This window comes from Myotis yumanensis, unplaced genomic scaffold (genome assembly GCF_028538775.1).
Source record: "Myotis yumanensis isolate MYYU_CA2020_CCGP unplaced genomic scaffold, mMyoYum1.0.hap1 SCAF_5, whole genome shotgun sequence".
NCBI classification, from domain to species: domain Eukaryota; kingdom Metazoa; phylum Chordata; class Mammalia; order Chiroptera; family Vespertilionidae; genus Myotis; species Myotis yumanensis.
Window position 1 is genome coordinate 84,956,458 of NW_027223756.1, and position 126,743 is coordinate 85,083,200.

Consider the following 126,743-nt stretch of genomic DNA (forward strand, 5'->3'; position numbering starts at 1 on the left):
ACAATGAAATTGGAGGTCACCACAACATGAGGAAGGTTGAGAACCAATGCTCTAGACCAGCCGTGGGCAAACTACGGCCGGCGGGCCAGCCCGTTTGAAACGAATAAAACTAAAAAAAAAAAAAGACCGTACCCTTTTATGTAATGATGTTTACTTTGAGTTTATATTAGTTCACACAAACACTCCATCCATCCATGCTTTTGTTCTGGCCCTCCGGTCCAGTTTAAGAACCCATTGTGGCCCTCGAGTCAAAAAGTTTGCCCACCCCTGGCCTAGACGATTTAAATTGCCACACAACAGGCACACTTGGCAGTGTCCTCCTAGACCCCTTCACTATATAGGCTTTGTTGATCACCTCTCATACTATCTCCTTAGACTTACCCATCATGGCCTTAAGTTGTAATTTTTGTCTCTCTTTCCTTAGTTATGTTGACTGGGTGCCTATCAATTTTATCAATCATCTCGAAACACCACTTTTTGTTTTTGTTTTTCCTCCACTGATTTTTTTTTTACAATTACATTCTTTTCTAATTTTTTATTCCTTTATTCTGCTTACTTTGGGTTTAATTTGCTCAATGTTTTATTGTTTTCAATCTTTTTTTTTTTTTTGCATTCTCTGGCTTTAATTGAGCATTTGATCTGATTTTTCATCTCTTCTATCAAATACACATCTTTTCTTAAACTTTGTAGTGGTTGCCCTTGAGTTTTCAGTATACATTTACAACTAAGCAACCGCCTCTGTTGAGTCACACTGCACCACTTCACTGTGTGCAAGTACCTATCCCTCATTATTCCCAACTCCCCCCTCTCTGTCCCTTGTCACATTGCAGTCATTTATTTCAATTATCCATAGTTTGAAAGTACCAAATACATAATTTCTAATATCGTAAACAAAATGACATATGTTAAATATAACAAATATGAAAGATAGTTTACCTTCATTAATTTTTTTCCTAAGCCTTCACATTTACCATTAACAGTCTTTCTGATGAATTTTTGAACAGTTTATTCAAAGTAGGTGTACTGGTAAGAAATTTCCTCAAATTTTGCCTAAGAAAGCCCTTATTCTTTATTTTTGAAAGGTAAGTTTATCCTGACACACCATTTTAGGTGATGGTTTTTTCTTTCTTTCTTTCACAACTTTAAATATTTTACTCCATTTCTCTTCTTGCATGGTTTCTGAAAAGAAATTTGATTTCATTCTAATTTTTTGTTTCTATATAATGAAGATGTTTTCCGCCTCTGACTTCTTTCACTGTATTCTCTCTGTCTTTGATTTTTGTCTAGTTGAATAGCAGACACTTGGGTGTGCACTTTTGTTGTTTATCATGTGTAGTGTTTTCTCACCATCCTGGATCTACAGCAGGCCTTCTCATTAATTTGACTAAGATCTCAGTGGTTGCTACTTTACTGGTTTGTTGTGTTTCTTTCTGTCTTTTATGTTCTTCAGGTATTTCCACGAGGCATATTTAACCTTCTGTTGGAAGAAGGTACCTAAGGTGTTTTGTTTTTTTGTCGTTGTTTTTGCATTAGAGTCTGCTGTAATTTTAACACAGGCCATGTTAAGAACAGAATATTTGGGACATTTTTCTAAATGCCAAGTTTACTTTCTCTTTTCCAATTTTGACACCACTGAGTTGCCCTGTGATGTAAATGCTGAAATACATCTAAGAAGAGAAGTTCATTTCACGTTTCTTTAGCTTTTTTCCCCTGTGAGTTTGGGAATGATAACCTCTAAGTTACTTAAATGCCAGACCAGAAACCGGCAGGCTCCTGCTCCGATTCTATTTTTAAAAAAAAAAATATTTTATTGATTTTACAGAGAGGAAGGGAGAGGGATAGAGAGGTAGAAACATCAATGAAAGAGAAACATTGATCAGCTGCCTCCTGCATGCCCCCACTGGGGATCAAGCAGGATGGAGCCCGCACCAAGGTATATGCCCCCAACCAGAATCAACCGGGACCCTTCAGTCCCTGAGTCAAACCGGTCAGGGCCTGCTCGAATTCTTGATTGATTGCTGACAGCTTTAGAGCCTCATTCCTCCTCTCTTCCCTGGTGCCCCACATCTGTACACCGTGGTGCCCTCTTGTGGTAGCAAATGATTGAATCCTTGCAAGCTCCTGCCCTTGTGTGTGAACTCACATACTAGCTCACCCTGTAACCTCCTAAAACAACATGCCCATGTACCATGTTTTCTCCCACAGGCTACTTAATGCCCTCCTGAGAGGCTGCCCTGCTCTATGCAGACACCTCCATTGTGACAGGGACAAAGCCTTTCATGCCCAACAGGTGGTGTGTGCTGTCATCAGCTGAGGGTTGAGCTATTGTTCCTTTACTCCTCTGGGAGCTTGGAAATGACAGAAGAAGGGAGGGCAGCCCCTAGAGTGGCTGGTCAGGAAACTCTTCCTCCTGATTGGAGAATGGATGTCATATGTTCCTTTGGAGGAAATCACTACTGCAACTTTTACATACGTTATAATCATGAGCAAGTTCATGATCACACCATTGTGGACGTCTGGACATCAATACACTCCCTTATAATCTGAGCTCTGAGCCTTTCCTCCGTGTCAGCAGGTCCCAGGATAGACTGCTATGGTTGTGCTGGAAAGAGCTCTTCTGGCCTATTATTACCTCGGTGTGTGTGCCAAGAAGCAACCTGAGGCACATGAGTGTGGGGATTGGTGGAGTAAGTTGCTGTGCCTTCTTCCTTTTCTCTGAGCTTGAAGTTCCAAATAAACTTCTAACCCATCAAATCAGACAAAGAGAAAAGAAAGACTGAATCTGTGGTAAATACTACATCAGATAAGAGCAGTGCTTCTGTGCCAGAATATTTCCATTCAGCCAGCTGCATACAGTTCCTTCTCATTTTCTGGAAGAATTTAGAACATGGCCAGCTGGACTTTGTTAAAAGTTGTACTTCCACAGGCCTCCTGGACTTTCATGTTTGGTGATGGAACTAGAGGAAAAAGCTTGTAGTTCTTGACTATGTTTTTTATTCATTGAAATCTCATTGCAGATGTTAACATCTGCCTCATGGAGTGCTGTAAACGGTGGGCAGCAAAGAAAGAGGTGAATGTTTCTCACAAAAAATTGATGGTCTTAAAATGATAATATTTGTTTCATTTGAACAGCAATTCTGTCCTTTTCAGAATTCTCTGAACCCTACCATAAGTGGGGAAAAAGGATGTAATGTGATCCACAGTAACAATGTGTAAACAATTTCCATGTGTTCATGATGCTGGTAAGTTTGTAAGGAAGGAAATGTGGACAGAAATGAGTTTCTTATTATCAAATCATAGAATAAATGTCTGAGACAACAGAATCAGATGTAACCTTCCTATAAATGGAGTCTGGGTGTCCAGTGCTATTGGTCTGACTGATCCTACTTTACACATATTGGGGTGTTTTAGGACTCAGTGGCCTTTGAGGATGTGGCTGTGAACTTCACTCTGGAGGAGTGGGCTTTATTGGATTCTTCACAAAAGAAACTCTACAGAGATGTGATGAGGGAAACCTTCAGGAACCTGGCCTCCATAGGTAAGGATGACAACTTATCTTCAACTTGTAAATTAGAGGACAAGTGTTTCTTGGCCATCAGCCTTGTTCTCAGATGTGGAATGTGGGAAGGGAGGACATTGGTGAATAAACTGGGCATGGTCACAGCACATCATAGAAATAGAATCTAATAGTTTCTCCACAGTTTCTAATAGTTTGGAATCAATTTTCTGGCTCTGCATTTTAGGAAAGAAATGGGAAACTTATGACATTGAAGATCAGTACAAAAACCAAAGGGGAAAACGAAGGTGAGTCACACTCAAAATAGAAATCACTATCTTTGTGAGAAACCTGTAATGCTACCAAATTTCAAAAGAAGCAACCAACCATAGCTGGTTTGGCTCAGTGGATAGAGCATCAGCCTGCAGACGGAAGTGTCCTGGATTTGATTCCTGTCAAGGGCACATGCCTGGGTTGTGGGCTTGAATCCCAGTGTGGGACGTGCAGAGGGCAGCTGATCAATGATTCTCTCTCATCATTGATGTTTCTATCTCTCTCTCCCTCTCTCCTCCTCTCTGAAATCAATAAAAATATATTTTAAAAAAAGAAGCAACCAAAATAACTTCTGCTTCACATTTATGACTTCTTAGAAAATTTCCACCAAATTACTTTCTTATGTATGACAAAGAAGGTCAATACTTGCAAAGTAATTTAAATGGAAAGAGTATTGATAAATCCTTTACATGAATATCACTGTTTTGATAGTAGCAAAGGAAAACTCATCTTGCAAAGCATTCAGGACATTGTTTCTAATCATCCATTCAGAGTGGGGGAAAATCTAAAATTTTGCTGTAAATCATGAAAATATAGTTCAAAGATTCTAGTAATAATTTTAAAGTTATTGATGAAAAAATAATTAGTAATGTGCTTCTAAATTTTTCCAGAAATCCAATATTAGAGAGAGTCTGTGAAGGGGAGAAGAATAGTCAATGTGGGGAAAACTTCAGCCTTACTCCAAATCTCAGTCCAAAGAAAAAATCTCTTCCTATACTAAAACCATGGGAATACCGTGTGTGTGGGAAAGTCTTCATGCTGCAGTCATCCCATAATATGCACATCAGAAGTCACACTGGAAACAAGCCATCTGAGTGTCAAAATTATGGAGACAAGCTGTATAAGTATGGTATATATGGGAGGACCTTTAGTTATCTTCAGTGTTTTGACAAACATGAAAGGAATCACAATGGAGAAAAAGCCTATAAATGTAAGGAATGTGGGAAGACCTTTAGTTCTTCAACTTCACTTCAAATACATGAAAGGTCCCACACTGGAGAAAAACCTTATAAATGTAAACAGTGTGGTAAAGCATTCAGTTGTCTCAGTTCTCTTCGACGTCATGAAAGAGTTCACACTGGAGAGAAACCCTATGAATGTAAGGAGTGTGGAAAAACCTTCAGGTATTATCAAAATTATCGAAGACATGAAAATAAATTTACTGGAGAGAAGCCCTATGAATGTAAGGAATGCGAGAAAACTTTCAGATGTTATCAAAGTTTTCGAAGACATGAAAGAAATCACAGAGAAGTGAAACCATATGTATGTAAGCAATGTGGTAAAACATTTAGTTGTCTCCGTTATCTTCGTAAACATGAAAGAAATCACACCAGAAAGAAACCCCATGAATGTAAAATATGTCGTAAAGCATTTAGGTATCCCAGTGATCTTAAAAAACATGAAAGAAATCACACTGGAGAGAAACCTTTTGAATGTATGGAGTGTGGTAAAGCCTTCAGAGATCCCAGTTCCTTGCAGACACACCAAAGAACTCATATTGGAGAGAAACCCTATGAATGCAAGGAATGTGGCAAAGCTTTCACTTCTCATCAATGTGTTCAAATACATGAAAAAAATCACACTGGAGAGAAACCCTATGAGTGTAAAATATGTAGTAAAACATTTGGTTATCCCAGTTCTCTTCGATATCACAAAAGAACACATACTGGAGAGAAATCCTATGAATGTAAGGAATGTGGGAAAGCCTATAGATATCTCAGTTCCTTACGAATACATGAAAGAATTCATACTGGAGAGAAACCTTATGAATGTAAGGAATGTGGGAAATCCTACAGATGTTATCAAAGTTTCCAAACACATGAAAGTAACCACACTGGAGAGAAACCATATGTATGTAAAAAATGTAGTAAAGCATTTAGTTGTCTTCATTATCTTCGAAAACATGAAATAAATCACACTGGAAAGAAACCCTATAAATGTAAAAAATGTAGTAAAGCATTTAGGTATCCCAGTGATCTTCAGAAACATGAAAGAAATCACACTGGAGAGAAACCCTTTGAATGTCAGGAATGTGGGAAAGCCTACAGAGATCACCGTTCCTTACAAACACATGAAAAAACTCACACTGGAGAGAAACCTTATGAATGTAAGGAATGTGGGAAAGCCTTCAAATGTTATCAAAGTTTTCAAACACATGAAAGAAATCACACTGGAGAGAAACCATATGTATGTAAAAAATGTAGTAAAGCATTTACTTGTCTCCGTTATCTTCGAAAACATGAAAGAATTCACACTGGAGGGAGCCCTATATATGGAAGCAATTTGGAAAATTCTTCATTTCTCATACAACCTTTCAAAATCTGAAGAACCTGAGAAACATCATATTAATGTGCACAATTTGCAAAAGGCTTCAGTTAGCTCAGTTTCTTTCAAAAGTTTGAAAGGACTCACTGGGTAAAAACTCTTGAATATAAATAGTTTGGGAAAGATTTGAATTGGTCTACACAATGGAATACTACACTATAGTAAAAAAAGAGGGAGTTCTTACCATTTGTAACAGCATGGATGGAACTGGAGAGCATTATGCTAAGTGAAATAAGCCAGTCAGAGAAGGATAAATATCACATGATCTCACTCATTTGTGGAATATAATGAATAACATAAACTGATGAACAAGGACAGATCCAGAGATGGAGAGGCATTGATCGGACCATCAAACCTCAGAGGGAAGGTAAGGGAGGGTGGATGTAAGAGGGAGAGATCAACCAAAGGACTTGTATGCAAGCATATAGGCCTAACCAATGGACACAGACAATGGGGGGGGGGGGGGCAGTGAGGGCATGAGTGGGGGGGATAGGGGGTAACTGGATAAGGACACATATGTAATAACTTAATAAAAAAATTAAAAAAATAAAAGAACATGCAGTGACATCTGTGTGTATTTATGACAAAAAAAAAATAATAAAGACTCTTACCTTGGTCCCTTTAAAGCTGGTCTCTAACCAGCTACATTACAACCCTTTAATTTCCAAAAAGCAGTATCTCTATGCTGGGATAGACCTGGTTGTGTCATAATTCTTTCATGGAAACACTTCCTATTTTGTATTAAAGTGTATTCATTTCATTAATAACCATGGTGACTATCATTTGTGTTTAACCTGACACATATTCCTTCTTTGTATAAAGACTTTCTGTTCAGTATGGCAATAAAATCATAGTGAAAATCGAAAAAAAAAAAAGAAAAGAAATGAATACTCACATCAGATAGTAATGAGAGCCTTTAAAAAATAGTATATAAGACTGATAGGTAGTGCTCTTTTCTTAAAACAGTTAATATTTTCTCTCTATCTTGTGGCCTGTTAGATACATGGGTGAATTGAAGTCTATTTTTCATATGCAGTTATGTTAAATATTTTTTTTATAATATTTTATTTGTTTGGTTTTACAGGGCCATTAAAAATGACAGTTTGGTATTTGGGTTTTCCTAGTGTCCTGTGGCAGTCTTTTATATCCCTAGTCCATCATATATATATTCTACGTTTCCCTTTGACAAAGGTCCCTTTTGGAAATGGTGGGTATAGGAGCCTTTTTCTATTTTCCATGGAATAAATTTTATGTGTGGCAAGTTTAGGAAAGAATATAGTTACATGTGAATTATTTTCATATTTAGACCTTGGGACTGCTGTTTGGTGAATAGACTTTGAATTGAGAAGAGGCACTTGTGATGGGGTAACAGAATCAAGAGTGGAAGATTTCCCCTCCCATTGGGTAATGTTAGGACCTTGATTTTCCAGAACCCATCTCCTTTATGGTCCATGTTAGAGTTCCTTAGTAGCCTCACTTGCATGAGATTTGGAAGGCAAAAACGAAGAAGGCATTAGTCAGATTTTATTTATTTATTTCAAATATATTTTATTGATTTTTTACAGAGAGGAAGGGAGAGGGATAGAGAGTTAGAAACATCGAGAGAGAAACATCGATCAGCTGCCTCCTGCACACCCTCTACTGGGGATGTGCCCACAACCAAGGTACATGCCCTTGACTGGAATCGAACCTGGGACCCTTGAGTCCAAAGGCCGATGCTCTATCCACTGGGCCAAACCAGTTAGGGCAAGCATTAATCAGATTTTAGAGCCAACATTCACAACATAGACAAACAGACATAGGTGTGTCAAGAACAAAATCTTCCAGCCTGTTATCTGGATTCTTTGACCTTCCAATCAAGACTATCCTTAAAACCACCACCAGCTGTCTGATATCCATTTTCTTTTTTAAATATATTTTTATTGATTTCAGAGAAAAAGGGAGAGGGAGAGAGAGATAGAAGCATTGATGATGAGAGAGAATTATTGATTGGCTGCCTCATGCATGCCCCATACTGAGGATCGAGCTTGCAACCCGTGCATGTGCCTTGACTGAGAATCGAACTGTGACCTCCTGCTTCATAGGTTGAAACTCAACCTCTGAGCCACACCCGCCAGGCTCATATCCATTTTCTGAGAAGTGTAGGTTTCTACTGATGGGTTCACAAGATCCACATCAAAGATTCGTCCTAGTTTGGATTTTCTGTAAGCCCTCTTGTGTCCACCAGGAAACTGATCAGACTTTCATGCTTATGTCTGATTTCCCTCTATCTAGATCATATCTCTATAAGGTCTAATTTGTGTAGGAAACACCTTCCTATAGTTAACAGTGCCATTCAGTATGTTTTTCTTATTCACCGTGACATCTACAATGGTGCTGTCAAAAAAAATTACACCTGTCAGAAAGACTGGGTGTTGCCTGTTACTTGTAGCTGCATGTAATCCTTCAATATATTTCAGTCACGTTTCGTTGTATGTGAGTAAAAGTACATGTATTTTGTGGTCAAATGAACACTTCTATAGTTGCTTCATAAAAGCATTTTATTAACTCTTTTCTAAGCTCTGGTATGCTAACAAATATTGTGTGTTTTTTCCTGAGAAGACAAGTTAAAATGTCTCATAACAATTATGGATTTTCAAATAAACTTTGTAATTCTCCTCATTAATAATTGTACCACATGGGTTAATTTTTTTATATTCATTCACGTTCAAGTAATTTTTCTTAAGGGATATTTTGTTATTTTTTTTATAGTTACAGTTTTTGTCATGACACTAATTGCCAGTCAGTCTGAATACCAAAACTGTACATCGTGGTTTTTTTCATTGCCCTCTTGCCAATGGTCTGTATGATCGAGAATGTAGTCAAAGTGAAGGGTGTAATGAATTCTAATAGTAAGAATAACCACACAGTACACACGACTGTGCTGTGTGACATGGAAGGTTGATCAGGAGACTTGTATAGGGTTTGGCCTGTGATAGATGCTATTATGACTGTTCAAGGCTCTGAGGAGGTCAACATAGTATGTTATTGGTCATCACAAACCTTATTACTTAGGAGGCAATGTAGTGTAGCTACACTTATTTTGTAAGAAGCCCCAGTAAGTCACATTAGTAAGAAGAGGGCAATATTGGCCACTTTTAAAATTTGGAATTGCCACTTTTGTCATATTGTGAGACATGGTTGTAAAATATATTTTTGTCTTGATTCATCATAGTCACCAAGTACCTTCATGAAGGAGGTGTGTGACATCTTTCTCTTCAACGCGATAAGACTTGGCCTTGTTGCCCTAACTGGTTTGATAGAGCATCAGCCTGTGGACTCAAGGGTCCCAGGTTCGATTTTGGTCAAGGGCATGTACTTGGTTGTGAGCACATCCCCAGTAGGGAGTGTGTAGGAGGCAGCTGATTGATGTTTCTCATCGATGTTTCTAACTCTCTATCCCTCTCCCTTCCTCTCTGTAAAAAATCAATAAAATATATTTAAAAAGAAAAAAAACTTGGCCTTGTTGCCCTACCTGGTTTGGCTCAGTAGATAGAGCGTTGGCCTGTGGACTGAAGGGTCCTGGGTTCGATGTGGTCAAGGGCACATGCCAGGGTTGCGGAATCAATCCCCAGAGGGGGCGTGCAGGAGGCAGCCAGTCAATGATTCTCTCTGATCGTTGATGTTTCTATCTCCCTCTCTTTTCCTTTCTGAAATCAATAACAAATGGAAAAAAAAATAAGAATAAGAATTTCTTTTTTCAAAAAAGAATCTAAGGTTATTTTAGTAGCAAGGCTGTAACAGGTGGCATAAGTGCTAATTAAGTTATATTATAATATCTTATGTCTGAATTAGAATTTGGCCAAAAAATAAAAATAAAAATATCCCTAGCCAGTTTGACTCATAAAGCTATCAGTCTGTGGATTGAAGAACCCCAGGTTGGGGTTCATGGGAGAGGCAACCAATCAATGTGTCTCCCTCTCTCTGTCTCTCCTTCCATTTTCTCTAAAAAAATTAATGGGGTCTAACCAGTTTTGCTCAGTGGTAGAGCATTGGTCAGCAGACTGAAGGGTCCTGGGTTCAATTGTGGTAAAGGGCATGTACCTTGGTTGTGGGCTCAATCCCCAGTAGGGGGCGTGCAGCAGGCAGCTGATCTATGATTCTCTCTCACAGATGTTTCTAACTCTATCTATCCCTCTCCCCTCCTCTCTGTAAAAATCAGATGAGGTTTGCCCTGGCTGGTTTGGCTCAGTGGATAGAGCGTAGGCCTGGGGACTGAAGGGTCCCGGGTTCGATTCCGGTCCAGGGCATATGCCTGGGTTGCTCAGTCCCCAGTGCGGGGTGTGCAGGAGGCGGCTGATCAATGATTCTCATCATTGATGTTTCAATCTCTCTCTTTCTTCCTTTCTGAAAATAACAAACAAATATTTTTAAAAAATCAGATGAGGTTTAACAAAAAAAACTAAAATGAAAACAACAATGCAATTTATGTTAGAATGAGATATATCAGCAAGCTTAATAAAATCAGATTTTATGGAAACTAATCTACCATTTAAAAATCTCTGTAAAAAAAAAATCTCTGTAAAGTAGGTATCTTTTCGTTGAGTGTAAGTATTATAAGAAAATATTATAACTTGTCAATCTCAAAGTTATCTCTATGGAATTTAATATAAGTGAATAAAAATCATGGGAAACAGAAAGTGAGGTGAACAAGATTTCATTTCTTGTCACATGAAACCCAATCTCTCACCCACAAAACCATCTACTCTTCATATTTTTGTCCTTAAAAAGTTTAATAACATACAATTTTAATACAACAAAGCATAAGAGTCTAGAGCAGTGGTTCTCAACCTGTGGGTTGTGACCCCTTTGGGGGTTGAACAACCCTTTCACAGGGGTCGCCTAAGACCATCGGAAAACACATATATAATTATATATTATTTTTGTGATTAATCACTATGCTTTAATTATGTTCAATTTGTAACAATGAAAATACATCCTGCATATCAGATATTTACATTATGATTCATAACAGTAGCAAAATTATAGTTATGAAATAGCAATGAAAATAATTTTATGGTAGGCGGTCACCACAACATGAGGAACTGTATTAAAGGGTCACGGCATTAGGAAGGTTGAGAACCACTGGCCTAGAGCAAGAAACATAATTGACATGAAAGGTACAAGTATGCTGAGGGCGTTCTCACAGTGAACCATTTCCCAAAGGTCACAACACTGGGCTTTTTCAGCATAACCTTCTCATAGTTGTCCTTCAGTTTTTACAACCTTCTTCTTGGCTCTTGGCTCTCTGCCTCCTGGCCAGCCTGTCTTCTCTCAAAGCCATTGGTGCTAATATCCTGTGTAAGCCAGTGCCTTTTTGGACACCCTGTCACTCCACTAGATTAATGCATGTCTGATACGGTGTTAGGTATAAGTAAGTGATGTGAGAAATAGTAAGGCCAAGACACAGACAGAAAAAGGAGGGATGGAGGATGAGAGGCTAGGAGGGATAAAGAAAGAAAATAGCTACAAGTATTGATGACAAAGGGATTAGGGAAGAACTAGCAGATTACATGATATTTGAGTACCATCATACCACTCTTTGGAATCCATGTAAACATTCTCAACTTTTGAATAATTTTTGAGCATCTTTCATATTTCCTATAAAATGTCATTTATACAGAGTGGCCTTCTCTGACCCAGCAATAAAAATTAATCTGAGCCCTAACCGGTTTGGCTCAGTGGATAGAGTGTCTTTGGGGTGTGTGTAGGAGGAAACTGAAGGGTCCCAGGTTTGATTCTGGTCAAGGGCATGTACCTTGGTTGTGAGCACATCCCCAATAGGGGGTGTGCAGGAGGCAGCTGATCTGTGTTTCTCTCTCATTGATGTTTCTAACTCTCTATCCCTATCCCCTCCTCTCTGTAAAAAATCAATAAAAAATATATTTAAAAAATTTAATCTGCCCTAACTGGTTTAGCTCAGTGGATAGAGCATCGGTCTGCGGTCTAAAGGGTCCCAAGTTCAATTCCAGTCAAGGGCATGTACCTTGGTTGTGGGCACATCCCCAGTAGGGGGTATGCAGGAGGCAGCTGATCAATGTTTCTCTCTCATTGATGTTTCTAACTCTATCTTCCTCTCCCTTCCTCTCTGTAAAAAATCAATAAGATATATTTTTCAAAAAAATTTAATCTGAGATTTTCTGTGTTGATTTTTTTCACTTTTCCTTTGTATGTGTATAATTATCTATTTCTTTCATATTATTTTTCTCACTAAGCTGGATAGTCCATAAAGAGGAGTCTAATGTGGACTGCAATGTGTTAAATTGCCATATTCACTTATGGCTTGGCCCTTGGGTGGTATTTATGGAAAGAAATTATTAAAACTAAAAACATTCTCAATATTGCAAGCAAATTGACTCAACCAGAATTATACAATGAGTGCTATTCTGTGATATCACTGCCCAAGACAGTGATGGCGAACCTTTTGAGCTCGGCGTGTCAGCATTTTGAAAAACCCTAACTTAACTCTGGTGCCATGTCACATATAGAAATTTTTTGATATTTGCAACCATAGTAAAAGAAAGACTTATATTTTTGATATTTATTTTATGCATTTAAATGCCATTTAACAAAGAAAAATCAACCAAAAAAATGAGTTCGCATGTCACCTCTGACACGTGTGTCATAGGTTCGCCATCACTGGCCTAAGATTTCAAATCCTTTCTCTCTGTAACCCATTTATAAAACTCGGTCACGATCATCTATTTAAAATGTAAATCCAATAAGTACATCTTTCCTTTTAAATCTCTCATTTCTGTCTTTGGAGGTATTTTTCTGAAGGAGAAACCATAAATCTCATTGCTCTCCTATTATCCTGCGTAATTAATACTACCCCATCCATAACCCAAGAGGTCCCAGTGTGGAGGGACATCTATTTGGAGGGGTATCTATTTATGCCAAGTTGTGTACTGAAACATGGGATTTAGAATTTAACCCAACGAAGTCACTGCCCCAGTTGGTTTTCATCTGGGAAGAGTTGGTAGACTAATGCACGACTCATGTGGTGGTAGGGATAAGTGATGTGAGAAACAGTTAGGCCAAGACAGAGACAGTGAGAAAAAGAGGAGTGGTGGAGGATGAGCGATTAAGAGGCATAAAAAAAGAAAATAAATACAATTATTGATGCCAAAGAGATTAGGGAAGAAATAACTAATGACATGATATCTGATTACAGAACTAAATTTATTTATTTTGTTAATCCTCACCCAAGGATATAATTCCATTGATTTTTAGAGAGAGTGGAAGAGGGAAAGACAGAGAGAAATAATGTGAGAGAACCACAGGGGTTAGTTTCCTCCTGCACACACCCCAATCAGGGCCGGGGCCTAGTAGGAGCCTGCAACTGAGGCACTTGCCCTGGACCGGAGTCAGACTGCCCTTGACAATCAAACCTGGGATCCTTCGGTTTGCTGACCGACCCTCTATCCACTGAGTCAAACCAGCTAAGGCCTAAATTTTTGAATGACCAAGCACATTATATGTAAAAAATTTTCCAGTTAAGGGCATGTGCCTGGGTTGCGGGTTCCCTGCCCCTTTGGGGTGCATGCAGGAAACAAGCAGTTAATGTGTCTCTCTCACATCAATGTTTCTCTCTCTCTTCCCCACCACTTCTTCTACTCTCTAAAATAGAAGTGGAAAAAGTATATTCTCAGGTGAGGTTTAACAAAAGAAAGAAAGAAAGAAAGAGAGAGAGAGAGAGAGAGAGGAAGAGAAAGAAAGGAAAGAAAGAAAGAAAGGGAGAGAAGAGAAGAGAGAGAGAGAGAGAGAGAGAGAGAGAGAGAGAGAGAGAGAGAAAGAGAAAGAAAGAAAGAAAGAAAGAAAGAAAGAAAGAAAGAAAGAAAGAAAGAAAGAAAGAAAGAAAGAAAGAAAACTGTTACAGAAACCTTTTAGGAACAAAAGATTATTCCCAGTGCTTGTCCTTTGAACACCTAAATTTGATCTGATCTTAAACCAGGAAAGAATGAATGACACCTCACAGTGAATTACCACCACCTTGAATCTATGGTCCCACCAAATAAACTCCTATTCCCAGCCCTCAGCTTTATGGGAATTACTGACTCTGTTCACTCAGCAACCGGCACATACTTTGCTACCATAGATTTAGGTACGTCTGCTTTGTTAATGCCTATGTCCTGCACCTCCAAAGGGACAGGACACACCTTTACCTGGTTCCTTTCAAGGAAGCTCAACATTACTGCCACTGCACAGAGCTTCTGTAGGTGGGGTCTGAGGTGTGTCTGCCTTGCCTCAGGAGCTGTGACATTACATTAATGACATTCTCCTTTGTGGACATTTGTTTGACCTTTAGGACATAGATTGGAAAGAGAGGCTCACACAAACTGCATGTGCCATTGCCTCACCCATAAGCCCTGACCTCTTGGTTACATTTAAAAAATCTTTTTAGTAAATAGGTCACTCCCTTTCTCAAAACATGAAGAACTAGCTCTAGTCCCTCTCAGCACCCACAACACTGTCTAGATTTTTTTGGCGTTTGGAAGGTAAGGTATTCCTAGCTTGGAGGGCCCATTTACGCTGTTACTTTTGTGGCACCCCTACATCGAAGTCTCTAGACGGATAGATTGCCATACAACAGGCACCTGGAGTGTCCTCAGAGACTCCTGAACTGTAGAGGCTTTACTATAGAGTTACCCATTAAGCCTATGATGTAATTTCTTTCTTTTTTTAAAAAGTTATACTGCTTACTAAATGCTTATGAATTTTATTAATCTTGTCCAAAAACAGCTTTTTAAATTTTTCTCCCTTGATTTCCCACAATTATATTGATTTCCAATTTTTATTATTTAATTCTGCTTGCTTTTTAAAAATGATGTTTTTATTGACTGTTTAGAGAAAGAAAGGGAAAGAGAAAGATAGAAACATCCATGAGAAAGAAACATTGATTGGCTATCTCCTGCTTGCCCTCTCCTGGGGAATCGAACCAGCAACCTGGGCATGTACCCTGACCAGGAATCAAAATGACCTTTTGGTGCATGGGACAAAGCTCTACTAACTGAGCCACAACAACTGGGCTGCTTGTTTTGAGTTTAATTAGCTTTTTTTTTTTTTTTTGGTTTACTAAAATGAAAACCTACATTATTTGATTATATATCTTTTTCTTCTAGTGTATTTGTTCAAAGGCACAAATTTTCCTCTAGGCATTGCATTTGCTGCATCTCACAATCTTTGAGAAGTTGTAATTTTATTTTATTTAGTTCAAATCATTTTTTATTTCTCTTGAGACTTTTTCTTTGATCCCATGTATTATTTTGAAGTGTGTCATTAAATATTAACATACATGAATGTTTACGAACTCTCTTGCTATTATTGATATTTAGATTAATGCCTGTGGTGTGAGAGCTTCTTTTATGACTTCTGGTCTTCCAAATTTGTTAAGGTGTGTTTAATGTCCTGGAATATGTTGTTTTGGTGAAGGTTCCCATGTGAACTTGAAAAAAAAAGTGTATTCTGCTGTGACTGTATGAAGTATTCCAATGTTTCAAAATTTTAAGACACAGATTTTAAACCATAGGTTTTAAAATCACCAATCACAATTTTATAATTGAATTTTGTTACATGGCAGTGTTCAGATCAACTCTGCTGTAATTTGTTATAAGGGGTGTTGATGGAAAGATTAAGATGCCCCAGATGCTGTGAGCAGGTGAACAAATTTCTTGACCCAGGACCTAGTGTCAGGGCAAAGACAATGAGCCAGCTGCTGTGGTTCTCTCATGTAAAATGTTCCCAAACAACATTTTCTTCTTAAAAATCTAAGATCCACTCTAAGCAAGTCATCCAGGTAGTTTTTAGTAACAGATAAGGATGCAAGTAGTATAAGTACTAATTAAATTATAACTAGAGGCCCAGTGCATGAATTTGTCCACTCAGGGGGGTTCCTCAGCCCAGCCTAGGCCCTCTCACATTCCAGGAACTCTCTGGGCTATCCCACTGCTGCTGATGTGGGGGAGACTCCCGCCACCTCCACGGCACTCACCAGCCCTGAGCCTGACTTCTGGTTGAGTGGGGCTCTCTCTGTGGGAGTGCACTGACCACCAGGGGGCAACTCCTGCGTTGAGCACCTGCCCTCTAGTGGTCAGTGTGCATCATAGTGACCAGTCATTACACCATGCAGTCGATTTGCATATTAGCCTTTTATTATATGGTATGTCTTATGTGTGAATTAGAATTTTGGCAAAATAAAAAATATCCTCACATGAGGTTTAAGCAACAACAAATAATAATAAATTAATTAAATTAAAACAAAGATACAATTTATGTTAGAATGAGATATAATAGCAAGTTCACGCAAGTCAGATTTGCACGAAATCAAAACATTCTTCTTCACTCCTGGCTCTCTGCCTCCCTGGCCAGCCTGTCTTCCCTCAAAGCTGCAGCCAGTCTCTCTCTTGCTTTCCTCACTCTGAGATTCTGTCTCTGGATGTCTCCACGGGTGACCAGTTTCCTGCACAGAAGCTGTGGGCCCCAGAGACCTGCTCCTGAGATCATCTCTACCCCATGTAACAATTCTGCTGCGCTAGGCTGGGGACTGGTGTGTAGAGACCCAGGACCAGCACGGCCCAGGGATTCACCCGCACTTCCTGGGGCAGTTATTCTCATCAAATTTGTCACATCCAAAGTATTGAGAAGTTCCCCTTCACTGCTGCAGGCCTGGAGTCCCTGCAGTCTCCTGTAGGCACTCATCTGCTGGGGCTTCTCCAAGGTCTCCTCCTGCTGCCTGTGCCTGACCACATTGTCAGGATGGGCAGTAACCTTGGTGACTGCACTTTTAAAAATGCAGCTGGTCAGCCTCATTGGATGTTCAGTCCGTTCCCGACGTCTCCGCTTGCTCATGGCTGAAACCAGTTGTCTCTTCTTCACTAAAGTCTGGGGCATCATGTTTCTCTGGAGCTTTCCCTTTGAAAACAAAATAAAATGTAAAGTTTGAGTCAAGTGGGAGATGAAGACTCCCATTGCATCTGGGCCCTCCACCCTCCTCTCCTTTTGGAGAAGTGTGTCTGTTCATCACAGTCATCGGGAACGTTGTTGAAACTCAGTTTTGTGGACCTCAACCCAGGTAGGACTGGGGCGGGGCCAGGGATTTATATCCCCAAGTGTTCCCAGAGGATGCTGATGCTGCTAGCACAGGCACCGCACATTAACAGCCAGATCCCGGGACATCAAGCTGATATGAGCCAAGAACAGAAGAATCAAGGTCACTATCCTGTTTCAATTCCAGACCGTTTCATCCACCAACTTCCTCTGAAGATGGTTCCCTCTTTCCATGTTTGTCAATGTCCACTCCACAGATGCTGATATCCTCTAATGGTGGATAGAGTCTAACCCAGTGAAGTCATGTGCCTTTCAACCCCCCAATACCCACGTTCACTTGCACACCCTAGTCCAGTGATGGCGAACCTTTTGAGCTCGGCATGTCATCATTTTGAAAAACCCTAACTTAACTCTGGTGCCATGTCACATATAGAAATTTTTTGCTATTTGCAACGATAGTAAAACAAAGACCTATATTTTTGATATTTATTTTATATATTGAAATGCCATTTAACAAAGAAAAATCAACCAAAAAAATGAGTTCGCGTGTCACCTCTGACATGGGTGTCATAGGTTCGCCATCACTGCCCTAGTCCCTTCTTCACTCAGATATTCTTTGGTTCATAATACAGTAAATCCTCAATTTTGTGGACCATGATGTAACAGACTTAGTACTTAACTGACAAAATTCCCAGTCCATATGTCCTGCATGAACATTTAACACTGTTAATTTTAAAATGCCTTTCACCAAGATTTGCTTATAATGGTATCAACAGGTTATATTTTGTAATTAATTCAGTTATTTTAAAATAATTCTCACTATTGATTTGAGTGGAAGGTGGAGGGAGTGTGAGGTAGAAACATCAATAATGAGAGAGAATCATTGACTGGCTGCCTCCTACATGCCCCACACTAGGGATCAAACCTGCAAATCAGGCATATGCCTCAACTGGGAATTGAACCATCACCTCCTGGTTCATAGGTTGAAGCTCAAGTACTGAACCAAGCAGACTGAGCCACTTTTATTTTTAACAAATTTCGGTGAATAGGCCAAAGAGTGGAAAAAACACTGTAGCAGTTTTACTAACATAAATAAGTATTACATGTCTACAACTATAGTCTTCAAATTTAAATCCAAAAGTCACTGATGGTCAACAGTGTTCAGAGAATGATTAGCATGTGATCACACTGAATCATGGGAGGTAATTGGGCTATTGTCCCCTGGACTGACTTTCTGCAGCAGTTTTAATGCCTGCAGGCCAAATGCTCAAGGTGACATTCATTTACTAGATCTATTCAGCATATATTTAAAACTGCCATAATACATATGAAATTAAACTTTTGTATATACTTAATTTTAATTATACAAATGGGTCTACATAGGTGAAAATGGGAGGGCTAATTTGTCAAAAGTTTCTTTAAAAAAAATTATATATATTTTATTCATTCCAGAGTGGAAGAGAGAAAGAGAGATAGACACATCAATGATGAGAGAGAATCATTGGTTGGCTGCCTTCTGCTTGCCCCTAATGGGGGTCGAGTCTGCAACCTGGGCATGTGCCCTTGATGGGAATCTAAGCTGGGATCCTTCAGTCCATAGGCAAACACCCTATCCACTGAGACAAAATGGCTAGGGCCAAATGTTTCTTTTTTATAAAAAACACATGTTTTTGTTCATATCAGAGAGAGGAAGAAAGAGGGAAAGAGATAGAAACACCAGTGATGAGATAGTCTTTGATCAGCTGCCTCCTGCAAGCCTGCTATGGTGGGCCCCTGAGCCCCCAACGTGGGCATGTGCCCTGACTGGGATTTGAACTGTGACCTGCTGGTTCATGGGTCAGCCACTGAGCCACATCATCCAAGGCTTATTTGTCAATTTTTAAAAATATATATATTTTTGATTTTTTAGAGAGGAAGGGAGAGGGATAGAGAGTTAGAAACATCAATAAGAGAGAAACATTGATCAGCTGCCTCCTGCACACCCCCTACTGGGGATGTGCCCACAACCAAGGTACATGCCCTTGACTGGACTTGAACCTGGGACCCTTCAGTCTGCAGGCCAACGCTCTATCCACTGAGCCAAACCAGTTAGGGCAATTTGTCAAATTTTTAACATACGCATTGAGAAAGCCTACTTTTTTATAGAACAGATTTCAGCTTTATCGGACACTCCCCCGCCCCCTTGCCCAAATTAATCTGTTATGTCAAGGTTTTATTGTAACTCAGAAATACCATATTTTCTTTACAGTTTCCATTTTTGCACAAAGACCTCCAATGTAAATAACCCGCCTAACCCTCCTTCTCTCCGCCCTTTAATCTGACTTAATGCAATCTATGCTTCTTAGAAGTCAGTCCTGTTCTCACATTTGTACTCCATCCACACCCTTTCTGGGCCATCCCATTCAATTCTCTGGCTACAAAAATCATTAATGAAGTAGATGTGTCCATGGAATCAATGTAATCTGCCTTCAATCCTGAGGCTCAGATAGCCATCTGCCCACTCATCCCATCACTGCTAGTATCGCTGACTCAACTCACAGAGACCAGGTGCCATGCCCAACTGACCCGTTCCCCAAATATTTCACTACTAACTCAGAGTCCCCTAGAGTCACTTGTTCCTGCTAATATCCTGTGTAAGCTAGTGCCTTTCTAGACACCAGCCACCCCACTAGACTAAAGAATGTCTGATATGGTGTTAGGTATAAGTAGGTGATGTGAGAAACAGTCAGGCCAGGACAGAGATCTTTAGAAGGAGAGGAGGGATGGAGGATTAGAGGTTAGGAGGGAATAAAGAAAAAAAAAGAACTACAACTATTGATGCCAAAGAGATAAGGAAAAACTAACCGATGAGATGCTACCTGATTACAGAACTGAATTTATTTATTTTTTTAATCCTCACCTGAGGATATTTTTTTTTTATTGATTTTTAGAGAGGGTGGAAGAGAGAGGGAAAGACAGAGCGAAATATATATATGAAGGAAACACATCAGTGGTGGCCTCCTGCAGGAGCCCCGACCAGGGTCTGGGCCAGGTAGGAGCCTGCAACCTAGGTACGTGCCCTGGTTTGGAATCGAATTACCTTTGAAGAGAATCGAACCCGGGAGCCTTGGGTACACAGGCCGACGCTCTATCTCTTGAGCAAAACCAGCATGGAACTGAATTTTTGTTGAAATGACCAAGCACATTGTATCAAACATTTTCCAGAGAGGGGCACAATTTAAACTGTGCAGAGTCAAACACGACTTCCAATTTCTAGTGACATGGATGTCAGTTAAAAACAAAGCGGGGAGAATCGAAGATGGCGGCATAGGTAAACACCGGAGACTGCCGCCGTAAACAACCACTTCAAAAATACAACTAAAAGACGGAACGGACATCAACCAGAAGCACAGGAAGGCTGGCTGAGGAGAGACTCTTCAACTAGAAGGAAAAACAACAGCATTGCGAGGCTCAGAGGAGGCACAGTGTGGAAAATTTAAAGGTACGGTGGTGCGGTGGTGCGCGCGCAAAGCGGGCTGGTGGCTGAGGGCACGGTTGTCGTTTTCAATCAGGAGGGAGTCTCAGACTCTGGGCTCCAGATCCGGGTGAGTCTCTAGGGACCCAGACTCAAACGGGAGAGGCGGGACTGTCTGGCTACGGTCCCTCTGAGGTTTACAGCGGTTGCTGGGACAGAGAGGCAGAGCCCCTGGGGTCGGACTGAGAGCAGCCATAGCTGCTCCCTCCCCCCGCCCTGTTGATCCCGCCCCGCCCAAGCCCTGCGCAGAGCCATTTGCCGGATCCCCTCAGGCAAAGGCTGGATTAGCGCCTCCCCAGAGGACAGACGTTTTCCACACAGCTGATTCCCACAGCCAGTCGGCCTGGTGGTCAAATCCCTCTAGTGTTAACTACAACAATTAAGGCTTGGCTAGAACAAGACTGCGCAGAGACCACAAGGGGGTGCACCAAGAAAGCATAAAAGATGCGGAGACAAAAAAACATGACAGAAATGGAGGATATGGAGCTAAAAATCGCAATTTTGAGGGCTTGCTATAAACTTGAGCAGAGCCTCACAAAAACTAATGAGACCCTCGATGCTACGATAAAGAAATTAGAAAGTAAGCATACACGGACTGAAATAAAGAATATTATACCCAATAGCAGACCAGAGGAGCACAAGAATCAAACCAAAGATTCGACAAAAAACACCCAACTGGAAAAGCAAAATGAAAAAAGAATCCGAAAGTGTGAAGATAGTGTAAGGAGCCTCTGGGACAGCTTCAAGCGGACTAATATCAGAATTATTGGGGTGCCAGAAGATGAGAGACAGCAAGATATTGAAAACCTATTTCAAGAAATAATGGCAGAAAACTTCCCCCACCTGGTGAAAGAAATGGACTTACAGGTCCAAGAAGCGCAGAGAACCCCAAACAAAAGGAATCCAAAGAGGACCACACCAAGACACATCATAATTAAAATGCCAAGAGCAAAAGACAAAGAGAGAATCTTAAAAACAGCAAGAGAAAGAGACTCAATTATCTACAAGGGAATACCCATACGACTGTCAGCTGATTTCTCAACAGAAACTTTGCAGGCCACAAGGGAATGGCAAGAAATATTCAAAGTGCTGAATACCAAGAACCTACAACCAAGATTACTTTATCCAGCAAAGCTATCATTCAGAATTGAAGGTCAGATAAAGAGCGTCACAGATAAGGAAAAGCTAAAGGAGTTCATAACCACTAAACCAGTATTATATGAAATGCTGAAAGGTTTCCTTTAAGAAGAGGAAGAAGAAAAAGGTAAAGATACAAATTGTGAACAACAAACATGCATCTATCAACAAGTGAATCTAAGAATCAAGTGAATAAATAATCTGATGTACAGAATGAACTGGTGATTACAATGAATCAGGGACATAGAAAGGGAATGGACTGACTATTCTTGGGGGGGAAAGGGGAATGGGAGATTCGGGAAGAGACTGGACAAAAATCGTGCACCTATGGATGAGGACAGTGGGTGGGGAGTGAGGACCGAGGGTGGGGCGGGAACTGGAAGGAGGGGAGTTATGGGGGGGAAAAAAAGAGGAACAAATGTAATCTGAACAATAAAAATTTAATTAAAAAAAATACAGCAAAAACAAAACAAAACAAAAAAACAAAGCGAAGCCGGCCAGTGTGGCTCAGTGGTTGAGCGTAGACCTCTGAACCAGGAGGTCATGGTTTGATTCCTGGTCAGGGCATATGCCTGGGTTGTGGGCCCATTCCCAGTGTGTGGTGTGCAGGAGGCAGCTGATCATGACCCTCTCTCTCCTCATTGAGGTTTTTCTCTCTCCCTTTCCCTTCCTCTCTGAAATCATTACAAGTATAAATATATACATATATTTAAAAATAACAACAAAATACACAAAGCAGTACCACCCTGTCTGATGTGGCCCAGTTCTGGAGCATGGTCCTATACACCAAAGTTTGTGGGTTCCATTCCCGGTCAGGACAATATCTCGGTTATGGGTTCAATCCCTGCGACGGGAGGCAACCAACTGATCTCACTCTCCGCTCTGTTTCAAGAAAAAAACATACCAACCAATAAAACACAAAGCCAAGACTAAACAGAAACATCAGGCCTATTAACCCAAGGAAGCTTTATGTACAAAAAAGTACAAGACTTTGAACATTACTTAACAAACATTAATACCTAAGAAATGGCATTGAGGAAGACACTTTCTTGATTTTAGAGCAACAGTCTACTAATGTCCTGAGGTTTCACAAAAGGAAAAATATACAATGGGCAGTCTGGCTGCTGATAGGAAATCTGAACTCACCAGAGAAGGCTGGTTTGTCTTCATGATTGATCCAGGCTCCCCCATGGCTGCTGAGCTGTGTTGCTGGCCCACTCCTGACATGTGCACAGCCTGTGGCTTTCTCAAAACTGCAGTGGCTTTCTCCTCTGCTTCCCTTTTTATGGAGGAAGGGAGTGGGTAATCCCATCAGTAGGTAATCCTGTCTCATATCCACCTTGTTCCTAATCTTTGTACAGAAACAAAAAGATGGGATTATTGACACAGTTCAATACTGTTACTGTTTTCAAAAAGTAATGCACTTGTGGATGGGGAGGTATTTGCAGTTTCTATCAACATTTGAATGATCAATGATTCTCTCTCATCACTCATGTTTCTATCTCTCACTCCCTCTCCTTTCTTCTCTGAAATCAATAAAAATACATAAAAAAACACTAATAAAATAATTCTTATGTGTTTCAAAAGAAAAAGAGCAGGAATGGAAGTTTCTATGCACAAAAATTTCCATGCAGTTTATCTCAATAGAAAACCATAGAGACTGTTTAAATATTTATTAAGAGAATATCCAAAATACTTACTTATAATTCTATATAATACACAATACAGCCAATAGCTCTAATCCAGTTTTACTCAAGGGTTTGAGCATCTGCCTTGGGCTGAAGGGTGGAGGGTTCTAATCCACTTAAGGGCACATACCTGGATAGTAGCGTTGATGCCTTGCCACTGTTGGTGTTGTGCTGGAGGCAACCAATCAACGTGTCTTTCTTATTTGCTGTTTCTCTCTCTCTCCCCCCCTTCTACTCTCTCTGAACAAAAAAATAAATGGAAAAATTATAGCCTCGGGTGAGGATTAACAACAGCAATAAAAAAGCAAACTACACTTCCGCCTTCCTCCTCACGCAGAGACCTAGGGTCGGCTGTGGGCGATCCGCACGGCAGCATGTCGGGAGGAAAGGCCGCGGGTGAGCCCAGCGCTCCGGGAGCGCCCCGCGCCCTCCCCTCTGGCGCCCAGGGGCTTATTGGACAGCGGCTGGCGCCACACCTCATCCCGGGCCGCCTTCCCTCCATGCGCTCCAGGGATCTCACCCTCGGGGGAGTCAAGAAGAAAACCTTAACTCCAAATATCAGTCGGAAGATCAAGGAAGAACCCAAGGAAGAAGTGACCATTAAGGAGAAGCCTGAGCCGAAACCGGTTTGGCTCAGTGGATAGAGCGTCGGCCTGCGGACTGAAGGGTCCCTGGTTCGATTCCGGTCAAGGGCACGTACGTTGGTTGCGGGCACATCCCCAGTGGGAGATGTGCAGGGGACAGCTGGTCGATGTTTCTCTCTCATCGATGTTTCTGACTCTCTATCCCTCTCCCTTCTTCTCTGTAAAAAATCAATAAAATATATTTTTTTTTAAAAAAGGAGAAGCGTGAAAGGGATAGAGACCGACAGCGAGAGGGTCATGGACTGGGCCGGGGTCGACCAGAAGAGATCCAGTCCCATTCCATCTTCGAGCAGGGCCCAGCTGAAATGATGAAGAAAAAGGGGAACTGGGATAAGACAGTGGATGTGTCGGACATGGGACCCTCTCATATCATCAACATCAAAAAAGAGAAGAGAGAGACAGACGAAGAAACAAAACAGATCCCGCGCATGCTGGAGAAGGATGATTTCATCGATGACACTCGAAACATGCCTGTACAGCTGCCTCTGGCTCGCTCCGGGTGGTTGTTTAAGGAAGAGAACGAAGAACCAGATGTTACACCTTGGCTGGCTGGCCCAAGGAAGAGGACATGGAGGTGGATGTGCCCGTTGTGAAAGTAAAAGAGGAGGCCAAGATGAAGGCTCCTCCCAGAGCAGCCAGAAAGACCCCGGGCCTCCCAAAAGACCTATCTGTGGCAGAGCTGCTCAGGGAGCTGAGCCTTACGCAGGAGGAAGAGCTGCTGTTCCTCCAGCTGCCAGACACGCTCTCTGGCCAGCCGCCAACTCAGGACATCAAGCCTATCAAGACAGAGGTGCAGAGTGAGGATGGACAGATGGTGGTCGTGAAGCAGGAGAAAGACCGGGAAGCCAGGCTGGCAGAGAATGCTTGTACCCTGGCTGACCTGACAGAGGGTCAGGTTGGCAAGCTGCTCATCCGCAAGTCAGGAAAGGTACAGCTCCACCTGGGCAAGGTGGCTCTGGATGTAACAATGGGAACCGCCTGCTCTTTCCTGCAGGAGCTGGTGTCGGTGGGCCTTGGAGACAGTAGGAAGGGAGACATGACAGTCCTAGGACACGTAAAGCACAAATTTGTATGTTCCCCCGATTTTGAATCCCTTTTGGATCACAAACACCGGTAAAATGAGCAGATGGAGGATGATGGTGACTGCCCATGGCTGCTGCCTGCTCCAGAAGTTTTGTTCAAAATCTGTGCGACCCAGAACAGGCCTGTTCACCCACTCCAGCCTCTGGCAGCCATTGTCCCCGTTTTCCCCACCGGGCCCATGTGGTTCGCTCCCACAGCAGCTGTGAATGGCACAGTGACCCTCCCACAGCATGGATGCTGCATGTCCTTGCTGCTGGGGGACTTGTCCCTTCTATTTATTATTATATTTATGCGTTATCTCTTCAGCTGACTACATCTTTCCCAGGTGCAGAGGGGAGGGTCTGTGGAAGAGTACAGGCTCCTCCTCATGGTGACTGTCTGGGTTCTCGCTGTGGGAAGTGTAAGAACTGCTGCTGCTGCTGCTGCTCTCGCTCCCTCCTTCCTCCTGAGGGGCAGTCGGAGAGCAGGGAATGTTTTAGTTGGAGTCTCAGTACTCAGGCCCAGCTCCATCAGTAACTAGTAGTGTGACCTTGGACAAACCACCTAACCTTTCTGAGCCTCATATTCCTCGTTTGATAAAAATGAGGACAATACCTACCTCACAAGGTTGGTGTGAGGATTAAATAGAATGTTGTAGATGAAAACACCTTGCACAAGGCTCCCACATGTACAGTAGTCGCTCAATAAATGTTAGTTTCCCTTCAAAAAAAAAAAAAACTAATATTGTGTACATTTGCTTTTTACCTAATTACTGATAAATTTGAGATTACTCAACCATCTTACTCTTTCCTTCCCTTTTACCTCATTAGATAAAGTTCCTTTACTTTCTACTTCACTGACATCGATTTAACTATTTTATTCCATTGTTCCTTCTAGTAACTTGTTAGTTGCAATCATGTACAAATCTTTGCGTAATTACATTAATGATTAAATCATGCATCCTTTATTTAACACACTATAGTACTATAGTACAATTACTTTTCCCACCACCCCAAATCTAAAACCTTAGAACCCTTTCAAGTCTATTTTGAAGCTTCCTTACTTTTGCATTACTGTTGTCATGCATTTTTTTAAAAATATACTTTTATTTATTTCAGAGAGGAAGGAAGAGGGAGAGATAGAAACATCAATGATGAGAGAGAATCATTGTTTGGCTGCCTCCTGCACACCCCGCACTGGGGATGGAGTCTGGAACCCAGGCATGTGCCCTTGACCGGAATCAAACCTGGGACCCTTCAGTCCGCAGGCCGACGCTCTATCCACTGAGCCAAACCAGCTAGTGCTGTCATGCATTTTAATTCTACATACAGTATATTTTCTTCTTTATGAGAGATTTCAAGAATTGCTTCATAGAACTAAATTGATTTTTATTTACTTATAAAAACTATCTTTTTCTTCCCTCTTCATTTTATCTGCATTTCTGGTTTTCAATCTGGGATATTTTCCTTTGGACTTAATAACTCACTTGTGTATTTTTTTCTGTTAAAGGTGGCTAACAAGTGTTGCATTTTAAGTGTTCCTTAAGACATCTTTATTTTGGGCAATATTGTTTCTGGGTATAAAATTCTGATTTGATGGGAGAGTTCTTTTAACATTTACAAAATGGTGCTCTGTTGATGTCTATCTTATTTATGTTTAGACCATATTCTTGCTTATTTGGGCTCTGTCTTCTCCAATATTATATATATATATATATATATATATATATATATATATATATATATATATATTTATATTTTTTCCTTTATTGATTTCAGAGAGGAAGGGAGAGGGAGAAAGAGAAACATCAACGATGAGAGAGAATCATTAATCAGCTGCCTCCTGCATGCTCCCTACTGGGGAAGGAGCCTGCAATCCTGGCATGTGCCCTTGGCCAGAATCAAACCTGGGACCCTTTAGTGTACAGGTCGATACTCTATTCACTGAGCCAAACCAGCTAGGGCTCCAATATCTTTTACATTCACTTTAGGTTTTTTTCAGCCATTTAACATAATTATATATATTTTTTACATTCAATATTAGTTTATAATAGTTTCAGGTATATTACATAGTGGTTAGACATTTATGTAATTTAAAAAGTGATCATCTCAGTAAGTGTACTACCCACCTGGCACCATACATAGCTATTACAATATTATTGACTCTATTTCCTATGCTGTACTTTACAGCTATGACCACTTAATAGCTACTAATTTGCATTTCTTAATTTATTCTCTTTTTTAACCAAGCCCCCTCCTAACTAGCAGCCATCAGTTTATATTCTGTATCTATGAGTGTTTCCACTGTTGTTTTTTTTTTAAATATATTTTATTGATTTTTTTTACAGAGAGGAAGAGAGAGAGACAGAGAGTTAGAAACATCGATGAGAGAGAATCATCGACCAGCCGCCTCCTGCACATCTCCCACTGGAGATGTGCCCGCAACCCAGGTACATGCCCTTGACCGGAATCGAACCTGGGACCCTTCAGTCCGCAGGCCGACGCTCTATCCACTGAGCCAAACCGGTTTCGGCCACTGTTGTTTTTTAAATATATTTTTATTGATTTCAGAGAGGACAGGAGATGGAGAATATCAATGATGAGAGAATATCATTGATCAGCTGGTTGCCTCCTGCGCGCCCCACACTGGGGATCAAGCCTACAACCTGGGTATGTGCGTGCCCTGACCAGGAATAGAACCATGACCTTTTGGTTCATAGGTCAATGCTCAACCACTGAGCCATACCATCTGGGCAAGTTGTTGTTCACTTATGTTGTTCTCTATATTCACATATCAGTGAAAACATGTGGTATTTGTCTTTCTCTATCTGACTTATTTCACTTAGCATAATCCCTGGGAATTGTCACTAATGCACAGGCTGGGGCGTGGCTTAGCTGCCCTGGGAAGAGCAGCCAGCAGGCATTTAAACTGCTACAGGGAAGGCAGGGCTGGGTGGGTGGGTGTGAGGAGATTAACCAAAGGACTTGTATGTAGACGTGTATAACCCAGGGACACAGACCATAGTGTGGTGAGGGCCTGGGGCAGGGGCAGGGTTGGGGCTAGAAGTGCTCAATGGTGGGAAAAAGGGGCATCTGTAATACTTCCAACAATAAAGATTGAAAACCCCCCAAAATGCTGCAGAAAGTCACGTCACAGGATAACAGAACAAATCACCCGCAATGCAGTGTGATCACGTGTCAATCATTCCTGGAATATTGCTTACCAGCAGGGTCTCGAGTAGGTGTGTAATACTTAATCATGTCTGCAAAATTACTGCAGTGGTTTTTCCCAGCATATGGCCTATTCGCTAAAATTTGTTTAAAATAACAGTGAATTAATAACAAAACATAACCTGTTGATTTAATTGTAAGCAAATCTTGGTTGAAAGCCTTTTAAAATTAACAGGGTTTTAATTTTCATATATGACATACGGACCAGAAATTTTGTCCCTTAAATCCGAAGTTCATTAAATCGAGGTCAAATAAATCTAGGACTTACTGTGCACACACCCGGACCAGAGCCTGGGCAGGAGGGAGCCTGCAACTGAGTTATGTACCCTTGACCAGAATTGAACCCGGGACCCTTTGGTCTGCAGGCCGATGCTCTATTCACTGAGCCAAACTGGCTAGGGCTCCTGCTCCAATTCTTGATGATTGATTGCTGACAGCTTTAGAACCTCATTCTTGCTCTTCCCCTGGCGCCCCACATCTGTACACGGTGGTGAGAAAGCCTTAGTGTGCCCTCTTGTGGTAGCAAATGATTGAATCCTCACAAGCTCCTGCCCTTGTGTGTGAACTCTCACACTAGCTCACCCAGTAAGCTCCTAAAACAGTGGTTCCCAACCTTCCTAATGCTGCGACCCTTTAATACAGTTCCTCATGTTGTGGTGACCCCCAATTCCATTGTTACAAATGGAACATAATTAAAGCATAGTGATTAACCACAAAACAATATGTAATTATATATGTGTTTTCCGATGGTCTTAGGCAACCCCTGTGAAAGAGTCGTTTGACCCCCAAAGGGGTCGTGACCCACAGGTTGAGAACCGCTGGTCTAGATCTTCCTGAGTAGCATTCTTACGATGTAACAATATGCAAGCTTGCACATAAGAGATCTTATCCCATTTACCAGAACTCTGGCAAAACAACTCCAATTGCAAAACAGTAGAGTAGTTCCAAAAACTATTTAGGGGTCATTGCTCTTCAGACCCCAAAACATACATCGGCCAAGCTGTGTTACAATAGAACAATCATCTCTTTCTTAGTCATTGCCTCATAGCTGCAGGTGGACCAATTAGTCAAAATACGACCCAGGCTCTCCAAGTTTCGACTGCCTGCCACCATGGAAACCAAACTTGTGAGACAGATGCTGGTGAACGAGGAAAGAGGTTTAGTCACATGCTTGCATCTCCAGAAGATGGGGGACTCTTATTCAAAGACTATTTTATCATCTCAGTGCAGGCAGGGGTTTTTATAGGAAGGGAGAGGGAAAGTGGAGCAAAGACATCCATAGGAGGGGTGGTGGATGTGCAGGCAGTGTCCTTGCTGGTCCTGATATGGACTGGTAATGTCAGCATGCTGGAACTGGGCAGTGCTAGCCAAATTCCTGCAGTTGGGCACTCTGTGTCAATCAAAGTCATGGTGAAGGTCATTTCTTGTACAAGCAGGAACTGGAATTGCTGATGTCTGCAAAGGAAACAGTATGTGAGCTCCTTTGATCAGTTTGTTGGTACATTTTATTCTAATTCCATTTCATGGTTAGTCAGAGTAGTATAAAGTTTTTATTCCCTGTTACAATTAGGGATATTATGGTCATTTGTATTTCAAATATAAATTTAAGACAAATTTAATTAAACTATAATGCAAAAGCTGATCTGAATGAAATTTCTTTCCAGTGTAAAAATGTACACTCAAGAATATAATGAACACACCCGACACCCTGTAGTTAGACTGAGAAGAGTCTTTATTCCCAGGGTGGGGAAGGGTGAAGAAGGGGTTTGAACTTCTTATCAGAGGCAAATGCTGTGGGATTCTTTCTCTTAAGGACCAATGGAGTGGGGTTGGGGAAGGGATCAGTGGAAGCTCAATGATTGAAAGGATCAAAGGTTAAAATGTGCACCTGAGACCTGTATAATTTTGTTAACCAGTGTCACTCCAATAACTTCAATAAAAGGGGGGTTGGAATTTAAATAAAAAACACAAATAAGTAAATAAAAATTATGAAAAAGAAATAAAATTAATCCAGACTCTTTTAAAGATAGTGCCTGACTTTTCAGTGTCTGTGTTTCTAAACAAAGGTCACAAGAGTTCCATGAGTGGCCTCACAGCCTCACTCCAAGCCCTTAACCCCTACAGGACTTAAGACACTTTGTTCCAATAAGACCTGGCCCGACCCTCTTGTCTCTTCTGCTTGGCCTGCAACAGGGGCCCTCGAGTTCACAAAGAGCTGGGTGACCACAACTTAGGAAGTCCCAGGCCAGGAAAAAGTTGAATTTATTTAAAAGCACTGTGCGCCCAACAGGGGAACGTGTTTCCCAGAAGCCTGTATTTGCCCCCAGCTGTCACTCAGGAACGTGGGGGCGCAGCCTTGAGAACTGTCCAATCAGGGGCGTCGCTGGGGCAGGTGGGTGGGGCAACGCACCCGGAAGTCGAGGACCTCCCTAGTATCCTCAGGTGTGCTGAGGGCCTCGGTAGCTCACCTGCGAAAGTGTTTGGTGGGTGTGCGGCAGCCTCTGTCCCCGTGATCTGCACCGGAGGTGGCAGGCGTAGGCCGGACTCGGGGAGACCCAGGGCACCTAGAGATGGTGAGTGTGCGCGCGGGTGCGGAGACGCGGCGGCGGGGCGGGGGAGCTTGTTGGCAGCGGCGATTTCGGGACCGGCCTTTCCCGCTTCACCTGGGGAGTCTGCGGATTACAGTCCCTTAGGGGCGCCGCTCGGACCTCGGTCCCCCGTGGTTCGTAACGTGGGGCCTGGGGCGGCTGCCGGTCCCCCGGGCGTCCTGTTCGGTCACTGCCAGCGGTGACATCGGTCCAGGAATCTGTCTGGGCGGCTCTGCGCCCGCAGCACCCTTTCCCCCTGGTGCAGGGACCATGGGGAGTGATCAGGGGACAGTCGTGACTCGGTCTGCAGGGTTTGTGCGAGGAAGCACCTGTGGTGGTGGTGGTGGGCGGGGGGTCCCCAGTCTTTCCTCCTCCCCCAAGGGAACAAGTTTTCTCCCGAGTTTTCCAAATGTGTGGGAAGCAGGGTCTCAGATCCAGGACTGTGCTCCCCTAGCCTGTCTCTTTCTGGGACTGGCAACAGTTCCCAAATTTCCAGTTCCCTCCTCGAATTCCGGAGCCAACTTTCTCTCCTCTAGTCCCCGCATCGTTATCAACTATTTGTCCTCTGTGATGCATTTCAAACAGACCCAGTATTTTTATTGTTTATTCTTTTTCCACAGAATCATTGCTGGCTTTTTTTTTTTTTTTTTTTTTTTTTTTTTAGTGTGGCTATTTTATAAGAGAGGAAAGGCAAGAATAGCCACCTCGAACTTCTTTCTGTGAAATCCTGGGCCTCTCCCCCTGGATCTTTCCTTTGGGAATTCCCTTGGGTGGAGTTTGCTGTTTGGAAATTTTCCTGGGTGAGCCCTCCTGTCAGCAATTCAGGAACCCTCCCTGGATTTCTCACCTTGAAAATGACTTAAAAGACCATAAAATACTTCCAAAAGTGCAAAAAGAAATGGGTGAATTTCAGAAAAAAAAATTCTGTGATTACATTTTATTTGTGTATCTTTCCCTCTTTCTTCTGCTGAGCATGTGCAGTAAGTGTGTGAGGTCTGGTTTTTACTTTTGTGGGTTTTCCAATCAAATTGCACGGTTTAGACTTGCAGAGCAGATGTGTTCCAGTATGATTAGTTACTTACAAACCAGTTTCTTTTTCTAGAAATATAAGTAACTGACATCTTTTTCTGAAAGGAATAGACATTTGGGTTTTTTTTAGTTGAACTAGGAAAAGACTGTTACAATTTTCTTCTGTTCTTTCCATATAAATGCTGTATTTAAGTGATTTTGCTGGATCATTCAAACTCTGGGTTTGTGTCATTTAGGAACCTTTACACAGAGAAGTTACAGCCCTGGAAAGCGGGGGATGGGTGCGTATAATGGAGTTGGGAGTGTGGCTACCCTTTCTGAGGTGTGCTTGTGGTCTCTAAGGCCAGGCCATTTTTAGATTTTACGTATGAGCTTTCCATTCACAGTGCAGTCGACCTCAAGTCTAATTTACGCATGTTGAGAAAGTCTATGTAGAAGTTGGGGTTCCAACTTCTAGACCAGTGATGGCGAACCTTTTGAGCTCGGCGTGTCAGCATTTTGAAAACCCTAACTTAACTCTGGTGCAGTGTCACATATAGAAATTTTTTGATCTTTGCAACCATAGTAAAACAAAGACTTATATTTTTGATATTTATTTTATATATTTAAATGCCATTTAACAAAGAAAAATCAACCAAAAAAATGAGTTTGCATGTCACCTCTGACACGCGTGTCATAGGTTTGCCATCACTGTTCTAGACAGAGGGTTTATGAATAATCGGGGGTGCATTTGGTCAGAACTTAAACTGAATCTGGCTGAGAGTTTCCTCAGTGTGAGAATGGAAGCCTGGGGAGGAAGGGCCTCCATGCTTACAGGAGAGGGAAGAGGATGTGTGGAGCTCCCAGAGTTCAATTCTGGGTCTGCTCAGGTGTCCCTCCCATCCATGCTTAGGGCCTGACCCACTCCAGGGGTCCTGTCTCAGTCAGAGGTGTCTAGACCCCATGTTTGTTTGCAGTTATGTTCGCCTTACTGAATGTGGGTTTCCTTTTGAATTGTCTTGATTCCGTAATTTGTTTTTTCTCTTGTTGGATTTTTCTCTCAAATGAATATTGCAGCCCTTTGCCTCTAGTTTCCATTAACACTTGAGCTTTTCATATTTAAGTTGATTGAGAGATACCATGTAATGCAAGGTAATTGTGGAACCAAGTTGAATTTTGTCTCCACTCAGGCCAGAGAACCTAAAGATGTCAGATGAATGATTTTAAATTCTCAGGTGCTTTTTCCAAATTTAGGTGAGTTTCGTGTGTGCCTTTCCCTAAAGTACTTTGACATGTAAAAGGCTATACTATTCCTAAGGCAAGTTAACTGCTGTTTTAATAGATGTGAAGGAAAAAGAAAATAATTTCAATTTTCATAGATTTGAGAAACACATCAAAGTATGTGTAAGCCTATGTAAATACTTGAAACTTATAGTACATTTCAGAGCTTAATTGCAAACCCCCAATGTATTATATTGACTCATTTCTTTCATATATCCTTATTATGAAACTAGAGGCCCCGTGCATGAAGTGGGGTTGGGGGGTGGGGGCGTCCCTCAGCCCGACCTGTGCCCTCTCGCAGTCCAGTACCCCTCAGGGGATGTCCGCCTGCTGGCTTAGGCCTGGCAGGGAGCAGGCCTAAGCCGGCAGGCAGACATCTCTCTCGCAGTCCGGGAACCCTCACTACTATTGCCCACCTGCTTGCTGCTCCTTCCACTGGGCTCACTGCTCCTTAGCGCTGCTGCAGAGGTGGGAGAAGCTCTTGCCACCACCAATGCACTTGCCAGCCGTGAGCCCGGCTTCTGGCTGAGCGGTGCTCCCCCTGTGAGAGTGCACTGACCATCAGGGAGCAGCTCCTGCATTGAGTGTCTGCCCCCTGGTGGTCAGTGTGCATCATAGCGACCGGTCATTCTGGTTGTTCTGCCATAACGGTCACTTAGACTTTTATTATGTAGATATAGATATAGATATAGATATAGATATAGATATAGAGAAAACTGGGAACCAAGATGGCGGCGTAGGGAGCGGACCTGTGTGTGCTGCTCTCTCACAGCATCATTGAAACTATCAACTATGAAGTAAACAACTGCCACTCAGAACCGTGGGGAAGTTGGCCCAGTGGGAGATCTACAACTGGAGGAAAAGAAAGAAGCGCAGTGAGACTGAGTGGGAGCTACGGAGGCACCAAAACCAGAGGTACGCAGTCACACGCCACGCGGGCTGCAAATGGATTCTCGGTGTTTTACGAACCCTCGAATCCTCTGGGCTTGCTCGGGGCGGGTCTCTGAGGCCCCAGATCCCACAGGGAGAGGCGGCCACGGCCTTGCAGTGGTCGGAGAGCGAGGGAAGCTCTGACACGCGGCTGCTCGCCGGCACTGAGGGACAAGAAGTCCTGGTGTCCCGGGGAGGCGAGGGGCGCGGAGACGCCGCCATCGCTATTTCCTCCATGCTGGCGACTCCCTGTGACCCCGCCCTACCCTCAGGGCTGTGCCAGAGGCACAAGAGGGAATGACTGTGCTTTTACAAACTCTCAAATCCACTGAGCTGGTTCGGGCGGGTCTCTGAGGCCCCAGGCCCCAAGGCGAGAGACGGCACGGCCTTCCAGCGGTCAGAAAGCGAGGGAGGCTCTGGCGCTTGGCTGCTCGCCGGCACTGGGGGACGCAAAGTCCTGGAGTCCTGGATAGGCAAGGGGCCGCTGAGTCTCCGCCCCGGCGACTCCCTGTGACCCCGCCCTACGCAATTTACATTCCCATCTGGGCTGTGCCAGACTCACAAGTAGAAACGCCTTTGCTTCTGCAAACTTTCAAATCCACTGAGCTGGTTCAGGCGGGATCATGAGGCACCAGACCCTACGGGGAGAGGCAGCACGGCCTTGCAGCCATCAGAAAGCGAGGGAGACTCTGTTGCACAACTGCTCGCCGGCACTGGGGGACACAAAGCCCTGGCAGAGATTCAAGGGGCCGCGGAGACTCAGCCAGTGCAATTTGCTCTGCCATGGCGACTCCCTGAGTCTCAGCCCTAATCAATTTACATCCCCATCCAAGCTGTGCCAGGTGCACAAAAAGACTCACCTGCGCTTTTGCAGCCTATCCCAACAAATTGCAGACTTCAACTGCTCGCAGCCATGGGAGACACACTCAAGAAGCAGACCCTGGAGAACCAGGATGGCGGCATAAGGAAGAGACCTGTGCGTGCTACCTCACACAACATCGAAACTACCAAATATCAGACAAACACCTATCATACAGAACCATGGGAAAGTTGGCCCAGTGGAAGCTCTACAACTGGAAGGAGAGAAAGAACATTGAGACTGAGTAGGATGTGACACCAAGTACAGAGCCCAACCCAACAAACTGCAGATTTCAACTCCTCGCATAGAAAGAAGCGCATTGAGACTGAGTAGGATGTGCAGAGGCACCAAGTACAGAGCCCATCACAGCAGGCTGCAGATTTCAGCTCCTTGCATCTGGGAGGGACGCAATCGGGGGGCAGAGTCGGGTCCGGGGCCGGCCAGGGCTGGGCCTGACTGGGCCGGCACTGTGGAACTGCTGTACCAGCAAGCGCACAAACATGCCCACTGGTCCCAGTCTCTTGTGGGGCGCTGGGGGACAGCAGACAGGCAGTCTGTGCACTTGGTGGAGGGCAGGAGTGCTGGATGTTCAACCACCAAGAACGCCTGGAGATTTTGTCTGGTGGGGAGCCGCCGGCAGGGGACAGAGGGCCAAACTTCCTGTTTCCCTGGTAAGGCTGGGATGGCCCCGATGAGGTCAGGATGGCCCTGGTGAGGTTGAAACGGTCCCGGTGAGGTTGAAACAGCCCCCGTGAGGTAGGGACGACCCCGGTCAGGTCGAAACGGCCCCGGTGTGGTAGGGACGACCCCGGTGAGGTTGAAACAGCCCCCGTGAGGTAGGGACGACCCCGGTCAGGTCGAAACGGCCCCGGTGTGGTAGGGACGACCCCGGTGAGGTTGAAACAGCCCCCGTGAGGTAGGGACGACCCCAATCAGGTCGAAACGGCCCCGGTGTGGTAGGGACGACCCCGGTGAGGTTGAAACGGCCCCCGTGAGGTAGGGACGACACTGGTCAGGTCGAAACGGCCCCGGTGTGGTAGGGACAACCCCGGTCAGGTTGAAACGGCCCCCGTGAGGTAGGGACGACCCCGGTGAGGTTGAAACGGCCCCCGAGAGGTAGGGACGACCCCAGTCAGGTCGAAACAGCCCCGGTGTGGTAGGGACAACCCCGGTCAGGTTAAAACGGCCCCCGTGAGGTAGGGACAACCCCGGTGAGGTAGGGACGACCCTGGTCAGGTCGAAACGGCCCCGGTGTGGTAGGGACAACCCCAGTCAGGTTGAAACGGCCCCGGTGTGGTAGGGACGACCCCGGTGAGGTTGAAATGGCCCCCGTGAGGTAGGGACGACCCTGGTCAGGTCGAAACGGCCCCGGTGTGGTAGGGACAACCCCGGTGAGGTTGAAACGGCCCCCGTGAGGTAGGGACAACCCCGGTCAGGTCGAAACGGCCCCGGTGTGGTAGGGACGACCCCGGTGAGGTTGAAACGGCCCCCGTGAGGTAGGGACGACACTGGTCAGGTCGAAACGGCCCCGGTGTGGTAGGGACAACCCCGGTCAGGTTGAAACGGCCCCCGTGAGGTAGGGACGGCCCCGGTGAGGTTGAAATGGCCCCCGTGAGGTAGGGACGACCCTGGTCAGGTCGAAACGGCCCCGGTGTGGTAGGGACAACCCCGGTGAGGTTGAAACGGCCCCCGTGAGGTAGGGACGACCCCGGTCAGGTCGAAACGGCCCCGGTGTGGTAGGGACAACCCCGGTCAGGTCGAAACGGCCCCGGTGTGGTAGGGACGACCCCGGTGAGGTTGAAACGGCCCCCGTGAGGTAGGGACGACACTGGTCAGGTCGAAACGGCCCCGGTGTGGTAGGGACAACCCCGGTCAGGTTGAAACGGCCCCCGAGAGGTAGGGACGACCCCAGTCAGGTCGAAACAGCCCCGGTGTGGTAGGGACAACCCCGGTCAGGTTAAAACGGCCCCCGTGAGGTAGGGACGACCCCGGTGAGGTTGAAACGGCCCCGGTGTGGTAGGGACGACCCCGGTGAGGTTGAAACGGCCCCCGTGAGGTAGGGACGACCCCGGTCAGGTCGAAACGGCCCCGGTGTGGTAGGGACGACCCCGGTGAGGTTGAAACGGCCCCCGTGAGGTAGGGACGACTCTGGTCAGGTCGAAATGGCCCCGGTGTGGTAGGGAGGACCCCGGTGAGGTTGAAACGGCCCCCGTGAGGTAGGGACGACCCTGGTCAGGTTGAAACGGCCCCGGTGTGGTAGGGACAACCCCGGTCAGGTTGGAACGGCCCCGGTGTGGTAGGGACAACCCCGGTGAGGTTGAATCGGCCCTGGTGAAGTCGGGACGACCCCGGTGAGGTTGAAACGGCCCCCGTGAGGTAGGAATGACCCCGGTGAGGTTGAAACAGCCCCCGTGAGGTAGGGACGACCCCGGTGTGGTAGGGACAACTCCGGTCCGGTCGAAATGGCCCCAGTGTGGTAGGGACAACCCCGGTCAGGTTGAAACGGCCCCGGTGTGGTAGGGACGACCCCGGTGAGGTTGAAACGGCCCCCGTGAGGTATGGACGACCCCGGTGAGGTTGAAATGGCCCCCGTGAGGTAGGGACGGCCCCGGTGAGGTTGAAACGGCCCTGGTGAGGCTCAGACGGCCCTGGTGAGGTTGAGACTACTCCAGTGAGGTTGGGACAAATAAAGGGGACCAGTATGGACTGATGTACAGGGGTAGATACAGAAGCAGAGCAACATTGAACAGAATGTTAAACTACAGTGGGAAGCCTGGGGAGGGTTGGGGGGGGGATTAAGAGACCAACTGAAGGACTTATATGCATGCATATAAGATTAACCAATGGACACAAGACACGGGGCGGGGGGGGGGGGCAAGTGGTAGGGGCGGGGGGAATGTCAAGGGGGGGGAAAAAAGGAGACATATGTAATACTCTTTGTAATACTTTAAGAAATAAAAATTATTAAAATAAAAAAAAATAAAAAAAATAAAAAAAATAAAAACTTCATAGATATATTAAAAAAAAAAAAAAGATATAGAGAAAACTGTCATGCATTTTGTCCTTTTAGTTGGAAAGGGATTTATAAATTTTTATGCTCTGCATTCTTATATAATTTAGTGTTTAAATCTTGGAGTGGTTTGTTATATTGAAAATATTAAGTTAAATTTAAAAAGCAGTATTTTGTTAATAATAATAATTGATCATAGGTTAATGTGGTATGTATACATTTTTCTATTTAAAATAAATGATGCATGGGAAGGTAGAAAAACTTTAAGTTAGTGTTAACAGGTAGTTACCAGGGATGAATTGTAATGAGTCTGTCTTCATCTTTTCTTAGTTTTTGATATACTAGTACATCAGTTTTTTATTTTTTATTTTTATTTTATTTTATTTTTAAAAATATATTTTATTGATTTTTTGCAGAGAGGAAGGGAGAGGGATAGAGAGTTAGAAACATCGATGAGGGAGAAACATCGATCAGCTGCCTCCTGCACCCCGCCCCCCCCCCGCCCCGGGTATGTGCCCGCAACCAAGGTACATGCCCTTGACCGGAATCGAACCTGGGACCCTTGAGTCTGCAGGCCGACGCTCTATCCATTCAGCCAAACTGGTTAGGGCAGTTTTTTAAAGCTTTAGGTTTACTGAAAAATTGATCAGAGTACTGAGAGTTCCCACATCAGCCCTGTGCAACCATAGAGTTTGCACTATTTTTCCCATGTTGAATTACTGTGGTACAGTTGTTATAATTGCTTAACCAATATTCATGCATTAAAATGCATAGTTTACATTACCATTGGCTCTTGTTATGGGATCTATGGTTTTGAGCAAATGTAAAATAATGTGTATTCATAATTTTTATATCATATACTGTAGTTTTAGTTACCAGAAATCTTCTGTGTTCCACCTATTCGATCATTTCTCCCTCCAACCCCTAAGTCCTTTAAACCCAGAGGCCTTTTGATTGGCTCATGTTTTTGTATGTGTCCCTGAGTGTCATATACTTAGAATTATACAGTGTGTAGCCTTGTGAGATTGGCTTTTTTCACTTAGCAAAGTACCTTTGAGTTTTTCCGTGTGTTTTCATGGCTTAATACCCCATTTTATTGCATGGACTTACCAGTTGTCTGTCTGTCTCTTGAAGGACATCTTGCTGCACTCTAACTTCTGCCAATCATGAACAAAATGTCTACAAATATGTACAGGTTTTTGTGTGAACGTTAGGTTTCAATTGGTTAGGTCTCTAACAAGGAGTGTGATTGCTGGATCTTACTAATCGTAGTACAAGTATATTTTGCATTAAAAGAAAGTTCCTGTCTCCACTGTAGACATGTCCAATTCCATTCCCACCAGCAATGAATTAGGTTTATTTCCAGCTTTACATCTCCACCAGTATATGGTGTTCGAGTATTTAGAATTTGAGCCACTTAATAAGAGTGTAGTGAGTGACACCATGTTGTTGATTTATTTGTACCTAGATTTTCTTGTGTTATCTTGTAGAAGTTTATTACCTTTGCATTTTACATATAGATCTGTGATGTGTTTTGAATGAATTTTTGTTAAAGGTGTAAGGCCTGTGTCTACATTCATTTTCTGTATGTGCATTTATATGTAGATACTCATGATTTCCAGAATTATTTGTTAAAATACTTTTTTTCCCCATTGAATTGTCTTGTCTGTTTTGTCAAAGATCAGTTGAGTATATTTGTGTGGGTTACTCTTTTATTAATTCCAGGAGTTCTCTCTGTTGTTGTTGGCTCTTTCTGGTGTTTCACATAGACAATCATGTCATAAGGAAGAAATGTGATTAATTTAGCTACAGGTTTTGAATATGTTCTATCTCAAAAAGTGGAAGTTTCCTTTTGTTGCTAGTTGGTTATCATAAGCAAATATTCAATTTTATCAAATCTTTTAAAAAATATATATTTTTATTGACTTCGGAAAGGGTGAGGAAGAGAGAGATAGAAACATCAACGATGAGAATCATTAATCAACTGTTTCCTGCATGCCCCCCAATGGGGGTCAAGCATGTGCCCATAACTGGAATCAAACCCAGGACCCTCAGTCACAGGCCGACGCTCTATCCACTGAGCCAAACCAGCTAGGGCTCAAATCCTTTTTTAAAAAAAATTTTAGTTTCCCCTTCTTTACTTTCTGACGTTAATCATTTCTGTCTTCCCACTTTTCTTAGTTATCTAGTCTACATGTTTATCAATTTTACTAATCTCATCAAAGAAGCAGCTTTAAATTTTTTTTTTCTCCATTGATTTTTCACATATTCTTTTATTCTGCTTACCTTGGGTCTAATTAGCTCATTTTTTTATTGTTTCCTGAAGTAGATGCTTACAGTATTGGTTACAGATCTTTCAGTTTTTAATATATTTGTTTAATTGCATAAATTTCACTGTAAGCACCACTTTTGCTGTATCTCACAAAATTGTATAGGTTGTGTTTTTATTTTACTTAGTTAAAAATAATTTTTAATTGCCTGGCCAGTGTGGCTCCGTTGGAGCATCATCCATACACCAAAAGGCAGCAGGTTCGATTCCCGGTCAGTACACACACCCAGGTTATGGGTTTGATCTCCAGTTGGGGTGTGTGCTGGAGGAGCCAATTAATGTTTTTTTTTCCCCCCAAAATCTTTATTGTTGAGAGTATTACGGATGTCCCCCTTTTTTTCTCCCGCATTGCCCCCTCCACCAGGTTCCCACCTGCCCCTTCACCACTCTACTGTCTGTGTCCATAGACACAGTAAGATCTTTGGTTAATCTCTTCCTGGCCCCCTCCCCCTTCCCTCTGAGATTCGTCAGTCTGTTCCATGCTTCCATGCCTCCGATTCTATTTTATTCAACAGTTTATTTTGTTCATTAGATTTCTTGTTCATTTATTTTGATTTTTAGATTTGTTAATAGATACGTATTTGTTGCCATTTTATTGTTCATATTTTTATCTCTTCTTCCACTTCCTCCTCTTCTTCCTCTTCTTAAAGAATACCCTTCAACATTTCATGTAATACTGGTTTGATGGTGATGAACTCCTTTAGCTTTTTCTTGTTTGTAAAGCTATTTATCTGGCCCTGAATTCTAAATGAGAGCTTTGCTGGATGGAGTAATCTTGGTTATAGGTCCTTACTATTCACCTCTTTGAATATTTCTTGCCACTCCCTTCTGGCCTGCAAGTTTCTGTTGAGAAATCAGCTGACAGTCTTGTGGGCACTCTCTTGTAGGTAACTAACTGCTTTTCTCTTGCTGCTTTTAAGATTCTTTCTTTGTCTTAACCCTTGATATTTTAATTATGGTGTGTCTTGGTATCGGCCTCTTTGGGTTCCTCTTGTTTGGAACTCTCTGCACTTTCTGGACTTGTAAGTCTATTTCTTTCACAGGTAGGGGAAGTGTTCTGTCATTATTTCTTCAGATAGGTTTTTAATATCTTGCGCTCTCTCTTCTTCTGGCGCCCCATAATGCAAATGTTGGTATGCTTGAAGTTATCCCAGAGGCTCCTTACACTATCATCATATTTTTGGATTCTTTTTTTTTTTTTCTCTTCTGATTGGGTGTTTTTTGCTTCCTCATACTCCAAATTGTTGATTTGATTCTTGGAATCCTCTACTGTTGAATCTATGTAAATTATTATTTATTTCAGTTAGTGTATGCTTAATTTCTGACTGGTCATTTTTTATGTCTTTGGCATTTTCACTAAGATCCTTGAAAGTCTCATGAAGATCCGTGAGTAACCTTATAACCATGGTTTTGAACTCTGTATCCAGTAGTTTGCTTGCTTCCATTTCTTTCATTTGTGACATATTTCTTTGTCTCCAAATTTTGGCTGCATCTCTTTCTTTCTGTGTATTAGGTAGAACTGCTATGTCTCCTAGGAATTGGTAGAGTGGCCTTGTATATTAGGTGTCCTGTAGGGCCCAGTGGCTCAGCCACCCCACTCACCTGAGCTGAACACTCTAGGTGTGCCCCTGTGTGGGCTGTGTGCATAGTCTTGTAGTTGAGCCTTCATTGCTGTTGGCGTCACTGGGAGGAGTTGACTTCCAGGCTGTGAGGACCAGCTGCAACTACAGTGGGAGGAAACACCTCTATGGAGCAGAACTTGCTTCATTGGGGTTTTGGTGCTTATTGAGTTTGCCTCTTGAGTAGGTTGCTTGTGCATGTGTAGAGTTGTAATCTGCTATGGTTTGAAGCTGTCCACCAGGTGCACTGGCTCTAGGGCCTCCAGGGAAGTGCAAAGTCAGCCACCATCTGGGGCCACCTGGCAGGAGATACAGTGGGATCTGTAGACGGCTGCTACTTGCTATTTGTACTGGGCTTGGAGGTGTCTAGACGAGGCCCAGCTGTGAAGCAAGGCAGGCTGGTGCTAGTGCTTGGTCTTGGGCCTTTTATTAATAGGTTTGGGGCATGCTGTTACCAGCTGTATCTTGTTTGAGAGATTTTAGTAACGTCTGAAGCCTGAGGCAGGAAAGGCCATTCATATGGAACAGGTGCTGCAAACAGCTTGGGTGGAGCTGCAAGTTGGATTGGGTGGGGTCTCAAGGAATCCCCAGGGTGGAGCAAACAGTGTTCTCCATGCTGATGGAGACGCAGATATGGCTGCCAGTCAGCCCTGCGACAGGGAAAGTTCCAGCACAGGAACAATGATCCTTGCAATCACCCCTGTCTGGGATAAAGCTGCCCCCAGGCCAGACAATCTAGTTTCTCCACGTATGTATCTGGGTCCCCCAAAGCCACCTGGTGCTGGGAGTCTGAGTAATAAGTTCATGCGCCAGCCCTTTAAAGGGAACACCTGGGTCTCCAGCAGCCTCTGTGTCACTCAGCCACAATGCCGGCTGGTTTTTACAGTTCACAGTTACAAGGACTTCTCTTCAGTTCTGGAACTCTGGGCTGGGGGTCTGGTGTGGGGCTGGGACCCCTTGCTCCTCACGGGTGGCCTCTGCAGAGACTATCTACCTCCTGATTATAAAAAACAGCACACCAGCTGGTTCTGTGCCTCCCCCCCCCGCCCCCCCTCACCAGTCTCAATGTGTTTTCTTCTTTACTTCTCTAGTTGTAGGATTTCCATTCAGCCAGCTTTTAGGTGGTTCTGAATGATGATTATTCTGTATTTATTTATAATTTTGCTGTGGTTGTTGGAGGCTGTGAGTATAGATGTTTACCTATGCCCCAATTGATGTTTTTTTTTTTGTCTTTTTAACCATTTTATTTTTAATTTATTTTGTTTATTGATTAAGGTATTACATATGTGTCCTTACCCCCTCAATGCCCCCCATTCCCCACCCAATTGATGTTTCTCTCTCTCTCTTTACCTCCTTCTGTCCCTCCCTTCCTTTCTCTAAAATAAAATTTTAAAAATTTAATTAAAATTAAAAATAATTATAAATTTTCTTGACTTCTCTTTTGATCTTGTTTATTATTTAGAAGTGTGTTGTTGAATCTCCATATATTGGGGATTTTCTAACTATCTTTCTATTATAGATTTCTACACTAATTACTGTGTGGTCTAAGCATATTTTGTATGATTTTAGTTCTTTGAAATGTTTAAGGTATGCTCTGTGTCTCAGGATGTGTTCTGTCTTGGTGAATGTGTATTCTGCTGTTGTTGCATGAAGTATTCCATAGGTTAAAACTAAATCCAGTTATTTCATAGTGCTGCTCTGTTCCACTCTGTCCTTCCTGATTTCCTCCCTACTGGAATTTATAATTAACTAGAAGTATGGTGCACGAAATTCGTGCATGGGGAGGGGGTCCCTCAGCCCGGCCTGCACCCTCTCCAATCCGGGACCCCTCGGGGGATGTTCGACTGCCTCTCGCAATCCGGGACCGCTGGCTCCTAACTGCTTGCCTGCATGCCTGCCTGATCTCCCCTAACCCCTCTGCCTGCCTGCTTGATCACCACTAACCACCTCTGCCTGCCTGATCGCCCCTAACTGCTCCCCTACTGGACTGATCGCCCCTAACTGCTCCCCTGCTGGCCTGATTGCCCCTAACCACCTCTGCCTTGCCCCATACCCAGGACCCAGGATTCCCTCCTGCGGCAGGTCACAGGCACCTGGGACCCGGGCTTCCCTCCCTCTGGCTGGCTGCAGGCACCCAGGACCTGGGCTGACTTCGCCCAGACCAGCTGCAGCCGCAGCCGCAGCCGCAGCCGCAGGGGACTGCAGGACGGGCAGCATGTCCCTCTCCCAGGCCACAGGTGCAGACACAGCCACTGGCGCTTGGGACCACAGGGAGGGCGGCTTGTTCCTCTCTTGGGCTGCAGCCACAGGCACTGGCGCCTGGGACCACAGGGCGGGTGGCTTGTCCCTTTCCTGGGCCGCAGGTGCAGACCCAGCCGCTGGTGCTCGGGACCACGGGGCGGGCGGCTTGTCCCTTTCCTGGGCTGCAGCCACAGGCGCTGGCTCCCGAGACCACAGGGCGGGCGGCTTGTCCCTCTCCCGGGCTGCAGGCGAAGGTGCAGCTGCTGGCGCCCAGGCGGGGCTGGTGGCTTGTCCCTCTCTGGGGTCGCAGCCTGGCTGGTCCCCATTCCTCTCTCTTGAGCTCATTTGTGCCTGGCTGGTCCCCATATCTCTCTCCCCAGTGTTGAGTGTCTGAGCCATTAAGGCGTGATGGCGTGAGGGCATGATGACAATTTGCATATTAGCTCTTTATTATATAGGATGATAAGGGGTTGTTGAATGCTCCAGCCACAGTTGTGGACTCATGTATTTCTCCACATTCTATCAGCTCTTACCTTATGTATGTAGTTTGACTTGTGTTGATATGCATACAAACCTAAAAGATTGCTATGCCCTCCTGGAGACATTATGTAATGTTCCTCTTTATCTTTGAGTTTTCCTTGGTTTGAAATCTTTATTATCTATAATTCATATATCTGTCCATTGATTTCTGTTGGCATTTTCTCTCTTCCTTTAACTTTCATCCATCTGTGTCTTCATATTTAAAGTGTGTTTCTTATGGACAACATGACAGTGTGTTTTAAAATCTGATATTTCTGTATTGTTCCATTGTATTGAGACTATTGATGATTAAAAGTGGCTACTGGTGCATTTGGATTAATATTTACCAGATCTTTTACTGTTTTCTACTTGTTGCTTTTGTTCTTTGTTACCTTTTGTTTTCAACCTTTTTCTACCTTCTTTGGCTTTAACTGAGGATTTTACTTAATTGTGTTTTTTTTTTTCCCCTCTCTCAGCATATCAGTCACACGTTTAACAAAAAGGAACTCTTTTAGTGGTTTCCCTTGAGTTTTGAGTACATATTTGCAACTAACCTATATCTGTCGAATCACACTGTACCACTTCACTGCTTGTGCAAGTATCTCTTACCACAGTATTCCCAGTTCTCCCGTCAGTGTCCCTTGTCACATTGTCATTTATTTTCATTACCCATAAAGCTTATAACACCAAACACATTATTGCTAATATTTTTTAAACAAAGCATCATGTGTTATATGACAAGAAAAAAATTACCTTAATTTCTTCCTTTTCTAACCCTACATCTTCATTACTTATATTCTTTCTGATGAACTTTTGAACATTTAATTTAAAGTAGCTGTACTAATGACAAATTCCCTCAATTTTTGTGTTTTTTAATCCTCACCCGAGGATGTTTTCCATTGATTTTTTAGAGAGAGTGGAAGAAAGAGGGAAAGACAGAGAGAAATATCGACGTGAGAGAAACACATCAATTGGTTGCCTACTGCACGAACCCCGACCAGGGCCCGGGCTGGGGAGGAGCTGGCAACTTAGGTACATGCGCTTTACCGGAATCAAACCCAGGACCCTTGGGTCTTCAGGCTGACACTCTATCCACTGAGCCAGACTGGCTAGGGCAAATTCCCTCAATTTTTGTCTTAGAAAGTCCTTATTTATTTTTTTATGAAAGATTACTTACCTTGATACAAAATTCTACAGATGTTATTTTTTTTATTTAAAAATGTTTGATATTTTACTACAATCTAGTCTTTCTTGCATAGTTTCTGAAAACAAGTTGAATTTAATTTATATTTGTTTTTCTTTACCTAAGGTGTGTTTTACCCTCTGGCCTCTTTCAATATGTTCTCTTTTTCTTTGATTTTTGTCTAATTTGAAAACAATACACTTTTGCATGCATTTTTGGTATTTTTTAAAAATTTTGTTTTATTGCTTAAAATATTACAAAGAGTAGTACATATATCTCCTTTTTTTATCCCTTGACCTTCCCCTGGCCTCCCCTAACCCCAATGTCTTGTGTCCATTGGTTATGCTTATATGCATGCATACAAGTTCTTTGGTTGATCTCTTACCCCTCTCCCCCCACTAACCCTCCAACCCTCCCTGGTCTTCCCTCTGTAGTTTGACAGTCTGTTCAATGCTGCTCTGCCTCTGTATCTATTTTTGTTCATCAGTTTATAATGGTCTTTATTATCCATAAATGAGTGAGATCATGTGGTATTTTTCTTTCATTGACTGGCTTATTGCACTTAGCATAATGCTCTCCAGTTCCATCCATGCTGTTGCAAATGGTAAGAATTCCTTCTTTTTTAAAGCAGCATAGTATTCCATTGTGTAGATGTACCACTGTTTTCTAATCCATTCATCTGTTGATGGGCACTTAGGCTGTTTCCAGATCTTAGCTATGGTAAATTGTGCTGCTATGAACATATGGGTGCATATATCCTTTCTGATTGGTGTTTCTGGTTTCTTGGGGTATATTCCTAGAAGTGGGATCACTGGGTCAAATGGGAATTACATTTTTAACTTTTTGAGGAAACTTCATACAGTCTTCCATAGTGGCTGCACCAGTCTGCATTCCCACCAGCAGTGCACGAGTGTTCCCTTTTCTCCGAATCCTCTCCAGCACTTGTCGTTTGTTGATTTGTTGATGATAGCCAGTCTGACAGGTGTGAGATGGTACCTCATTGTTGTTTTGATTTGCATCTCTTTGATGATTAGTGACTTTGAGCATGTTTTTATATGTCTCTTGGCTTTCTGATGTTCTCTTTTGAAAAGTGTCTAATTCGGTCCTTTGCCCATTTTTTGATTGGATTGTTTATCTTTCTTTTGTTAAGTTGTATGAGATCCCTATAAATGTTGGAGATTAAACCCTTATCAGTGATAACATTGGCAAATATGTTCTCCCATGCAGTGGGCTTTCTTGTTGTTTTGTTGATGGTTTCTTTTGCTGTGCAGAAGCTATTTATTTTGATGTAATCCAGTGGTTCTCAACCTTCCTAATGCCGCGACCCCTTAATACAGTTCCTCTTGTTGTGGTGACCCCCAATTTCATTGTTACAAATTGAACATAATTAAAGCATAGTGATTAATCACAAAAACAATATGTAATTATATATGTGTTTTCTGATGGTCTTAGGCGACCCCTGTGAAAGGGTTGTTCGACCCCCAAAGAGGTCGCGACCCACAGGTTGAGAACCGCTGATGTAGTCCCATTTGTTTATTTTCTCTTTAGTTTCCAATGCCCTGGGAGCTGTTTCGGTGAAGAAATTGCTTTGGCATATGTCTGAGATTTTGTTGCCTTTGGATTCCTTTAGCATTTTTATGGTTTCCCGCATTTTTGGTATTTTTCATGTTTCGTGATTTAGAGCTTTCTGGATCTACAGTGTGTCATCTGTCATTAATTTTAGAAAAGTTTGGTGATTATTACTTCAATTGTTTTTTTTTTTTCAGTCTTTCCTTTTTTCAGGTATTTTAATCCTCATGTTAAGGAAGGTTGTTTTAATTTTTATGGATATTGTGTTCTGTCATTTTTGTTTTCTATTGTCTTTGCATTAGACTCCTGTGAAATGGATTTTTTTAGTTCAGGCCTTGTTAAGAACAGAATATTTGGGGTGTATCTCAAGATACCATCTGTTCTCTTTCCTGACACTGGAGATACCATTTTCCCTGTAACCTCACAGGTCTGCTGAGTCTAAGAAGAGTCGTTTATTTCATGTGTTGCTGTTTTTTTCTTACGGAACTCTGAAGTTCCGTAAGTGTCACATCAGAAGGTGGTAGAGCAGCCTCTAGAGCAGTGGTTCTCAACCTGTGGGTGGCAACCCCTTTGGGGGTCGAACAACCCTTTCACAGGGGTCGCCTAAGACCATTGGAAAATCCTATACTAATAAAAGAGAAACATGGTAATTGGTGTACGACCGCTACCCTTCCCATTGGCTAATCAGCGTATCCTTATGCAAATTAACTGTCAGCCAAGATGGCGGCCGGCAGCCAGGCAGCTGGAAGCGAACATGAGGCTTGCTTGCTCCAGGGACTGCAGACTCCAACGTTCCCCGCCTGCCGCTGCCAGCCTCTGAGCTGGCAGTTTGAAACATTCTAACAAATATAGCCGGCTGGGATCTCAGAGCTGAAGTTATACATTGTTTCCATTATAGAAGGTAAACAAACCAGCAGCAGAAGCCTCAGAGCTAGAGCCAGAGCTAAAGCTGGCCCAGAATAAAATAAAAAAAAGGAGCGGTTGGGAGCTTCAATCAATAACCACCAGCCTGAAAGCAGCCCTCAGCCCCTCACCCAGACTGGCCAGGCACCCCAGTGGGGACCCCCACCCTGATCCAGGATACCCTTTAGGGCAAACCAGCCGGCCCCCAGGCCTCTATCCTATATAGTAAAAGGGTAATATGCCTCCCAGCACCGGGATCAGCGGAGCAGCGAGGCCTCCTGGCACCGGATCAGCGTGACAGGGGGCAGCGCCCAAACCCCCGATCGCCCTGCAGCTCTGTGTGTGATGGGGGCGGGGCTACAACCTCCCTGATCGGACCTGCTCTGTGTGTGACAGGGGAAGGCGCCCCAACCCCCTGATCAGCCCTGCTCTGTGTGTGACAGGGTAGCACCATAACCTCCCCATCGGCCCTGCCCTGAGTGTGACAGTGGCTGCGCCCCAACCCCCCTGATGGGCCCTGCTCTGTGGGTGATAGAGGGCGGCGCCCCACCCCCATCCCCACGGGCCCTGCTCTGTGTGTGACAGGGTAGAGCCATAACCTCCCCATTGGCCCTGCCCTGAGTGTGACAGTGGCGGCACCCCAACCCCCCTGATGGGCCCTGCTCTGTGCGTGACAGGGGGCAGCCCCCCAACCCCCTGATCGGCCCTGCTCTGTGTGTGACAGGGGGTGGCGCAGCAACCTCCCCATCGACCCTGCCTTGAGTGTGACAGGGGGCGGTGCCCCAACCCCCCAATCGGCCCTACCCTGAGCGTGACTAGTGGTGGCATCGCAACCTCCCAATCCGCCCTGCTCTGTGCATGACAGGGGGCGGTGCCCCAACTCCCCAATCGGCCCTGCTCTGAGCCCGACCAGGGGCTGCACCTAGGGATTGGGCCTGCCCTCTGCCACCCGGGAGCAGGCCTAAGCCAGCAGGTCGTTATCTCCCGAGGGGTCCCAGACTGCGAGAGGGCACAGGCCGGGCTGAGGGCCCCCCCTTCCCAATCCCCAAGTGCACAAATTTTTGTGCACTGGGCCTCTAGTACATATATAATTACATATTGTTTTTGTGATTAATCACTATGCTTTAATTATGTTCAATTTGTAACAATGAAATTGGGGGTCACCACAACATGAGGAACTGTATTAAAGGGTCACGGCATTAGGAAGGTTGAGAACCACTGCTCTAGAGTGACTTGTCAGGAAGATTTTCCTCCTGAAATTGGAGAACAGAAATCATGTGTTCTTTTAGAAGGAAGTAGTGTTGAATCTTTGATGTGTTCTGTAATCATGGCCAAATTCACCATCAGACCATATGGACCTCAATGAACTCCCTTGAATCTGCAGCTCTGAACCTGTTCCTCAAGGGCAGTGAGGCCCAGGGTGCCCTGTTAGGGTTTGACTGGGAAGAGCTCGCTCGGCCTATTAAAATTTGGTTGGAAGCAATCTGAGCACACATGTACAGAGATTTATGGAGTAACTTGTTAGGCCTCCTTCTTGTGTCTGACCTTTAAGTTCCAAATAACTCTCCAGCCCCATTAAACTGAATAGAGAGAAGGAAGCACTGAGTCTGTGATAAATACTACACAAGTTACAACAATGCTTCTTCACAAGCATATTTACACTGAGCCAGCTGCCCCTGATTAGGGTAAAGGACTGGAGAACGACATGGTCAGCTTGCTTTGTTGGAAGTAATTTTCACAGGCCTCCTGGACTCTCATGTTTGGTGATGCTAACAGGAGGAAAAGCTTTCAATTTTTCACTATGTTTTATTAATTAAAACTCCATGCAGATTTAACCCTCTGCTTTGTGGATTACTGTGAATAGTGGGTAATAATAAAAGAGATGAAATAATTATTTTTGCAAATTTTAATTCTTAAGATGATAAAATATATTTCATCTGTATGGCATTCCTGTTATTACCCAACATGGTCAAGACCCTGTTGTTACAGAAAAATAAGATGCATTGTAACTACAGTAAGAATGTGTAAGTAATTTCCAGGTGTTCAAAGTGGTATGAACAGAGACTACATTTCTGATGATCAAGTCATAGATGAGATGTTTGTAGATGAGAGAATCATACATTACCTTCCTATAAATGGAGTCTAGATGTCCAGTGCTATCAGTTTCACATATCCTATTCTACCTGTATTTGGGGTGTTTTAGGACTCAGTGGCCTTTGAGGATGTGGCTGTGAAGTTCACTCTGGAGGAGTGGGCCTTACTGGAGCCTTCACAGAAGAAACTCTACAGAGATGTGATGAGGGAAACTTTCAGGAACCTGGCCTCCATAGGTAAGAATGATGAAATTCCTTCATTTGTCAATTAGAGGACAAGTGTTTCTTGCTCACCAGTATTGTTCTAAGATCTGTAATGTAGAGATGGATGATGGCGGTAAATAATCTAGGCATGAGCACAGCTCATCATGGATCTAGAATGTAATAATTTTTAAAGATCATTTTAGTTCTTTGGAAACATTTTTCTGGGTCTGCATTTTAGGTAAAAGATGGGAAGAACATGACATTGAAGATCTGTACAAAAACCAGAGGAGAAAATTAAGGTGAGACACACTCACGATAGAAAGCAGTGTCTTATGGGAGAATTCTAGTGTGTTATGAAATTTTAAAAATAGCAAACAAAACAAATAAGCCCTGCTTCATATGTATTTCTTCTTAGAAAAAAATTTAAAAATACTCTCTTCGATGTAATATACATGCTCAGTATTTGCAAAATATTCACTTAAAAACAGTATTAATAAATTCTATATATGAATATCACAGCTTGATGATTGCAAGGGTGAAGTTTTCTTGGAAAGTATTACATAATTTATTTTCAGACAAGGCAGAATACCTATGCTTTACCTATAAATCATAATAAATATCATGAGTAAAGAAATCATTAATAATGTGCTTCTCATTTTTTACAGAAATCCAATGGTAGAGAAACTCTGTGAAAGTAAAGAGGTTAGTCATTATGGAGAAAATTTCAGCCTTACTTCAAATCTCAGTCTGAACAAAAAAACCACCAGAGTGAAACAACACGAATGCAGAGTATGTGGAAAAGTCTTTGTATTTCAGTCATTGCTTAGTAAGCACTACAGATGTCACACTGGACAAAAAACACATGAATTTCAAAAAGATGCAAAGAAGCCATATAAATGTAAAGAATGTGATAAAGCCTTTAGTTATCTAAACTGGTTGGAAAAACATGAAAGAACCCACAATGGAGGAAATCCTTATGAATGTAAAATATGTGGTAAAGTCTTCAGGTCTTCCAGAAATGTTAAAGTACACAGAACAACTCACACTGGAGAGAAACCCTACGAATGTAAAATATGCAGTATAGCATTTAGTTATCTCAGTAACCTTCGAAGACATGGAAGAACTCACACTGGAGAGAAACCTTATGAATGTAAAATATGTGCTAAAGTCTGCAGAGACCACTGGTCTTTTCAAATACATGAAAGAGTTCATACTGGAGAGAAGCCCTATGAATGTAAGAAATGTGGCAAAGCCTACATATCTTACAGGTCCTTAAAGAGACACAAAAGTTCTCACACTACAGAGAAATCGCATAAATGTAAAATTTGTAGCACAGCATTTTGGTATCCGAGTGAACTTCGAAGACATGAAAGAAGTCACACTGGAGAGAAACCCTATGAGTGTAAAATATGTAGCATAGCATTTAGGTATCCCGGTGATCTTCGAATACATGGAAGAACTCACACTGGAGAGAAGCCCTATAAATGTAAAATATGTAGCAAAGCATTCACTTATTCCAGTTCACTTCCAAAACATAAAAAAGTACATGCTGGAGAGAAACTCTATGAATGTAAAAATGCAGTAAAGCCGACAAGCATCACCGTTCCGTAAAAGCCCAGGAAAGTGCTCGCACTGGAGAGAAACCCTATGAATGTAAACAGTGTGGCAAAGTCTATAGATAGCACTGTTCCCGACAGAAGGAGACTTGGGGTGGTAAAGACAAAATACAATATACAGATGATATATTGTAGAAATGTGTATTTCAAAGCTGTATAATTTTATTAATGTTCCCCAATAAATTTGATAATTCTTTTTTTAGAGCATTGGCTATTTATTTATTTATTTCAATCCACATCTGAGAATGTTTTTATTGATTTTTAGAGACAGAAGGGGAGATAGATAGAAACATCGATGTGAGAAACACCAATTGGTTGCCTCCCATATGCAACCTGATAGGGGATCAAACCCGCAACCTACGTATGTGCCCTGACCAGGAATGAAAACTGCATCCTTTTGGTGTACAGTACAATGCTCCAGCCAACCTAGCCACTGGCCAAGGCTAAATAAATATATTTAAAAAATATTTTCTCTTGATTTTGAAGCCTGTTAGATCCATGGGTGAATTGAAGTGTATTTTTTTAGATATAGTTAGGTTAAATTTATTTAAAATGTTTTACTTGTTCTATGTTGAGGGCCCATGGAAAAGGACAGTTTGGTATTTGGATTTTCCTAGTGGCCAGTGGGATGAGATAAAAAGAAGCATATTTCTTTTACGTAGGTGGATATAGGATAATAAATAGTTAATTAACATGATAATAACATTGAGAGGATTTGTGGTCTCTGGTCTGGTTCAGCTTTTGTGCTTTGAGGGGTTCAGAAAAAAAGAAATGACTTTGATATTCCAAAGGTACTGTTATCAGGTCTGATAGATGCAAAAAGACAACAGACAGTCCCAGTTAAGATAAAGATTGACCTTTGTTAGGAAAAAACACTGGCCTAGAACATGACTACCCACCATGTACTTACTGCTTTTAGTTAGAAAGGTTTTTTGTTTGTTTGTTTTTAAATATATTTTTGTTGATTTCAGAGAGGAAGGGAGAGGGCAAGAGGGATAGAAACATCAATGATGAAAGAGAATCACTGATTGGCTGCCTCCTGCACATCCCCCACTGGGGATTGAGCCTGCAACCTGGGCATGTGCCCTGATCGGAAATTAAACTGTGACCTCCTGGTTCATAGGTCACCGCTCAACCACTGAGCCATGCTGGTCGGGCAAGTTAGAAAGTTTTAATTTCAGACCATCCTATGTGGTTACTTTCAGTTTCTGAGTTTGTAAGGCCATCATGCAGGCTTCCCCTAAGCTTGTCAGGTTTAATATGTGGCCCCTGTTTGTCCACATATTGTATCTTTTTCTCTGACAAAGTTATTTTTTAGAGGTGATGGGAATCGGAGCCTTTTTTTCCTCCTATTCTTCATATTAATAAATAGTTGTAATAAATTTTATATATGTCAATTTTAGGTTATAGTCATGTGATTTGATAAAATTGATTTCACAGAGAGGAACGGAGAGGGAGAGATAGATAGAAACACCAATGCTAGAGAAACATCAATTGGCTGCCTCCTGCATGCCCTCCTCTGGGGATTGAGCCCATTACACGGGCATGTGCCTTGACCGGAAATCGAATTTGTAATCTCCCTGCCTCCCCAAATCATTCAATAGGCCTTGACAGAAGTGAAATTAGTATCCTGATGAGATACCTGCACATCCGTGTTTATTGCAGCATTATTCACAATAACTAGGAAACAACCTAGATGGCCTGTGGGTGAATGAATGAAGAAAATGTGGTATATTTGTGTATATGTATATATTAGAATATTAGCCATAAAACGAAGAAAATCCTGCCATTTATGACAACATGAATGAATCTAGAGAGCATTATGCTAAGTGAAATAAGCCAGACAGAGGACAAATATTGTATGGTATCACTTAAATGTGGAATCTTTAGGGGAAACAAAAGCTGATTTTATAGAAATAAAGAATAGAATGGTGGTTGCTCCGGATGGGAGAAATGGGGTAATGTAGGTCAAAGGGTATAAATTTTTAGTTAAAGAAAAATAAATTCTGAGGATCTCATATACAGCATGGTGACTGTAGTTAATAATGTTATTGTATACTTGAAATTTGCTGACAGTAGATCTTAGGCATTCTCACTACAAAAAAAAAAAAAAGAATTAACTGTGAAATAATAGATGTGTTAATTACCTTGATTCACATGTATATGTATATCAAATTGTCACATTTTATAATTTTAATATATATAATTATGTTCGTCAGTTATTCCCAATTATTCCTCAGTGAAAAATAAAATGAAATGATTAAAATAAAAAGTCTTAATAGTCACTCCTTGATAGAGAATAGATATCTAATATCTCTCCCAATTTTAACATGTTTTTAATATACCATGGAGTTTGACCCCATTACCATTTACATTACCCCGAATTTTTAAAAAATATATATTTTTATTGATTTTAGAGAGGAAGGAATAGGGAGAGAGAGATAGAAACATTAATGATGAGAGAGAATCATCGATCGGCCGCCCCCTACTAGGGATCGAGCCCGCAACCCAGGCATGTGCCCTTGACTGGAATTGAACCTGAGACCCTTCAGTCCACAGGCCGATGCTCTATGCACTGAGCCAAACCAGCTAGGGCTACATTATCCAGAATTTGATGGTCACTGATGTTTCTTGGTCCAAATATCCAACACATGCAAACAAACAACCCACTGCAGTCATCTGCTCAACAGTGAATAAAGGACAGCTGTTTAAAGAACTGTCTTTACCAATAGAAAACCCTGGGTTCAGCTACCAGTTCTGCCACTTCCCCATGTGCAACCATTGGTGAGTTACTCTTTCTCTATAAAGACTCATTTTTTCCCCCATACACATAAAAAATCACAGTTCCTCCATCACAAAGCTGCTGAGAGGATAAAATGACAAACAACTGTCAAATCAAATAGTCAACAAATGTTAATTTTACTAATATAATTATATTTACCAATATTCCCTTATTATAATTACTTAATATTTATAATTATTATAATTTATATATTATTTATAAAAATATCTTTATTATAACTAATAATTACTGTTATTAATAATAATAATTATTAATTCACTGTTAGGGGCTGAATATTTGTGTCACACTCACATTCATATATTGAAACCCTAACCACGAATGTGAATGTATTTGAGATAAGGCCTGTGTGGAGGTGATAAAGGTTAAATGAGATCATAATGGCAGGGCCCCAATCACATAGGCCCAATACACTTATAAGAAGAGGAAGAGACATCAGAGCACTCTCTCTGCAAGGCAGCTGTCTACAAGCCAGGAAGAGAGCCCTCACCAGGAATAGAATAAGCCAGTACCTTGATCTTAGGCATCCCAGCCTCCACAACTGTGAGAAAGAAAATTTCTGTTGTTTAAGCCACACAGTTTGTTGTGTTTTATCAAGACAGTCTGGGAAGGTGAAAACATTCATTAGTAGGAAGATCTTAACTTTACAAAGTAGGGCCTTGCATTCATATAAATAGTACTAAAATTAGGGGAAAAATATACTAAGAGTGGTTGGGGCTGCTACTGTTGATTTCCACTAGCCCATGGGAGAAAACATGAACCCAGGTAGTCATGGGATGAGAAGAAACTGGACACTTAGCCTTTAACATAAGGTCTTAGCAGCTGCATCTCAAGTGGGTGCTTTGAGGTGATGGATGGGATGGAAGACTGTTGAGATCACACCAGCAGCCCCCTGTGTGGTCATCACTTTGGCCTGAGCCCAGATCTGCTGATCAATTTGACCAAAGCCATTCGGACTTCCCGGTTCCTCAGACTGTAGATGAGAGGGTTAAGCATGGGGGTGATAACACTGTAGAAGAGGGAGGCCACATTGTCCTGTTGTGGGCTATGGTAGGCCCCTGGTACCATGTACATGAACACTGCTGCGCCATAAAATAGCCCCACGACTGTGATATGAGAGGAGCAGGTGGTGAAAGCCTTGTGTCGGGCCTCCTCTGAGCGCATGCGTAGAACGGCTCTCAACACATGGCCATAGGAGATGGCGATGAGGGAAAGGGGAAGCATAAGGATCAGCACTCCTGAGATGGACAGCGCCAACTCATAGGCAGAGGTGTCTGCACAGGAGAGCTGTAGCAGGGCTGGCACCTCACAGAAGAAGTGGTCCACGGTGTGGGAGGCACAGTAGGGAAAGTGCAGAGTGATGGAGGTCTGGATGGAGGCGTTGAGCACACCTGCCATCCAGGAGCAGCCCACCATGAGCAGGCACACCTGGCGCCTCATAAGCACAGGATACCGCAGCGGGTGGCACACAGCAACATAGCGATCATAGGACATGAGAGCCAACAGGATGCCCTCAGCCACACCCAGAAGTGTAAGGAAGAATATTTGAGCTGCACAACCCCCAAAGGTGATGGAACTTTCTACTTGCAGGAAGTCTGATGCCATCTTAGGGATGGTGACCAGGGGGAAACCAACATCAAAGAGGGAAAGTTGACTGAGCAGAAAGTACATGGGTGTGTGGAGCCGGGGGTCCATGCAGATCAGGAAGAGCAGAACAGTGTTGCCCAGAAGGCCCACGATAAACATGGCAGCCACCAGGGAGAAGAGTAGTGAACATGACCCTGAGTGACTGCAGAGGCCCACCAGAAGGAAGTCAGAGGTCAATGACTGATTCACGTCCCCCATTTTTACCTAATAGAACCTTGCTGCAGGAAGAGCAGGAGACCAATGGCAAGAAGGCTGAGTGGGATGGCAAATAAGTTTCATCCCACCTGCCAATGGCCATCAATTGGTAGTGGGTGCTTAGTGTGTCTTCTTGAGAAGAGTTTTGAGGTTGCAGCTAGAATCAGTAGGGAGGAAAGGCACAATCAATTAATGATATTTGTCATAGCCATGGAATGAGAGAGCAGTAACTCACATCTCTGAATAAGATACTTGGCCACACGCCAATCAAGAGCTTCCCACTAACTCCTGTAGTCCAGATTTTGAGGTCCAAGTCAAGGACAGTAACATGGCCCCAGTAGAACATTTCAACATTCCTCATCTCAGTGGTCCTGGAGCCAAAGCAGAGGTGAGATTCCGAAAAGGCTGGGAGGTGAAATAGGGGATGATGGAGCTAAAGCAACAATCCAAGCCAGAAAACAGGGAGATGGGCCTGGGCCCAAATACCTGGATGAGAATCCAGAGCAAAGAGAAATGTATGTGAGCCAGCACTGGGGTCAAATTGAAAGTGTAAATCTAGGGAGTTTGAGCCACAGAGACACTTGGGTGACAGCATGTTGGGGGTCCAATGGCCTGGGGTCAGGTGGGTGGGACAGTTGTCAATGAACTCACATATTATTGGTGACTTCGTTGCATTGGATGTGAGAGTAGCAATATGTGGGCAGCCTGACTCAATTTCAAGGGCTAGTGTCAGGCACTGGGCCTGGGAGATTGTGAATCTCTAATAAATATTGCCAACTGGATAAGAAAGATGGTCATGGATAAGAAGGAGCCTTATACTTAAATCAGGAATACTTAATCCTCTTGACAACCTACAAGCACCCAGGTAAATCCAGATTGCCCTGGAATGCTATCCACTGCACACAATTCCAACAGTGAACACTGCAGGACCAGGGAGATGTTTATTCCCAAGTGCAGGTAGGTAAGGAGGCAGCAAGACAGGTCATTTAAAGGCAAGTAGATTTTGTTGAAGCTCTTTGTCTTAAGGCTGCCATCCTCACTCAGATGGCCTTCAAGGCAGTGCTTAATTATACACCAACCTGATTTTTCTGTTACATTCAAGCCCCAACCTGCCATTCACACATGCATTCAACAAAATTTGTCACATGTTGAGCTGGGCATAAGACATTCAAAGGTGAATCACTCAGGCATGGTCCCCACTTCCCTGGACCCTACAGTCTCCATCAGGGTACCAATGACAAACAAGGAGATAGATGGACAAGACCTAGTGATAGAGGGAAGCACAGTAAGGGAAGTGGGTAGAATGTTCTATAGGAAATGGCTGGGGACACCAAAGGCCATGGTCAGGGAAGCCTCTTAGGAGAGATGACAGATGCCCTCAGTGTCAGAAGTGCTTCAGTGAGAGGGATGGGGATGTGGTAGAACCAACTGCTTCCTGCTACTGGGAGGTGGATGTTAGTGAGACCAGCTGTGTGGTTCACCCTAACCAAGAACTTTCTAACAGTGAAATCCAATAAAAAATGGAATGAGCAGCCCTATTGGCATTTTCCAAAGTCAGTCAATGACATAGGAGAGTAAGATAACTTAGTCCTGTGGTTATAAAATTTAGAGTTTGAGGGAAACTGAGCATTGTTCACATCACTTCAGAATAGTCTGATCAGCAATGTAATTGAGACACATGCACAATGCCTTGGATACCCAGGGGATGGAGCTCTGCCTGGGATCAAATCAGGAAAGGTTTCACAGAGGAGGCAACAGTGTAGCTATGTTTTGAAGGTCTACTAAGAGTTTTCCAGGCAGCTGGAGGAGGGAAGATTGTTCCAAGCAGAAGGAATGTAGCACATGGGCTGATTGATGGTGAGGAGAGTGTACCCAGGAGTAAGATTAAAATGAGCTTGGATCCCAGCTTAAGTACTTTGTACATGACCTTGGGTAGCTACTCAACCTCAGTTTCTTCATCGATAAAATGGGTGGCAGTAATTTGGGTCACAGGCATTGTTGTGAAGATTAAATGAAGGGATAAATGTTAAGAGCTAAGTAGTGCCTGTCATGTGTCAAGTGCTTAATAAGTAGTAAATCATTATACATATGATTATTAAATATATTAAATAATATTTATAAATTGTATAATTATAAAATTATTACTAATTCTCTTGAGGAGAAAGCATTAAATATTGCTGGCTGGATGATCAGTGCTTAGCACAGTGCCAGACACATAGGACATTGTCATCAATGTTGGTTCCTATTGTTATTATAGTAGTCCACCCTTACCTTCAGTTGCCTGCAGTCAATCATGACCCAAAAATATTAAATGAAAATTTTCATGAATAAACAATAAGTTTTAAATTGCACATCATTTTGAGCAACATGATTAAATCTCATGCCATCCTGTTTCGTCCAGCCTGGGACATGAATTATCCCTTTGTCCAGTGTATCCACACTGTAGTGCTACCCACTATTGATCCCTTAGTAGCTGACTTGGTTATCAGATCCACTGACATGGTATCACAGTGCTTTTGTTCAAGTAACACTTATTTTACCTAATAATGGACCCAAAGTGCAAGAGTAGTGGTGCTGGCAATTTGGATATGCCAAAGAGAAGTTGTAATGTGTTTCCTTTAAGTGAAAGTATGTGCATATAGGAGGAAAACAACACATATAGGGTTTGACACTATTTGCAGTTTCAGGCATGCCCTGGGGGATCTAGGAACATATCCCTCGTGGATAATGGGAGATTACTATGTTCAATATTATGGCCTCCTCCCGGGGAATGTCAAGGTGGGGGGGAAAGGAGACATATGTAATACTCTTTGTAATACTTTAAGCAATAAAACAAAATAAAAAAAGAGATCAACCAAAGGAATTGTATGCATGCATATGAGCATAACCAATGGACACAGATGGTAGCGGGGTGAGGGCATGTGCTGAGGGGTGGGAGCGACCAGGGAGAGGTCAATGTCGGGGAGGAGGGAAAGAAGGCTCATGTAATACTTTAAACAATAAAGAATTTAAGTTAAAAAAGACAAAAAAAATATGCCTCCTCTATGGCCAAACCTGACCCAGTCTAGATCATTCTCTTTCATATTGTTCTATGATGTCCTTGTATTTCCTGGGTAGAAACCCACATACCCCTTCTCTGGCCTCTGTGATCCTTTAGCAGAGTCTCTAAAAGTTCATTCACCCCCAACACCATTAGTTTACAACAGGGGTTTTCCATCTTAGCATTACTTGGGGACAAGTAATTTTTTGTTATGGGGAACTGTCTTGTATGAAGTTCAGCAGCATCCTTCGCCTCAACCCACTTAATGCCAGTTGCATTCTCCTCTATTCCTATTCATGAAAACCAAAAATTACTCCACATCTGGTCAAATGTCCCCCAGAGAGGTTAGACTCACCCCCCAGTTGAGAACCTCAAAAAAAGAGACGGGATAACTGTAACCTGCAGAGACTTTACTCAGCAATTCCTCTTCCGATGTTTATTCTAAAATTGTAGTAAACTCAGACCCAGCAAAAACCCCAGGAACATCTCACTTATTTCTATGGTCTTCATATAGGAACAAAACCCCAAACTAATCCTCACAATTTTCTTCCAACTTATAACCAATCAATTTTCAAATCACTAAGTCTCCCCGCTGGTAAAATAGCTTTTACAGCAGACTCATATCAAGGGCTATTTAAGAACCTGATCTCGCTCTGTCCATTCATATATCCTCACCCTGAAAGGAGCTGATGCCAAATGAGTGCTGACTGTGTGGGAGGCATGGAGTGTTTCACATGCTTAACATGGAGGTGGATGGTGGTCATCCTATATAATAAAGAGTTAATATGCTAATTAGACCAGTCAGTGGAAGGACCTTCCAGAATGACCAATGGGCGGGGCTGAGAGACAGCCGGGACAGCGAGAGCCAACCCCCTTGCATGAGTTTCGTGCATCAGGCCTTTAGTGTTTGCATAATAATGTGAATATTCTCAATGGCATCAACAGTACATTTAAAAGTGATTACGATGGTAAATTTTTATTATCACAATAAAAAAGAAACACTGCCTGTATATATTATTTATCTGTATTTTTTTGGATGAGAAGTCAGAGGTTCAGAGAAGTGCAGTGACTTTTCCAGCATCACCCAGCAAGGAAGTAACAGAGCCAAGATTTGAACAAGAGGGGGATCTGATTCCAAAGTCCCTGTTTTCCCTTTGCATTCAACACACTCCCCTTAAACACTGTAAGAGATATGTCAGGATTTGTTACACACACACACACACACACACACACTGTGTACATTCAGTCCTGCATGCCCCCAAACTCACCTTTCATTCCAGGGTGCTCAGGTGGTCCCACGGCTATTGATCTATCTTTTTAAAAAGCACGCCTCTGGGTGTTTGTAATCTCTCCACCAGCAGTTCCCCTGTGGCTAGAGATTCTGGCTGCGATCCCCTGGTGTCCTGAGTTTTTAATAAACTATTTCCCTCCAAGACATCTTTTTGGGGAAAAATAGTTCCAGCCATCTAACCTCTTCCCTGTCAGTCAGGCAGGCAGAGCTGGTCAGAGCTAGCCATGACTCACTTTAATCTGGGCTGGATCCTCTCACTGTGACTCTTAAATCAAGACTTCTCATGTGGGTTGACGAGGAGCCCCTTCAGCAAGTTTCCAAGTTGTGGTTTCATCCCTTCCTTTCCCCATTAACCTGAGTGATGTCAAAATTTGGGTCTAGGGGTCCCTCTGGTGATGTTAAGCGACCAGGGGAAAGGCACCAGCATTACTCACCTTGTTGTAGACAATAAAATTTTACATCTCTCTACTATGAGCAGGCATGATCTGGACCCTTGATCACCTAGTTAAGCAAATAGCAATTTGCTGGACACTGTCATTGACTATTTAATCCTCACATCCGATTATCCCCACTCAAAAATCCACAGCAGAGCTTGCTCAATAAACTGTGCGGAATGAAGACATCCTGCAAGGAGACAATTTTTTGTTGTTGTAACTAAAGTTATTGACAAAGGGACTGAGAGAGGGTATGTGACTAATCTAAAGTCATACACCCACTAAGAAGGCAGGCTATAATTCAAAGCCCCATCTGATTCCAAATCCTGAGCATTCTTAACTCTGAATGTTGCATGTTTCTTGAAGTTAATGATCAGCTCTTCTGCCCAGGAGTTCAGAACTGAGAACTCCTCTGGGGCGGGGGGTCGGGGGGTGGGGTGGGGGGGAGGGTAGAAGTGAGGGGAGGATGGCCTGTCCTCAGAAGGTGAGCTGGGGAAGACCCCAAACCATTCCAGATACGTTGTTTTTGTCAGGTGCCCATGCTCAACTGCTTCCAACAGCTTTTATGGAAAGTCAGCATGAGTTGACCTTCAACATATCAACATAGATCACTTCCTGCTGTCTAGAGGCCTGACTTTCTTGGGTTTATAGCAATGAAGACAGGTATGGAAAGAATAAGCATTCAGCATAACAAGACATTCATTTGTAAGTTGGCAAATAACAAAGAAGTAGACAAAAGTCCATCTTTCTATCTACCTGTATACACCCAACCCATCATGTCTGTGGAAAACAGCATCAGCAATCCTTCCACTAAGGTCTAATGTCTAAATCGTGCCTGGTCTCCCAAGATTCCCACAAGCTAGATTTCAAGTTCTCACCCTCCCACTCACCAGGGTCTGTGTGCAGAGTGAGGGACCTTTCTCAACACCCCATGAGCATGTCAACCACCCTCATCCCCAGATAGACTCTAATCAAACCTCCCTGGATTCTATCCTTATGGACTTAGCCAGTGCTGCCTTTGTCTGTGCAGAGATAGATGTCATTATCTGGAGACAGAGGCTCCAGGGAGAGCTGTTGCATCAGAAACCCCTCTGGGTCTTATTTCTGCTAGAGAGAAAATTAGTTATAGTGGAAGCCTGAAGCCCTTGGTAGTTGTATTGTCCCTGGAAGACTGTGGAAAAACATGTACTCATTCTCAACCACAGGAAGAATGGGAAGCATTGATGTGGATAACTCAATGTGATAGATGTCCAAGTCTTTCCGTTTAGATATAATCAAGAGGAAGAGAGGTGGGAATCCATGACAGCAAATGCATCCTATGCCTCACCCCTCCCCACCAATTCTGATGTCCAGGAGACTTATTCTGAGTTAAATAATGAGACAGTGATGGTGGTGGGAGAGCAGGGGCAGCTTCCCTGGGTCAGGACATTTCTTCTTTTGTAAAAAAAAAATATTTTTATTGATTTCAGAGAGGAAGGGAGAGGGAGAGAGAGAAACATCAATGATGAGAGAGAATCATTGATCAACTGTCTCCTGCATGTCCCCTACTGGGGATTGAGCCCACAACCCAGGCATGTGCCCTTGACTGGAATTGAACCTGGGACCTTTCAGTCAGCAGGCCAACGCTCTATCCGCTGAGCCAAACCGGCTAGGGAAGGTCATTTTTTCTTTAAACTCCATTCTTGAGGGGCCTCCAAGACTCAGGAGATGATGCAATGGTGTAGAGATAAATTATTCTAGTGCCTGTGAGTTCATTGTGTGTTCATGGCCAGGGCAGAGACCAGAGAGCCAGGCTACCCTGAACAGTAGTAGCCCACTGCAGAAAGTCACAGGCAAGGCTAAGGTAGAGTGAGTTAATCATAGTGATGTTCAGGTTAAAGCTGAGTATGATAGGTGGCAATAAGGTGGAACCAGGGTGGAAGTAATAATAAAAGTGACATATGTTAAGGACCTGACCTATAATAGGTAACTATCAGCAAATTCCTTGTACCATGCCACTGCTCTCTAGTTTCAAGCCCATGGCAGAAATTAGTAATCAAATTTGCAACGGCATGGATGGAGCTGGAGAGCATTACGCTAAGTGAAATAAGCCAGTCAATGAAGGAAAAATACCACATGATCTCACTCATTCATGGATAATAGAGACCATTATAAACTTTTGAACATTAATAGTTACAGAGGCAGAGCTGCCTCACACAGATTGTCAAACTGCAGCGGGAAGGCCGGGGAGGGTTGGGGGGCAGGAGGGAGGGGGGTAAGAGATCAACTGAAGGACTTGTATGCATGCATATGAGCATAACCAATGAACATAAGACACTGGGGGGTAGGGGAAGCCGGGGTATTGTCAAGGGTGGGGAAAAAAAAGGACACATATGTAATACCCTTTGTAATGCTTTAAGCAATAAAAAAAATTAAAAAAAAAAAGAAATTAGTAATCAATCTCATTGCTTTCTACTTCTGAGCTTGGATAGAGCTTCTCAAATCAGCACACCATACAGCTAGACCTTATCTGTTGGTTTTGACATTTGTCATGAAATCTAATTTGCAAGAAGACTCTAGACCAGTACTCAGCAGTGGTGACAGTCTACATGGAGAGCAGGAGCTTGCAGCAGAAAGTTACACAACACTCTGCTTACCTTATTGATACAATATTGTTAAAGAATAAATGTCAGTTGAACTAAAGCTTAGTGATGTTGTTAATTTACAATCTATCCCAAGGTTCTTTTTTCCTCAAGGGCCAATAACAGTTCATGCACCACATTTTGAGTAACACTGCCATGGACTATGAGCGCCCTGATGGCAAGGAACCTGCTGTATTCATTTTTGTGTAACTGATAGCCAAGGCACATGGACAAAGCAATGTTTATTGCACAGGAAAAGCTGCAGCAGGCAGAAATTTGGAAAGAAAAATTAATATATGGAGAAGTGGGTCGTGGTGATTCTCACACCTGGCATGTTGACTTGCTTCAAAGTTGGATGGATGAACGGATGAACAAGCCACGATTAAAGTTATTTGTAACTGAGTCATGTTGTCCTAAAGAACAGGGTAAGAAAAAAAAAAAAAGAACAGGGTAAGAGAAAAAGATGACAAAGAAATTGTTAGTACTCTAGATACATGCCTCAACTATTAATTCTTTGCATACACCTTCATATTTTTGCCATTTTCATATACTACCCACACTAACATTTTCTTAATTCAGGTACCTACTGCTTAATATCAGTTATTTCTAAAAAGCAGATGCACACGAAACTGTCCATTTTGACCCTATAGTCCATTATTTTAAATGGGAAAGATTGTACTATAACTCTTCACCAATTTCCTGAAATATAACTAAAACTAATTAAAGATGTATGTGTCAGTAATAAAATATCATGTTAGGATATAAAATACTTAAAACATTGCTTCCTATTGACTGCCAAATGAACATAGTTGTTAACAATTGTTTGGTAAGAAGTCATATTTCTACTCCATTGCTCACATTTCCAAGATTTTCTTTTTACTCCCTCAACTTCTGGAGGACTGACTCATTGTAGAAAATAACCTTTGCTTTTGGTAAAATGTAGAAGGTCCCGAGGAAACAAGTTCAGGACGAGCACACAATAGGAAGGAATGATTGACATTGAGTGTGGTGTTATGATGACCTTTCTTAGCACCAGCAATATCTGAGACACACATTTTCCTTTTTTTTTTCACTTGGGGCACTTTTCCTACACATTGTTTTATTTGAAATCATGTATTTAGCTCAAGATATAAACTTTTCCTGTGTAATCATGAGCCAGAAAATATTATATTGAGAGATATTCATATTTTGAAAAGTTTAGACATTATCACCAAAACAAACAAAAAAAACCCAAAACAAAACAAAAAACTTTATTCTACTGAGAAAAGTTTAACCAGGGAGATAGTCTGTGGAATATATCCATATCTTCCTTCCTCCCTTCCTTCCTTTCTTCCTTCCTTCCTTCCTTCCTTCCTTCCTTCCTTCCTTCCTTCCTTCCTTCCTTCCTTCCTTCCTTCCTTATTGAGGTAGCGTTGGTTAACAACATTATATGTCATAATGTTACCATTATATATAATTCAATATAATTTAGCAATTTTTCTTCTGAGTATCTATCTGAAGAGTATAAAAAACAAATTAAAAAAGATATGTATACCCCTATGTTCATTGCAGTACTAATTACAATAGTCAAGATATGTAAACAACCTATGTGTCCATTGATGGATAAATTAATAAAGAAGATGTGGTACATATATGCAATGGAATACTATTCAGTCATAGAAAAGATTAAATACTGCCATTTGCAACATCAATCCTGAGAGTATTAGGACATAAGTGAAATAAGTCAGACAGAAAAGGACCAAAATCATATAATTTTACCTGTTTTTCTTTAATCACTCACCTTTAGTTTTCTTAGAATTGACTTAATTTTCTCTTTTCTGCTGTCGTTCCATCATCTTTTACCTGGGGAAGAGATAAAACTAAAACGATGGAAATGGCTAATAAATAAGTAAATAAATAAATATTCAAGTCTTTTCTCATGTTTTTTTCTGGAAAATTTAAAGGAACATTCATGTACCTTTAACCAATTATTCTTGTGTCACATTGTTTTATCTCTTTATACACACATAAGCACACAAACACACTTTCACTTAATATCAAATTTACAAAGTTATGTAATATATAAAATTCACATAACATAAATTAAATCATTTTAAAGTGTATGACTCAGTGGCATTTAGTACCTTTGCTATATGCACTCATCCCCTCTATCTAGTTCTAAAACATTTTCATCACCTCAAAGAAGACTCCATGTTCATTAGGTAGTAATTTCCCATCATCCTCTCCAAGCTCTTGGCAACATCCAATCTACTGTCTGTCTCCACAGATTTACCCATACTGGATATTTCATATAAATAGAATTGTCCAATATATAACCTATTATATCTGATTTTTTTTACTTAGCCTAATGTTTTAGAGGGTCATTCATGTTATAACATTGTTATTGGTTGAATTATATCCCCTAAAAATTCATATGTTGAAATCCTAACCTCCAGGACCTCACAACATGACTCTACTTAACAAAGGGTTTTAAAAGAGGTTTTAAATTAAAACAAGGACATTAGGGGGAGCTCTAACCCAACATGACTTGTGTCCTTACTCAAAGAAGGGAGATTAGGGTAATGTCAGCAAGATGGCAGAATAGGAAGCTCCAGACTTCCTTCCCCTCATGGACACATCAATTTACCGACAATACATGAATCCGTTTCCTTTGTGAAAAATCCAGAGATTGCTTGAGAGGATCCTGCACCCAATTGAGTATGACGCCAGCTGCATTGAAGCCGGTAGGAAAATTCATGGCACCATCTTGCCACAGGAGATGACTGAATTGTACCGTCAACATTCTAACATTTTGAGGGTCTGCCTGAGGAACTGGGTTTTGACACGCCTGAGAATGAGCACCAATGGGCAGGTGCCACAAGTTGGGGGTCACTGAGAACAAAGGGGATGGATTGGACCAGCACACACGCTCTGCCCATTGGCCTTTCCCCGCTTTAGCACAGAGCAAATGAAGAACCAATGGTGCAGCTGCTATAGAAAACAGTAAGGAGTTTCCTCAAAAAATTAAAAATGGGCCCTGGCCAAGTGTGGCTCAGTTGGTTGAAGCATTGTCCCAGACAGTGAAAGATTGTGGGTTTGATTCCCAGTTAGGGTACCTGTATTGTGGGTTCTATCCCTAGTTAGGGAGAGTGCGAGAGGCAGCTAATCGGTGTTTTGCCCTCACACCTCTCTCTCCCTTCCCTTCTCTCTAAGCATACCTTTGGGTGAGTATTAGAAATTTTTTTTTAAAAATATATTTTATTGATTTTTTACAGAGAGGAAGGGAGAGAGATAGAGAGTTAAAAACATCAATGAGAGAGAAACATTGGTCAGCTGCTTCCTGCACATCTCCTACTGGGGATGTGCCTGCAACCCAGGTACATGCCCTTGACCGGAATCGAACCTGGGACCTTTCAGTCCACAGGCCGACGCTCTATCCACTGAGCCAAACCGGTTTGGCTAGAAATTTTTTTAAAAAAAATTAAAAATGGAACTACCTTATGACCCAAAGATTCCACTTCTGGAACATATCTAAAGAAACCCAAAACACTAATTCAAAAAATATGTGCACCCCTATGTTCATTGCAGCATTATTTACAATAGCCAAGATTTGGAAGCAGCCAAAGTGTCCATCAGTAGATAAGTGGATAAAAAAGCTGTTGGTACATTTTCACAATGGAATACTATGTGGCTATAAAAAAAGAAGGAAATCAATAAGATTTACCACAGCATGAATGACCTGGAAATTATTATGCAAAGTGAAATAGGCCAGTCAGAGAAAGACAAATACCACATGAATTCACTTATATGTGGAATCTAATGAACAAAATAATTTAGCAAAATAGAAACAGAAGCATAGATACATAGAACAGACTGACAGCTGTCAGATGGGAGGGGTTTTGAGGAGCTGGGTGAAAAAAGGTGAAGAGATTAAGTAAAAATATATACATATGACATATAAACATGGTGATAGCAAGACTAAAAGGTGGGGGGGAGAGGTGGAGGTGGGCAAAGGGGGGATAAATGGATGCAAAGAGAATTTGCTTTGGGCGGTGAGCACACGATGCATTGTGCAGATGATGTTTTATTGGTTGTACACTTAAACATGTCTTTTTTTTTTAAAACCAATATCACCCCAAAATTCAACAAGAAAAGTTTATAAATACTGTACTTCAGGAAATGATTCAGAACTGAACACAAGAGAAAGTACATGTAACAGGTGTAACACAGGAGTGGCATGATTTCATTTGTGTTTTGAAAGGATCGCTCTGACTTCTGTGTATAGACGCATTGGAAGGTGACAAGAGTAGGAAGGGGTAGTCAGTCAGAAGGGTATTGCAGTGGTTCAGACGTGAAGATGGCAGCCTGGCTCAGGAGGAGGTGATGGAGACTGAGCCATCTGGCAGATACTGAGAAGAAAAGAACAATAGGGCTGTATAATTGATAGGTTTTAGTGGGACAGGTAACTGTGGAGTGACATTCAGGTTTCAAACTTGTGCCACGGAATGGATGTAGTGCCATTCAGAGAGAGAAAAACACATGGAAAAGGATGGGATTAGGGTGAAGATGGAGGTCATAAATTGGAAGGCTGAGTTTAAGGTGCCTTGGTAATATCAAAGATGTCAAGTAACTGGAAATATTCCTCTAGTTCTCAGAGCTAGAGAAACGTATGTGGCCATCATTTGCATCTATATGGTGACTGACCCTAAGGAATGAATTCTATCGCCTAGGAAGAAAGAATTTAATGAGAATTTAAATTGTTCTGGACTCAATCCACTGGTTAAAGCTATAACAGAAACAAAGAGAGAAAAGCTAATGGTGGAGATATAATGGAGAAAGACATGGAGGAGGGGCATGTGAATAGATTCTAGACAGGATAAGGATGGAGTGTTTCATTAGAGAGAGTGATAAATAGTATAAAAAGTTTCTGGAAGGATTTTAGGGGCACAGAGATCATTGTAAACCTAAGAGATATTTGCTTCGGTGGAATGATGGGGGAAAGAAGCCAAAATCTGTGAATTGAGGGAATGAATTTAAGGCAATGAAACGGAGACAGAGAAAAATCAACTCTTGGCTGGTAGCTAGAAGAAAATGGTAGGTCAAGTGGTACATGTTTGTAAGGTGGAAAAAAATCAAACATGTTGCTACAACATTGGGAAGAATGCTTTTGAGAAGGTGAGGGAAGACTGAAGGGGATAAGGGTGGGAGAAAGACAAAGAGGGAGGAGAGAGAATGTGTGAACAATAGTGTAAGAATAATTGATAAGGCAACAATGTCAGAATTCAAAGTGAAGGTGAAATTTGTCTTCAGAGAGAAGGGAAATGGTGTGAATGATTTGGCAATGTGGAGAAGGTGCCTGCTAATGTATGCGTGGTTGAGAGGGTGCAGTTCACAGAGTCATCGCAGTGACTCAGATTTTCTCTGTGGAATATATGGTACAAATACTTGCTGAGAAAGGGAAAGGGGATAGAAGATTCAAAAGTGAAACCAGTGCTTGTGGAAGATGAGTGAACAGGTGAAAGATATACAGGACTTCCTGGGAGTATACTAGACTTCTTTTTAAAACATTTATTTTAAAATATGTTTTTATTATTTGAGAGAGAGTAAGGAAGATAGAGGGATAGAGAACTAAAAATATTTTTATTGGCTGCCTCCTGCATGACCCCTACTGAGGATCAAACCCGCAACTCAGGAGTGTGACCTGACCAGGAATTGAACCAGAGACCTCTTGGTTCATGGGTCAATGCTCAACCACTGAGCCACAGTAGGCAGGCATAGTAGGATCCTTTAAATGGGAAAGAAGACGCAAGGGGTATAATGGAAGATGGAAGAAGAGGTGACTAACTGTAAGTAAAAGAACTTCTTATGTCTAAAAAATTTTTTTTAAAAGAAATTGGTAAATCTAAACCACTGGTGGTTCTTAGTAATCATTGCCATAAATTATCCCATGCAATGATGCCTTCTCCTTCCTGGTTTTACAGTGGATGGAGGGTGCTGAAAATATCAGGAAGGCTCTTTAAGTCTAAAATGCTAGCTAACACTTATTTCCATTTAATTCTTAAAGATGTACATCATTTCCCCCATATTTGCCTTTTTGTTGTGTGGTGTTGAGTGACTACAGATAGAGATGGATGGGGAGAAACCAAGATGGCGGCATAGGTAAACACCAGAAATTGCTGCTTCACACAACCACTTCAAAAATACAACTGAAAGACAAAATGGACATCATCCAGAACCCCAGGAAGGCTGCCAGAGTGGATATTCTACAACTAGAAGGAAAGAGAAAAGCACACTGAGACTCAGAGGAGGTGTGGAAGTAAACTGTAGAGGTATAGAGGCGCACGTGGAAAGGGCTGGCAACTGAGGACAAAGTTGTCTTTTTTAATCAAGAGGGAGTCTCAAGCTCCCGACTGCTCTAAACTCCAATTCCGGGTGAGTCTCTGGGGACCCAGACTCATATGGGGAGAAACTGGACTGTCTGGCATCGGGTGGAACTCCAGGGTGGCTTTCTCTCAGAAGTGCTTGCAGCGATTACTGGGACACTGAGACTTGGGGCCTCTTAGGGCAGGACTGAGGAGCAGCCATAGCTGTTTGCTCCACCCTGTTGATCCCCTGAGACCCCGCCCCACCATAGCTGTGTGCAGAGGCTTTTGCACATGAAAGGCCTGGCCCTTTGCAATCTGATAATTACCTAACAAACTGCAGCTGGGTCAGAGAGACCCAGAACTTCCAAAAGAAGGCCGAAGGCCCCACAGCAGCTTGCATTGCTTCACAGCTGGGCCTCATCTGAGCACCTCTAAACCCCAAACAAAGAAGAGGAATCTGCAGATCTCTCCATAGCTCCTGCTGGGTAGCCTCAGGAAGAGGCTAAATTAGCACCTCCTTAGAGATCCAAGAGCAGTGTACCCAGTGGTCAGAGTGGGACCATCCAGATTACAACTCCTCAGATCCATAAGGGACACACTCAGGGGGCAGACTCAGTGAGCACCAAAGCCCCACTGAAGCAAGTCTTGCCCCAGAAGGGTGTCTCCAGCACAGAAGTTCTCCCACTGCAGACACAGCTGATTCTCACAACCAATTGGCCTGGAGGTCAATTCCTCCCAGTGATACCTACAACAATCAAGGATTAACTACAACAGGACTGTGCACAAAGCCCAAAAAGAGGTGCACCAAGAGTGTCCACCTCAGGTAATTGGGGAGGCTGAGCCATTGGGCCCTATAGGACACCTAGCACAGAAAGCCACTCTATCAACACAGGGAAGCATAAAAAATGTGGAGACAAAGAAACAAGTCACAAAGGACAGAAATGAAGGAAAGGAAACTACTGGATATAGAGTTCAAAACCACGGTTATAAGGTTTTTCTTTTTTTTTTTTTTTTTTTTTTTTTTTTTTTTTTTATTGACTTTTTACAGAGAGGAAGGGAGAGAGATAGAGAGTTAGAAACATCGATGAGAGAGAAACATCGATCAGCTGCCTCCTGCACATCTCCCACTGGGGATGTGCCCGCAACCCAGGTACATGCCCTTGACCGGAATCGAACCTGGGACCTTTCAGTCCGCAGGCCAATGCTCTACCTACTGAGCCAAACCGGTTTCGGCGGTTATAAGGTTTTTCAAGAATTTTCTAGAAACCGCCGATAAACTTAATGAGACCCTCAAGAAATCTAGTGAGACCCTCGATGTTATGATAAAGGACCAACTAGAAATTAAGCATACACTGACTGAAATAAAGAATATTATACAGACTCCCAACAGCAGACCAGAGGATCACAAGAATCAAGTCAAAGATTTGAAATACGAAGAAGCAAAAAACACCCAACTGGAAAAGCAAAATGAAAAAAGAATCCAAAAATACAAAGATAGTGTAAGGAGCCTCTGGGACAGCTTCAAGTGTACCAACATCCGAATTATGGGGTGCCAGAAGAAGAGTGAGAGCAAGATATTGAAAACCTATTTGAAGAAATAATGACAGAAAACTTCCCCTACCTGGTGAAAGAAATAGACTTACAAGTCCAGGAAGCGCAGAGAACCCCAAACAAAAGGAATCCAAAGAGGACCACACCAAGACACATCATAATTAAAATGCCAAGAGCAAAAGACAAAGAGAGAATCTTAAAAGCAGCAAGAGAAAGACAGTCATTTACCTACAAGGGACTACCCATACGACTGTCAGCTGATTTCTCAACAGAAACTTTGCAGGCCAGAAGGGAATGGAAAGAAATATTCAAAGTGATGAATACCAAGAACCTATAACCAAGATTACTTTACCCAGAAAAGCTATCGTTCAGAATTGAAGGTCAGATAAAGAGCTTTACAGATAAGGAAAAGCTAAAGGAGTTCATCACCACCAAACCAGTATTATATGAAATGCTGAAAGGTATCCTTTAAGAAGAGGAAGAAGAAGAAAAAGGTAAAGATACAAATTATGAACAACAAATACATATCTATCAACAGTGAATCTAAAAATCAAGTGAATAAACAATCTGATGAACAGAATAAACTGGTGAATATAATAGAATCAGGGGCATAGAAAGGGAGTGGATTGAATATTCTCTGGGGGGAAAGGGGTGTGGGGGATGCGGGAAGAGACTGGACAAAAATCATACACCTATGGATGAGGACATTGGGGGCGAGGGGTAAGGGCAGAGGGTGGGGTGGGAACCGGGTGGAGGGGAGCCATGGGGGAAAAAGAGGAACAACTGTAATAATCTGAACAATAAAGATTTAATTAAAAAAAAGATAGAGGTGGATTGAGGGTAAGATAATGTGGGTCTGAGTGGAATGGGCATCCCTGCTTCAGATCATTGATTCTTGCTTATGTAGCTAACCATGCATGGCACACAGCCGGTGTTCAATAAGAGTGCTGATGTGTAAAAGTCAAGATGAACACAGTCCTAAGGAGTAACAGCAAAATATATATATTTTCTAAGTGAGACCATTGCTAATGGTTAAGGAATCAAAGAGTAAATTCAGTGGGAGCCATCCTAGGGCATCACCTGCTAGGTTCCCAGGTCTTCCAGTGTGTTGGGCATGAGGTACTCTATCAGTTAGTGAAGTGCTCTGGGAGCAATGCATGGCCTTACCACACTGTGTTTAGGGGCATCTGACAGGAGTCCACTGGAGAGGGTGTATTGCTCAGACTCTGCTTTGGTTTTCCTGACACCCTTCCACCATTTCCTGTATTGCTCCCGGACCTGCAGAGGCAAAGCATGCTCTGAGTCAGCTCACTGAGAGGAGTGTGAATGGAAAGAGTCCTGAGTGGGAGGTGGACAGTGGTACCTGCTGGCTGAGGAGACAGTACACCAGGAAGATGAAGACGCCCTGCAGGCTGTTGATGATGGTGAACAGATAGGCCATGGCGTGAGCAGCTGGACCCACCTGCAGGATTCCCAGACACCACGTGCAGCCCAAGATGAAGAGCTGAGCTATCGCTTTAAATGTCAGCATCCTGGGTAGAAGGAGAAGAGAGGCCCATATGCACCCAGAGCAACAGAATCAAGGCCATTCTCATCTCCACCCAGTGAATGCTCCTGCCTTCCCCTGTGGGTGATGAGTTCACAGACAGACTTGTGTTCAGCTTTGACCTTTACTGTCAATGATTCTCCACAATAGAAATGCTACCTGGGTCCAGGATGGCATTTGGATTGAACTGAGTAGGGTTGTGACACTTCATAATGTAAGTTCAAAAAAAAAATTCTATTATGCTCCATGGTGATGCCTAATCTTATCTAACCAACATTACGAGTGTGTTCTGTGCATCAGGCTGTGTGCTGGGGCTTGGGCATTAAAAGTTACAGAGGCAAGATTTCCATTTTCATAAAGGTCACAGGCTATTCCAATGATTAATACAATGGAATAATGACATGCAAAATGTAGAAGGGATACTGGAGAGGGGTGAGAAGGAGCCTGACTGAGAGTGGGTATGGAAGTGTAGACTGGGTTGTGGGAGGAGTCACAGATCTTTCTAAGTGCATACAGGTTCTTTGTACTTTTGTTGTAGGACTGCTGACAAAAGGCCAAAGAGTGTTTATCAATCAATGTCAATTCTTCCTGTTGCTGAGGGAGTTACAAGATGGGATTAGAAACAGAGCATTGTAGCTGGGAAGTCAGCAGCCCATCACTGAATCCAAGCTGGCTGCCATTGGAGGTCATCTCTTTACTCTGGGTTCCCTCAGAAGACCCCGAGAAGGGACGCCAGGGCTGCTGAGGCACATGGATTTGCTCTTGGGACCACACATGTCTGTGGGGTTGTCACCCTCTTCTCCATTTTACCTTGTGTTCTTGAGGGTGGACACATCACTGTTCAGTGAAGAAAGTTTGCTTTTCAAAATGCATAGGGTCATCAGAAAGAAAGCTAGATTGACCTTCAGGAAAACACACAAGGTTTAGTGAATAACATTTTAGTTTGTTATCTCTAGTCTAGCCCGTCCAACAGAAATTCCACATTTAAGTAGTTTTCATATTTAGTAACAGTGTTAGAGCTTGTAGTTTTGGGAGGATCTTAGAAAACCAAAGCAAACCCAGACAGCCCAGGGACATTCTTGCTCATGTCATCCTCCCGCCTCCTTATAAGTCTAATGACCCTCAGCTGAGCGTTAAGGATGCTCTGATGTCATCACTCACAAAGAGGATGGCGCAGACTGGTCCAAGGAAGGCCCATATAAGTTCCTTTTCTGGGTGGAGCCAGCAGCTAAGAAAGAGAGAGAATTAAAAATGCATTGGTCCTTAGAAATGTAGAACAATTATGCAAATTCATTCATTAATTCATTCATCAACAAACATAGAATGTCTCTTCTGTGTAGGCTCTTGGTTGGCTCTGAAGATACTGTTGTGAAGAAAGTATGCATGGTCTTTAATCCCACACATCTCACAGATACACAATGAGACATACTGCAACAACAAAACAAAAATGGGAAGCTAACGCTCTATCCACTGAGCCAAAGCAGCTAGGACTGAATTTTTTAAATTATGACTTTTTTGAGAGGTAGCTCACATACCTTAACATTCACCCATTTAAACTGTACAGTTCAGTGACCTTAAAATATTCATAGAGTTGCCCTAGCTTGTTTGGCTCAGTGGATAGAGCATCGGCCTGCGGACTGAAAGGGCACATGCCCGGGTTGCAGTCTTGGTCCCCAGTAGGGGTGTGCAAGAGGCAGCCAATCAATGATTCTCTCTCATCACTGATGTTTCTATCTCCCTCTACCTCTCCCCTCCTCTCTGAAATCAATAAAAATATATTTCAAAAAAAATTCATAGTGTTGTGCGATCATTACCACAATCTAACTTTAGGACATTCCCAACTCCTCTAAAAGAAACTCATTCATACTAGCAGTCACTCCTCATTCCTGCTTCCAGGCACCCCACTGCCCACATAGCCCCACAGCATCATTAATCTACTTTCTGTCTCTATGGATTTGCCTACTTTGGACATAAATGGAATCGTACAATACGTGGTATTTTATGACTGGATTCTGTCACCCAGCATGTTTTCAATCAAGGTTCATCCATGTTGCAGCATGTTTTTTTTTTAATATACTTTTATTGATTTCAGAGAGGAAGGGAGAGGGAGAGATAGATAGAAACATCAATGATGAGAGAGAATCATTGATTGGCTGCCTCCTGCACGCCCCCTACTGGGGATCGAGCCGGAAACACAGGTATATGCCCTTGACTGGAATCGAACCCGGGACCTTTCAGTTCAGAGGCCAATGCTCTATCCACTGAGCCAAACCGGCTAGGGCTGCAGCATGTTTTAATGGCTGAATAATCTTTTTAAAAGTTCGTCTTCTTATTTTTGTTGTTATTACTCACCCAAGGATATTTTCCCATTGATTTTTTTTAGGGATAGTGGAAGAGAGAGGGAAAGACAGAGGGAAACATCGATGTGAGAGAAACACATCGAATGGTTGCCTCCTGCAGGCGCTCCAGACCAGTGCCTGGGAGGAGCCTGCAACCAGGGCATGTGCCCTTGATGTGAATTGACCCAGGACCCTTTGGTCCGAAAGCCAATGCTCTATCCACTGAGCCAAACCAACTAGGGCTGTTTTTTTATTTTAACCCTTTAACCTAATCGCTGTAATGTGACATCTCATTTAGATGTTTTTGATTTTCATTTTCCTAATGACTGATGATGTTGAGCAACTTTTCATACACTCACTGGTCATTTACATATCTTGGAAGAAATGTCTATTCAAATCTTCTGTCCATTTTCATTTATTTATTTTTTATTTTATTTATTTAAATCTTAAATTAAAAAAAAATTGATTTCAGAGAGAGAGAGAGAGAAACATCCATGATGAGAGAGAATCATCGATCGGCCCCACACTGGGGATTGAGCCTGCAATCCGGGCATGTGCCCTGATCTGGGAATCGAACTGAGGACCTCCTGGTTCCCAGGTCGACCCTCCACCACTGAGCCATACCAGCTAAGCTATTTAAATCTTTATTGTTGAAAGTATTATATAGGTTCACTTTTTCTTTTGTCCATTTTTAAATTGGGTTGTCTTTTGTTATTGCGTTGTTCCACTTAATTTTAACAACAGTGCTAAACAGAAGTCCTCTTATGTTTACAGGTTTGTAACCGAAGTGTAAAGGGCTTAAGTCTTTTGCTTAAGGTTTTACTGATAAACAGTGACAGAATTCATTCTTGATCCACATGAGGGTAAGGAACAGGGGTGGGCAAAAGTAGGCTTACAGTTGTGAGTATGTGAAACAGTTTATTCTTGGTTCAATTATTTATTAATTATTGTATTATTTTCCATACCAACAATTGTAAACCTTCTTTTGCCTACGCCTGTACAGAGGACATTTCAGGTCAATGGAGAGTGTAGTAGGACACTGAAATACACACTGAGAAAAATGTAAGCAGAAAAGAACTGATGTGTCCAGGAAGGAATCTCTCTAGAGTTGAGCTGATGCAGGCGCACGTAAGTTTGAGCAGCATGTTGTGGGTAAGAGTGCAGCTTCTGCGAGACTGACTTCCTGAATGTAAGTGTGCAGACTTGCTCTCCTTCTAAAAACAACAAATGCTTAAGCAAAACAACTAAGACCAACCATTTCAAAACTCTGACAGCTACCCAAAGCCTCAGAACGAACTGAAATAGTCCATCCGAGAGAAACTACCGAAGCTGGGTAAGATTGGTGAGGAAGGACTCTGTGGTGTTTCAACTCTGAACTCTTTCCACTCCTTCTCTCCCCAGCTTAGTGGTGAGGCCGCCAAAAGCTGATAGCATTGCAGACAGCAGGGAGATCTGACATTTTTTGGAGCTTCTTTGAAAGCATCATCATTATCCCCAGAGACCAGTCAGTATTTTATTCTGACCCTTTAGTTCTCCAGGAACCGTGTATTCTCCAAATTTGGTGTATATTTTATTCCACTGAAAGCTCATCTCAGTGAGAGACAAACAGCCTGCCCCTAGGGCAGTGATGGCGAACCTTTTGAGCTCGGCATGTCAGCATTTTGAAAAACCCTAACTTAACTCTGGTGATATGTCACATATAGAAATTTGTTGATATTTGCAACCATAGTAAAACAAAGATTTATATTTTTGATATTTATCTTATATATTTAAATGCCATTTAACAAAGAAAAATCAACCAAAAAAATGAGTTCGCGTGTCACCTCTGACACGCGTGTCATAGATTTGCCATCACTGCCCTAAGGCATTGTCAAAATAATAGCAAACGCCTGTCAATAACTTTGCTAACTGCCTAAGGCTGTGATTTCAGGTGGTGTCAACAAGAACTTGTCTAAGGCCCTGGCTGGGTGGCTCAGTTGGTTGGTGTGTGGTCCCAATGCACCAAAATAGCAGGTTCAATCCCGGGTCAGGGCACATACAAGAATCAACCAATAAATGCATAAATAAATGGACCAATAAATTGATCTCTCTCTTTCTTTCTCCAACCCCCTCATTTAAAAAAATATTTTTATTTTTGTTGTCAATCCTCACCTCAAGGATATTTTTCCATTGATTTTTAAAGAGAGTGGAAGGGAGAAGGAGAGGCAGAGAGACAGAGAGAAACAGTGATGTGAGAGGGATACATCAATTGGTAGCCTCCTGCATGTACCTCCAATCAAGGTTGGGGAACCTGCAACAAGGTAGGAGCCCTTGACCGGAATTGAACCTGGGGCACTTCAGTCCTTGGGCTGACGCTATATCCACTGAGACAAACCGGCTAGGGCTCAATGCCCTCATTTGTATGTCTTCTTGGGAGAAATGTCTATTCAGGTCCTCTGCCCATTTTTTATTTGAGTTATTGTTGTTGAGTTGTGTGAGTTTGTTATATATTTTAGATATTAATCCCTTATCAGAAGTGTTGTTTGCAAATACCTTCTCCCATTCAGTGGGTAGCCTCTGGATATCTATCCAAAATTTTTGAAACATTTATACACAAATAATGAACGCATGGCTATGTTCATTGCAGCATTATTCATGATGGACAAGACATGGAAACCACCAAAGTGTCCTTCGATAGATGGTTTGATAAAGAAGATGTTCTTATTATATACAATGGAATACTACTCCACTATAAGGAAACATGAAGTTCTGTCTTTGTGCAACATAGATGGATCTTGAGAATGTCATGCTAAGTGATACAATTCAGGCAGAAATAAATCGAGAATCCTATGATTTCACTCATATGTAAGATACAAAACTGAAAGCAAGAAATGAACAAACAAGACAAGCAAACAAACAAAAAGATCATAGACACAGACAATAGTATGGTGGTTACCAGAGGGAGAGAGGGGTGGGAGGAGGTAGTAAAGGGTAAAGGGGGAAATATAGGTTGATGGAAAGAGATTTGACTTTGGATGATAAACATACAATGCAATATACAGATTATGTATTATAGAACTATACACTTAAAACATATATAATGTTATTAACCAATGTCACCCCAATAAATACAATTAAAAATATTTTAATTTGTACATGTATGTTTATAGCAGCATTTTTCATCATAGTAAAAAAATGGAAACAATCAAAATGTTTGTCATCTGTTGGATGGATAAAAAATGTGATATATCTATATAATGGAATGTTATTTACAAAACAACAATACCAGCAACAACAATTCTAGGTGAGGCCTGGAAGCTGCAGAAATGGCCACAACACAGATGGGACTCCATAGCCCACAGGTCATGATACTTGCTACAACATGATGAACCTTGAACACCTTAAACCTTGTATAAAAAGCTGACAAAGAGTGGAAGCTCTGGAGAATGACTCCCTTGATTTGAATCCCAGCTCTGCTACTTACTAGCTGTGCCCCTTTGGGCATTTATTTAAACTTTTTGTGCCTCGATTGACTTATGTGTAAAATGGGTCAAATCACAGTGTCTAATTCACAGTATTGGTGTGAAGATGAATTGCGTTAACTAAAATAAAAATGGTTAGAAAAATGCCTGGCACAGCCTGGCTTGTATGGCTCAGTGGATTGAACATCATCCTATGCACTGAGAGGTTGCTGGTTTGATTCCTAGTCAGGACACATGCTCAGGTTGTGGGCTCCATCCCCATTATGGGGCACACAGGAGGAAGCCCATCCATGTTTCTATCTCTCTATTTTCCCTTCCTTTATCTCTAAAAATCAATAGAAACATATTTTTTAAAAAAGAGATACAAAAGTGCCTTGCTCAGTCCAGCCAGCATGGCTCAGTGGTTGAGCATCGACCTATAAACCAGAAGGTCACAGTTTGATTCCCAGTCAGGAAGTCACAGTTCAATTCTCGGTTTGTGGGCTCAATTCCAAGTGTGGGGCTTGCCTCAGGAGGCAGCCAATCAATGATTAATGTTTCTCTCTCATCATTGATGTTTCTCTCTCTCCCTCTCCCTTTCTCTCTGAAATAAATATTTTAAAAAGTGTCTGGCAGAGAGTAAGCACCATGGAGATCTCAACTATGTTGCAATCTATAGTTCAGATTATTTAAATCAGTTCTATTTTTCCAAACATAAATTAGGAACAACCTGTACTATTTGAGGTAGGTGAAATTGTTTATAATGATGTCCTAAGCACCTTTTTCATGACACCTTTGTTATTTCAAGGAGAGTTTTAGAGACATTCTTCTTAATTATTATAAACTAGAGGCCTGGCGCAGGACATTTGTGTACTGGGGGGAGGGAGTCACTCGCAGTCCGAGACCCTTTGGGGGATGACTGACTGCCAGTTTAGGCCTGCTCCCCTAAACTGGCTATCAGACATCCCCCGAGGGGTCCTTAGCGCTGCCATGGAGGCAGAAGAGGTCAGTGGGAGGGCATTGACCACCAGGGTGCAGCTCCTGCATGGAGCATCTGCCCCCTGGTGGTCAGTGCGCATCATAGCGACTGGTCGCCCTACTGTTTTGTTGATTTGCATATTAGCATTTTATTATATAGGATAGCCATCAGAAAGATGCCCTAACCATCATCACTTATTGCCTCTATTCATATGATCTGTCATAATCAGAATGCTATGTTGGTTCCACAAAGCCATGCTCATGGGGAAGAAGAAAAAGAAACAGGAATTTGCCCTTACCGAGCAGGTGTTCCATAAAGGTGAGGCCTGGATGCTGCAGAAATGGCCACAATCACAGCTGGGACTCCATAGCCCACAGGGAGCATGAACTTCTTCATGAACCTGCTCACACTGGAGTAGTTGACCACGGTCAGGTTGCGTGTGGTGAGAAAGAGGTGCAGGCCCTCCAGCAGCATCCAGGTGAAGGAGGCCAGGTAGAGATAGTGTAAGGCACCGGCGATGATGGCGCACAGCACCTGGGGAGGAATGAGAGTCACCAGGTGGGATTGTCAGGGTGGAGCATGGCCCCAGGACCTCTCCTATACCTTGATATTTGGAAGAACTCTGCTGTATATGAAGGAATTGTCAAAAGAAGGTATGATTTCTAGTTGGGTCAATCAATGTAACATGGGCTACTTACCCCTCTAACCTTCCCCAAACCCAAAGTCATTTTATTAAGGTGTCCAATGCAAGTGTACTCCTCATTCCACGGTCAGGGCATGCTTCCTTTGGGACAGTGTCGGTACCTTAGGCTCAGTTCTGTCAATGGCTGTGAGGAAGAGCAGGTGGGCCAGGAAGAGGCAGAGTGAGAGCTGCAGGTGGAGTGAGGTGCTGGTGTTCTGGATGGCTTTGCACAGCTGGAAGGTGAGGGCCGCCAGGAGGAGGCACAGCAGAGAGAGGCTCAGCCCCACGTAGGTGATCACAGCGAGGGCGGGATCATCATCCTGGGACCCAGCAAAGAGGAGAGAGCAGTCACACTCTCCTAATCTGGGTTAATGACCCTTCTACCATTTTCAGTTTGGGCAGAGTTCAGCAAAATTCGGAGTGGAGGAGCCAGGTAAATTTGTGATGTTTATGGACACTGTTAGAATTCTAGGGGGTTCTGAACTGATTCACTCAGATCCTGTAAACATTGAGGGATAAGAGAGTCCTCATTCAGGACCAAGCCCTGGAAACCATAGGGTTGATTTTCCTTCATGACTAAGCTTATAGGTTATCATGCGACAGTCACAGAGACACACGGTTCCCTGTTGAGCATCATCCTCCAACCGCATGAAGTGATACTGTGTGACAGAGTCTGTATCCAGAGACTCGATTTCCAGGGATCAGCTCCCCACATTGGACTTACTCACCTCATCCCTGCAACACCTGTTCCTTACTGATTTAGATCCTTGGTTAAAGAAAGAGTAGTACTGATGATGGTGGTAGCTTAAAATTAATATTTCTAGCCGAATTTTTCATGATTTATTTTAAAAAATATATTTGTATTGATTTCAGAGAGGAAGAGAGAGGGAGAGAGAGAGATAGAAACATCAAGGATGAGGGAGAATCATTGATCAGCTGCCTCCTGTATACCCCCTACCGGGGATTGAGCCCATAACCCGGGCTTGTGCCCTTGACCAGAATCAAACCCGGGACCCTTCAGTCCGCATGCTGATGCTCTATCCTCTGAGCCAAACTGGCTAGGGCAACTGACTATTTTTTAAAGATTAAAATTTTTCCTGCATGTTTTTTTCAAATCATCTTAAATCCATAAGGAGAACTTAAAAAATATTAATTTTAGTGTAAGTATGTGTGAGAGAAAATGAGGGATGGGGAGAGAGAAAAACAGAAATATGAATATGATAAAGGAAATGGAGGACAGCAATCCTCAGATGAGATGCTTGTGTATGACCCTGACGGGACAACCCAGGTGCACCATGTTTATTTATTGACTCACATAAATTGCAGAATAATAAATTATGTTCTTTTAGGTGCAACATGCATGGGAGTTTATTACATAGCAATAGACACCGAACAAAGTCCCTTCTCAAGGCTCTCACCTGCACATCATAGTGGGCCATGAGGACAGCAAAGCTGCTGAGGTGGCTGCATTGGCAGGTGGTGCTGGTGTCTCCGGTGCCCACCATCCAGCAGCCTTTGGTGGACCAATGACCACTTCCATTCTGGCCAGGCTCCCAGAAGACACAGAACACCTTCTGCCTTGGCCCCGGGGTCACTGACTGTAGGAACAGAGCAAGGTGTGAGCTGGTGTTTCTCTTGCTCAGAAATGCTGACCCAAATCCTGCTTGTGATGGGCTTTCCTGGGGAGATGATGAACCCATGGGAAAGCCCCTGAACTCCAAGACTGTGTCCAGGACTCAGGCCTCCTCCACACCCACAGCCCCGTTTCACCAGCACTCACATGCTTGAAGACAAAGGTGACTGGGGAGCTGAGGTTCTGAGTGTCCTTGTTGCTCACAAAGGCGGATATGACATCTGAGAGCAGGACGAAGGATCCTTCCTGCTGCAGGACCTTGTGTGTCTCATTCAGAACTGACTGCTCCTCAGTTTCCAGGACCAGGGGGGCCCCAACCAGCAACTTGCCCATCCCTGGAGAGGAGACAAGGCCCACCACAGAAGAGCCTACAAGACAAGGACAAGGGTCACATCTTGGGTTGTCCCAAAGGCCCCCTTCCTTCTGGGATGCATTCTCTCCTTTGACCCACCACAGCCCATACTTCCCTTTAATATTTAATTTTCTGTTTGTCACATCCATGGGTGTCTTGTTCCACTTGAAGCCTCATTGACCTTCTGTCCACCTCAGTCATTACCTGAGCCACCTGAGTCCTGCACCACATCCCAGTTCACCAGCATCTTTGCCTGATTAATGCTCAGGGTGACATTCTTGTCTCCTTGCTCCTTCACCTCCAGGAATAGTTCTATGAGTTGTGGGAGTTACATAATGGAGTTAGACTAGTAACTGTGCCAGCAGTTGTAGCTATAATACCATTTTAATGTATAGATATCTTTTATATATATTATGTTACACTATATATCAAATATTATCAGTAATATTATTATAGGTATACCAAATAATGCCATATATATGTTATAATAAGACATATATTTTATATACATAAGAATTATATATATATATATATATATATATATATACCAATCTGAATTTTCAAAAAATTATCAGAGAAATGACAAATTATATAACCTGATGAAATAAACAAATTTCCACAGACCCATGAAGTATAAAAGTAACTGAAGAACTAGAGTGTGAACAGACCTGTCACAAGTAAGGAGATCAAATCTCTAATCAAAACTTTCTAAATGAAACGTTCAGACCTGAATTCAACTAACCATTTAAGGAAGAGTTAACACAAATTCTTGTACACTCTTAAAAAATAGAATGAAAGGGAACATTGAATAATTTTATGAGGCCACAATTACTCTAAAAACCAAACTAGAAAACGACATCAAAAGAAAACAAAAACATAAACCATTAACTCTTATGAACATAGGTGCAAATATCTTCAACAAAATATTAGGAATAAAGTTATCCAAGAAGGCTCAAGACTTGTCCCCGAAAACTACAAAATATTGCTAAAGAAATTAAAAAACCCTAAATAAATGGAAAGGTATTCTGTGATTATGAATTGGAAGACTTAATATTTTAACCATGGCAAGATCCCCAAAAGTGATCTACAGATTCAGTGCAATACTAACAATATTCCAAAAGGATATTTTTGTTTGCAAAAATGGAAAACCTCATCCTACAATTCATATGGTATTGCAAGAAGCCCCAATACCCAAACAAAATAAAAAACAAAGTTGGAGAACTCACACTTCCTGATTTCAAAATGTATTATTAGTATACAGTAACCAGAGCAGTATGATACTCCATATGAGTAGACATGTGTACCCTCAAATAAAATTGAGATTCCAGAAATAAACCCATTTATTTATGGTTAACCAATTTTCAACAGAATCCTTCAATGAGGGAAAGAACAGTCTCTCCCGTAAATGGTGCTGGGACATCTGGCTTTGCACAAGCGAAAAAAGGAAGATGGACTCACACCTCACACAATACACAAAAATCGGGTCAAAATGGGTCAAAGACCTACATTTAAGAGCTAAAAATAGAGCAGTCAGGCACAGCCCACGTAGTTTAGTGATTGAGCATCGACCCAGGAACCAAGAGGCATCCTCCTCCTCCTTTTGTTTGATTCCAGGACAGGGCATATGCCTGGGTTGCAGGTTCTATCTCCTGTGGCATGTGTGCAGGAGGTAGCCAATCAATGATGTTTCTCTCTCATTGATGTTTCTATCTCTCTATCCCTCTCCCTTCCTCTTGCTCTAAAAAAATCAATAAAAATGTTAAAAACAACAACAACAAAATGTTAAAAACATTACCCCCCTGCCCCCAGCCCCTACATCCACCCCCCAGGTTTCACTACCCTATTGCCCTTGTCCATGGGCTATGCATATAAGTATATAGGTTCTTTGGTTTATCTCATCATTGATGTTTCTATCTCTCTCTCTCTCTCTCTCTCTCTCCCTCTCTCTGAAATCAACAAAAACATATTAAGAAGAAAAAAAATAGATGTGATGGCTGAACAACTCTGAATGTATTAAATGCCACTGAATTGTACAGTTTGATTAAAATGGCAGATTTTATGTTATGTGAAATTCACCTCAATAAAACAAATCACTTTAATATCAGATAATATTAAATTGCATTCCTCCAAATTTAATATTTTGTTTCTTTTGATGCCATTTCTATTTTATCTTAATTTATTTATTACTAGAGGTCCAGTGCACAAAATTTGTGAACTGTGTGGGAGGGTGTCCCTCAGCTCAGCCTGCACCATCTCCAATCTGTGACCCCTCGGGGGATGTCCGACTGCTGGTTTAGGCCCGATCCCTAAACCGACAGTCAGAAATTCCTCTCACAATCTGGACTGCTGGCTCCTAACCACTCACCTGCCTGCCAGCCTGATCACCCCATAACTGCTCCTCTGCGGTCTTGATTGACACCTCACTGCTCTCCTGCCAGCCTGATCACCCCCAACTGCTGTCCGCTGCTGGCCCGATGGCCCCCAACTTCCCTCCCCAGCCGGCCCAATCTCCTCCAACTGCCCTCCCCTGCCAGCCTGGTCATCTCCAACTGCCATCCTCTGCCAGCCTGTTCGCCCCCAATTGCCCTCCCCTGTTGGCCATCTTATGACAAAGTGAGAGCTTGAGGGTCAATTTGCATTTTACCACTTTATTATATAGGACTAGAGGCCCGGTGCACAAAATTCGTGCACTGGAGAGGGTGTCCCTCAGCCCAGCCTGCATCCTCTCCAATCTGGGACATCCCTCTCACAATCTGGGACTGCTGGCTCCTAACCACTCTCCTGCCTTCCAGCCTGATCACCACCTAATCGCCCCCTGCCAGCCTGATTGACATCTAACTGATCTCCTGCTGGCCTTCTGTCCCCCAACTGCCCTCCCCTGCTGGTCCAATGGCCCCCAACTGCCCTTCCCTGCCAGCCCGATTGCCTCCAACTGCCCTCCCCTGCCAGCACAATCACCCCTAACTGCCCTCCCTTGCCACCCTGGTCACCCCTAACTGCCCTCCCCTGCTGGCCTGGTTGCCTCTAACTGCCTTCCCCTGCTGGCAGTCATCTTGTGGCAGCCATCTTGTGACAAAATGGGCACGGCCATCTTGTGAACACATGGGGGCGGCCATTTTTTGCAAGGGCGTGGCAGTTAATTTTCATATTAACGCTTTATTATATAGGATAGTTATTTCATCTGCTGATAATTTATATTACAATGAAATGTGTAGTATTGATAATTTATTTCATTTTCTTTTGATCTTTTATCTTAATAAGTTTATGAGAGTAACAAGGAGGTACAAGTGTGATCACTCAGCTCTAGTGCGATGGGAAGAGGAATGAGGTGAGGAGCAGGCAGAGCAGAGCCTGGGGGCAGGCGGGGTTACTTGCCAGTTCCTGCAGCTGTCCTGAAGGTCAGTGTCTCATTGGACAAGGCCTTGCTCAGCTCTCTCAGGACGTGCTCCCAGCCAGTGAGCAGGTTAGTGGCCACACAGTGCTGCTCTGAACGAGGCAGAGTAAACAGGCCCCCCGGGTTCTCCAGCAGATTATCCACCTCCTGTATGATGTCCTGGGGGGATGGGGACACAGAACCAGTGGATCTTGTGCCAGAGAAGCTTCAGGAAGACCCTGCCCACTCAGCTTTTGAGAACAGACCCTAGAACCTGTCTATTTGGGGACAAAGGTGGTGCCAGATGGGATTTCCTGGGTCTTTGCTAGTGCAATCCACCACTCACAGGTCAACCCCTGGTCATGACTACCAAGGACAATGCAAGCTCAGTGGCCAGAACAAGAGGAAAGGTGTTAATAGGTGTACAGGGGTCTAACAATGAGTACAAATACTTGCTCTGCTCTTCCCACCCACCCTGGGAGAGCGGGGCCTCAGAGCAGGGTGCCATTGTGTTGGGGTTGGTCTTCTTCCAGACCAAGGCTTCCTCGGGGTCTCTATGGGATGCCTCCACCTGCCTCCCCTGGGTCCTGTCCTTACCTGGATGGTGTCCTGGGCTGAGGCAGCCTTGAAGTCTCTGTGGAGGTCCTGGACTTTTTCAAAGAAGCGAGAGAGACTCTGGGGAAAGAGGAGATAAGGCCTTAGAGGGCCTCATGCATGGATGGGGGAGCGTGGGGAAATGGGTGGGCGGTGGGCTGAGTGGAGGGACCTTGCCTTCTGGTCCTGGCTGGAGTCACTCACCTGACTCTTGATTCCAGGGGGCGGGATCCAGGTGGGGAAGGAGATATCTGCAGGGGACAGAACAGCTGTCCATTAGGGGTGTGTGTGTGTGTGTGTGTGTGTGTGTGTGTGTGTTGGAGGCAGGGTCTAGGGTAGTGATGGCGAACCTTTTGAGCTTGGCGTGTCAGCATTTTGAAACACTCTAACTGAACTCTGGTGCCGTGTCACATATAAAAATTTTTGGATATTTGCAACCATAGTAAAACAAAGACTTATATTTTTGATATTTATTTTATGTATTTAAATGCCATTTAATAAAGAAAAATCAACCAAAAAAAATGAGTTCGTGTGTCACCTCTGACACACGTGTCATAGGTTCGCCATCACTGGTCTAGGGTCAGTCCCAAATTTCACACTGAGTAGTACTTTGTTTATTCAGGAATCTGGGCCCCTCTCGTCTCCGTGTCCTACCCCCTTCCTGTGTTCAGTCCGCCTCCCCCCCATGCCTTGGTTGGAGGTGATGAAACCTGCTGACTCCACATCCCTGAGTGGCAGATGCAGGGGTTATGGGAAGTGTGCAGAGGCCTGACCTATAGCAGGAAAGCCCCCACAGAGGTACAGGTTGTGAGATATTAAATACCTTTGTCCCAGTTAGTAATTAGCTGCTGCTTGGGGTCCCCCAGGAGCCTTCCCCTTAGTACCCCAGCTCCTTCCACAAGACCCCCAGATCTTTCACATTTAGTCTCACTAAAATGGAAGCCTGGCCCAGTAGGGCACCCTCAGCATTTATTGTACTGGGTTTGTGTGGCTGCCCATGAATATGTGATTAGGTGGCTTGAGCTATGGATATTTGGGAATATGGGATCTTAATTCCGAACCTTGTTCACAGACGGTGTTGTGTGGGCCATTGGGGGACCCAGGAACCGGCTTCCAGCCAGGGCGGCAGAGGCAGTCATAGCTGCCCTTGGTGTTGTGGCATTGGGTGGATTTGTGACAGGAGTTTTGCCCTGGTTGACAATCATCCACATCTGAGGACAAACCAGAGAGAGTGTCAGGCCCTCCTTCTACTCCCTACACCCAACCCTCCTGACCCTTCTCTCAAAGTACACTGAGGACACCCCCGCTACACCCTGTGTAACAGCCACGTAGTCTGACAATACACAAAGTTGTGGTGACATTTTCCAGTGTAAAAGCACCATAAGCTCAGAGCGCTCCTGCAAGGTGGACAGGACAGGACTGTGCGTGTGCAAGTGTCATCCCAAAGCTGTGCCCCCACCTGTGGGGCAGAAAGGACTGGGGGAGGATCGGTGATGGACTTATAACCAGGGAGGCTGCCAGTCTGATAGCTCCCATGCGCTGAGTCTGTGGGCTGTGGCACTGCCGTGCACTGAGCTGCGCTCATGCCATTATTAGAACAGAATCTGACGCTCAGCCCTGCCCGGCCCAGGTGCCCTCTCCTCACTGCCTGCACTGGGCACACACCATTGCTGAAAGTGCTGCCCCTTCCCTGTCAAAGCTCCTTATGGCAGCTTCCTTTCAGATGGCTCAGCAGAGGAAAAAAGATGTGGTTCTTTTATGGGATCTAAACTCCGAACCTTCACAGATGGTGTTGTTAGAGCCATTGGGGGACCCAGGAATCAGCTTCCAGTTTGGGCGGCAGCGGCACTCATAGCTGCCCTCGGTGTTGTGGCAGTGGATTGTTTTGTGGCACTGTTCTTTGTGTGTGTGTGTTTTAAAAATATGTTTTTATTGGTTTTAGGGAGAGAGGAAGGGAGAGGGATAGAGAAGTAGAAACATTGATTGGTAACCTCCTGCACACCCCCTATTGGGGATGAAGCCCACAATCCGGTCATGAGCCCTGACCAGGAATCAAACCACTGACCTCTTGGTTCAGGGATGTACATTCAACTATTGAGCCACACCAGCCAGGCTTTGGCAGGGGTGTATGCCCGGAGGTACATTCATTCACATCTGAGGACAAAGCCAGAGTGTCAGGCCCTCCCCGCACCCACTTCTCATTGCCTGAGGATCCCACCCGTTAGTTCACATGCCACCACCTGGTGACCTTCAACTTCACCCTCAAAGCACATTACGGTGGCCTCCCTACAAGATGGACATGGCAGGGACCATAGTCTCCAGTTTATAAGTGGCAAATCCAGGAGGGAAACTGAGTCATGAGGGCAGAACCTCCTGACCAAGAACTCCTGCCTACGTCTTCCTGACTGCTGGACCAGATCTCCTTCTGGGAACCAGAAGTCACAGCTCTGGCCCAACTCACATGGGAATTGTTATCACTTTCTGCCAGTACAGGAGGTGCCTTCAGGGGGATCAGAAGGGGCACCTTCGTCACTCCAAGGAAAGATGAGGAAAGGGAAGTGTCTGGGGGTGCTCACAGGGGCTCCAGAAGGAAACCCCAGGCCCAGAGGGCCCTGCACCGCCCTGCTCTGTGGCAGGACTTTTTAGGGAGGTGAATCCTTAGTCAGAGCCTTGTCAGTTCCTTGGCATTTTTGAAACATGGGAATCTTCTGCCTCCTGGGGCTACAGGACCTGTTTCGGCTCATTTCCCAGCTCCATCCAGTCCATCCTCACAGCGTCCTCCCGGGCCTCTACCTTTGCACAGCTTCGGGTCCTGCAGGTTGAGCTCAAATCCTTCCTGGCAGGTGCAGGTGTAGCTGCCATGGGTGTTGACACAATTTCTGTGGCTTTTATAGATTACAGGGTTCAGCTGCCTTTCGTCCATACTTGCAAGGGGAAGGAGAGGGTAATGGATGCCTGCAGCCGTGGGCAGCCTTCAAGCCTGGGAGTCAGCCACGTTTCCTGCCATGAAAGCATCTGGAAGGCCCCACTGCCTTCTGCCAGGTGAGTGGTGCCTTTTCTAATTCATATGGAGGTGTCCTATGGGTAACCATGGTGGCCTAGATGTTCTCTTGTCCAGATGTGTCCAGAAGCAGCCCAAGTCCTCACTCTGACTCCTTCCACCACCCTCCCCATCTCAACCCATCTCCGGGCAGCTCCCAGCTTGGGCAGGGACATCACTGCCACCTGTGTCCCAGCCTGAGGACTTGGGCAAAGGCCAGGGTGGGCTTTCCTGGAACCAAGTGCGGGAGAAGTGCTGCAGGCCCTGAGCAGGCTCGTTTTGGTGGCCTTTGTCCTGACTCCCCTGGGGTGGTGCTGTGGGCTGAGCTCTCCTTGGAATCCTGGGGACTCTGCTGAGACAGCGCTCTCCCATACACACAACTTCTGAGACTCCAGCCCATGGTGATGGACCGAGAACCACCCTGAGCCTGACCCCTTGCAGACAAGGCTTTTAGGCCGGGCCCAGAATGTGAAAATGATGCCAGATAGGCCAGGGCCACCTGGACAGTGGGTGCCAGGCCATGAGGGCAGTGGGGCTGACATCCAGCCATGCAGCCTTGTGGTGGTAAAGGTGCCCCTTCTGATCCCCCTGATGGCATCCCCGGGACTGGCAGGGAGTGATGAGAATCCACATGTGAGCAAGACAAGTGGTCGGCAAGGGCTGGGTGCTTGGAGCGGGGAGCAGCGGCTGATCGGTGAAGAGTGGCAGGTGTTTCTGTCATCTGGCTCCTTGTTCTTCTACCAGGGACACAGTCCTGTGGGCCTGTCCAGGAGGGGCTCAACCTCTGTCTTCTGTAGCCCCATGGTCTGGGCCCCCATGGCATGTGGGCTGATCTTCTCGGGAGAGGATTGAGCCTGGGGCAATGGTATCTGATGACACCTGGTTTCAGTTTCTTCTGTCTCAGCAGGGTGGGTCTGTGGACCCTGCTCAGAGCCTCCAGGATTCCTGGTTTAGCCTCCTCCCCCCCTCTCTCTATTCTGCACTAACTCCTTCTCTCTGGGTGAGTCGTGGCTTCTGCCTGACCACTGCTGGCCCCATCTGCCTGCAGATGCCTAAAGCCACTTCCCTGCTCCCCTGAAGGGTAAATAAGAAGCTTCACAGACAAAAAAAAAGTCTAAGGGAGTTCATCACCACCCAGCCAGCAATGCAAGAAATGCTAAAGGGACTAGTGTAAAAAGAAGAAATAAAAAGCTCAGAAAGAAAACAGCCACAGAAAATAGAAATGGCTACAAAAAAGTACTTTCAATAATAACTTTAAACATAAATGGACTAAATGCTCCAATCAAAAGACATTGAGTGGCTGAATGGATAAAACAACATGACCCATATATTTGCTGTCTACAAGAGACCCACCTCAGAATAAGGGACTCACACAGAATGAAAGTGAAGGGATGGAAAAATATCTTTCAGGCAAATGGAAATGAAAAAATAGCTGGCACCTGGCTAGCTCAGTCAGTAGAGCATGGGACTCTTAATCCCAGGATTGTGGGTTTGAGCCCCACGTTAAAAAAAAAAAGAAAAAATAGCTGGAGTAGCAATACTTATATCAGACAAAATAGACCTCAAAGTGAAGGCCATAACAAGAGATAAGGAAGGCCACTTCATAATACTAAAGGGATTGATACAACAAGAAGATATAACCCTGATAAACACATATGCACCCAATGCAGGAGCATCCAAACACATAAAAAACTCCTGGAAGATATCAAGGGAGAGATCGACAACAATACAATCATAGTAGGGGACTTCAATACACCACTGACATCACTGGGTAAATCCTCTAAACAAAAAATCAGTAAAGAAACAGCAATTCTAAATGACTCACTAGATCAGATGGACTTAATTGACATCTTCAGATCATTTCACCCCAAAGCCAAGGAATATACGTTCTTCTCAAGTACACATGGGACATTTTAAAAAATAGACCACATATTGGGTCACAAGCAAAGTCTCCCCAAAGTCAAGAAGATTGAAATCATACCAAGCATCTTCTCAGATCACAATGGCATAATATTAGAAATAAACTACAATAAAAACAACCAAAAATACTCAAACACTTGGAAGCTGAATAGCATGTTATTAAATATTGATTGGGTTACCAATGAGATCAAAGAAGAAATTAAAAACATTCTGGAAACTAATGACAGTGAAAACACAACAATCCAAAACCTATGGGACACAATGAAAGCAAACCTGAGAGGGAAGTTTATAGCCCTACAGGCCTACCTCCAACAACAAGAAAAAATGCTAGTAAATCATCTAACTCTACATCTCAAAGAATTAGAAAGAGAGCAACAAGAAAAGCCCAGAATGAGCAGAAGGAAGGAGATAATAAAGATCGGAGCAGTAATAAATGACATAGAGACCAAAAAAACCCCACAACAACAACAAAAAAAAACACCCAATACATAAAATCAATGAAACCAAGAGCTGGTTCTTTTTTTTTTTTTTTCCAAAGGATCCTTTATTAACCAGAGCAGGACCGTGGCATTTATATATATATGTAAAAAAAGTTTGAAGATCTGGCAGGCAGTAATCCCTTTGCCCGCCCGCCACCCCAGCAGATTTTCCTGGGCCCACCCATACGCATGGAAGGAGGATCACTGCCCCACCCAGGCCACAATAGTCCCCTGCAGACGAGGGAAAAAGGGGCTTTTCCACGGCCACCCCCTGACGTCAGAAAACAACAAGTATTCTCTCAAAGAAAAACAAAATACAGAAATCAATTAAAACATTTAAATATGAAAAACCAAAGGGAATTGGGTGGGAGAGGCAGGAGAGGAAAGGAATTGAAGTTTCTTGGGAAGAAGGGCCTCCCATGTCCCCCTGCCCATTATCGAATGGGCTTGAGGCCTGGGATACGAGGCTCACACAGTGAGTTTGCAGTGACACAGCTCCTTGTAGATCTGCCGGCGAAGTTTGGGCATGTCCTGCTGGGTGAAGCTGAATGGCTGAGACAGGGCCAGGTGCTTGCAGTACTGCAACACAAAGGCGCCACAATCACTGTCATTATTCTGCCTGGCCACGTTCATTTTGAAGTAACCTTTCCAACCTTGATGGAAATCCAGCCGGTCTTTCTTCACTGCCTCTGCCTGTAGATACTTGGCAATATGCTTAGGGCAGCGGCGGTTTAGGGTGCGCTGCGAGTCAAAATAGGTGATGGTGCGTCGCCTCACATCAACAGAGATGAGGGACCAATGCACCTCCAGGTGGATGGGGATTAGCAGCAGCTCCTTATTAAAGATGTCCACGTTTTTGGTCCACCTTTTCACCCCATCATAACCCTTGGTGCGGAGTTTATCGTAAAAGAAACTGTTGAAGAAATGCACCTTTTCAGGGACTGTGTCCATGACCAGGTCTCCATACATGTTCATCACCTGGTCATTGAGCCAGTTCTGTCCATACAAGGTCCCCAAGTCATCCATGGTCAGCACATGCCGCTTATAAGCCACTGGGAAGCCCCTCACCATGGCATTGCCTGGCATCCGCTGGTAGGACTGGATCAGCTGTAGCACCAGGCCCTTCCTGGAAGGCGTAGAAAACTCCTGCTGGAAAATGTCCTCCAATTTCTCTACTACCTCATCAGTGCTAAGGGGGATGAGGCTGCCGTAAGTTTGAAGGAATTCATCTAAGATGCTCTGCACGCAGGTCACATGCTCCTCCCGCAGGGGGCTATGCTGGCCAGTTTTCTCCCCGGGCCGCTCTGCCTCTTCTGCAGTGTCCAAATCTGAGCCCTGAAAAAGCTCCTGGGCCACATGGTCCCCGATGCTGCACACATTACTGATGAGGATGCTGGCATCAAGGGGTGTCAGACTTCGATCCCCTTCTGGCCCAGATGGTCCCCCAAAGCCGTTGGGCAGAGTACAAGAGAGGAGGCCCGAGTTAGGGTCCAGAGGAGACTTTGGAGTCCACCTTAATCCATCTTCCTCCATGGGGGGCCCAGAGGGCACTGGTGGAGACCCTCTCACCCCATCCTCAGCCATGAGAGCACCTAGCAGACCCAGCTGAGGGGGAGGTGGCCCCCTGGGGGAGTCAAAACGACAGCAGGGGGATGGCACCTGTGGTGTCGCACCCCCTTCCTGGGGTGAAAGATGGTTCTTGGGGTGTGCAAGGCTCCGCCGCCGGCCCCGGTGGCGCCCCCAAATCTTCCAGTGGAATGTCAGCGAGGTGCTTTTTGAGTAGAGCAGCATCTGGAAGGCTCTCATAGCTCTACGACGGCGCTGTGAGCAGGTTTTTCGATGAGTAGGGCGGGGAGGGCGAGGGCGCTGGATGGCTCCCAGCTGACCCCATCTGGGGGGCAGCCTCCAAGCTGCCACTTCTTCTTCCTCATCTTCCTCCTCCTCCTCCTCTTCTTCCTCTTCACTAGCTGAGGCATCAAAAGAAGGCCGAGGGACAGGGAGGCGTCTGGCTGGCACTGTGTTCCCTGACCCAGGATCTGGCCCAAACCCGCCATCTGATTTGAGTCGAGGTTTGGGTGGTGGGGGCCAACGAAGACGCTCTCGCCTAGGGCTTGAGTAAGCTGGAGCTATGCCAGGTCCTGAAGGCTCAGGCCCCCAAGACCCGGTCCCTTGTATAGTCTCTTTCATCTTCCAGTAGCCGGGAGCGGTGAAGCCGGACTGACGGGCCCGAGGGCGGGCGTCTCCGGCCTCAGGCTTCCTGGTCATCTCTCCGGTGACGGCGGCGGCCCCGCCACTCCTGCTGTCCTCAGGCGCGGCCGCCTCAGTTCGGGCTCCCAACGGCTCTGGGCCGCGCGCCGCGCCGCCTCGGCCGCCTCTCGCTCTGCTTCAGCTTCCACCTCCACCGCCTCCCCCTCCTCCCAAGAGCTGGTTCTTTGAAAGGATAAACAAGATTGACAAACCTTTAGCCAGGCTCACCAAGAAGCAAAGAGAGAGGACCCAAATAAACAAAATCAGAAATGATAGAGGTGAAATAACAACAGACCCCACAGAAATACAAATGATTGTTAAAAAATACTATGGACAACTCTACTCCAACAAACTAGACAACCTGGAGGAAATGGACAAATTCCTAGAAAAATACAACATTCCAAAACTTAATCAGGAAGAATCTAAAAATCTCAATAGGCCAATAACTATGAAAGAAATTGAAGCACTCATAGAAAAGCTTCCAGCAAACAAAAGCCCAGGACCAGACGGCTTCACAGGGGAGTTTTACCAAACATTCAAGGAAGAACTAAAACCTATCCTCCCCAGACTACTAGAAAAAATTCAAGAGGAAGGAACACTTCCAAGCTCATTCTATGAAGCCAGCATCACCCTAATACCAAAACCAGGTAAAGACAACACAATGAAAGAGAATTACAGGCCAATATCCCTCATGAACATAGATGCCAAAATCCTCAACAAAATCTTAGCAAATCGGATCCAGCAGTACATCAGAAAGATCATACACCATGACCAAGTAGGATTTATCCCAGGGATGCAAGGATGGTACAATATCCACAAATCGATAAACGTGATACATCACATAAAAAAATTGAGAGAAAAAATCCACATGGTCATATCAATTGATGCAGAAAAAGCATTTGACAAAATCCAACACCCATTTTTGATAAAAACTCTCAGCAAGGTAGGAATAGAAGGATCATACCTCAACATAATAAAAGCCATATATGACAGGCCCACAGCCAACATAATACTCAATGGACAAAAACTAAAACTATTTCCCCTAAGAATAGGAACAAGACAAGGATGCCCACTCTCACCACTCCTGTTCGACATAGTACTGGAATAAACTTAACTAAAGAGGTAAAAGACCTCTACTCAGAAAACTACAGGACGTGGAAAAAAGAGATAGAGGAAGACATAAACAGATGGAAGAACATACCATGTTCTTGGATTGGTAGAATCAACATCATTAAAATGTCCATACTACCCAAAGCAATCTATATATTCAATGCACTTCCCATTAAAATACCAATGGCATGTTTCACAGATCTAGAATGAACTCTCCAAAAATTCATCTGGAATAAAAAAAGACCCCGAATAGCTGCAGCAATCCTGAGAAAGAAGAACAAAGTAGGTGGGATCTCAATACCAGATATCAAGCTGTATTACAAAGCCACTGTTCTCAAAACTGCCTGGTACTGGCACAAGAACAGACATATAGATCAATGGAATAGAATAGAGAGCCCAGAAATCGGCCCTAACCAATATGCTCAATTAATATTTGACAAAGGAGGCAAGAACATACAATGGAGTCAAGACAGTCTCTTCAATAAATGGTGTTGGGAAAATTGGACAGATATATGCAAGAAAATGAAACTAGACCACCAACTTACACCATACACAAAAATAAACTCAAAATGGATAAAGGACTTAAATGTAAGACGGGAAACCATAAAAATACTAGAGGAATCCAAAGGCAACAGAATCTCAGACATGTGCTGAAGCAATTTCTTCACTGATACAGCTCCTAGGGCATTGGAAACTAAAGAGAAAATAAACAAATGGGGCTACATCAAAATAAAAAGTTTTTGTACAGCAAAAGAAACCATCAACAAAACAAGAAAACCCACCGCGTGGGAAAACATATTTGCCAATGTCATATCTGATAAGGGCCTAATCTCCAAAATTTATAGGGAACTCATACAACTTAACAAAAGGAAGATAAACAATCCAATCAAAAAATGGGCAAAGGATCTAAATAGACACCTTTCAAAAGAGGACATTCAGAAAGTCAAGAGACATATGAAAACATGCTCAAAGTCACTAATCATACGAGAGATACAAATCAAAATAACAATGAGGTACCATCTCACACCTGTCGGAATGGCTATCATCAACAAATCAACAAACGACAAATGCTGGAGAGGATGTGGAGAAAAAGGAACACTTGTGCACAGCTGGTGGGAATGCAGACTGATGCAGCCACTATGGAAGACAGTATGAGAAGTACTGAGAGGAAAGTTCATAGCACTACAGGCCTACCTCAAAGAGAAGAAAAGCTCATAATAAGTTATCTAACACTACAACTTAAGGAATTAGAAAAAGAACAACAAGAAAAGTTGAGAGTAAGGAGAAAGTAGGAAATAAATGACATAGAGTAAATCAAACAAACAAAAAAACAATACAAAAGACCAATAAAACCAAAAGCTGGCTCTTTGAAAGGAAAAACAAGATTAATGAACCTCTAGCCAGACTCACCAGGAAACAAAGAGAGAGGACCCAAAATCAGAAATGAAAGAGATGAAGTACCAACTGATCCCACAAAAATACATAGGATTGTAAAACAAAACAAAACACTATGAATGACTTTATTTCAACTAACTGGACAACCTAGAAGAAATGGACATACAGTGGGGCCTTGACTTACGAGCGTCCCGACTAACGAGTTTTTCGAGACGTCTCTCAGCAGATTTTTTGCTTTGAGTTGTGAGCTAAAATTCGGGTTATGAGCCAGCTTCAGATACCCCACCGCTAGTTGGCGCAGTGAACATCACAGTGAACACCACAACATCAGCCCAGCATCATGTGTCTCACTCGTTCACTTTTTGATTTGACATAAGAGTAATTTGAGTTATGAGTCCCATCACGGAATGAATTAAACTCTTAAGTCAAGGCCCCACTGTATTTCTAGGAAAATACATCCTTCCAAAACTCAATCAGGAATAATCAAAAAACCTTAATAGGCTGATAACTACTGCTGAAATTAAAGGAGAAATAATAATAACAATAAAAACTTCCAGCAATCAAAAGTGCTAGTCTAAACAGTTTCACAGGGGAGTTTTCCCAATGTTCAAAGCAGAAATAACACCTATCCTCCTCAAGCTATTCCAAAGAATCCAATAGGAAGGAACATTTCTAAGCTCTTTTTATGAGGCTAACATTATCCTAATACCAAAACCAGATAAAGACACTACAAAGAGAATTACAGGCTAATATTACTGATGAACATAGAGGCTAAAATCCTCAACAAAATTTTTGCAACTCAGATCCAGCAATACATTAAAAAAATCATACACCATGACCCAGTGGGATTTATTCCAGTAATGCAAGGCTGGTACAATATTCACAAATATATAAATGTGATGCAGCACATAAGCAGATTGCAAAACAAAAATCACATGATCATATCAATTGATGCAGAAAAGCATTTGACAAAATACAACACCCTTTTTTGATAAAAACTTTCAGCAATGTGGGAATAGAGGGATCATACCTCAGGATAATAAAAGGCATGTATGATGAACTTACAGCCAACATCATATTAAAGGGCCCAAAACTAAAAGAATTTCCCCTAAGAATAGGAACAAGACAGGGATGTCTGCTTTCACCACTCTTATTCAACATAATACTGGAAGTCCTAACCATAGTGATCAAACAAGAAGAAATAAAAGGCATGCAAATTGGAAAGGAGGTAGTAAAACTCTGATTGTTCACAAATGACATAATACTGTACATAGAAAACCCTAAAGCCTTCACCAAAAAGCTACTAGATTTAATAAATGAGTTAAAATGTAGCAGGATACAAAATTAACACCCCCAAATCAATGGCATTTTTGTACACTAATAATGAACTCTGATAAAGAGAAACTAAAAAAACAAACCCATTTACCACTGCAACAAAAATATTAAGATACTTAGAAATAAACTTAAATAAGTAGGTAAAAGAACTGTACTCAGAAAAGTACAGGATGTTGAAAAAAGAGCTAGAGAAAGATATAAACAAGTGGAAGAATTTACCATGTTTATGGATTGGTAGAATCAACATCATTAAAATGTCCATACTACTTAAGGCAATCTATAGATTCAATGCAATGCCTATAAAAATACCAACAGCATATTTCACAGACCTAGGACAAACACTCCACAAATTTATATGGAACCAAAAAGACCCCAAATAGCTGCAGCAATCTTGAGAAGGCAGAACAACGTTGGAGAGATCACAAGACCAAATATCAGGTTATACTCCAAAGCCACCATACTCAAAACAGCCTGGTCCTGGCACAAGAGCAGGTATATAGATCAATGGAACAGAGAACCCAGAAGTCAACCCAAGCCATTATGCTCAATTAATATTTGACAGAGGAGGCAAGAAAATACAATGAAGGAAAGAATGTCTCTTTCATAAATAGTGTTGGGCCCTAACCAGTTTGGCTCAGTGGATAGAGCATTGGCCTGCAAACTGAAAAGTACCAGGTTCAATTCTGATCAAGGGCACATGCCTGGGTTGTGGGCTCGATCCCCAGTGGGGGACTTGCAGGAGGCAGCCAATCTATGATTCTCTCACATCATGGATGTTTCTATCTCTACCTCTTCCTTCCTCTCTGAAATCAATAAAAATATATTTAAATAAATAAATAGTGTTGGGAAAATTGGACAGGTAGTTGCAAAAAAAAAAAAAAAAAAGAAGAAAGAAACTAGACCACCAACTTACACCATACACAAGAATAAACTCAAAATGGATAAAAGAGTTAAATGCAAGATGTGAAACTATAAAAATCCTAGAAGAAACTATAGGTGCCCAAATCTCAGAAATCTCTTGTAGCAATATGTTTGCCAATACATCTTCTAGGACAATGGAGACTAAGAAGAAAATAAACAAATGGGACTATATCAAAATACAAAGCTTCTGCAGAGCAAAAGAAACCATCAACAAAAACAACAAGAGAGCCCACTGCATGGGAGAACACATTTGCCAATGACACATCCGATAAGGTGTTAATATCCAAAATATATAGAGAACTCATACAACTTAACTAAAGGAAGATAAACAATTCAATTAAATTGGGCAAAGGGCCTAAATAGACACTTCTCCAAAGTGGACATACAGAAAAAATGCTTAAAATCACTAATCATCAGAGAGATGCTAATCAAAATGACAATGAGATATCACCTCACACCTGGCAGAATGGCTATTATCAACAAATCAACAAATGCCAAGAGTTGGTGAGGATGAGGAAAAAATGGAACCAAAGTACACTGCTCGTGGGAATGCAGACTGCTGCAGCCATTATAGAAAACAGTATGGAGTGTCCTCAAAAAATTAAAAATGGAACTCCCATTTGACCCAGTGATCCCACTTCTAGGAAAATATCCTACAAAAATCAAAACACTCATCAGAAAGAATATATTCACCCCTATGTTCATAACAGTGCAATTTACAATAATTAATATTTGAAAACAGCCGAAGTGCCCATCAGCAGATGAGTGGATAAAAGCTTTGGTACATTTACACCAAGCTTGTGAAACTTGGGGCCCGTGGGCTGCATCGCCTCAGTTAGTTGGCCTCTGTTAGCCTTTGAGTTTGACATGCTTGAGTTACACAATGGGATGCTACATGGGTGTATGAAAAAAAGAATTCTTACCATTTTCAACAGCATGGATTGACCTGGAGAGTATTTGCTGAGTGAAATAAGCCAGTCAGAGAAAGAAAAGTAAAAAAGCTGATGAACAAAAATAGACCCAGAGACATAGAAGCCTGGAACGGTCTGTTGAACCTCAGAAGGAAGGCAGAGGAGGGTGGGTGGGAAGAGATCAACCAATGAATAACCCGTGGACACAGACCATGAGATGGTGAGGACCTGAGGGGGCAAGGCGGTGGTGGGCTGGAAGAGGTTAATGATGAAAAAATAGGACTTATGTAATACTTTCAGCAATAAAGATAAAAAGTAAAGAGAAAGAATGAGTATAGTCTAAAAACCACCATGTTGTGCTCTATGATTACATTTACTTTCCCAGCATTTTTGGGAGGTAAGCACCATTGTCACTCCCTTTTACAGATGGATAAACTGAGGCACAGAGTGGTAAAGTACATGTCCAACGTCATACAGTTAACAAAGGTATAGCTACTGTCCTAGCCAGTTTGGCTCACTGGATAGAGCATTGGCCTGGGGACTGAAAATTCCGGTCAAGGGCATGTATCTTGGTTGTGGGCACATCCCCAGTAGAGGGTGTACAGGAAGCAGCTGATCAATGCTTCTCTCTCATCGATGTTTCTAACTCTATATCCCTTTCCCTTCCTCTCTGTAAAAAATCAATAAAATATATATGTATTTTTTAAAAAGTATAGTTACTTTTTTTTAAATCTGTAAAAGGTAGGTGCTCTTTTAAAACACACACATACACACAATCACAGTAATATTATCTCATCTCACCATTACCAGTGATTCTATATAATAAAAGCCTAATATGCTAAGTGTCTGGTCGGCCAGTCGGCTGTTCAACCAATCAAAGCATAATATGCTAACGATATGCTAAGACCCCTCAACCTCTTGCAATGATGTGCACTGACCACCAGGGGGCAGACACTCGGACTGGTAGGTTAGCTTGCTCTTGTGGTCCGGCCAATTGGGCTGAGCAAGATGGGCTGGACACGCCCTGGAGCCCTCCCATGTTCCCTTCCTGGCTGGCCAACCTCCCGTGTCCCTCCCCGACCCTGATAGTGCACTGGTGGGGTCCCTTGGCCTGGCCTGCACCCTCTCACAATCCAAGACCCGTCAGGGATATTGGAGAGCTGGTTTTGGCACGATCCCACAGGCCAGGCCAAGGGACCCCACTGGTGCACGAATTCGTGCACCAGGCCTCTAGTTTCTGAATAAGTGTCCTGGCTGGTGTTGCATACCCAGCTGTCAAAGTGCAAAACCAGGACCTGGGTCCTGGCTCAAAGGCCACCCCACCTCTCTGTTTTAGTGGGACAGGCACAGGCACACTTGTCCCGCTCAGACCTGGGGCTGCACCTATACCCAGGGCCTGGCACCGTGTATGCTGCAGGAATGGATCTGGTGACTCCAAACCTCATAGACGGGGAGATGGAAGATGCAGGACATTCTTACCTTGACATGTGTTCTCACTTGCATTACTAAACTTTGTTGCCCCAGAACCAGGCCTGTATCCTGGCTTGCATGTACAGTAGTAGCTCCCCTTCGTGTTATGGCAGCGTGCGTCTATTCCACAGGTCACTTTCACGGGTTGTTCACATTCGTCAATGTCTGGAATAAAACGGGGTAAAGGGTCACCTCCCAAAGCCATGTGTGCCCTCAGGGCAGAGAGCCTTGTCCCATACCTACTATGGAGCCTGATGCTCAGTCAGTGTCTTTTAGCAAATATTCAGACTCTCAGGCAGCGCTGATGTGGCTGGAGCAAGCCATTCCTTAAACCCACTAAATCAGCTCTGCTCTGCTCAGCTTTCTGTCTGTCACCTGGATTTGGATACAGGAGGAGGTGCTGAAGTGATGGGTGGGTGGAAACTCTGCATCCCCCTCCCCAGTCCTGGAAGGGTAAACTGAGGCATAGGTTCTGGAGCATAGTAATGATCCCTCCTTTGGAAAAACTGCTGTTTGAAATTTTCTGCTATTTTTAGATAGTCCCTTGCTCTGTAAGTCAACTATGTTATTTTTAGACGGTCTCTTATTCTATAAAAATAACTGCTTTAGTTTGAATAATAGGAAAGATAAACTTAATTGTCTGAACTTGTAAGCTAGCAATCTAACATAAGGGACTGATACGCTGATACTGATACCAGGTATGATATAGATATGTACCCAGGATTACAGGTGTCTGTATAGATATGATATGTACTCAAGGTTACAGGTGTCTGTATAGGTATGACAGGTGTTTGCTAGATATGAGATATACTCAAGGTTACAAGCTGTCTGCAAAAATAACTTTCACAAGAACCTGAAAAAATATAAAAAGAGAAAGCTTCCTCTCTTGGGTGTTCAGAATTTGACAGAGGTAATCTGCTCTGAACCTGGGCTCAATAAAGAGGACTCCCAACTAATTGGCTCATTAAGGTGTCTTGTCCAGCTTGCTGATTAGTGATACCACAGTTCTATGGTCCTGGAAACCCAGCTCCTCCCTCTGTACGAAGCCATGTTTATTTACTTCTCATTTTCTATTTTCGTATCTTTTTCTTTCTCTTTTCTCTGTCCTTCTTGACGGTCTGAGAACAAAGGCTGAGGCCACCAACTACCCTCCTGTCTCCATGTAGCCCTTCATCACTCCAAGCCTCTGTACCTTCACAAGTTTCCCCTTGGTTGACTTCATTCTTTCCAGATGGAGATAGGAATCCTGGATCACAGTGACAGGCAGTGCCACTGACACATGAGGAGTCTGGAGGGCACTGCTGGGGACAGGCAGAGGCTGTGGGACGGAGACCATGGTCAGAAGATGAGAGCTGAGCCAGAGGCTGGGGAGGGGTGTTGGGAAGGGCAACCCTGAGCTTCCTCCTGCAACAGGCCTTTCTCTGCCTGGGCTGAGAGGTGAGGTGGGGATGGGACTCTGGCTGGGGACTGAGTTACTCCCAGCAGACTCACCCCTGGTGCTCTGGGGTCCATCTTCCAACAGAGTCAGCAGGACACACAGCGCTGGAACAGAGAGATGGAGGGTCAGGGGGGACACAGAACGGGGAAGGGAGTCCTGAGGGTGACACATCTGAGGGAAGGGGCGGCTTACCCCACCCAGGCTCGGGCCCTGTCCATTACTCAAGGAGAGAGTGGGCAGGTGGCACCTCCCTGGCCTCCAATGCCCATGGCCAGAGGGTCTGCGCCCATCGCCTGAAGGTGTCTTTCAGGAACTGAAGGATGGGGAGGGGCCTGAGCCTGGCAGGGGTCTTGGCTTCTGCTGACCTGTGGGCAGCAGTTCAGGAAACATACTGGAGCCAATTGGCCTTGGTTCTACTCCCAGACCTTGGTCAGGTGCCTCAGTTCCTCAGTTTCCCCTTCTGTAGAATGGGGATGAAGAGGGGGCCCATTTCCTAGAGTGTGAGAGTTAAGCAGACAAGTACTGCCTGGTGTGTCAGAGTGCTTACTGCCGTCATTTCTTTATGTAAAAATGAAGGGGTTGGGCCAGGTGTCCTCTCAGATCTCCCAAATCTAAGGTGCTCCGGCCCACACCCTTCCTCAGGGACACAGGTGCAAGCACACTGCACCCACATCTGTCCACCACAATGACCAGCTTGGGACCCGGTGGTGACATTTCACACCCTGGCTCCCTGCACACAGGAAGATGCTGGGGGCTCATGTTAGGGGTGGTGCTGCACGGGCCCCCCAATCCTGCTCTTCCTGCTGCTCAGGGCACCCCATCCCAGGGCATGTCCTGGGGGCTCTCCTTAAGTCAGCAGGGGGTCTAGAGAAGAGGACCTGTTCATCAGAGAGACAGACACGGAGACAGAGATGCAGAGAAAATGAAGAGATGAGAGGCAGACAGAAGACACAGAGAAATGGAGAGAGAAACAGAGAGGCAGAGTTGAGAAGACAGTAATCTAGAGCAGGGGTCCTCAAACTACCGCCTGCGGGCCACATGCAAATACAAATATTGTATTTGTTCATGTTTTGTTTTTTTACTTCAAAATAAGATATGTGCAGTGTGCATAGGAATTTGTTCATAGTTTTTTTTTTTTAAACTATAGTCCGGCCCTCCAACGGTCTGAGGGACAGTGAACTGGCCCCCTGTTTAAAAAGTTTGAGGACCCCTGATCCAGAGAGATGGACAGAGAAACGGAAAACTCCTAGAAAGGGAGAGACACAGATGCCAGAGATTAGACAGAGAGACAGGGAGAGACAAAGAGATGCGAAGAGATAGAGAGATTGAGATCCTGATACAGAAACAAGGAGAAGGGAGAGAGGGAGGGCGCCTGGGCAGCAGATGGGATGTGGGGAGGGCTTGAGGATCCATCCAGTCCCTGCAGATCTAGAGATGCTGGGGAGGCAGCCCAGACCCAGATAATCCAGGGAGACCGGATGGGGGCAGCGGGTGGAGGGATGGGGGCCAGGGAGGCAGGGCAGGTGTGAGTCACTTCCTGGGCCAAATGAAGGGATAACTCATGGCTCCCAGTCCCTCATGGAGAGGCTCCCAGGGGGAATTTTGGGATCAGTCATTGTGAGCACAGCTTGAGGAGCTGTGAAGGTTGCAGACTAGAGGGTCCCCAGAGCACTCAGTCCCAATGTCCAAACTTGATACCCCTCAGGCCAGCAGAGGGCAAAGACCCCCACACCCTCCCGAGGCCCTTGCAGATGCAGTGAACAGGCTAGAACTCCTGTCTTCCTCCTCTCTGGCCACAGGGTTTGGTTAGTTCTCCCTTTGGTGGAAACCCACTTCCTCTTTGTAGGACAGACCACAGAATGACCTTCCCTGGCAGGGTGGGTCCTGGGCCGATTCGTCCCTAGCTCCCAAAGCCCCAGTAGCATCGTCCATGTTCACAACTGCCCCAGGAGACAGAGGCTCTGCTTATGTCCTCTCTGCAGATGGACAAACTGAGGCTCAGAGCCCAGAAAAGGCTTTGGCGAAGAGGGGGCTGGGGAAGATGGAAGTGAGGGGTCAAGTTCCCCGGAGTCTGCAGGGAGGGGGTTCTCTGTGCTGAGCTGGGCTTTCCTGCCCCACCACAGAGGCTGCTGGGCCAGACCTCCACCTGGGGCCCAGGAAGCCACCCAAACAGGAGCCTGGAGAGGGGTGGCTGGTCGCTGCTCCCAGTCCCATCTGGTTTGCATTCCCCTAGCTGAGCCCTGAGCAGTCAGATTCCTGCCTGGGCCCCTGTGGCAGGGGTGGGGCAGTGGCTCTCTCCTTACCCCTCCTGCTAAGGATCCCCCTCCCTAGCCCATCCCCCAGACCTACCAGTGAAATAATAATAATAGTAACATTAAAAACAACAACAACAACAACAACAACAATAATGTTACTTAATTCTTACTGTGAACCAGGACTCAACCCTTAACACAAGCCTGTAAAGTGGAGACCAGCCTTGCTCTGCCCCATTTCACAGACGTGGAAAGTGAGGATCAGGGGCTCTGTGACTTGGCCCCTGACACATCGCCGCCTTCAGGTGTGCTCCACACGGACTCGGCAAGTTTACTGAAAATCATCTAATTATAACCATGCAACAGGCAAATTACATGCTATGTCAATTACACCTCACCTTCATAAAGCTATAGAAAACAGCTCGCGCCTGGCACCCTGGACCAGCACAGGAAGCCCTATCCCTTTGGCCTGGGGAAGTTCTGATTGGCTCCCCAAATGTCATTTTTTAACTCTCTGTGTTGCCTGGTTGCTCAGGCAACGAGCTGCCCTGATAACCCGATAACCGATAACCGATAAGGATAACTGTTAGAGCCACCCTGGGTGGGGCAGGAAGGGAGGCAAGGGGGAAGTCACAGCAGAGCTCTGGTTCAACCCAGGGCAGTAAAGCCCTTCAGCGCACAGCCTAGCCCAGCTGGGTCTGGGGGAGCAAATGAGGGGGCTCTCCAGGCTTCCCCTGCCACACAATGAGAGAAGTGTGGGGGTCACCTCATTGTGGAAGGGTCCCCCTTTGCTCCCTAACCCCCTCTCTGCTATCTGTTAAGAGTGACTTCCTGAGGGGCTCAGAGCACTCATTTGCCCCCTCTCTTCCATCTGCTTCAGTTTCCCCTCTGAGGGAGAGCTTTAAAAGTGGATCTGGAAGCAACATGGAGATCCCTCTTGGGGTGGGGAACAGACCCTTAGAGCACCCCGGGGGTTCCTGCCCAGGCATGAAGGTAGCCGGGCACTGCTAGCTGATCTCCCATGTGCCATGGCTCCCGCCTAACCATGTGGCTTCCTCCATGTCAGGCCCAGAGCTGCCAGCGGTCCCTCCTATTTCTCCATGGGTGGGGGTGGTGTGGGGAGACTGGAAAATGGAGGCACCAAAGGGGTGCTACCAGGGTTTCTCTTACTCCTCCCATAGGGGCCCCCAGATTCTCACCCTGTAGGATGTGAAAGGCGCTGAGGCGAGGAGCTCCCATGGTCCGGGCAGCGTGGTTCCCTGTCACCAGCCTGGGCAGCTGGGCATCTTTCTGAGGCCTCCTGGCCCTTATACAGTGTGTGAGTGGGGGTGGAGGAGCCACTGACCCAGGGCGTTATCTCCACAGAGTTCACAGAATCATCTATTGCTTTGCCTTCAGCTCCCCTAGGACAGTCAGTGATGGGGAATCTTTTGAGCTCAGCCAGTCAGCATTTTGAAAAACCCTAACTTAACTCTGGTATCATGTCACATATAGAAATTTTTTGATATTTGCAACCATAGTAAAACAAAGATTTATATTTTTGATATTTATTTTATATATTGAAATGCCATTTAACAAAGAAAAATCAACCAGAAAAATGAGTTCATGTGTCACCTCTGACATGAGTGTCATAGGTTCGGCATCATTGCCCTAGGATGTGCCTTGAGCCCTAAGCTGTCTGGAATTCAGTCTTCCTGTCTGATGACTGGGAATAAAATGCCTGCCACTGGCCTCACACAGCAGGGTGAGGAAGAACTGGGTAACATACTGGGAAATGCATTGAGATGGCCCAAAGAGGAACATCCCACCACCACTATAACCTGGCCAGTCAGCAAGCCCGATGGCTCTGACTTCACTACACCCCAAATCCTCTCACTTCTCCTCTTTTGCCCCCACCCTCCCATCATCTCCCATGTTGGTGCCCTGGCTCCTGTCCCCACACTCTGTTCCCCTCTGTCAACCAAAGAAACATTCAAACCTGTAGAGAAGTTTTATGAGTTTATTTGAGCCAAACTGACAGCAACTGCCTCGAAGCAAAATCACAACAGATTGAGAAAATTCTCCCAAGAAGGGCAGTGTTGCACCTTATTTCTTACATCACTATCAAAGGCAGAGGCCTAAGGGGGTTACAAGAAATCCACTGGTGGTAGATCAGGGAGGCAGGCACAGAGATCTCTGGGATTGGATAAAAAGTAAAAGGAACAGACACAGACTCCTTTATGCATGTGGGTACAGGAGAGGTAAGCGTTCACAATTCACATGGTAACAATAACAGTGAGGGGTTCTGTGGTCTCTTGTCCAGGTGGGAGATGTGCCCTGAGGGTCTAGAAAAAAGGAAATTACCCTGACATTGCAAAGCTATGTTAGGTAGATGCAAAAAGACAATAGACAAGCTCAGTGAAGGTAAAGATTGGCCTTGGTCAGGGAAGATACAAGCCTAAGATTTGACCTCCTTCCAAGACTTGTTTTTAGTTTAAAAGTTTTTATTTCATACTATCCCACTGTTATCAGTGGAAGTAGAGTTCATGGGGTGCTGCAAGGAAAAGATTTGCTGAAGCCGCAGGGGGAGATGGGGTTTCCCGGAAAGATTTATTGAATGAAAACTTAAGCGGGTTCCCCTCCAAGGTTCCATCTCTGTCCATCTGGCATGGAAGAAGTCCAAGCTTGTCTTCTGCAGGGCCAGAATTGAGGTCTGTTCCCTATTTAAACCCAATCCAGTCCAGTCATGGGCCGTGAGGCTGCTTAAGGTCCATGCTATGGGTGGAAGCACTGGAACACAGGGGTGAGTGCAGGTCACAGACCAACAGGGAGCACAAGAAGAAGAGACAGAGGACTCTGGGGATTTGAACCTTCTCACATTGTGTGTGTTTCCATCCCCTGGCCCAGGGGTGAGAACCTTTACCTGCCAAGGGCCATTTGGATATTTATAACATCATTCACAGGCCATACAAAATTATCAACTTAAAAATTAGCCTGCAATATTTGGTCAAACATTTAATTTCCTCACCCCTAATGCCTCGGCAGGGCCAGACCAAATGAATTTGAGGGCCCGATGTCCCCACCCCTGCTAGCCAATCCATTGTTCCCCAGGCTAGACTGACAGGCGACCACCTTCCCTCTTCACCTGACTTCACTGCACAGATGCCTCTCTCCCCCTTTGTTCGATCCCTCCCCCAGTGGAGTGATCTGCAGGGAATGGACAGTGGTTCCCTGAGGAGCGTGAAACTGTAGCTTCCTGGTCAACTGCCCAGATGACCAACCCCAGCCGTGGCTGTTAGGATGACTGTCCTCTCTGCAATGCCCTCCGCTGTGTGGAAGACGAGGGGACCTCAATGTCCTGGCCCCTTCCTGTGCCACCAGCCCACACTCAGCACCCTTCCAAGCCCCAGGTGAGGCGAGGGTCAGTTGGGGTCTCCAGATGGAGGGGGGCATAAGAGGAAACCTCCAGAGGGCAGCACAGCTATTGTGAGGCCAGACAGCTGTCCCTAAGCAGGAAGCCCCAGAGAGTGAGGAAAGGGGATGGAAGGCTGCTGGCCAGCCCTGACCCCAGACGCAGGGTCAGGCAGGACAATGGACCCTTTATCTCCTCCTGCAGGGTGGACACCTGGGTTCCCCCCAGGCCAGGTTTTCAGAATCCACTTGACCACATACTCCTGGTCAGACCCTGCCCAGCTTCAGCTGGCATCCTCCTGAGCCCTGACCCCCACCCAGCCCAGCCCAGCCTAGCCCAGCCCAGCCCAGCCCAGCCCAGGGAGTTGGGAGGCAGTGTTGAGCTGGGCCATGTTTGTAGTTCCCTGGCACTGCTGAGGGAACTCCTAAATATAGGGTGGCCCCCCCCCCCAAAAAAATGTATACACACACTTTGAATAATTATAAAGGGAGTGTTCAATAAAATACATTTCATTTTCAAAACTGAGCTGTCAGCTGTTCAATTGTGTATACATTGCTCTAGCCCAGTGGTCGTCGGCAAACTCATTAGTCAACAGAGCCTAATATCAACAGTACAACCATTGAAATTTCTTTTGAGAGCCAAATTTTTTAAACTTAAACTATATAGGTAGGTACATTCAACTTTAAATTCAACTTTAAATTCACGGTTTTCATCTTCTGTTTTTCTTTGCTTCTTTTTTGTAGCCATCTCAAACAGGGCACCTACAAAAATGTTTCATTTTATAATAATAAAGCCACCAACACAAAAGAATTACAAGTCTTAAATTGATGACAAAAATACCTGTAGGATTTGCAGCTGGTTGGAAAAATACAGGTAACTTTATGCTTCGAGTAGGTACTTTGTCACCCGCACATGATTTGCAGACGTGACTAGCACTAACCACTGCACATGAGACTGCTGACTGACTGGCTCACTCAACTCATACAGGAATCGCGCATGCCTCCCCCACGCTGCATATCCTGTGGCCCGCTTGTGCCGAGTCTCCAGTCGCCCCACCGACCGACACCCCCACTTCTTCTAATGCTACTTCTTCAAAATAGACTCGCCAGGGCCAAAAACCGACTTCTCCGCATGGGCCACGAAGTTTCAGTCGCACTGTATGTGCGTGCTCGCATGTGGTATTTTGTGGAAGAATCACACTCAAGGGGCCAAAGAGCTGCATGTGGCTCACGCATCATGGTTTGCTGACCACTGCCCTAGCTGGTTTGGCTCACTGGAAAGAGTGTCGGCCTGGGGACTGAAGGGTCCCAGGTTCGATTCCGGTTTATTAAGACAAACCAGCATTGCAAGAAATGTTAAAGGAACTGCTCTAAGAAGATGAAGAAAGAGAGAGAGAAGAACAGGCATAAAGAATAAAAGTGGCAATGAATAAATACCTAGAAATAGTAACCTTAAATGTAAATAGATTATGTGCTTCAATAAAAAAATATAGGGTAGCTGAATGGTTAAGAAAATATGAAGCCTAAATATACTGTCTACAAGAGACTCAAAATAGAACAAAAGACTCACAGAATGAAAGTGAAGACATGGAAAAATATATTTCATGCAATATAAAAGCAGGGGAAACAATATTTATATCTGAGAAGGTATACTTCAAAACAAAAGTTATACCAAGAGACAGAGAATGATACTACATACAGGCCAGCCTTCGGGTTACGTTGGACTCGACGTACGTGGTTTTGTGGTTATGTCGCCATCTCCCATTTATCCTATCTAATAAAAGACAAAAAGGGTAATAAACTGTACCTCCGCTACGCTTCCCATTGGCTAATCAGCGAGATATGCAAATTAACTGCCAACAAAGATGGCAGCCGGCAGCCACACAGCTGAAGTGAGCAGGAGGCTTGCTTGCTCCAGTGATGGAGGAAGCTAAGGTTCCCCTCCTGCCCTGGCCCGGCTCTGAGCTCTGAAAGCAACAGCTCCAAAAGCAACAAAGTTTCAATTATAGAAGCTAAACAAACCCCAGATACCTGCTTTCAGCCAGCCACACACTCAGAGCTGGGGGCACCAGTGAAGGCAACAGAGTTTCAATTATAGAAGGTAAATAAATTCCAGAATAACAAAAAAAAAAAAAAGAAAAGGAGAGGCTGGGAGCTTCAGTCAGCAGGCCAGCCTGAAAAAGGCCCTCAATCCTCACCCAGGCTGACGAGGCACCCCAATGGGGACCCCAACCCTGAAAGGGGTGTGACCAGCTTCAAACAGCCATCAGCCCCTCATCCAGGCTGGCCAGGCACCCCAGCAAGACCCACACCCTGATCCGGGACACCCTTCGGGGCAAACCAGCCAGCCCCCACCTGTACACCAGGCCTCTATCCTATATAGTAAAAGGGTAATATGCAAACTGACCCTAACAGCAGAAAGACTGGGAATGAGTGGTCACTATGACACACACTGATCATTAGGGGGCAGACGCTCAATGCAGGTGCTGTCCTCTGGTGGTCAGTGCGCTCCCACATGGGGGAGCTCTGCTCAGCCACAAGCCAGGCTGATGGCTACCAGTATAGCAGTGGTGGTGGGAGCCTCTCCTGCCTCCGCAGCAGTGCTAAGGATGTCCGACTGCAGCTTAGGTCTGCTCCCCACTGGCAAGTGGACATCCTCCTAGGGCTGCCGGGCTGCCAGAGGGATGTCTGCTTGCCAGCTTAGGCCCAATCCCCTGGGGAGCCGGCCTAAGCCAGCAGGTGGTCATCCCCTGAGGAGTCCCAGATTGTGAGAGGGCACAGGCCGGGCTGAGGGACTCCCCCCCACCCCCCAAGTGCACACATTTTTGTGTACCGTACCTCTAGTTTATATATAAAAAAAGTTCCGATATATGTACTTATGTGCTTTATGTTTTTTATTATTTATTTACCACAAGTAAAGGTCAGGAATTGTTATCTTTCTTTTAATTGTTTTTTTTTTTACTGTTTCACTTCATTACTGCTGTGCATGTGCTCCATGGGAGTGACATAGGTGCTTATGTGGGTTGGTTCTGACTTATGGTGAAAATTGCATTATGTTGGGCTGTAGGAAGGATCTCCCACATAACCGGATGACCTACTGTACTAGTAATAATAAAGGGATCAATCCAACTAGAGGATATAACATTGGTAAACATATATGCACCCAACATAGGAGCACCTAAATATATAAAAAGCACTTGCAGGACTTAGGCAGAGATAGACAGCAATGCAATCATAGTAGGGGACTTTAACACCCCACTGACTACACTGGATAGATCTCCCAGACAAAAAATTAAAAAGGAAACAGTGACCTTAAGGACACACTAGATCAGATGGATTTAATTGATATTACAGAATATTTCATCCAAAAGCTGCAGAATATACATTCTTCTCAAGTGCACATGAAACATTCTCAAAGATATACCATGTGTTATGACAAAAAACAACTCTACAGTTTCAAGAAGATTGAAATCATATCAATCATCATTTTGGATTGCAATGGCATGAAGCTAGAAATCAACTTCAATAAAAACTCTCAATAACATTAAAACAAATGGAGGATAAATAGCATGCTATTAAACAATGAATGGGTTACTAATGATATCAAGAAATAAAAAACTTCCTGGAAACAAATGAAAATAAACATGCAACAACCCCAAAATATTTTTATTGATTTCAGAGAGGGAGAGAGAGATAGAAACAGCAATGATGAGAGAGAATTATTGATTGGTTGCTCCATGCACGCCCCACACTGGGGATGGAGCCCATAACCTGGGCATGTGCCCTAGACTGAAATCAGACCTGGGACCCTTCAGTACATAGGATGACACTCTATCCACTGAGCCAAACTGGCTAGGACTGGTCATGGGAAATTGATTCTCTGAACCTGAGACCCTGTAAAACTTTTTGGGGGAACTTTTAAAATGTTTTAAGTCTCTAATGAAAAGTGGTTACAGAGGAAGAAGAGAAAAGAGAGATGAAAAGAGGTGCCCCAGTGCGGAAGGGGATCAGCGGGGGGCGGGGCCTGGGGAGGTGGTGGGCAGTGGAGGAACTGACAGCAGCCAACAGGAAGCTGTGCAGTACAGAGCTGATAACACTCAGTGATGTTTTGGTCTCTTTATCGAAGCTCACAGCCTCTTCCCCATTCTGCAAGGGCTCCTGGGAGTGGTGGGCTGAGGGCTGACAGTGCCCAGTGATGATGGCCTCCTGCATCCCCGGGACCCTGCAAGGGGCTCCCAGAATGTGGGCCAGGTGGGGAAGGAAGGGGGTTTAGGCTGAGTGCCCAAGTCAACCTCTCTTCATGCCTCAGTTTCCCCAGCTGGACTCCCCCTCTATCACAGGTTTTTTGGGTCTTGGGCAATGGTGCTGACGGTCATGACCAGGCTCAGAAAGATGTGATGTATTCTGAGAGCAAGGGGCTTCAGTAAGAGTAAACCCATCCCCAGCACTCTATCAGATTGGGGTCTCGCTTCACCAGCTGTATACAACATTTTGGCACTTCCTTAAAAAGTTAAACAGAGTTCCCCTATGACCTAGAAACTCAACTCTTAGGTAAATACCTAAAATAACTGAGAGCAAGGACTCCAACAAATACTTGTACACCATGTTCATTGCAGCGAGATTCCCAGTCGCCAAAAGGTGCAAACAAGCCAGGGTCCATTGACACATGAATGGATGAACAAAATGCAATCCATCCACACAATGGAATAGTATTCAGCCACCAAAATGAATGAAGTGCTGATAGAGGTGGTGATCACCCAGCATGTAAATGTGCTGAATGCCACTGAATTATTCACTTTTAAATGATAAATTTCATGTCATTATGAATCTTACCCCAATTTTTAAAAGTCCCAAGTGGGTGATGGCACTGTCCTCCACCCCCACCCTGGTGCCGAGGGTCGGGGCTGGAGGAGAAATGGCAGACATCTGTAATAGTCTTAAGAATAAAAATAAATTAAAAAAAAAAGAAATATTTGAAGAAGGAAAAAAATATCTGAAAGGAAAAGTTACATAATTTACCTGATAAAGTAAAATATTTTGAAAAGTCAAAACAAACATGAACATATCATGGAGTTGTATGCAAAAATCCTTGATATTTTAATATTAAAAACACAGACACTTCAAAGGAATTGAAAGCTGGTGTCAAACTACACCAAGCCCCTGAAGATTTCACACTCCACTGCTGTTAGGGACACTTGAGGTAGAGGAGGAGGAGGAGGAAGAAGAGGGGGAGAAGGAGGAAGAAGAGGAGCTTAAGAGCCTGTACACTATTATGTTCTAAATAGGGTATTATATGTTGTCTGAGAGTTTCACCAGTTGTGATATAAATTTCAGTCCATCATAACTTAAGCAAAACAACAGTTTTTCAAGTTAGTTTTAGCTCATAAGCCTGGAGTAGAGTAAGTTAGACTTTCAATTAAAATTGAAAAATAATATAGTATAAAGAGACATGTTTCTTTAAGCAGACTACCGAATCTGATATCCAGACATTGGTAAAAGCTAGCATAACAGCTGCCATTGCATTCTGGCTAAGCCTAAGGGATGCAGCATTACCCAGAGGCAGTGCTTGATGGTAAAGATTAGGAAGGATAAACAGCAAGAGTTGGTTCAAGGTCTTAGGGAACCCACACACTTGGACTTCAATTATTTCGCTAGTATTACTAATTTTGTGAAAATAACAGTAGATATTTATTTTTCTTCATCACATGAACTGTTAAAACTGCTAGATTAGCCAACTAATAAATGTTAAGCAGAGCTTGGATTTTAGCTGAAATACATGATTGTGGTAATGAAAGGGGGCAGCAATAGAATGTTGGGGAACCAGCTAGTATTGTAAGAAATACTAATCCTGCTCTGTTAACCATGACTGTTTTATTCTGATTAAAGAAGGCACATTCTACCCTGGCTGGAGCTGACCTAGAGATGCAGCCCTTCCTTCCCATTTGGAGCTGCCTATCATCATGAAAAGATTAACAAAGATTTGTTACAGAAACCAGAATCGCCAGCCCTTTGAAGATCCCAGCCTTTTTTTGTATACCTGCAGGCTTTTGTCTATCTCCAGCCTGCTTTTATGTTAATTTTGCAACTCCCTTTGGCTATTTCCCTATGTAAACCCAGACCTTGCATACCACTAAGCCCTTTGAAGACCCCTAGTCCAGGGGTAGGCAAACCTCAGTTTAAGAGCCACATGTGGCTCTTTGGCCCCTTGAGTGTGGCTCTTCCAGAAAATACTACGTGTGGGCACGCACGTACAGTGTGACTGAAACTTCGTGGCCCATGCGGAGAAGTCGGTTTTCGGTCTGGGCGAGTCTATTTTGAAGAAGTGGCATTAGAAGAAGTGGGGGTGTCGATCAGTGGGGCGATGGGAGACTTGGCGCTGGCGGGCCACGGGATATGCAGAGCGGGGGAGGGGTGCCCGATTCCTGCATGAGTTGAGTGAGCCAATCAGTCTGGAGTCTCAGGTGCAGTGGTTAGTGCTAGTTGTGTCCGCAAATAACGCGCGAGTGACAAAAGTACCTACTCGAAGCATAAAGTTACCTGTATTTTTCCAACCAGCTGGAAATCCTACAGGTATTTTTTGTCATTAATTTAAGAATTGTAATTCTTTTGTGTTGGTGGCTTTATTATTATAAAATGAAACATTTTTTGTAGGTGCCCTGCTTGAGATGGCTACAAAAAAGAAGCAAAGAAAAACGGAAGACGAAAACCATGAATTTAAAGTTGAATTTAAAGTTGAATGTACCTACCTATATAGTTTAAGTTTAAAAAATTTGGCTCTCAAAAGAAATTTCAATGGTTGTACTCTTGATATTTGGCTCTGTTGATTAATGAGTTTGCTGACCACTGCCCTAAGTCCTTTTGCATATTTATAAACTGCCCTTTTGCCTACTTTTCCTTTGTAGTTCTACCTATATAAGCAGCTGGCATATGGTGGGCAGCAGAGCAGATTTTTATGGAGAACCTGCTGCTTTCCCATACTGCCAGCAATATTGGAATAAATGATCAAATATGATTCAACCCTGTCTGTGATTAATTGGCTCATGTAGTGACAGGCAACACGGACCTATTGTTTGTCTGGTTACAATACCAGATACAGTGGGTCCAAGGATGCCTGTCATTACTTGAGCCAAATCAAACCATATATTTATTATTGAAAGAAATATATGAGCATTTATTTCAATCAAGCTAGCAGTATGGAGAGAGCAGTCACTCACCCTGGAAATTCTGCTCTAACATTTAATTTTAAACAAACTCTTACATAGAGTTAGTGGATGGGGAAGAAATCTAAAGCTAGTGAATTCCCAGAGTCTGCCTTCTTTCATTGTCTTTGCAAAGATTAGCCTTGGAATGCTCTCTACCTTCAGATAGGTTCCATCCTTTATCTGGGCCCCAGGATACCTTGTCTCCAGGGCCTGTTCTCCTTGTAACATGTCCTTCTGTTTCCCAGGGTCTGTAATAAAACCTCTTATCTGTAGTTAGTAGGTGAATAATCATTAAACAACTGTGGTCCTACTCTTACTACATGTCTCATTTAGTATAATCATCTCATATCTGTGAAATTAGCTTTAAATGGAAGGTGTCTTGTTGAACTGTATTTGTCCTGTCCTGTTGTATTTTCCCCTTATGAATTTTTGACTCTGAATTCTTTCAGGGAAAAGGGGCATAGGGTCTCTTCTGTAGCTTTCCATTTTCTAACCGAATTGTTTGTTTTTTATGTTGAGTTGTATGAGTTCTTTCTATAGTTTTCATGAAACCCTTACCAGCTATATCATTTGCAAATATCTTCTTGCATTTGGTAGGTTGCTTTTTTGTCTTGTTGGAATTTTTGTTTTTGCTGTTGTTGTTTTGTGCTGGGCAAAGCTTTTTGGTTTGATTTAGTCCCATTTGTTTTTTTAAAAACTTTATTATTGAAAGTATTACATATGTCCTCTTCCCCCCCCATTGACCCCTTCTAGACTGTCCCTGTCCCCCACCCCATCTCTGCACCCCCCTATTGTCTGTGTCCATGGGTTATGCATATATGCATACAAGTTCATTGGTTGATCTCCTCTCATTTGCCCAACCTCCTCTGCTTTTTGTTTATTTTTGTTTTTTATTTCTGGCCAATTTTATTTTAAAGTCCGCTGATTAGCAAATATATCTCATTTACTACGTTAATTGTCCTATGCTATGAAAAATGACATATTACAATTTCTTGGTGCTAGGATGCTAGCATGTTTTGGACATGTTCATCCTGACTACTATATATTATTTGGTCTCTCAAGGACCCTATATAAAAGAATTAAAGGAGGCATATTCAGGACTACATCATATTATATTCTTCAAGAATCCATAAATAAAGTAAATGAACAATGAATTTAGAACACCCTCTCAAATTATTAAATATCCTATTTTTAAATATATATTTCATTGATTTTTTTTACAGAGAGGAAGGGAGAGGGATAGAGAGTTAGAAAGATTGATGAGAGAGAAACACCGATCAGCTGCCTCCTGCACACTCCCTATTGGGGGTGTGCCCACAACAAAGGTACATGCCCTTGACCAGAATTGAACCTGGGACCCTTGGGTCCGCAGGCTGACGCTCTATCCACTGAGCCAAACAAGTCAGGGCAATACCCTATTTTTATAAAAATTACATGCAACTATGATTTTGTTGTTGTTCAGAAAATCTAAAACTAACTGCACCTGATACTAACAGAGAACCACAGCCTTCTACTCAAAGAGTGGTCCTCTGATCAGAAACTGCAGCATCAACATCACATGGGTGATTGTGTGATTCTCAGAATCTCAAGCCCACCAGGACCTGATAATTCAGATTCTGCATTTGAACTAGACTCCTGGGTGACTCATATGCACAGCGAAGTTGGATAAGTGCTGGTCTGGCCTAGGTGTTCTCACCTTTACATGCAGTCAATTGAGGCAGGATAATTACTTGTGTTGGGTATTGTCATATAATATACCAGAGACCTGGTGCACGAAATTCGTGCATTGGGCGGGGGGGGGGGGGGGGGGGGGCGGGGGCGGAAGTGCGGGGAGAGTGTGTCCCTCAGCCCAGCCTGCATTCTCTCCAATCTGGGACCCCTCAGGGATGTCCAACTGCCCGATGTGGGAATGGGCCTAAGTGGGCAGTCAGACATCCCTCTCACAATTCAGGACTGCTGGCTTCCAACTGCTCGTCTGCCTGCCTGCCTGATTGCCCCCTAACCACTCCCCTGCCAGCCTGATCGACACCTAACTGCCCTCCCCTGCTGGCCGGGTTGCCCCCAACTGCCCTCCCCTGCTGGCCTGGTCCCCCCCAATTGCCCTCCCCCAGCAGGCCTGGTCCCCCCCAACTGCCCTCCCCTGCAGGCTTGGGCCCCCCCAACTGCCCTCCCCTGCTAGCCATCGTGTGTCCACATGGGGGCAGCCATCTTTGACCACATGGGGGCGGCCTTATGTGTTGGAGTGATGGTCAATTTGCATATTACTCTTTTATTAGATAGGACGTCATATATTTCCTTCTCCTGTCTGGCTTATCTTTATTAGCATACTAATCTCCAGGTCCCTCCATGCTGGCTCAAAGAGGAAGAGATCCTTCTTTTAGACAGCTGCATAGTATTCCATTGTGTAAGTGTACCACAGATTTCCTTTCCTTGGCCGAAAGCAGCCTTCAGATATTGCTAAATACACCTGAGGCACAGTATGGTGGAGAAGCACAGCCCCATAGTGAGAGCTAGAGGCATCCTGACAGAATTCCAATCAAAACCCCATCTCTTAACAGTTTGACCACTCAGCAGATCAGTAAACTCATTTGAGCCCTATTCCTGCAATGGGGAATAGAGAATGAGCTTTTCTAAAAATTAAATCAGACAATTCTTATAAAATGCTTAGCTCAAGTCATGTGGCATAACAATATCTCTTATAATTAATTAATATTTTAAAAATATGTTTTTATTGATTTTTTTGAGAGAGAGAGAGAGAGAGAGAGAGAAACATCGATGATAGAGAAACATCGATTGGCTGCATCCTGTATGCTCCCTACTGGGGATCGAACCCACACCCGGGGCATATGCCCTGACAGGAATCAAACCAATGTCCTCTCAGTGCACTGGATGATGCTCAACCAACTGAGCTGATGGGGAACATGAGACATTTTTTTTGGGGTGGTGAAGGGGTAGAAATCTGAATTTGTGCCAGTAACCTGCCTTCTAATGCACACTCTTGCTAGCCGATAATTAACTCCATTTGTGAAAGAATGCAGGAGACTAGCAGCCTGACTCTGTACCTAGTTAATCAGTATCCTTAATACACATTCCTGTTAGCCCATAATCAAGTCACTGCCCCTTCCTTAATTATCTGGTCTTGCAAGACCTATTTACCTAAATACTCTCAATTTACAAGGGCCACAAACCAAGGACATAACAGCTTAACTAGAGGGAGGTCACTGGCGCCACCCAGGATAGACATTAGATACAATCTAAATTAACCTTTCTGACTGACTCAGGAGGGGCTGTGAAAGCCACCGCAGAAGCTTGGGAGTTAGGAAACAAAGAAACTCGGAAATATATAAGGAGAAAATCTCATTGTCTAAGTTGTTCAGGATCTGGATCTTTGAGTTCCCTGAACCAGCAGTGCTGAATTGAATAAAGGCTTATTTTCCTGAACTCTGAGTGTTCAACTGTCCCTTCTTCCGTGCCAATTCCACAAGCCATACTGGCCTTGGTAATGAATACATCATGAGGTACTAAATGACAGCTCTTAACATGTGATATAAGAATAAAATCCCCAATGATTTTGACAAATGTGTCAGGAAGTGAAAGATTGTGGAGCTCTGGATTGCATACCAAAGGAGCACAGTTTTGCCTTGTTGAAGAGGAGAATAGCAATTTTCCAGAGATATCAGGTCAGTGACCCACCCCAATCAGACATTGAAGAAAACGTGGTCAGGGATGGATAGGGGAATAGAAAGCATGTGAGGTTAACACAAAGAATTATACAAACTGAATTAACGACTTCCAACCTGGCCTTTTGCGATCAGAGAATCATTAGGAAAAATTTCCTTTGTTTTTCCAGAGGCCCAGAGTGAAATCATGTGCTTAGATGTTGGAAAAACATGAGGGAAATGTGCCTGATAAGCTGTAAATATCCTCCCTGCTCAGTCCTCAGCCTATACAATGCTGGGGGACAGGGAATGGCTGTTGGTTTTGACTCCTAAACTGGCTCTGAAATGGATGCTTTACTCCGTCCTGCTGTCTCTTGTGGGGCAGAGCTTCAGTTTCCATCAGCAACCATCCAGGGAGCAATTCAGACTTCCACACAGAGACCTTCCTCTCAGAGACCCAATGAGTGTGGGGGGCCAGTAGGTACATCAGGAGAGGGTCGGAGAGGATGGAACCTGTCAGCTTTTACCTGAGTCATCTGAGAGCACAAACAGCCTAGCCCAGAGACTAGAGATCACTCTGTCTGCATTCTTGGTTAAGTAACAATTTGTAATTTATTGAACACATTAAGAAAGATGTGTTTGATTGATTTGAACTACAAGGGCCACAGTTGACAATTAAGTGATGGGTATGCGTATACAGTTGACTGACACTGTAGAATGAGTGAGATACATAAAGTGATTGCAGCAAAATGAAAATGTATCTGAGATTCGTTTTTCAGGGAGGAGGTAATTGGGTATTAGGTGGGAAGAACAGTGCAGTGGATGGGGAGTGTTTGCATTAAATTTCAATGATGGTGTGCACTTGAGCATGTTTATTGAAAAAATCCTGACCAGTGGAGGTAGATGGCACCTTGCAGAGCAGTTCCTGAGACATTCATTGCAGTATCTCCCATCGTGCTGGGTATTAATATGAGAAAATATTACTTAATAAGGCTAAAGAGGAATACTAAATAGTTTTATTTTGAACTATTTAATTATTGGCAAGGAAGCATATGTTCTTGGATTGGTTACCCATTTCCTTTCTTTTAACAATTAGTAGGAATTCCTATCCCACACTCAGCCTTTTCCCTCAGTGGTCATGCATTCTCTACTTTTAATGAGAAATTCTGTCATGTTCTTGCAGAATATAAATCGAGGACTGGCCAACTTCCAGGCAAAGATATAGGGTGCTGAGAAAAAAGTCACTATAGTTATGTAGAAGGAGAAATAAAGGTCACCCATTGTACCTTAAATGTTAATGCCACAGAGGCAGCACAGTCAGTTTACATTTATGCAGTGAATCCTTCACTGTACCAGTTGAAAATCTAGTTTAAATTTATTTTCTACTGCATGTGTGTTTTTGACACAAAATTCCCATACCCAAGGGACGTAATGAATGAAGAGGCTTAAACTCAGTTTCCTCAGACAAATTTTATTGAATAAATCTCTCTATTAGAATCCTATAGCTGCTGTAAAGTATTCCCACACCAGTTGTTTAAAACAAACATATACTCTTACAGTGTGGCTGTCAGAAGCTTGAAATGAGTCTCACTGACTAATATCCAGGGGTGTGTAGGCTATGGTTTTTCTAGAGGCTCAGGAGAGGATCTATTTCTAATGCCTGTTAGCGTTGCTGGTCCCCGGCACCCCTTGGCTCATGTTCCTTCTTCCATCTTCAAAGCCAGCTGGGTAGCATTTTCAAAATGTCTCTGAGACCAACTCCGTTGTCTCTCTCTTTAACATTAACAGAACCATACAGCTAGGCCTTACCAATCGGTTTTGACATTTGTCATGAAATCTAATTTACAAGAAGACTCTAGACCAGTACTCAGAGAAGTGGTGACAGTCTGCATGGAGAGCAGGAGCTTGCAGCAGAAAGTTACACAGCACACTGCTTCCTTTATTGATAAAATCTTGTTATGGAATAAATGTCCGTTGAAATAAAGCTTACTGATGTTGTTGATTTACAGTCTATCCCAAGGTTCTTTTTTCCTCAAGGGTCAATACCAGTTCATGTACCACATTTTGAGTAACACTGCCGTGGACTATGAGCACCCTGATGGCAAGGAAACTGCTATATTCATTTTTGTGTAACTGGTAGCCAAAGCACATGGGCATAGTAATGTGTATTACACTGGAAGGGCTGGATCAGGCGGAAATTTGCAAAGAAAAATTAAGATATGGAGAAGTGGGCAGTGGTGATTCTCAACACCTGGCATGTTGACTTGCTTCAAAGATGATGGATGGATGGATGGACGGATGGAACAAGCCACACATAAAGTTATTTGTGACTGAGTCATGTTGTTCTAAAGAACAGGATAAGAGAAAAAGATGGTAAAGAAATTGTTAGTACTTAAGATGTGTGTTTCAATTATTAATTCTTTGCATACAACTTCATATTTATGCCATTTCCATATGCTATCCACACTAACATTTTCTCAATTCAGGTATCTATTGCTTAATGTCAGTTATTCCTGAAAAGCAGATGCACATGAAACTGTCCATTTTGACTCTATAGACCATTATTTTAAAGTAGAGGCCTGGTGCACAAATTCGTGCACCAGTGGGGTCCCTTGGCCTGGCTTGTGGGATCAGGCCCAAACCAGCTCACCTACATCCCCCAAGGGGTCCTGGATTGTGAGAGGGTGCAGGCCAGGCTGAGGGACCCCAACAGAGCAGTTTCAGGGCTGGGGAGAGATGGGAGAGGTTGGCCAGCTTGGGAGGAACTGCGGGAGGGCTCCAGGGCATTTCTGGCCCATGCTGCCCAGTCTGGATCAGCCTGATCTCAGCAGCAAGCTAATCTACTTGTCGGAGCATCTGCCCCCTGGTGGGCAGTGCACATCACAGAGAACAGTTGAGCGACCTTAGCATATCATTAGCATATTATGCTTTGATTGGTTGAATGGCAGACCAGACACTTAGCATATCAGGCTTTCATTATATAGGATGGGAAAGATTGTATTATAACTCTCCAACAATTTCCTAAAGTATAGCTAAAACCAATTAAAGATTTATGTGTCAGTAATAAAATACCATGTTAGGATATAAACTACTTAAAACATTGCTTCCTTTTGACTGCCAAATGAACATAGTTGCTAACAGTAGTTTGGTAAGAAGTCATATTTCTACTCCATTGCTCACATTTCCAAGATGTTCTTTTTACTCCCTCAACTTTTGGAGGACTGACTCATTGTAGAAAATAACCTTTGTTTTTGGCAAAATGTAGAAAGTCCCAAGGAAACAAGTTCAGGACGAACCCACTGTAGTAGGAAATGACTGACATTGAGTGTGATGTTATGATGACCTCTTTTAGCACCAACAATATCTGACACACACACACTTTACTTTGTTTTCACTTGGGGCACTTTTTCTACATATTGTTTTATCTGAAATCGTGTATTTAGCTCAGGGTATAAACTTTTCCTGTGTAATCATGGGCCAGAAAATATTGTATTGAGAGATACACACATTTTTAAAAGTTCAGACATTATCGCCAAAAAAAAAACAACCCACAACAAAAAAACAAAATAAAACAAAAACAAAATAAAACCAACAACAACTGCATTCTGCTGGGAAAAGCTTAACCGGGGAGATAGTCTGTGGAATATACCCATGTGTTTGTTTTTTTTGTGTGTGCGTTTTTTTTCTTTCTTTCTTTCTTTCTTTCTTTCTTTCTTTCTTTCTTTCTTTCTTTCTTTCTTTCTTTCTTATTGAGGTAGCATTGCTTAATAACATTATATGTTATAATGTTAACATTATATATAATTTCATATAATTCATCAATTTTTCTTCTGAGTATCTATCTGAAGAGTATAAAAAACCAGTTAAAAAAGATATGTATGCCATTATGTTCAGTGTGCTATTTACAACAGTCAAGATATGTAAACAACATGTGTCCATTGATGGATGAATTTATAAAGAAGATGTGGTACAAAATGCAACGGAATACTATTCAGTCATAGGAAAGATCAAATATTGCCATTTGAAACATCAATTCTGAGAGTATTAGGAAATAAGTGAAATAAGTCAGACAGAAAAGGACCCAAATCACATGATTTAACCTGTTTTCCTTTAATCACTCACCTTTAGTTTTCTTAGAATTGACTTAATTTTCTCTTTTCTGCTGTCGTTCCATCATCTTTTACCTGGGGAAGAGATAAAACTAAAATGATGGAAATGGCTATTAAATAAATAAATAAATAAATATTCAAGTCTTTTCTCAGTTTTTCTGGAAAATTTAAAGAAACATTCATGTACCTTCAACCAATTATTCTTGTGTCACATTGTTTTATCTCTATGCACACAAACACACTTTCACTTAATATCAAATTTACAAACTTATGTAATACATGAGATTCACATAACATAAATTAAGTCATTTTAAAATATACAATTCAGTGGCATTTAGTACATTTGCTATATGCACTCATCCCCAGTATCTAGTTCTAAAACATTTTCATTACCTCATGAAGACTCCATGTTCATTAGGTAGAAATTTCCCATCACTGTCTCCAAGCTCCTGGCAACAACCAATCTACTGTCTGTCTCCACAGATTTATCTATACTGGATATTTCATATAAATAGAATTGTCCAATATATAACCTGTTATATCTGATTTTTTTTTAACTTAGCTTACTGTTTCAGAGGGTCATTCATGTTATAGCATTGTTATTGGTTGAATTATATCCCCTAAAAATTCATATGTTGAAATCCTAACCTCCCGGACCTCAGAACATGACTCTACTTAGACAAAGAGTTTTTAAAAGAGGTTTTAAATTAAAATAAGGACACTAGGGTGATCTCTAACCCAATATGACTTGTGTCCTTACTCAAAGAAAGGAGATTAGGGTAATGTCAGCAAGATGGCAGAATAGGAAGCTCCAGACTTCCTTCCCCTCATGGACACATCTATTCACCAACAATACATGAATCCGTTTCCTTTGTGAAAAATCCAGAGATCACTTGAGAGGCTCCTGCACCCCAATTGAGTATGACACCAGCTGCATTGAAGTCAGTAGGAAAATTCATGGCACCATCTTGCCACAGGAGATGACTGAATTGTACCGTCAACATTCTAACCTTTTGAGTGTCTGCCTGAGTGAGTTTCTTCATGCCTGAGAATGAGCACCAATGGGAAAGTGCCACAAGTTGGGATGCACTGAGAACAAAGGGGATGGATTGGACCAGCACACACTCTCTGCCCATTGGCCCTTCCACACTTTAGCACAGAGCAAATGAAGAACAAATGGTGCAGCTACTGTAGAAAACAGTATGGAGTGCCCTCAAAAAATTAAAAATGGGCCCTAGCCAAGTGTGGCTCAGTTAGTTGAAGCATTGTCCCAGACACTGAAAGGTTGTGGTTTGATTCCTGATTAGGGCACATATGTGGGTTGTGGCTTCTATCCCTAGTCAGGGAGAGTATGGGAGGCAGCGAGTGTTTCATCCTCATAACTCTCTCTGTCTCTCTCTCTCTCTTCCCCTCTTTCTCTAAGCATGCTCTTGGGTGAGTATTAGAAAAAAAATAAAATAAAACAATAACAATGGAACTATCATATGACCCAGAGATTCCACTTCTGGGAACATATCTAGAGAAATCCAAAACACTAATTCAAAAGAATGTGTGCAGCCCTATGTTCATTGCAGTATTATATACAACTAGAGGCCTGGTGCATGAAATTCGTGCAAACGGGGAGGGTCTTCTCAGCCCAGCCTTTACCCTCTCCAATCTGGGACCCCTTGGGGGATGTGCGACTGCTGGTTTGGCCCCGATCCTTAGGATTGGGCCCAAACTGGCAGTTGGATATCCCTCTCACAATCCAGGACCACTGGCTCCTAACTGTTCACCTACCTGCCTGCCTGATCACCCCTTACTGGTCCCCCTGCCAGCCTGAGAACCCCTAACCGCCTCTGCCTGCCAACCTGATCGCCCCTCATGGCCTCCCCATTGCGGGCCTGGTTGCCCCCAACTGACCCCCTTGTCAACCTTTTCGCCCCCAATTGTCCCTTCTTCCGCCGGACTGGTTGCCCCTAAATGCCCCCCCAGCCAGCATGGTTGCCCCTTACTACCCTCCTGCCGGCCTGGTCATGCCCAACATCCTTTTTCTGACAGCCTGGTTGCCCCCAACTACCCTCCTGCTGGCCTGTTCTCTCCCAACTGCCTCCCCCTTGCTGGCTTGTGCCTCCAACTGTCCCCCCTGCTGGCCTGGTCACCCCTCACTGCCCCCCTCTGCCAGCCTGGTCGCCCCTAACTGCCCTTTCTGCTTTCCTGGTCGCCCCCAACTGTCCCCCCTGCTGGCCTGGTCACCCCTCACTGCCCTTCTCTGCCAGCCTGGTCGCCCCTAACTGCTTTCCTGGTCACCCCCAACTGGCCCCCCTTGCTGGCCTGGTCACCCCCAACTGGCCCCCCCTGCTGGCCTGGTCACCCCCTACTGCCCCCCCTGCCGGCCTTTTTGCTCCATGCAGCATGCTGCTCAGTCGTTTGGTTGTCCCTCACTAACCCCCTGCTGGCCTTGTCGCCCCACTCAGCCTGTTTGGTTCTCAGTTCTATTTCGGATGTGACGGCCCCTGGCTGTTTATATATATAGATAGCCAAGATTTGGAAGCAGCC

At 43.7% G+C, this 126,743-nt stretch overlaps 6 protein-coding genes and 1 pseudogene across 6 annotated transcripts in view; 3 read left to right on the forward strand and 4 right to left on the reverse strand.

Moving 5' to 3' along the window:
- LOC139010989 (zinc finger protein 709-like) overlaps positions 1 to 6,597 on the forward strand; it is a 13,636-nt gene extending 7,039 nt beyond the window's left edge. Inside the window, exons 2-4 of the mRNA XM_070416131.1 lie at positions 3,412 to 3,538; positions 3,744 to 3,804; positions 4,441 to 6,597. Coding sequence (XP_070272232.1) covers positions 3,412 to 3,538; positions 3,744 to 3,804; positions 4,441 to 6,154 — 1,902 coding nt within the window. The 3' untranslated portion in view covers positions 6,155 to 6,597. The remainder of the gene's footprint in view (positions 1 to 3,411; positions 3,539 to 3,743; positions 3,805 to 4,440) is intronic.
- A 9,934-nt stretch (positions 6,598 to 16,531) lies between these two features.
- LOC139011460 (putative methyl-CpG-binding domain protein 3-like 3) lies at positions 16,532 to 17,086 on the reverse strand. The gene has a single exon (XM_070416994.1). The coding sequence runs from the start codon at positions 17,084 to 17,086 to the stop codon at positions 16,532 to 16,534; it is 555 nt and encodes a 184-aa protein (XP_070273095.1).
- A 6,866-nt stretch (positions 17,087 to 23,952) lies between these two features.
- LOC139010992 (DNA-directed RNA polymerase III subunit RPC4-like) lies at positions 23,953 to 25,339 on the forward strand. Its single transcript, XM_070416135.1, is given in 3 exon segments — positions 23,953 to 24,178; positions 24,412 to 24,777; positions 24,780 to 25,339. Coding segments are annotated over 3 exon segments (1,152 nt in total).
- Positions 25,340 to 30,938: 5,599 nt separating this feature from the next.
- On the forward strand, positions 30,939 to 54,640 carry LOC139010991 (zinc finger protein 791-like). The gene is given in 5 exon segments (XM_070416133.1): positions 30,939 to 31,087; positions 50,757 to 50,883; positions 51,089 to 51,149; positions 51,516 to 52,423; positions 52,426 to 54,640. Coding segments are annotated over 5 exon segments (1,206 nt in total). The 5' UTR covers positions 30,939 to 31,084; the 3' UTR covers positions 52,533 to 54,640.
- Positions 54,641 to 56,169: 1,529 nt separating this feature from the next.
- Positions 56,170 to 57,111, reverse strand: LOC139011461 (olfactory receptor 2Z1-like). Its single transcript, XM_070416995.1, has one exon. The coding sequence runs from the start codon at positions 57,109 to 57,111 to the stop codon at positions 56,170 to 56,172; it is 942 nt and encodes a 313-aa protein (XP_070273096.1).
- Positions 57,112 to 64,896: 7,785 nt separating this feature from the next.
- On the reverse strand, positions 64,897 to 107,084 carry LOC139011462 (adhesion G protein-coupled receptor E2-like). Its single transcript, XM_070416996.1, has 21 exons — positions 107,045 to 107,084; positions 103,647 to 103,697; positions 103,348 to 103,473; positions 102,171 to 102,320; positions 102,119 to 102,125; positions 90,121 to 90,251; positions 88,389 to 88,538; positions 87,532 to 87,578; positions 87,331 to 87,408; positions 86,736 to 86,913; positions 83,565 to 83,672; positions 83,146 to 83,376; positions 82,794 to 82,969; positions 81,498 to 81,695; positions 80,992 to 81,227; positions 75,097 to 75,163; positions 74,746 to 74,837; positions 73,753 to 73,921; positions 73,557 to 73,667; positions 66,275 to 66,336; positions 64,897 to 64,907 (listed from the first exon to the last, which is right to left on the reverse strand). Exons 1-20 carry the CDS (start codon positions 107,082 to 107,084, stop codon positions 66,286 to 66,288), a joined length of 2,397 nt encoding a protein of 798 aa, XP_070273097.1. The 3' UTR covers positions 64,897 to 64,907; positions 66,275 to 66,285.
- On the reverse strand, positions 93,090 to 95,162 carry LOC139010994 (sentrin-specific protease 3 pseudogene; annotated as a pseudogene).
- Positions 107,085 to 126,743: the final 19,659 nt, after the last annotated feature.

What these genes read in the sequence shown, in the direction of transcription:
- LOC139011461 (XM_070416995.1), bottom strand. Translation starts at nt 57,111, where the DNA reads ATGGGGGACGTGAATCAGTCATTGACCTCTGACTTCCTTCTGGTGGGC.
- LOC139011462 (XM_070416996.1), bottom strand. Translation starts at nt 107,084, where the DNA reads ATGGGAGCTCCTCGCCTCAGCGCCTTTCACATCCTACAGG. An exon ending in GGACCCGAAGCTGTGCAAAG is followed by an intron (nt 88,539 to 90,120) that starts GTAGAGGCCCGG and finishes GTTTGTCCTCAG; the next exon opens with ATGTGGATGATTGTCAACCA. An exon ending in TCCACCCTCAAGAACACAAG is followed by an intron (nt 73,922 to 74,745) that starts GTAAAATGGAGA and finishes CCTTCTACCCAG; the next exon opens with GATGCTGACATTTAAAGCGA.
- LOC139011460 (XM_070416994.1), bottom strand. Translation starts at nt 17,086, where the DNA reads ATGATGCCCCAGACTTTAGTGAAGAAGAGACAACTGGTTTCAGCCATG.